General features: G+C 34.2%; 1 long non-coding RNA gene across 1 annotated transcript; it reads left to right on the top strand.

Moving 5' to 3' along the window:
• Positions 1 to 12,068: 12,068 nt before the first annotated feature.
• On the top strand, positions 12,069 to 109,116 carry LOC129397631 (uncharacterized). Its single transcript, XR_008625228.1, has 3 exons — positions 12,069 to 12,167; positions 15,064 to 15,159; positions 108,932 to 109,116. It is a non-coding gene; the product is annotated as an uncharacterized LOC129397631 (long non-coding RNA).
• Positions 109,117 to 129,289: the final 20,173 nt, after the last annotated feature.

Genomic DNA, 129,289 nt, shown 5'->3' with positions numbered 1-129,289 from the left:
AGAAATCCTTGATAACCAAGATCAGAAGTATAGTTGCCTATACTGTCTAATAAAATCCTTGTTGCTTTCCTTCTATATTTAGATCTATAGACCATCTGCAGTTGACTTTTGTTTATGATATGAGGTGTTAAGATTCATTTTTAATGTGACTGCCTAGTTGATTCAGCACCATTTTTAGAATTATCTTCCTTACCTAATGTATTGCTCCGTTGCTTTATTATTATATGACCTTGCATGGTATCTGTTTCTAGACCCTATTTAAACACTTTTAAAATATTTTTTAGGCTTGTCAATAAAACAGTTTGTAAATTGTAGTAGTTAATAATAAGTCTTGATACCTGGTAATGTAGGTTCTCCAGCTTTCTCCTCTGAGATTGTCTTTGTTACTCTTGGCTCTTTACATTCCTGTATATACTTTGGAAACAGTTTGCCAACTTCTATGTAGACACACAAGTACCCACACAGGCACCAACTTGGATCCTGATTAGGATGGCATAAAAGCTATACATGAATTTGGGGAAATTTATATTATTAAAATACACTTCCAATTCATGAATGTGCTATATTCTTCTAGTTAACATTTTGACTGATACCTATCATTAATCTCATGAAGTTTTCAGTGTACTGGTTTGCACATTTACTTTTAGATATTTGATTTTTATGCTATTAAAATTGTATTATATTTAAAATTTTTATTTTTTTAATAATTGCATGTGTTCTATAGAAAGGCACTATTGGTTGTAATATGTTGGCTTTGCATCCTGAAACCTAGCTAAACTCACTTATTTTTTTTTTTTTTCTTTTGAGACTGGTTTCACTATGTTACCTGTGCTGGTCTCAAACTCATAGGCTCAAGTGGTTCACCTGCCTCGGCCTACCACAGTGTTGGGATTACAGGTGTGAGCCACAGCACCTGGCCTGACTTATTAATTTTAATATTTTGAAAATATTTTTAGAGGTTCTGCAATAATAGTCATGTCACCTGTAAATAATGAAAGTTTTCATACATATTTTAAAAATTTCCAACTTCCTTAACTGCCATTGTTTAAACCTTTTCTTGTCTGGTTGCAGTTGTCTACCACCTCTTGTGTAGTGCTGAACAAATTTTGGTTAGTGAGAATCTTTGTATTCCTCCTGATCTCAGGATTAAGTCTTTTAAAAATTCATTATTAAGAATAAGATTTACTTTTCAAAAGTTTTCTTTTTAATAAATAATGATTTTTGAATAATATCAAATCATTTAAAAATCTATTGGGATAATATTTTCATTGTTAATGTACCAAAATCTGTAACTTTCAAATGCTAAACACACTTAGCATGGATGGAATAGAACCCACTTGGTTGTGATGTTATTTTTCTCTTTCATTGTTTGATCCAATTTACAGATATTTTCTTTAGAGTATTACCATTTGTGCTAATGAGAGAGGTGGTTCTGTAATTTTTCTTTCTTATAATGCCCTTTTCAGGTTTTTGTTTGCAATTTGCGACATGTTGGAAATACTTATTTCTTTCGTTGTCTTCTAGAAGAGTTTATATAAAATTGATGCTATTTCCTTCTTCAATATTTGGATTTGACTAGTGGAGCTTTTTGTGCATGAAGTTTTATTTGTAGAAAGTGTTAGAAATGGATTCAGTTTCTTTAAACATGCTAGATCTAGTATTCTAGTTTTTTTCTAAGTTGTGTTTTCCAAGGCGTACTACCATTTCATTTATATTTTCAAATTTATTAAAGTTTACAATATTCTTAGGTTATCTCTTAATTTTTACAGGATCTATAATGTTCTCTTCATTTAAATTGATATTGGTCTCTTTATTTCTATTTTCTGGACTAGTTCTGCAAATAACTCGTTAAAAATTGCTAAAAATTCATATTTTCAAATAAAAAATCTTTCATCTGAGATGACTTTCTCTATTGTACATTTATTTTATATTTCCCTGATTTTACTTTTATGTTTATTAATTCCTCCTTTCTATTTTCTTTGGTAAGATTTCATGCTGCTTTTCTGCCATCTTGAGATGGAAGCATAGATAAATCATTTATTTTCAACTTTCATTCTTTTATACGTGTTTAAAGGTCTGAGTGTCCCTTTAAGTTCTGCTTTAACTGCCTCTTACAAAACTGGAAAGGTTCTATCTCAGTTAGGTTTCAATTAAAATACTTTTTAATTTCTGTAGTGATTTCTTCTTCAATCTATGCATTCTTTAGGGCATTTGGGGATATTCTAGTTAGTATTTTGTACTGATTTCTTGCTTAATTTCACTGTGGTAAGAGAATATTCTCTAAATAATTTAAATCTTTTGAAACACATTAAGCCTTTCTAAAGAATCAAGAAAATTATCAATTTTGGTAATTATTTTATATGCACTTGAAAAGAATTAAAGTCTGTCATTGTATGGTACAGCTTTCTGTTTATGTCAATATGTTGATGTCATTTATCGTATGTCAATATATATGACAATCGTATATGTCTCTGAATCCTTTGATTCTGAATTTACCCATTTCTTCATTTATTACTGCCAATTATTGGTTCAGCATTTTAAAGCTATATTACAAGGTGCTAATATAGTTATAACTGTTATGTCTTTTTGTGGACTGACCATGTTATCATTATGATATGGCCCTCTTTGCATGTACTAATGATTTCAATCTTAGAATCTACATTTTCTGTTCTTTTTGTTTCACACCATCTTTCTGTGCTTGTTTATGGTTTTATTTTTAACATCATTTTATATTCAGTCTTGTTTTCTTAGTTTTAAGTCATGTCTGTTAAAAGCAGCAGATATATGGGAATTTTTATCTCAGTTTGAAAATATTGTATTTAATTGGAGTACTTATTTTCTTTGTATTAAATATAAGAAGTGATATATTTAAATGTATATCTATTGGTTTATTGTATGTTTTCTACTTATTCCACTTTTGTCTGTCTTTATACTGTCTTTCTTTTGTATGAATTACATTTTTTATTATTTTATTTTTCTTACCAGTGATACATTCTTTATTACATCCAATTTAGAAAAAAATTTGGTCATTATCTCTTCAAATATTGCTCCTGCTTCATTCACTTGACCTCTTCATTTTAGGTTTCCATTCAACAGTTATGTTGAATGTCCCATGGAAAAAGCGTATCCAGTCCAGCTTACAATTCAAAAACACACGACTGTTTTTTCTGAAGTTAATACCCTAATTTTTAGAAAAGGGCAGAATTGCTTTACTTATGATTACATTATCATCATAAAGAAATATATTTTTAATGATCGAGATTTAATAAAATTAATACTTTTTACTTCTTTGTCATATGTGAAATTGGCATTTTAAAAAACTGTGTGGGGATTTTAATTGTGGGTCCAAGCTGTGAAGCAGAGTGCAATATGAGTGCTAGTGCAGCTCGGTGCCAGCGCTTTAGTTTGTGTTATGGCACCAACGCTGTTAACCACCATTGCTTTTGGACCATCAGTGCAGATGTCAACAAAATGGAAAAGATAAATAGCATCTTAGTATTATGATGAAAATATTTTTCACATATGCAGATGACGTTTTAAGAAATGTTACCTTAAATTAATCAGGGTCGAACTGGATTGAGGTAAGGTTATGTTTTTTAAGGGTTCCCTTCTCTCCCTTTAGCCATTTTCCTTGGGGATAGCTAGTTAGGAATTGCAACAAATTGCAACAAAAGTCTGGAATATTCCCTGGGACCTTTTCTTAGCTGGACCCTAAAGATAAATCTTTGACTCTTCAGTGTTAACTGATGGTAGAAAGCTCCCTTCTTTCAGTGTGCATTCAACTTAGCTTTGTAACCTTCTACCTCTTGTCACATCAGATTTTGAGCAATAAAGGTAAATCTGACAGCTTGTTTTATGCTGCTCAAATCTCCAATTTTATCTCTAGCACTGGAGACTGCCTAAAGTTCTTCTGATGTCTTTTTGTTCCTCAGTAGTGGTTCTGTCTCAGCTAAGCCTGGATTTTCAGTCTCTTGCTGTGCCCATTTTTGGTAAATACCTCTTGGAAAAATGTGTATGTAGAATGTCAGCTCAATTTTCTATGATATTCTTCTCTTCAGAATGTTGGCCCCACTTGTCCTTCAGGCTTCTGAAACTTTCTGATTTTCTTTAAGAATTTTTTTTTTCCATTTTGCTTGGCTTTTCCTTTTGTTTTTGGTAATAGTAGTACTGAAAGCTATTACATTCTGCTCAGGAGAGGAATATATTGATTGTAGATTTATTTCTTTTTATTCTGCTAAAGATGATGGTATTTCAGTCTCAACAGTTTTCTATATATAACCTTCTGCAATTTATTCTGGGTGATTATGTCTTTTGGAACATTCAGGTCACTAATTTTTTCTTTCAAAAAATAAGTCTATTATTTTAATTATCTATTGAATTTCATTTTTAATAACAAATATATTTTTATTTTTGAAGTTATATATTTTACAAATCACTTTCTTATAGTGTCCTTTTTCTTTAAGGTATTTATTTCTTACTAATTACTTAAAACATATTTATTTCATAATCTCATGTTTTTTACAATTTAGAGTCATGGGATCTCTAAATAACCTGATGGCTATGTCTAATGACAACCTCTACTAGTGTTTCATTCCTTAAAGTAGATGTTGTTTTTTTGTTTTTGTTTTTGTTTTTTTTTTTTTTTGGATATTTTACTTTAGGTAGCCTTTTGTTCTTTGGATTGTACGAACTTTGGTAAAAAGTTTTTTTTCTTTTTTCTTTTTGCTGAAGTCCTTAGTTGTCTCACCTTTCCCAGACTGATTTTATTTTAATTTCGTGGATTAAGATTTCAGCATCAAAAATATATTCCAAATTCAGACTTCACACTCTGCGTGGATCAAGATGTAAGTTTTTTCAGGTATATTTTTAAACACCTACTCGCCTAAGTAAGAGGCAGGAGAAGGCATCGAAGTAGTTTTTACACCTTTTAAATTTTTTTTAAATCAGGAAAATACCACTTTGGAGCATGATATAAGTCTCTCAGATTCAGCCTACCACCTCATGCTAGTTCAAGGTAGTGCTTCCCATCTTAATGAGCACATTTCAGGGACTTCTAAGGCTGATGCATGAACTCAGATATTCTTAGACCATCAACTCCCTCTCACAAGCAGAGGCTATCAATTTCCCCTGTACTTCTGGCCTGTGCTAATTTTGTTTTTCCTCTTACTTTACTTCTTTTTAAAAAAATTTCTTTCCATTTTTCTTTTTCTCTTTTTGAATTCAGCTATGTTTTTTAAAACATTTTTGTGTTAAATTTTATCCACAGTACCTATATGTTTGCATTCAGACTGTGGGAGTGCTTTTCTAATTAGCTTAGTGTACCATGCTGATGGACATTTTGTTCACAGCTTCATTTCAGTATTACATTGTCATATATCTCTTATGGCTTTGCTGGCCTGAGGCAGATTACTTATATCCCATGTATTACTTCTATAATACATTGTTAGAGTACCTGGAAAATATAGTCTGCAGATTTTACTCCTCCCAGCATTTCAGTTTGTGTCCATTATATAGTTTCTTAATAGTTTCCAGCAAACAATATTATAGTGCTTGGTAGGCAGAATAATCCCACCCCCACCCAACCCTTCCCTGCAAATATGTCTATGTCTGAATGTTTAGAACCTGTGGATATGTTAGGTTACGTGGCAAGGGAGAATTAACATTGTAGATGGAATTATAGTTGCTAGTCTTTCGACCTTAAAATAGGATTATCTTGATTATACTAATGGGTCCAATGGGATCAAAAAGATCATTTAAACGTGGAAGTAGTAGGCAAAAGTGTCAGAGCCTGAGTCAGAAAAGTAGATGCAATGATGGAAGTGAGGTTAGAGTGATACAGTGCAAATATTCAACCTGCCATTACTCACTATGCAGATAGAAGCAAACCACAAACCAAGGAACCTAGGCAAACTCTAAGAGCTGGAACTGGCCATGAAATAGATTTTCCCTAGAGCGTCCATAAAGGAATGCTGCCGTGCCAACTCCTCGATTTTAGTCCAATGAGACCTTTGTCAGACTTCTGAACTCCAGAACTGTAAGATATTAAATTTGTGTTTTAAGGCACTAAGTTGATGGTAATTTGTTAATAGCAGCAATAGAAAACACACTGCCAATCCCCAATTTCTGTTTTAATCTAAAATATTTTGAATGTCAAAGCAGTCATATATCTTCATGACATGGAAAACAGAGGATTAATGATAAAAGATAGGATTCTTTAGAAATTAGCAATCTACAGTAATGGAACACTGTCGGCTTTTAAAGTGTGGCTGTTATAGCTTAAGGGTTTCTGGTTTCTAAGCATGCAGTGAAGGAAGGGAAAACCACGTTTCTACTTTGCTGTTTGTGAAGCTGATCCCTCCTAGATGTAAAAGAACAGTGGATATTTTTTTCTTCATGAAATTATTAGACATTTTAATTAAGGTAAACTACTTATAAAGCAGCAATAGTTTTATTTTCAAAAAAGTAAGTTTTCATGATTTTAAAAATATTTTTTCATAGGTATTTTAGTGTGAACTGGGAAGAGCCTGGCAGAAGCTGTTGTCTTTTTGTAATTTTAATTGTAAATTGAATATTTACACAATACCAATACCAATTGGGGTAGCATGTTAGGTAGTATCAATATGTGCCTATGGATTTGTATAAGCATATATTTTATCATGATAACTCTGGCAAACTAATTTACATCAGTATGTAATCAGAGTTGAGGCTTGTTTTAATTTAGATTCTGGATTAGAAAAAATCAGTACATAAATTCAGACCTGAGTGTTTGTAAGTTGCATTATTTCTTTTGAGATACTGAGACATTATTACATATTTATATATCAAACAGTTAAAAATAATTCTGACATTTTTATGTCTCTACTTTAAAAAAAGCTACAACTTACCCCATCTGAAATGCTTTCTTATTCTGCCTCTGTTTCTTTCTCTCTCTTGTCCTCATTTATTAAGTGCCCTGTGAGCAACTTGGGCATGGTCCATCACCTCTAGATATTTTTGTGGAGGACATCCATCAGTTACATTATGCCGATTAAATATGTGTTTGGAGATTGGAAAAAGAGAATGTTCTTTATTATTTCTAATGCTTCCCTGCTCCCCAGTCCTGTATTTAAGAACAGAGTAAAGTTCAAATGACCGCTTTAAATCACTTTTACTTTTTTAAAAAGGTAGAAAAATATAAACAATTTTGGTAATACAGATAATTTATCTCTACAGACATAGAATGTGGTCTTTTAAGTTGAACATGTCAAAATGAATTAAAATGCTGGAATATCCTAGCTGTGGTATTAATTGATTAGTATTATACTATTATGTTGATTATGTCAATGACTCATAAGCTGTGCCATTTCTGCATTCATTGGCAGCATAGCTGGTTTTTAAAGGACTATTTCTGGCTTCATTGACATTTGTAGTGACCACAGTTCCTTTCAGTCACTTGCTCCATTTGATGATACTTTCTTTATTGTCTCAGTGGTAAAAAATATTTTCAGTATTCATATTTGAGTACTCTGAACACAGAAAAACTCAGACATTGAAGGAATGGACTATTTAACATGCTTAATTATAATAATTCAAATGGCAGATGATGAACTTAAGTTTTAAATTATGTTTTTCATTTGTGGGTTTAGTAGGGTCTTCTTCCAGCTTAAGAGTAAAGCAGAAATTCTGCCCCCTGCAAAAATTCAAAAACAAACAATATAAAAAACTCCCCAAAAGATCAAAAGAAAAAGAAAGCAGACTACTTGGCCTTAAGTTGATTTATGTTTTTGAGCCAGACATGAATAAACAGAAGCAGTAATTATAGTTCATAGAGTATTCAAAACAAAGTAAACATTATTTATTATTGCTTTCCAATTATGCATTTTTAAAATTTATTTTATTGCTTACTGATTATTTCACAGTCCTGCCACATTAGTATACTTAGACTACTTCTTGTGTTAAAACCAATTAAAATGTATGGATTAAATTTTAATTTGCATTCTATTTCAAGTGCAATAATGTTCTGAAAAATCTTCATATTTCCTCTTAGAAAAAAAAATCAATCTCAGCTACCAAGTACCAATTAGTATATGATTCTTTCAACATTTTAGAAATTTTCTAATAACTTTCAGTTTTTTTCACATTATAAGCAAAAACATGCAAATAATATTTTAGTGCATTTCAATATATATAAATTTGTTATTAACTGTTGTGGCGATCTTATGCATAAAATGTAATCATAGAATGTCAATTTAGCTCTGAAACACAAATCTCTGTACATAGATATTCATACATTAGAAGTAAAGATATTTTTCTTTTTTCAATAGACTCAGCATTAAACTCATAAAACATACTTCTTGTGTTAAAATAAAATTATTATGCTTTTTAAAGATGATAAGGCAGACATTATTCAAGGTGTGTCTGTGGGGAGGGAGGACTACTGCCATGGGTATAGGGACCATTGCAATGGGATTTATCAGGAGTAGAGGGAGGTTGGGCTCAATTCCAAATATAGCATGATCAAATGGAAATTTCAAGCTAAGTAGTTAGGTTGTTGTTGGTGGATGGATAATTACCAAAAGGAAACATTATGGGTAAGAGGAAAATCTAGCTAAACTTACCTAATATGATTCTTGTTGGACATAGGCCACAATGATCAGACATTACCTGGAGGATGGTGGAGGATAAGGACACAAAACAGATGTCTAGGGTGATAAGATACCAACAGTTGGGGGTTCTTGCTAAAATAACTTTTCAGGAATCATGCTAAAACTGGATTTTACAAAGAAGTGCACATATGGGCATAGGGAAAACTAATGTTCACTTCAAGAATCTGTGACTTGGCGAATTAAACAGTTTTTATATTATTTATACACAGAGGCAAAAGACAATGCACCATACATCTTAATTTCAAAACGTTAACTCTGGTTGTTTTGAATAAAATAATAATTTTAGAAAGGATTCTGCAAGATCATGAAATTTAGGAGTACTCTGTAAAACAAGACTTGGACAAGGACCAATGTGAGCAGAACAACCCAGAGAAATTGCCTAGTTGGAATGCTACCATTCATTCTATCTTCAGCTGATTCTTATTGCTGCTGCTGCTGCTGTCCTTGTTATACTTGACTCTAGCACAGGTGACACAAATAATTTCTAGCTGGACTTTGTATCTTTGCACAGCTTTCTCATATTTCACATTTCAAAGCCTCGGCGAGAAGAATCTTAGTGGTCATTTATAGGCCAATTTCCCAATCTCTACCTACCAAGGACATGGAAAGAGGACCATCTTTCCTCCTTCAATCTGTCTCATCTTTCCTCCTTCAATCTATGTCTCAGGTCATTTCTCCTGCAGGTAAAATGGACAACCAAATCTATTGTTTGAAATTCTGCCTACTGGAAAAGATTTCCTTCTCCACTGTCCTTTAATGCCACCTAAATATGATGAGACTGCTGTTTGTATCTGGATGGTATCAACATGCGACACCATCCTTAAGCTGTGTTTCAATTTGGAGCCATAGTTGTGATTTGAGAGAGAGGCTGCAATGCAGCCAGAATAGATAGAACTGAGAATGTGAGCCAGTTCCTCATGCAATTTAGCTGTGCCTGCAGGACATTCTAGGTTTCTATTCTTTATATACTACTTCCACTTGGTATTAATATGTTGCTGGTGTAGGGGAGGGAATGTATCTTTTCCTTCTACCCATCTTAGGTTCACTGAATGAGTCCCCTTTAAGAAAATACAGATTAACAAAAGGAAAGCGTACAAATTTACTTAATATAAATTTTATGTGACACTGTGTCCTTCATAAAGAACTGAAGACTGAATAAACAGTTAAACCTAGGTGGCTTTTTTAGACTGTTTGATGAAAAGTAGAGTGTCATGGAGAAGTATCAGGGGACAAAGTGGGTATGAGCTAAAGGTAAGAAACTGGAGGAAATTTAGCAAGGCTTGTTCATTTAAGTTTCTGTGTCCCTCTTTCTCCAGAGATAATGATACTCCTTTCCTCTGGATATAAAGAGGGTATCTCTAACTTGAGAATCTTATGACCTGCGTCAGGGGAAAGTTAGAAAAGACTTCCTAGGTTTTATGACCTTCAGGGAAGAAAGGTGGGAGCAAGTCACAGAGACATTTTCACATTCGATTTCTCAAATTCCTTCCACTTAAAATACTGAATATACCAAAGTGTCACATTTTGGGGTAGCATGTCCTGAAGCTCATCCCTGGTCATGCCTATCTTTATGGTAGGTAAATCTTATGACACCCAACTGTTGATGGACAACTTAGCTCATGTAGTCCTTTGTTGAGTCTCTACTGAACAAGGAAGCCTGGAAATGCAATAGGAATTATTTATTTGCTGTGAGGCTGTGGCTTTGGTCTGACATCTAAGTTGCACTTACTATGATTCTACCTTGCGTGGAAAGCATTATATTATTGTAAAGATATTCACTGTGAAATTACCAGTAGGATTGATTTGTGAGTTCTGCTTCCATCACAGCCTGGATAAACTGAAGAAATTCTCTTCCAGTATCCTCATAATACTTTCCAAATGATATAACTCATATATGCCATTTAAGATTTAAAAAATAATGTTAAGATGCATAAACACAAGTCTAATGATTGAGAATCTAAAAGCATACATTTTATTTTAGTCATTAATTATTAATCTGATAGCTGGCATTAGCCAATTATCTTATCTTTGTATCCTTATCATTAAAGTGAATTTTCTTATATTTCTGATGTTATGAGGATTTCCTGTTTAATGTTTAAAAAATACTGCAGCAAATTCTGAGATGTTTACTGTCATTTTTTTTTCTGTTGATTCATTTAATTAGGAAAATAGGAATTTGAAGGTAGCTTTTAAATTGATCAAAATGTTTCCGAGTAGGTCAATTCTAAGAGAAAGAACTGAACAAACTGGGCTGACTGAGCTTGAGTGTTTTAGCTACCTTTAATCTACACTAAATAAGATAGTGTCTTTAGAAACTGCTGGATAAATTTTAATATGTGTGTTCTCTTTAGTCATGTTTATAAATGAGATTTAATTTTGCTTAATTTGCTTTCTTTTGCTTTTTTTATGATATGTTGGAACTGTGCTAAGTTTATATTAATATCATGAACCCTATAGAAACTAGTCAAGCATAGGAGAGCTTTAAGGAAATAACATTGAGGGAGATGCCCATGTGGTTTTGTGGATAGATCAGTAGGAAGCAGTAGCATAATTTTTCATAATCATGTATCAGAATGACTGCCCTTCCTTACTGGATAAATTAAATCTGTAATGGTCTTGAGAGAAGAGACATGTCCTGCTGAGCTTTAAAGGATTGATGTGGAGGAAATTAGGAGTTTGACTCATTGCAACTGAAATTAGTGGTTTACAATATGCAGTTGGTCAAACATATACTTGTTTGGATACACAAATAGATACTAGCTATTAGTAGCAATCCAATATCAATTTTCCCTTAAGGACAAAGAAAAGCCATTCTGAATGAGATGTCAAAATTTAGAACTAATTAGAGAATACCACTGGAAAATTTTTAAAATATAAATAAGAAAGGAAAGGGTTTTATGACTATCCAGTTCAAATGGAAGTTCTTGTCAGAAAGTAAAATTTAATCTGAGAAATGAAGAATGCAATGGGGCATATCAGGAAATATTATTGTGACATGTGTACGACTCCTATGATTTACAACATATTTCTGGGATAACTTCAGTTTTATGTTAAATAACCAAAACAACTCTTTTTATTAAGTAAGTAGTAATGCCAATTCTATTATTATTGCAAACTGTAGATAGTCAACTACCTATAGGTATTCAGACTTCATAACAACATCATAATAAATGCATGTATTTGAATATTTCTGGAAAAGGAGGCATGGTATAATATACTTTTTCTAAAAATTCAATTTATGAAAAATAAGTCATAGCTTTATAGACTCAATTTCTAAATTGCCTTTACATGCAAAAATATTGCTTTTATTTAAAAGATATCTTTTGAAATATGTTCCTGGACATAAGCCCTTCTGATCCTATGCTTTTTTATTTCTCCATCCCCTGCTTAACACCAGAAGTCCTCAGCAGAGTGAAACTTCATATATAATATTTTCTACAGACAAAGTTACCATCAACATCAACAGCAACAACACGGCAACAGCCAACATTTACAGAACTTTTATTAAGTTCCAGTCACCGTGTAAGTACTTTGCAGGAACTCTTCTTTTCACTTCTCACAACAATCCTATGAAGTGATTTCTATTGAAACTGAGACTCAGACAAATGGAATGAATTGTGAATTGGCCAAGGTCATACAACACCTGCCAGTTCAGGGATCAAAAGCTGTCTGACTCCGAAGTCACTATTCATTTAAAATCAGAGTTGAACCTTTGTCTTCTGTTTCAGTTTCTGCTTTTGTGTAGCAACCCATTTTACAATTTAGTGGTTCTAAAGAACAATCACGTTTACTATATCTTATTTTTGGGGGAGTTGACTGGACTGAATTGAGTGGGTCTTCTGCTTCACCTATTGCTTCCTGGGGCTATAGTCAGTAGGAGTTTCAAAGACAGGAACCATAAGATGGCTCACATAACATGGCTGGTAGTTGGCACCAGCTGTTGACTGAACGCTTAGCTGGGGCAGTCAATAGGAGCACTTTGGATGTCCTCCATATAAGTTTCCTACATTCTCTTCACATGATGAGTGAGTTCCAAGAAGGAACTTTCTAATCAAGTTAAAGCAAAAATGGCAAATCTCTAATGGCTCAACCTAATAAGTTGTATAATGTCACTTCTGTTGTGTTCCAGTGGTCCAAGAAAGTTGTGGGTCCAGTCCAGAGTCAAAGGGAAAGGAATTAAACCACCTCTGATATGGTTTGGCTCTGTGTTTGTCCAAAATTTCAGGTCAAATTTTAATCCACAGTGTTGGAGGAGGGGCCTGCTGGGAGGTGATTGAATCATGGGGGCAGACTTCCCCCTTGCTGTTCTCCGATACTGAGTGAGTTCTCAGGAGATCTGGTTGTTTAAAAGTGTATAGCACTTCCTTCTTATCTCTCTCTTTCTTCTTCTCTTGCCATGTAAGATGTGCCTGCTTCCCCTTTGCCTTCCACCATCATTATAAGTTTCCTGAGGCCACCACAGCCATGCTTCCTGTACAGACTGTGGGACTGTGAGTCAATTAAACCTATTTTCTTTATAAATTATCCAGCCTCAGGTAGTTCTTTATAGCAATGTAAGAACGGACTAATACAGAGAATTAGTACCGAGAAGTGGGGCATTGCTATAGAGATACCTGCAAATGTGGAAGCAGCTTTGTAACTGGGTAATGGTCAGAGACTGGAAGAGTTTGGAGGACTCAGAAGAAGATAAGAAAGTGAGGGAAAGTTTGGAACTTCATAGAGTCTTGTTGAATGGTTGTGACCAAAATGCTGATAGTGATAGGGACAATTAAGTCTAGGCTGAGGGGGTCTCAGATGGAGATGAGGGACTTATTGGGAACTGGAGCAAAGATAACTCCTGTTATGCTTTATCAAAGAGACTGGAGGCATTGTGCCCCTGCTCTTGGTATCTGTGGAACCTTGGACTTGAGAGAGATGATTTAGAGTATCTGGTAGAAGAAATTCCTAAGCAGCAAAGCATTCAATATGTAGCCTGGCTGCTTTGAACCACATACACTTATATGAGTGAGCAAAGAGATGATCTGAAACTGGAACTTATATTTAAAAGGGAAGCAGAGCATAAAAGTTGAAACATTTGCAGCCTGGCCAGGTGGGAGAAAAGAAAAATCCATTTTCTGGGGAGAAATCTAAGCCAGTTGCTAACATTTGCATAAGTAGATAGGAGCCAAATGTTAATAGCCAAGACAATGTGTAAAAGCCCTAGAAGGCATTTGAAAGACCTTCACAGCAGCCCCTCCCATCACAGGCTTGGAGGCCTAGGAGGGAAGAATGGTTTTGTGGGCCAGGCCCAGGACCTCACTGCCCTGCATAACTATGGAACGCTGCTCTCTGCATTCCGGATTCTCCAGCTCTAGCCTTGGGTAAAATGGCCCAAGATATACCTCAGGTTGAGCTCCAGAGGGTGCAAGCCATAGCCTTGGCAGCTTCCACATGTTGTTAAGCCTGCAAGTGTGCCAAGGGAGAGTTGAGAGAGCTTGGAAGCCTCTGCCTAGATTTCAGAGGATGTATGGAAATGCCTGGATGTCCAGGCAGAAATCTGCTGTAGAGGCAGAGCCTTCATGGAGAACCTCTACTAGGACAGTGTAGAGAGGAAATGTGGGGTTGGAGCCCCCACACAGAATCTCCACTGGGGCAATGCCTAATAGAATTTCCAGAAGAGGGCCACTGTCTTTCAGCCCCCCGGATGGTAGATCCACAGACAGCTTGCACCATGCACCTGGAAAAGCTGCAGGCACTCAACATCAGTTTGTGAAAGCAGCTGAGGGGCTGTACCCTGCAGATCCTCAGGAGTGGAGCTGCCCAAGTCTTTGGGAGCCCACCACTTGCATTAGTGTGGCCTGGATATGAGACATGGAGTCAAAATATATTATTTTGGAGCTTTGAGATTTAATGACTGCCCTGCTGGGTTTCAGACTTGCATGGGACCTGTAGCCCCTTTCTTTTGGCCAATTTCTCCCATTTGTAATGGGAGCATTTACCCAATGCCTGTACTTCCATTGTATCTTGGAAGTAATTAACTTGTTTTTTTTTTAATTTTACAAGTTCATAGGTGGAAGGGACTTGCCTTGTCTCAGATAAGACTTTGGACCTGGTATTTTCAGTTAATGCTTGAATGAGTTAAGACTTTGGCGGACTGTTGGGTAGGCATGATTGTGTTTTGAAATATGAGAAGAACATGAGATTTGAGAGAGGCCAGGGACAGAATAATATGGTTTGGCTCTGTGTCCCCACCCAAATTTCATGTTGAATTGTAATCTTCAGTATTGGAGGAGGGGCCTGGTTGGAGGTGATTAAATCATGGAGACAGACTTCCCCCTTGCTGTTCTCCTAATACTGAGTGAGTTCTCATGAGATCTGGTTGTTTTAAAGTATGTAGAACTTCCTCCTTATCTCTCTCTTTCTCCTTCTTCTTCTCCAGCCATGTAAGATGTTCCTGCTTCCCCTTTGCCTTCTACCATGATTGTAACTTTCCTGAGGCCTTCCCAGCCATGCTTCTTGTACAGCCTGCAGAACTGTGAGTCAATTAAACCTCTTTTCTTTATAAATTACTCAGTCTCAAGTAGTTATTTATAGGAATATGAGAACAGACTAATACAACCTCTTTTGTGGAGGTGTGGACATTTTAATTTGCCATGCTTCTGATTTACTGCATTGTAGGTCATGTTGATTTCAATAAAAAATTCATTTAGTATTTACATGTTAGCATAATGACGTTAAAATTTCCTTAGAGATATAATTATTAACTTGTTTTTTTTATATATCCTTGAATCAGAAGCATGAAAGGTACCTAACACGACTGCATTAACTAACCTTTTTGTAACTATATGTTTATTGGGATACTTTGTTGGCCTACAAAATGAAACTTTTGTTGCTGAAAAACTAGAGCTATTTTAAAACATTATTTTTATCATTATGTTCTTAAATTTTAGTATTGTCTGTCTAATCTGGAAATGTTATTTATATTAAACCATTTATTTCTGTTTTTTGTGCTATTTTTATATTACATTTTTGGTCTTCTTTGGCAAAAAGTTTCACACAACTTTCACTCATGCCAATGTCAAGAAAATGATAGACCTATTATTTTTCCATAAAGAAGAAAAAAATGACACATTTGGTTTCACACATTGTATCCATGAAAACACCATGAATAATGGCTGAAAATATGCGTGCCTTTATGAATTATTTAGTAATTGCACAATTAACAAAAATAGGACTAATTCACATATTTATGACTTTAATCATATTATTTCATGATATTGCTAATAAACCACCAAAAGTATGCCAATAATACTGGGAGGTAATGAAATTATTTAGGTTGTAAATAATGTGATATAATAGATTTAAATAGTTATATAACTCTAACCAGTATGGGAAAAAATACACTTTTGATCTAAGTATTATTGAAAAAAAAAGCCTGGAGAATGAAAGCGGTAGTAAGTAGTGCTTAAAATAATAAAATAAATGTTAAACAAGTGTATTAGTCCGTTTTTGCATTGCTATAAATACCTGCAACTGGGTAATTTATGTAGAAAAGAGGTATAGTTGGCTGATGGTTCTGCAGGCTGTACAGAAAGCATGATACCGGCATCTGCATGGCTTTTGGGGAGGTCTCCAGAAACTTATAATCATGGCAGAAGGCAATGGGGAACTGAACACTTCACATGGCTGGAGCAGGAGTACTAGAGAGAGCGGGGAGGTGCCACACACTTCTAAACAACCAGATGTCATGAGATCTCACTATTGTGAGGATAACACCAAGGGGAATGGTGTTAAACTATGAGAAACTGCTCCCATGATTCAATCAGTTCCCATCAGGCCCCACCTCCAACTTTGGGGTTTACAACTGGACATGAGATTTGAGTGAGGTCACAGATCCAAACCATATTATTCCACCCATGACCCCTCCCAAATCTCATGTTCTTCTCACAACAATCCCTCAAAGTCTTAATGTATTCCAGCATTAAGTCAAAAGCCTAAAGTCTCAACTGAGACCAGGAAAGTCCATTTTGTCTATGAGCTAGTAAAGTTCAAATTGAGTTAGTTACTTTCAAGACAAAATGAAGGTACAGGCATTGAATAAATACTTCTGTTTCAAAAGAAAGAAATTGGTCAAAAGAAAGGGGCTGCAGGCCCCACACAAGCCTGAAACCCAGCAGGGCAGTCATTAAATCTTAAAGCTCCAAAATAATCTCTTTTTACTCCTTTTCTTACATCTAGGGCACACTGATGCAAGTGGTGGGCTCCTAAGGACTTGGGCAACTCCACCTCTGAGGCTTTGCAGGGTTCAGCCATCATGGCTGCTTTCACAGACTTGCATTGAGTGCCTGCAGATTTCCCAGGTGCACCCTGCAGGCTGTTAGGGGATTTAACTTTCTGGGGTCTGGAGGATGGTGGCCTCTTCTCACAGCTCCACTAGGCAGTGCCCCAGTGGAGACTCTGTGTGGGGGCTCCAACCCTACATTTCCCCTCTGCACTGCCCTAGTAAAGTTTCTCCATGATGATTCCTCCCCAGGCAGGCTTCTGCCTGGACATCCAAGCATTGCCATACATCATCTGAAATTTAGGCGGAGGCTCTAAAACCTCAACTCTTGTACCCTGTGTACCTTCAGGCTGACCACCACATGGAAACTGCCAAGGCTCATGGTTTGCACTCTTTGAAGCAATGGTCTGAGTTGTATCTGGGGCCCTTTTAGCCATGCTGGAGCTGAAGTGGCTGGGATGCAGGGAACAGTGTCGTGAGGCTGAGCAGGGCAGCAGAGCACTGGGCCTGGACTATGAAACCATTCTTCTCTCCTAGGCCTCCAGGCCTGTGATGGGAGGGGCTGCCACAAAGGTCTCTGAAATGCCTTCAAGGCCATTTCCCCATTGTCTTCACTGTTAGAAATTGCCTTCCTTTTAGTTATGCAAATTTCTGCAGCCTGCTTGAATTACTCCCCTGCAAATGGATTTTTCTTTTCTTCCACCTGGCCCGGCTACACATTTTTCAAACATTTATGTTCTGCTTTCCCTTTAAATTAAATTCCAGTTTCAGGTCAAGTCTTTGCTCATTTAAATGAGCATATCTTGTTAGAAGCAGCCAGGCTACATCTTGAACACTTTGCTTCTTAGAAATTTCTTCTACCAGATATCCTAAATCATCTTTCTCATGTTCGAAGTTTCAATATCTTGAGGGCAAGGGCATAATGCCTTCAATTTCTTTGCTAATACATAAAAAAGGTGACATTTTCTCCAGTTCTTAATAAGTTTCTCATCTCTATATGAAACCTCCTCACTCTGACCTTCACTGTCCATATTACTATCAGCTTTTCAGTCACAGCAATTTAACATGTATCTAGGAAGTTCCAAACCTTCTCTCATCTTCCTGTCTTCTTCTGAGCCCTCCAAACTGTTCCAACCTCTGCCTGTTACCCAGTTCCAAAGTTGCTTCTACATTTTCGGGTATCTTTATAGCAATGCCTCACTTCTCAGTACCAATATTCTGTATTGGACACAGATCCAAACCATATCAATTTTTTTTTATATTTGAACATAGATTCAAACCATATGAACAAGCATGTTGGTGCAATATGAGCTGATCATTTTCTAAACTGGGCTTACTGAATTCAACTTGTTAAGCTAAATATTGTCTTTGAAAGTATGTTATATCAAAGCACAACCAATTTTTTATTTTACTCTTTCCTGAAATTTATTAAATAACTAAATGATTGCTTGCAACTTCCTTTTAAAATATATTACTGAATGTTAAAACTGATCATGAGGTTCTGGAGGCTCTCTACTGGGAGTTACATATTCATCATTGAACTTAATATACATAAACACTTCAGAGGAGAGCTAATATTACACCCATAATAAAGAGAGAAAAGTTACCATCAGAGAGTGGAATAAATTGTTTAAAATCACACATCAAAGATGTGGTGGAGACTAAATTTGATCCTATGACTTTCTGGCTCCAAGCCTGTGCTATTTAGAATATACTAGTAAGTGTCTTAAATCAGTTTTTAAAAGGGTTAACTTTGATATAGCTCACACAATACCCATTTTTTTTTATTCATTTGCCTTCTGTCAGGCACCGTTGAGAGCAATGAGGAAAGAGAAATGGACAACACAACTATCATTGTGGCCTTATTGGTTTTATAGGTTAGTGGCAAAATACAGCCACTAATCAAATTATGATCAGAAATTATAATCACATCAATTTATACTCAAAACATGTTAAAAGTGCCAAGAGAAAAAGAAACAGGTTACTTCTAGATCAGATAACAGGAAATCAGAAAAGTCTTCCATAATGAAAATTTTGGAACTGAGATCCAAATTTATTTGAACTGAGATCTGAGGAAGAGAGTTTACAAACATAAAATGCAGGGAGTACTTGGGATCAGTTCCAGCTGGTAAGAAAAGCATATTAAAGGCCTTGTTTGAGAGAAAGCAACGTCTAGTAATTAAAATAAGGACAGTATTGTACAGCCAGAATCCAAAGAATAAAGGGCAGGGCACAGAAAATGAGTTACTGCAGGCAATGGCAAGATTATGTTTTAGATCATGCTAAATACTTACATTTTAATCTGAGCTAATCATTGGGAAGCCATTGATGTATTTTCAAAAGTGGGTAGCAAATGAGATTTGCATTTTTAAAATTCCCTGTTGGCTACATTGTAGAGAATGAAGGGGATAAATTAAATGATTAATAAGTTTAAGATATCTTTATGTATCTGAGTGGTGATACCATATGACATATTGAATAAATGAGACTAGAATTCAGGGGAGAGTGCTAGGCCATGAAAAAGTATTTTGGAATAATTTGGAATATAAGAAAGCTAACTAAAATAAATAAGGGTGTAGATTATAGAGCAGAAAACAGTGGGCTACTTCTAATTCCTGGGAACACCAAAGTTTACTGAACAACTTAAGAAGATTCAGCCAACGTTGAAGAATGAGAGTAGCAAAAATGTCGGAAGAAAATGGTTTTGTAGCAGCAAAACAAAGTGTTTGAAGCAGAAAGAAAATGGTCAACAATGTTATATGCTCTTTAGGAGTTAATTGAGACAGGAGAGGAAAAAGGTGATTTGGATTAAGTAATGTAGGGACCTTGGTTATTCTAGTGCAAACATTTTGACAGAAGTTAGAGGCCGAAGCCAGATTGGCATGAATTAAGGTTAAACACAAGGTGAGGAAAGAAATACAGAAAGAAAAGACCGGTTCTTCCAAGATATAAATCTTACGAAGAGGATAAGTAAATTAGATTTATAGGTAAAAGAAAATGCCGTCAAGATATTTTGTAAAGCTCTGTGGTAGTATAATTGACTCACAATAAATTGTATGTATTTAAAGTGTAGAATTTGACAGGTTTTGAAATATCTATACACTTGTGAAATCCAAACCACTCTTAAGATTATAAGTGTATTGTCAGCCCCTAAATTCCTTCATGCCCCTTTGGAGTACTTTTCTTCTGTCCTTCCCTAATCCTTTGCCCCATCAAAAGGCACCTACTTATCTGCTTTCAGTCACAGTGATTAGTTTGTTCTTTTCTAAAATTTTATATAAATGAAAACATACAGTATGCTTATATTGTTTATTAGACTTCTTCCATTTAGCATAATAACCTTGAGAGTGTGTTTTTGTGTGCATCCAGGGCAGTCTAGAAGGGCTTCAGGATGACTGACTCTAGGCATTTGGTATTTGTCTCTGCCAAAAAGCAGAGTCAAAATAGTGATGAGATAATCACACTTCAGATAGGTCATCTGAGAGAGAAAACTTGAATAAAAAATAGTCAAGTGATAGGAAGAACATAAAGCAAGGAAGGAGAGGCAAGTGAGGTAGCCTCCTCAGCTGGGATCAGCAGGGGGCCTCTGTGGGGAAGGAGAAAGGGTAAGTGAGTGAACTTCAGAGGTTCACATCCCCACTGCAGACTCCTGCATCCTAATTGTGAAAAAGACTCTAGATCCTCATGGACTCAAAGGCTAACATAGGGAGCTGCTTAGAGACTGTGCAAGGCATTGCTTCAGAGAGGGAGCTCATGCTGGGTCCCACATACCTCTTGAGCCCTAGGGAGCTATAGCAAGATGCCATATTGAGAACCCAGCCACCACCAGACTGCATCCTACTCTGGGGCATAACAGAACCTGCATCTCCACATCTCTGGAGACTTATTGACATGCCCTGCCTACAGCCACACACCACAGCTGGCTGCTGCCTTCAAGGATAAAGGTGAGCCATTGGCAAAGACCCTGTTGCCCCAGCAGTAAAGCCACTATGCATTTCCATATGTACTGACATCAGATTTCCCCACCTGCAGCAGCTACAGCTATGGATGCAAAAGTCAGGGCTGAAGTGCAAGTAAAGTGTACTCCCCAGCCACCTGCATATGGCTGCTACCACTGCAAGCAACCCTACCTTCCCTAGTAGCAGGGCTGTAGTGTGGCCACTGATGCCCCAATCCACTGCCTTGGGCCTGGGGATTACTCCACTCCTGCTTACCACAGCCAGTGCCTTAAAGCACCACAAGGGGTCCTGAGAACAGGTTTTCCCAACCTAGCTCTGCCCCTCCAGTGCCTGAGCATGAAGTTTTGGGGTCTGGGAACCATCCTGTCCATCTACCGCAGTAGGTACCCAAGCCCTCTGCCCAGAGGCCTGAGGTTGGGCCCACCCAATGTACTGCTACCACCACAGTGGGGAACCATCTGGATGTGCCACCTGTGGTCCTGGGGACTGGCCCATCAAGCCTGTCACAGCCACCACCAACATCAGAGTAAGCTGCTTTGGACTTAGAGATTAATCCCACCACTTGCTGATATCACTCAAACCACTCATATAGTCCAGGGCCCCAAGGACTCCCTCACTGGCTCAACCCACAATTGCTACTACCAGTACACACACAAGTTGCATGGAGGCCCAAGAAATGGCCCACCTGGATGCTAACATTGGTACCAGAATATACCACCGTGGTGCCCAAAGTCAAGAACACTCAGCTTACCACTACCATCACTGGGGCCTGAGGACAGGCCCACCCAGTGTCCCCATTCTCAATAAAACTTCACCACAGCCTCCACTACCAATTGCACCCTAAGCCACTGAGGAAACTTAGACACCCCTGACCTTGTTTACAACTACAATCATATGGAGAGTATACTATTGCATGCACCCAGAATCAAAGCCAAAGTGCCCTACCTCATCAACACCATAGATACATCTTCTGGAAAAAGTTCTTTCATACAAAAGCAAATTCAAAAAATTAAAAGAAGTGGCTGTTACATCACATGTTCAGAAATCAACTTAAGGGCACAAGAAAAATGACAAAGGAACACAACAATTTTCCAGCAACAAATTGCAATGAAGAAATTTATGAAATCCCACAAAAAAATTCAAAATAATATTAAAGAAGCTCAGTGAGATACAAGAGAATACCAAAAATAATACAAAGAAATCAGAAAAACAATTTAGGATACAAACGAGAAATTTACCAAAAATATATCATTAAAAAATAAAGAAATTCTGGAGCTGAAGAATTCACTGAATGAAATACAAAATACATTCAAAAGCTTCACAATAGATTAGATCAACAGAAGCAAGAATTTCAAAACTTGAAGACAGGTCGTTTGAAATAACCCAATCATAACCCAGTCAGACAATTAAAAGAAAAACAGAATTAAAAAGAATGAGCAAAGCCTTAGTGGCATATGAACACCATAATGTGACCAAATATTTGAATTGAAAACTTTCCAAGTCTAGAAGGAGATTTAGACATCCAGACACAGGAAACCCAGAGATCCTGAGAGCTACAATGCAAAAAGGTCTTTCCTATAGCACATTACAGTCAAATTGTCAAATTCAAAGACAAAGACATAATTCTAAAAACAGCAAGAGAAAAGCATTTGGTTAGTTATAAGGGAAACCAATTAGACTAATAGTGGATTTCTCAGCAGAAACCTTACAAGCCAGAAAAGAATGGGATGATGTATTCAAAGTGCTGAAAGGAAAATTGCCAGCCAAGGATAATATATCCCCTAAAGGTATTCTTCATAAATGAAAGAGATGTAAAGTCTTTCTCCGACAAGCAAAAGCTGAAGGAATTTCTCAAGGCTGACCTTACAATAAATGCTTAAGGGAGTTCTACACCTGAAAGTTAAAGAGTGATATCTACCATCATGAAAATGCATAAAAATGTAAAACCCACTGTTACACCAAGCACACCAACAAGGAATAGAAAAAGCTAAAATAGGATCATTTCAGAAAACCACCAGACTACAATAACAAGCAATAACAGAGAAAGAACAAAGGATACAGAAAACAACCAGAAATCAACTAATAAAATTGTAAGAACAAGCTCTTAAGTATCAATAATAACCTCAAAGGGAAAAGGATTAGTTTTTTCACTTAAGAAAAGGTATACTGTATGAATGCATTAAAAAAAACATAACCCAACTTAATTCAGACTATACGAAACTCATATCACCTGTAAAGACACATAGAGACTGAAAATAAAGAGAGGGAACAGAAAAAAGATATTCCATTCAAACTGAAAGCAAAGCAAACAGGGTTACCTGTACTTACATGTGGTAAAATAGACTTTGCATCAAAAACAATAAAAGGAGGCAAAGATCATGATATAATGATAAAAGGATAAATTCAGCAAGAGGATATAACAATTTAAAATATATGTGCACCCAACACCAGAGTACTGACATTTATAAAGCAAATATTATGAGATGTAAATGAAGAGACAGATTCAAATACAATAACAGTTGGAGACTTCAACACCATGCTGTTAGTATTAGCCAGATCATCTAGAAAGAAAATTAACCAAGAGACATTGGATTTAAACTGCACATTAGGTAAAATAGACCTAACAGACATTTAGAGTTTTTTATAAGGTGTAAATTATAACTTTTTTCTTTTGTGGATTATGCTTTTAATGTTGTATTAAAGAAATATCGGTTTAACCCAAATTCATAAATATTTTCTCCAGTGTTTTCTGATACCATTTTTGAGTTTTAGGTCTTACATTTAGATATAAAATCCATTTCAATTTAATTTTTATATGGCATTCCTCTAGATTGGAACTTTTCCAGTAAAATGTGTTGAAAATATTAACCTTTTCTCTTTGCATTTTCTTTGCACTTTTATCTAAAATAAATGGACCCTATATGTAGATCTACTTACAGACTCTATTCTGTTCCACTGATCTCTTCTTTACTTGTATGAGAGCACTACATTAAATGGATATTATTCTTTCCTAAAATGTTTGATAGAATTCAGCGGTGAAAACATTTGTCCTGACAATTTATAGTAATAATATTACTAGTAATATTATTAAATATTACAGAACCATATCTCTTATTAATATGGATGCAATAACCCTCCACAAAATATTAGAAAATAAAATACAACTGTGTTACTCAGTGTTCTCTAGAGGGACAGAACTAATAGGATAGATGCATTTATGAAGGAAAGTTTATCAAGGAGTATTGACTCACACGATCACAAGGTGAAGTCCCACAATAGGCAATCTGCAAGCAGAGGAGTATGGAAGCCAGTTCAAGACCCAACACCTCAAAAGTAGGGAAGCTGACAGTGCAGACTTCAGTCTATGACTGAAGGCCCAACAGCCCCTGGCAGATCACTGGTGTAAATCCATGAGTCCCAAAACTGAAGACTTTGGAGTCTGATTTGGAGGGGAGGAAGCATCCAGAAGAGGAGAAAGATGAAGGCCAGGAGACTAAAACAGTCTAGTCCTTCCCTGTTCTTCTGCCTGCTTTATTCTAGCTGCAGTGGCAGCTGATTAGATGATGCCCACCCAGATTGAGGGTAGGCCTGCCTCTCCCAGTCCACTGACTCAAATGTTAATCTCCTTTAGCAACACCCTCTTATATAATTTTTGAGTTTTAGGTCTTACATTTAGATATAAAATCCATTTCAATTTAATTTTTATATGGTGCTTCTCTAGTTTGAAACTTTTCCAGTAAAATGTAATCAAGATGGCTCTGGTATAGTCTTTTACTCTGCAGCACAGAGCTTTGTTATGGCAAACACTTTTAAGTCATTTTGAAATAGTTGTATTTCCTCTACCTTTGTCAGAGCCAGGAAGGCATCTTTCTTAACTTCCCCCTGTGAGAACTTAGGGGAGGTGATGTTCCTGGAGGTAAACACCCCCAAAATATGTTTTGACTTCTTTGTGAATTAATCTCCAAGGATTCTCTCTGTTTCATGCTAGTCCATACTCAGCTTCCAGTATTTAGTTACAATTACAATGAGGTATCCTATCAGTTTTTGGCTCTAGTGGTTTCTGTTCCAGGTAAGCAAATCTAGCCTGTGACTCTCTGGATCCATCCCTCTCCAGATTTCCCGGTGCCTTTTTGCCTTGCAGTCTCAGTGATATGGTTTGGATTTGTGTCCTTGACCAAATTGCATATCAAATTGTAATCTCCAGCATTGGAGGAGGGGCCTGGTGGGAGGTGATTGGATCATGGTGGCAGATTTCCCCATTGCTTTTCTCATGATAGTGAGTGAGTTCTCATGAGATCTTGTTGTTTAAAAGTGTATGGCACCTTCCCCACTCCCTCTTTCTCCTGTTTCAGCCATGTAGGACATGCCTGCTTTCTCTTTGCCTTTTGCCATAATTGTAAGTTTCCTGAAGCCTCCCCAGGCATGCTTCCCGTACAGCCTTTGGAACCTGGAGTCAATTAAGCCTATTTTTTGTTTAATAAATTATCCAGTCTCAGGTAGTTCTTTATAGCAATGCAAGAACAGGATAATGCACTCAGTTCTCTAATGTTTCCAAGAAAAGTCACTGATTTTCAGGTTTTCCATATTTATGTTGTTGCAGTTATGATGGCAGGAGTGATAATTTCCTAGCTGCTTTAACATGTTAGCACTGAAGCCAGAACTTCTATGATATGATTATTCCATTCTTTTAGCTTACTTTGATATATTTCAGTTTAGAAATAGGATTTCTCTACATTTTACAGAGCTTCATAGTTAAAGGAAAAAAATAAGCTAATCTAAAAAGATAATTGAAAATTTAGATATTTTGAACCTACATAATACAGCCATGAAAGAGTTAATAGGTCACCGGATTAATATTGCATTTTATAATGAAGATACTTGAGTGAAGTTTATTTTTATCCTTTCAAGATATGTTGCTACTAACAGAAGTAATAAACATTCTTTGGTCGAATATTTTCATGCATGTTAAATTCTCTATTATGATATTTGCCATTACAAAGTGATTGGCAAAGTACATATCAAATGAAGTCTCCCATCTCAGTGAATGAACACTGTCTTAACAGTGCACTCCATTTAAGCATCTTGCTAAAGGACTTCAATTTTGTTATAAATGCTTCTTGTATTAAATTTTCAAAATTTACTTATACTCTAAGTAAAAACCTGAATTTGATTCTCTCAAATTACTATATCAAAACTAATGGAAGATATGTTGCTGTTGGTTAATTTCAGTTTGAAATTCTGTAATAAATATTTCTGGAATGGTGATGGGTTGAAAACTCCAAATCTTATGCTCCCCTTTCTGTCCCCAAAAGCTATCTGACCCATAATTATTATGTTTAAAATTTAAATTACTATTTTATAATTCTATGAAACTTTGTGTGATAATTAGAGATATGTCTAGAGCAAAGTAATTTCAAATCTAACTATCAGCTTTGGGAACCTGAATGAGGCAAGCCCAAATGACAATGACTTATGTCTCTGCATCCCCAAATTTCCAGAATATATCCTCTGAGTATCCAGGAAGTGGGCTTAAGCAATGTCAAACTGAAGTTTGTCTTTTCTGTTTCTGTGCTGAATTGGAAGCTCTTATATTTCATGAAATGTTTGATTTTACTATGCAGTAGTAAGTACCTCTAACTGACTGTTAGGCACTTTTGATTAAGAATAAATCTAGTTGATCATTTATAATGAAGAGAATATTCATGATATTTTACTGACCACACAGCCTCAAGGATCTCTCTAAGACTGTTTTTTAAGAAAGAAGATGGGATTATAGATCATTGGTTATCAGTCTGGATGAACATAAGTATGATCTCAGATATTTTTGAAGAGTGCTGAAACCAAGGTATCTATACACAGAGATTCTTATTTGGTTAGATGTAAATATGACCTTGGTTTTAGGATTAGATGTAAATATGACCAAGGTTTTAGGATTTTAAAAACTATTCTTATATACAGTCAGTATCAAAAACCAGTGATCCAATGACTATAAATGTGTCTTTTTAGATTGGTTCTCATGACCCTTAGTTCAAAACTGAAGAATTTTATTTCCTAATAGCTTGCTTTAGTTTTGATAAATGCTATGATTTGAATGCTTGTCCCCTCCCAAACTCATGTTGGAATTTGATTGCCATTTAATAGAATTAAGAGATGGGAATTTCCGAGGTGATTAAGCCATAAGTACTCTGCCCTCATGAATGAATTAATGTCAACGTAATGAGAACGGGTTTGTTATTGTGGGAGTAGGCTCCTTGTAAAGAGACAATTTTGTTCTGGTTTTCTTGTTCTGTTTCACCCTCTCTTTGTCCTTTTACTGAATGGTGTCTTCTGCCATGTTATGTCACAGCAAAAAGGCCCTTGCAAGATGCTGGCTCCTGATCTTGGACTTCAGAGCCTCCAAAATTGTGAGAAATAAATTTCTGTTCATTATAAATTACCCAGTCTGTGGTGTTCTGTTACAGCAGCACAAAACAGACTAAGACAACAGACAACCATAACAATGAACAATGCTGAAATTCCTTTTTAATGTATCACTGCTGAACTTTATTTTTCTCAATGAGCACAACTAAGTTTTTTAAGCAGAAAAATTTCTGTACTTAACCCTGTTGTTAACAGCCACTATGAGTCACCAACAGAGTCCAACACTTGCTGGGGCAAATGGTGTTTGAAAAAGTCTTTATAATTTTTTTTGCTTGATCTCTTTATGCTAAATTTAATGTACCCAATGAAAATGAAATATCAAGTACCATGAATGATGAATCATTTTATTATGCATTCCCGATAGCTGATCCTCTTTTAAAAAGTTGTAAATTATTTTTCTTAATCTTAGAGCTTTTAAGAAATAAAACTCAGATTATTTTCTCTGAACATTAATGTATAAAAACAGTTAACATATACTCATGAAATTATATATTTTTAAAAAATAAAAATATGCTTCAATTTAGTTGTAATTTAACCTTAGTTCCCAGAGCTGTATAAGTATTATACAAAGGATATATACCAGGGAGTCTTCAATTCCCCAATAGGAGCGATTACACAAACAACTGTGAGGTTGACTCTTTTTGTTAAGTTGAATTAATGCCAGCTATACTTATGAATTAACTTTGAAACATTTTGTGCCACAGATAAAAAACAGAAGTAAGGCTATTTACAATTATTTTATTTTTATTTCAAAAAAGCAAAAAATTATCAGATTTACAAAAATAGTAACATATTTTAATACCTATTTGCAATTTATACTCTTAAAATACTATGCAATTATACTATCCATAAGGTAATTTTGAAATTTGTAAGAAAGCATACTGTGTAATATACAAAAGACCCCAATTTAAACTAATATTTAAACATCTTTCAATGTTCAATAGCATAAACTTCATGAAAATAACATTAAAACTAGCTTGGAGGCCATAAAACAATATGAAGCATTACATATGTAACACTTTCACCCTACAACCTTAAACCCAGAATATGCCTTGCATATAAACATAAAAAGTTTTAATTTAGGTACATCAGAAATAATCAGATGAATTGTCAATTCTAGTAAATGAAGTGGTTGTATGATGGTTTCTATGAGCTGTATGCTAGCAATAGTAATATTTTTCACTTTTTCTGGAAGTGTCATATAATATAATTAAACTTGTCTTCTGTCTTTTGCAATTGTAAAAGATGTCTTTAAAAAAAGCCTAAATATGGGCTGGGAATGGTGGCTCATGCCTGTAATCCCAGCACTTTGGGAAGCCAAGGTGGGAGGATCATGAGGTCACGAGTTCGAGGCCAGCCTGACCAACATGGTGAAACCCTGTCTCTACTAAAAATACAAAAATTAGCTGGGTGTGGTGGTGCGTGCCTGTAATCCCAGCTACTCAGAAGGCTGAGGCAATAGAATCGCTTGAACTCGGGAGGCGGAGGGTGCAGTAAACTAAGATTGTGCCACTACACTACAGCCTGGGCGACAGAGTGAGACTTCGTCTCAAAAGAAAAAAAAAAAAAAGCCTAAATATATAGAACTTAAGTAATACATAGAACTACTTAATGTAAGAGGTAGGAATAAGAGTCATGTGTTTGGATTTAGGTTTATTGCTTTTTCATCTTGCCAACTATCCCTTTCTCAAATGTCTTGCTACTTGAAATGTGTGCATTTAGCTCACTATTTTTTAATGTCTGGCCCATTTATTATTTAATATATTGTAATATATAAATGCATCATGTTCTGATCTAGATTTTAAGTTACTTATATATCTGAGAGATCTTTTTACATTTGTTTTAAGCTCTGTAGGGTCTAATAATATAAAAACAACATCTTTTAGAGATTTAGCATATATGTTGACATTTTCTTCTAACAATATTGATAATTACTCTAGTCAAGTCTTTTCCTACTCCATGGAAATATGGACTTTACTGTTTTATTTCTTGCTACATCCTTTGAGGAGATGTTGTTGAAAAAATGTTGGGTGGGCAGACTACATATTTTTCTTTTTCAACTTTTCCTATAAACCATAGCATAGGTCTATATAAATCACCAGATTTAACTGTAAGGGGTAAATCAATGGACGACTGGGCAATTCCATTTAGTCTTCATGTAAGTGCAATGAATTAAATAGTATTTACACTGCATTTTGCTTAAGGGAGAGTGGAATAAGTAGTATTGTTCCTGAATTTCTTTCTTTTTTTTTTTTTTATTGAACATTTATTTATTTATCTATTTTTTTTTCTTTTTTTTCTTTTTTTTTTATTATACTTTAAGTTTTAGGGTACATGTGCACATTGTGCAGGTTAGTTACATATGTATACATGTGCCATGCTGGTGCGCTGCACCCACTAACTCATCATCTAGCATTAGGTATATCTCCCAATGCTATCCCTCCCTCCTCCCCCCACCCCACCACAGTCCCCAGAGTGTGATATTCCCCTTCCTGTGTCCATGTGATCTCATTGTTCAATTCCCACCTATGAGTGAGAATATGCGGTGTTTGGTTTTTTGTTCTTGCGATAGTTTACTGAGAATGATGATTTCCAATTTCATCCATGTCCCTACAAAGGACACGAACCCATCATTTTTTACGGCTGCATAGTATTCCATGGTGTATATGTGCCACATTTTCTTAATCCAGTCTATCATTGTTGGACATTTGGGTTGGTTCCAAGTCTTTGCTATTGTGAATAATGCCGCAATAAACATACGTGTGCATGTGTCTTTATAGCAGCATGATTTATAGTCATTTGGGTATATACCCTAGGCATTACCATTCAGGACATAGGCATGGGCAAGGACTTCATGTCTAAAACACCAAAAGCAATGGCAACAAAAGCCAAAATTGACAAATGGGATCTAATTAAACTAAAGAGCTTCTGCACAGCAAAAGAAACTACCATCAGAGTGAACAGGCAACCTACAAAATGGGAGAAAATTTTCGCAACCTACTCGTCTGACAAAGGGCTAATATCCAGAATCTACAATGAACTCCAACAAATTTACAAGAAAAAAACAAACAACCCCATCAAAAAGTGGGCAAAGGACATGAACAGACACTTCTCAAAAGACGACATTTATGCAGCCAAAAAACACATGAAAAAATGCTCATCATCACTGGCCATCAGATAAATGCAAATCAAAACCACAATGAGATACCATCTCACACCAGTCAGAATGGCGATCATTAAAAAGTCAGGAAACAACAGGTGCTGGAGAGGATGTGGAGAAATAGGAACACTTTCACACTGTTGGTGGGACTGTAAACTAGTTCAACCATTGTGGAAGTCAGTGTGGCGATTCCTCAGGGATCTAGAACTAGAAATACCATTTGACCCAGTTCCTGAATTTCTATATTGGATTTTCTTACATAAAGCCACTGCTTTGGTTTGAATGTTTGTTCCCTCCAAAACCCGTGTTGAAATTTAATTGACATTGTGACAGTATTATTAGATAAGACCTTTCAGAGGTGATTGGGTCATGAGGGCTCTGGCTTTATGGGTGGAATTAATGCTGTTATAAAAGAATGAGTTTGATCCCCTTTTCGCTCTTGCTTTTCTGTCTTCTACCATGGGTAAAGATGCAGCAAGAAGGCTCTCACCAAATGCCACACTTTGATCTTGGTCTTCCCAGCCTCCAGAACCATGATAAATAAGTTTCTGTTCATTATAAATTACCTAGACTCAGGTATTCTGTTGTAGCAGGACAAAATGGATTTAGATAACCTCTAAAGCTTATTTTTCCTCAGATATACTGTCAAATGAAGTACTATTTTTAAGATTTCTACATATATAATGCCATTTTCCAAAGACATATTTAGGAAAAATTCTAGTAATTTCTAACTCTTGTATTAGGATTTAAGAAACAGAAAATCATCTCAGTGTAGCTACAAAGCAGTAAGTACTTTGACTAAGTTAAAACAATTAATAAAAGAAAGAGAAGGTTGAACTCTCAGAATGCCCTTCTTTTCCCATTATTTCTTCTTTAAAACCAGGGAGCTGGCTCTTTTACAGGAAAAGGTAATTTTAAAAAATCAAAACAAAACTGTTATTGTCTCATTCATATGGGGCTTGAACTTGCCTAGAAATGGCATATCAGGAACACATTTATTTATATATTAAGTTAAATACTCTTGGATAGTTAATGACACTTTGTATTCTATGACTACTTTTTCTGAAAATCTAAATAGTTTACTGAATCTTTCGTGTATGATTATGGTAAACTGTCCAAAAGGTCAAGATGATGAAAGAATTACCTCTTATTTTAGATATTGTGGTAAAGCTGAGATTAGCAGTTAGATGTTAGATGCACACATAAATAATAAACATAATGTGTAAATGAAATATTGCATGTATTGTCTTTATGAGATCTTACACATTTGTTTTTAACGTTTAGCTCAGTACTAGTTATATTCACTCCATAATTCATCTGAGATTAGGTTTTAGGTATAAGCAGTACCTCCTCCTTTACTTAATATGTGCACAAAGTTGTTTGGAGAGACTGTCAGGCTTAATTTTCTGCCAATGAAAAACGGTCAAGAGGTTAGATATATTCAATAATAATATAAAATTATTAGTTTTAAAAATTCTACAGGATATACTTTACATATTTAAGGCCTTGCTTTTAAAAAACATGTTTAATGTTATTTCTATAAGAACCTTATAGTCTTTAGGATTGCGTGTGTGTGTGTGTGTGTGTGTGTGTGTGCTTGGTTTTCTCTATGAATTCAACTAATAATGACAGCAGCACCATTTACTGATATTCTATTCTATTTCAAACATTATGTTCCAGACATTTCAGAAATGCTACTTCATTTAATCTTTTAAAAATCCTATAATACAGATATAAACATACCCTGAAGTCTCCTCTGATACGTGGCTTTTTCGCTCCTGTAATTTGTCAAGCAGGAGGGTAGTTCCTCGAGTGGGAGAGGTTACAGCTCTTTTACTCCCACCTCCCACAGTTAGCTTGCTGAGTAAGCCAGTGACGTCACAACTTTTTCGCTCTGGCAGTTGGGCTAACAGGAGAGAGTGGCGTCCAATGGTTTCTTCTCTCACATTGTTTGGGGAGCAGAAGGGAAGGTTACAACTCTTTTACTCCTGCCATCCCCAGCTCAGCAAGTTCCAAGTTCTTGTCCTGCAACAAAGGAATAAGATATGTCGACACCAGAAAGTAAATAAGGCAGAAAATAATTTTGAGCTATAGAACGAAAACTCTCAGCTGCCAGAGGGGACCTGAAAGCCAGTTAGCCATCTGTGAGGCTGAGTCCTGGGGTTTTTATGGGCTTAGAATGGGGAAGTGCATGCTGATTGGTCCATGGGTGGTATTGGAAAAAGCATCATTGGATTGGTTAAAGGGCATCATTCAGAAGGAACCAATTGAGAGAGAGTGGGTTGGACAGGGATAGTTCTCACTGCAGCTGTGGACTCTATCTGGAACTGGCAGCTTGGATCTCAGGCTTTAAGCTGTCCTTGGTTTGAGGATCGGGTTTCCTGACTCTGCCTGCCTAGGAGTTTGTCTGTCTCCTGTCACTATCACAGGCATTCATGATCTCTTAGGTAATACTTCACTAGCTTTTAACATACCTCTGTCTTTCAGTATCTTCTGAAACTACTATGGCTCATATGTTTACCAGTATTTTTTTAAATGAAACATAGATCAGATTATGAATAAGAAACAAATGTAATTTATGATAGTCTCCAAGTAAAGTACAAATTTCATCCTATTTTTATGTCATTCTTTATTTTACAAACTTCTCTGTTTACATATGCCATGAATGGGTCCAACTAAATTTAACTATTTGGGAGGCAGGAAACATAGTGGCTAAAATATAGGCTTTTAAATTTGCTTTAATGTTGCTTAACTCTGTGACCAGGAAATGTATATCTGTAAAATTAAGATTATAGTATTTAACTACCACATAGCAATATAATACCCATATACTGGGGGTAAAATGCTTAATGTATACACGTTGTTTTGTTACTGCTTAATATGTGTTAGCCCTTATGTTATTTATTGAATGACGTCCCCACAAAAAAGATAGGTTAAAGTCCTAACCCTCATGACCTCAGAGTACAGTCTGGTTTGAAAATAGAGTTGTTACATATATAATTATTTAAGATAAGTCTTTTATATTGGAGTAGAATGACTCTCTAATCCAATGTGAATGGTGACATTATAAGAAGACATGGAGACATAAAGATAAAGCCACGTAAAAACGGTGGCAGAGATTAGAGTGTTGAATCTACAATCCAAGGAATGCCAAGGGTTACCTGGGCTATCACTAGAAACCAAGAGCGAGATGTGGGACAGTTTCTCCCTCAGATCCCTAGGAAATAACTAACTATGTTGAAACCTTGATTTAAGACTTCTAGAGTCAAGAATTGAGAGAATAAATTCCTGTTGTTTTTAACAATCCAGTTTTTAGTACCTGGTTATCACAGCCCTAGGAAACTGATACATCTTATTATATCAACTTTTCTTATATTCTTTTATCTTTATTCCTCTGCTCCCACTTTCCTAGTTGTGCTTTTCAGTAACTAACTCCTGCTTTTGCTTTAAGCTCAGTTCTCTAATGCATGTCTGTACCTCTATCATACAATCCACACTCTTAGCTATTAATTGATATATATCTATATCATATCCTTTATCATAATATGATTTTATGGTTTACTTATATATAGTCTGCTTTGCTGGAATATAAACTCCCAATATTCAAAAACTGAAATGTATCTGCTTTTGATTCTTTGTTAGTCCAATATCTTTCACAGTGTCTTGCACATGAAAGAATCTCAAAGGTTTGTGAATTAGAATTGTTTTGGTTTTTGTTTGTTTTTAGTAACTGTGACCATAACAGAGTATTGTTTCTAGAATTTCTTTGTAATGCTAATTCTAAAATTTATAGAAATATTGAGGGCTTGTAGAAAGCATTTTGGACAAATATGCTAAGTAAATTCATTTCTTTATAATGATCTGCAATTTGTTAGACTACAAATATATCATTAACATTTCAGCATTAAATAATTTTTTGTCAGAATATTTGTTTGCAAATTAGAATAATTCCAAACTTCTGAAGATTCCATTTTTAAAGAAATTCATATATTTAAAATTTAGGTTTTATCAAGTTCAACATTATATGCCTAATTTTAAAATTGTTAAATTATTAGTAGAAACTTGGAGAAGTATTTTATATCCAAATATCATCAGCATAATTTACATTTATATTTTCTTATATTAAATCACAAAATAAAAACTCATAACTTTTAAAAATTTCTTCCTATTTAACTAAAATCAAGATATATAGAATATTCCACATCTGCCATTTATTTTGTTAAAGCTCAGTAGATAAATATATCCTCATTTTCTAATAATAAATAATGTGTTTGTAATTTAAGCAATAAGATACCCCCAGCAGGCTGAACCCTGGGTAGCAAGGGGAAAAACATTATTTTTGATGCACTTGACCTTATAGTGCATACCCAGGAACATGCTGAGTGTAATACTTTTTACTTATACCCAAAGAGTAGAGGTTACTATTGGAACCTGACAGGATTTGTGAGGATTCAAAGGCCAGGGAAACATAGCTCTGACTAGGAGACGGCTCTGTTTGTGGTTCACAGAGGTAAGATGTACACTTTACCTGTGTCTGTTCATATTCGGTCAATTATATCACCATCAGACTTGTGATGGTCACATGTTTTATACCTTATGGTACTTTGTTAACAGAAGACCAAGAATTCTATGGAGGAAAAATTAAGAGTTTATTTTCTATTAAAACAAAATTTGCAGATTGGGAAAGCACAGCCTTCAATACAATGAAAATGTGCTCTCTGAAGAACAAAGCAAATGGCTATCTTAAATAGAGAAAATTCTCACCCAGGTTTTCACTGAGGACAATTTATGCAAATGCAAGTTTCACACTTGTTTAGTTCTGATTGGTCAAAATAGTCAAGCTCTGATTGGGTGGTTTCCAAGCTCAAAACCAGATGTCTCTGTCAGATGTTTCTTTCAAATGACCAGTTTCAGTGGTGGACTAGGTAGAGGGAGTCCAGCCACAGTTTATCTTGGCACCAACTACAGGGACTGGTTTGGTTTGATTGTTGAAAGAGAATTTCTGTAGCACCTTTACAACATCTTTCCAAGAACACAGAGTATTGACCGTTCTCTCACCCAGCCATGGCTGCCTGATTCTGTTTTCACTTTGAACATCTCCATTAGCCATGAGAGTCTATTTTTTCTGTCATCTGGGGCTATAATTTAACATTGCCATGTAAACCTGCTTTCTCAATGTATTTTCTCATATAGTAGTTGAAATGAGATTTGATTTTAATTTGAAAAACATAGTGAATAAATTATAGGGTCTTTTTTTCATTATAAAGTGTTAAAACTCGGATAGTTTATATTTCTCCTGTCAAAATTTAGTATATATCCATGATTGAAAAAATGTGAAGGAAAAATTTATGGTCTGGTTACAAGCAGAATAGCATTCTTATTTGTCTCTAAAAACCACTTTTTAAGGATTAATGAAGTCTCTTCAATGAACATTTCTTATATTAACAAAACCCGATCCTATCCTGAAGACACTACTTCCTTGACTCCCTTCCAGGTAGAATTTGTTGTCTTGCACTCTGACTACACATCACTGCACAAAACTATGGTAAATGTTCTTTTCACTTTCTCAGTGTTTCCGTGTTGTTATTCCTTGATCTATTTTTTAAAATGAAAAAAAAGAAAAGAAAAGAAAACCCACTTTGCCCCTTTAGAGCTCATGCCATTGGGATAAATGCCTTTACCCTTACACATCCATAGTATCTAACATTTTATTGAAAATGTTGTCCCATGGGATGCATTATTAATACTAATTGTAGAAACCCAGTCCAACAATATGGCTTTTCAGGTCCTTCACGTTCTCATCTCCAACAGCTTATCTTCATAACACGTTTTAGTTTCCTACTCTTTAGACTTTAGCACCTGCAACAGCAGGACTAACGAATATTAAATTCAGACCCTTTAAATCTCACTTCCTATCAACTTTCTCTCTTATTTGCCTCCTAATTTTTTTTTCTCTGTCATGTTGGGTCCTCAAGTCCATTTATGCCTTTAATTTCATCTAGAGCTCTCTACCCTGCTATAATAGATTTTTTCTTTCTTTTCTTTTTTTTTTTAATTATACTTTAAGTTTTAGGGTACATGTGCACAACGTGCAGGTTAGTTACATATGTATACATGTGCCATGTTGGTGTGCTGCACCCATTAACTTGTCATTTAACATTAGGTATATCTCCTAATGCTATCCCTCCCCCCTCCCCCCACAGTGTGTGATGTTCCCCTTCCTGTGTCTATGTGTTCTCATTGTTCAATTCCCACCTATGAGTGAGAACATGCACTGTTTGGTTTATTGTCCTTGCGATAGTTTGCTGAGAATGATGGTTTCCAATTTCATGCATGTCCCTACAAAGGACATGAACTCATCATTTTTTATGGCTTCATAGTATTCCATGGTGTATATGTGCCACATTTTCTTAATCCAGTCTATCATTGTTGGACATTTGGCTTTGTTCCAAGTCTTTGCTATTGTGAATAGTGCCACAATAAACATACGTGTGCATGTGTCTTTAGAGCAGCATGATTTATAATCCTTTGGGTACATATCTAATAATGGGATTGCTGGATCAAATGGTATTTCTAGTTCTAGATCCCTGAGGAATCGCCACACTGACTTCCACAATGGTTGAACTAGTTTACGGTCCCATCAACAGTGTGAAAGTGTTCCTATTTCTCCACATCCTCTCCAGCACTGTTGTTTCCTGACTTTTTAATGATCGCCATTCTAACTGGTGTGAGATGGTATCTCATTGTGGTTTTGATTTGCATTTATCTGATGGCCAGTGATGATGAGCATTTTTTCATGTGTCTTTTGACTGCATAAATGTCTTCTTTTGAGAAGTGTCTGTTCATATCCTTTGCCCACTTTTTGATGGGGTTGTTTTTTTCTTGTAAATTTGTTTGAGTTCATTGTAGATTCTGGATATTAGCCCTTTGTCAGATGAGTAGATTGCAAACATTTTCTCCCATTCTGTAGGTTGCCTGTTCACTGTGGGGTAGTTTCTTTTGCTGTGCAAAAGCTCTTTAGTTTAATTAGATCCCATTTGTCAATTTTGGCTTTTGTTGCCATTGCTTTTGGTGTTTTAGACATGAAGTCCTTGCCCATGCCTATGTCCTGAACAGTATTGCCTAGGTTTTCTTCTAGGGTTTTTATGGTTTTAGGTCTAACATTTCAGTCTTTAATCCATCTTGAATTAATTTTTGTATAAGGTGTAAGGAAGGGATCCGGTTTCAGCTTTCTCCATATGGCTAGCCAGTTTTCCCAGCACCATTTATTAAATAGGGAATGCTTTCCCCATTTCTTGTTTTTGTCAGATTTGTCAAAGATCAGATAGTTGTAGATGTGTGGTATTATTTCTGAGAGCTCTGTTCTATTCCATTGGTCTATATCTCTGTTTTGGTACCAGTACCATGCTGTTTTGGTTACTGTAACCTTGTGGTATAGTTTGAAGTCAGGTAGTGTGATGCCTCCAGCTTTGTTCTTTTGGCTTAGGATTGTCTTGGCAATGCAGGCTCAGGACTTTTGTGCTAAGACTGAGACATGAGACAGTCCTGCCAGAAACCAGAGAGGTTAGTCAGGTTACTTCAATCACTGTAGCCCTGAAATACTCTTGCTCTGGTTCCACCAGCCTGGTAAAATTACAGCCTAATTCCCTGGAGAAAATCACTCAGCTTGTTAAACTGGCACCACTGGAAAATATAGTTTATTTTTTTCTTAACATTGCCTGAGAATACAGTGTCATTTATGTCACCTAGTGTGGTCATTTGTAGGTGAGAAGACACTCTGGCTTTTTGATTTGCTAGAGTTCTTGCACAGGTTCTTTCTTATCTGTGTGTGCTGATGTTCTTTCAATCATTGACGTTTCTGTCTTTTGAATGTTTTTCTTTTTGCTTTTATTTTCTTTGATGCCCTTGGTGATTTTATTGTGGTGTAATGTGGGTTCAGTTGACTCTTAACTTTTGTTTCTAGAAGATTTTAGGGAGCCAAGGTTCAGATTATCACTCCTGGATGGTGTGCTGTAACTCAGGGGATGGGGACTAGGCCCCTGGCTTTGTTCTCTGACCCCTCGAGGTTAGGAGCCTGCTGCACTAGAGGGGCTGAGTTGTTCCCAGTTTGCTGGCCACAACACTCTAATGTGTGATGCCAGTCAAAGTGCTTCACTGGTACAGCAACAGTGGTATTCATGCTCACTCATGTGTGCCAGCAGCTTGGCAGTGTGGTGAGGTGCACACACACTGGCTAGGACAGGGTACTAGTGGGAATAGGGCTATGGCATTCCTGTGCGTGCTTGCACTGGTAGCAGTGGCAGCATGACAGTAGTGGGGTGCTGGCAGGCTCAGGGCTGTCAGCCTCTGTGCATGCATTTGCACTATTCAGCATTGGTGATGCACAGACGGAAGGGCTGCCAGCATCCATATGCAGTGGTGGCTGTGGGGACAGGGCCACTTGCCTTTAACTTTGACTTTACTATTTTCTCTGCCATTTTCCATTGCTTCAGCTTGTAAATTATGGTCTTCATTCCAAACAGAGTTCACACATGACCTGAGATAGGAAGTATTATTTGGCTTATAACTTTATCTGACTTAGATATCTTATACTTTAAAATAGGAAGCCATATATAACTCTCAAAACACATTTGTTATTTAGAACATAAAATAAAACTTAAAACATATACAAAGCCTCCAGTTTCTAGGAATATGGATGGGAGATTGCTTTGCTTATGGGCGATAAAATATTGTTGACTAGGTATGGTCTGCCTCTTTCATTAAAAAACACTAAAAATACATGAGTAAAATAAATGAAATAAAGAGATGATAAAATATAATCTCCTGGCCCAAATGCAAATAAAAACAAATTCCAAAGAATTAAATTTCTCCAGAAGGTAACTTTACTGTGAGTATATTTTCTCAACTGGAGGAAGTTGAACTTTAGGCTTTTCTGCTTTAGAAACAAAGCACCAGAAATGAAACCTAGAATAGGTTTGGTATGGCCTATGGAGTGAGGATATATTTGGCATAAATGTGGAATCCCAAAGCTATTCTCTCACCATAACAGCAAACCAAAAGAAGCTCTCCTACCACTCATTAGCAGGCACCTGCAAGAAATCGCCTTATCTTCAGCAGATCAGCAGACAACAGGAGGAAGTTCCATGCAGGTTTTAACCAACAAACTCATTCATTATTTTAGCAAATAACACTTCATATTGATTTGATCTTTGGTTTGTAACAAACTAGTAACTAAGGTTCATAGAGATATGGAAAATAAAGCAAGATAGGGCAAAGTACTTTGTTTAATTTCACGAAGTTGTCAAATGGCAGAGTTAAAACTATCTATAGTAGCAATCTTCCTCAGCTATTAAACTGCCTCCCTATTTCATGATGCTCCCCCAAATATCACTTGAAATATTGATGTTCAAATTAATAAAAACTTACGTGTTTTTACCCTCCATTGAATTTTTGATTGCCAAATTCCTAACTCAAAAAGATATGTTCCTATACTCACTTTAGATTTTATGGAATTAAAATGTCATGGCAAGAGTGTATGTATGTGTGTGTGGTACATAAGCTATGAGTATTGACTTCCAGATTTCTATAGTGATTTTCTATTGCTAAATCCAAATATTTATATGTTTGATAGACAACATTCACAAAATAAAATATTTTAGATAAGATAGTAGAATAAATTAAAAAGTTAAAGATATAAAACCCATTATATTTCTTATTTAGTTTCCATTCTATAAATATAGATAGTATATAATAACATGTAAAATAAAACATACATATAAATACATATGATAGAATGTCCTGAGTTTATAATATTTTCTAGTATCCCATACCTTCTATTTATTCCATGTTTATTTTAAGGAAAAAAAATTCTATGTCTGTTTTTAAAGAATCTATAATATGAAAACATTCCAATATGCATATGTTCTTATAGCAGGAAAACAGAAAGATGTTCTTTCAGACATAAAGGCCCATACTCACATAAATATATTTCCCCAGTGGAAGTCAAGTAAAAAGAGTTTGAAGTATAATAAAATTAACCATGAGATAACCAGTCAAGATAGTTTAATCAAAATGCTTGCCATTAATAAATTCAAGTAATAACAATCCCGGCTTAAAATTATGAACTATTTTAGACCAAATAGAAAGTAAAACATCAGGGGAAAGGAATGAGGAAAATTCCCAACTTCTCTAAATTGGCATCCAACATTCTGAAATATCTTAATCTTTCTGCAACAGACATTTAAGATAAAGGTAGTATGACCAACAGCATCCAAGAGATGTCAAGAGGATTGTTAGATATCTCTTTCATTCAGTAACCTCTTTCTACATGGTGGTTATGTTACCTTTCCCCTAGCGTTTCCTCAAACAACCATGTGGTAGCAAACCAATGATTATAAGAATCTAAAAACATGTTCTTTTTAACTTATCATAAGCATATTTTCTGGTATCACCATGAGTACTTCTTTGTCCATGAACATGAGGTATCTTCCAGTTTTTGTGTGTGTCTTTTATAACTTATTTTATCAATGTTTTATAGGTTTATGTGTAGAGATATTTCACCTCTTTTGATTAAATTTACTCCTAACTATTTTTTATAGCTATTGTAAATAGGATCGTTTTCTTGATTTTTTTTTTACAGATAGTTTGCTTTTAGTGTTTAGAAATGCTACTGATTTCTGTATGTTGATTTTGTATCATGCAACTTTAGTAAATTTGTTTAATTGCTCTAGCAGTTTTGGTGAAATCATGAAGATTTTTTCTGTATAAGATCATGTCCTTGCAAACAGGGACAACTTAACTTCCCCATTTCCAATCTGGATGTCTTTTATTTCTTTCTCTTGCCTAATTAATGTAGCTAGTACTTCCACTTGAGTATAAGTGGCAAGAGTGGGCATCCTTGTCTTGTTCTTGAGTTTAGAGGAAAAGTTTTCAACTTTTCCCTGTTAAGTATGATGTTAGCTGAGTATCATATATGACCTTCATTGTGTTGACATACATTTTTTCTATATCTAATTTGTTGAGAGTTTTTTTTTTATTATGAAGAGATGTTGAATTTTGCCAAATGCTTTTTCTGCATCTATTTAAATAATCATATGGTTTTTCCTCTTCATTCCATTAATGTGGTGTATCCCATTTATAGATTTACATATGTTTATTCATCTTTGTATCCCTGGGATGAAGCCCATTTGATTGTGGTGAGTGACTTTTCTTATTGTAATGAAGGATTTGATTTGCTTGTTGTTTTGTTGAAAATTTTTGTATCTATATCCTTTCGAAATATTGGCCTGTACTGGTGATTTTTCTTTTTTTGTGTCCTTTTCTAGCTTTGATATCATGGTAATTCGAGCCTTGTAAAAAAGTTTGGAAGTATCCCCTCCTCTTCAATTGGTTGAAAGAGTTTGAGAAAGATTGTTATTAGTTCTTTAAATGCTTGGTAGAATTCAGCTGTGAAATTTTCAGGTCTTGAGCCTTTCATGGATGGCAGATTTTTATTACCGATTCAGTCTCCTTACTCGTTGTTTGTTCAGATTTTCTATTTCTTGATAATTCAATCTTGGTAGATTGTATGTGTCTAGGAATTTATCCATGTGTTTTAAGTTATGCAATTTGTTGGCTCATAATTATTTACAATAATTTATTATTATCTTTTGGACTTCTGTTTGAGTCATAATGTCTTCATTTTATTTCTGATTTTATTTATTTGCATTTTCTCTCTTCTTTTATAGTCTAGCTAAAAGTTTGGCTATTTTATCTTTACAAAAAACTTTTAGTTTTATTGATCTTTTCTGTTGTCTTCCTAGTCTCCATTTTATTTCTGCTCTGATCTTTTGTTCTTGTTTTCCTAGTTCTTTGAGGTACAATGCTGTTTTTTTTATTTGAGATCTTATTTTTTTAACATAGGCATTTATTGCTATAAACATTCATCTTACAGCTGTTTTTGCCATATCTCACGAGTTTCAGTATGCTGTGTTTAAATTTTTATTTGTTTCAAGATCTCTTTTTTTGAGACAGAATCTTGCTCTGTCACCCACGCTGGAGTGCAGGCTGCAGTGGAGTGATCTCGGCTCACTGCAGCCCCTGCCTCCTGGTTTCAAGTGATTCTCCTGCCTCAGCCCCCCGAGTAGCTGGGATTGCAGGTGCCTGCCACCACATCCAGCTAATGTTTGCATTTTTAATAGAGACGGGGTTTCACCATGGTGTCCAGGCTGGTTTCAAACTCCTGACCTCAGGTTATCTGCCCGCCTCGGCCTCTCAAAGTGCTGGGATTGCAGGCATGAGCCACCATGCCTGGCCTTCAAGCTCTCTTTTTATTTATATTTTTATTTCTTCTTTTACTTTTTGGTTTTACAGAATTGTATTGTTCAACTTTCAAATATTCATAAATTTTCTAAAATTCCTCCTGTTATTGATTTCTAATTTCCTATCATTATGGTCAGAAAAGATATTTGATATGATTTTAATTTTCTTAAATTTGTTAAGCCTTTCTTTATGACCTTACATTGATCTATGGAGAATGTTCCATTTATACTCAGAAAGAATGGATATTCTGGTGCTCTTAGAATGTTCTATACATGTCTATCAGGTTCATTTGGTCCACAGTGTTGTATTAATACAAGTCTACTGTTCCCTTATTAAATTTCTGTCTGGAACATCTATCCATTGCTGAAAATCATATACTTAAGTGTCCTAATATTATTGTATTAATGTGTCTTTTTGTCCTTTAGTTTTGTTAGTATTTTCTTTATGTATTTAGATGCTCTCATGTTGGGTGCATCATATTTTCAATTGTTATTTCCTCTGATTCTTTGATCCTTTTATCACTATACAATGAAATTCTTTGTCTCTTGTGACAATTTTGACTTAAAGTCTGTTTTGTGTTATAGATGGATAGCAACCTCTGCTCTCTTTTGTTCACCATTTGCATGGGATATCTTTTTCCATCCCTTCACTTTCAGCTTTTGTGTATGCTTAAAGCTTAAGTGGGTTGTTTGTTGACTGGTAGCATATAGATGGAGCTTGCTTTTTTTTTTTTTTAATTCATTTAGCCACTCTGTCTTTTGACTGAAGAATTTCTTTCATTACATTTAAGGTAATTATTGATAGGTCAGGATTTATGCTGCCATTTTGCAATTGATTTTCTGATTGTTTTGTAGTTACTTGCTTTCTCTCTTACTGTCTATCTTTGTGACATGATTTTTTTGGTGGTGTGCTTTAATTCTTTCTTTTTTTATTTGTGTATCTACTGGAACTTTTTTCTCTGTGGTTACTGTGAGGCTTACATAAAACATCTTTTAGTTATAAAAGCTAATGACAAGTTAAACTGGTAACATCTTTACTTTGACTGCATCTAAAAGCTCTACATTTTAATTTCTCTTTCTCCTTTATTTTATGTTATTGATGTCACATTTTCCATGTTTTATATATTGTATATCCATTAACAAATTATTGTAGCTATGTTATTTTTAATACTTTGGTCTTTTTTATATTAGCATTAAAATTTATTTACTTACCACCATTACAGTATGAGAGTATTTTAAATTGGATTACATTATTACTTTTAGAGCAAGTTTTATAGTTTCATATGCGAGATAGTTCTCTGGATGGCTTTGGACTGACCCAGTTCTCCCTCCTTCCTTTGTTTGCCTATATATCTCAGAAAAAATATAGAATGTACTGATAATGCAACACCTTTAGATAAGGAACCACTGCTCGAAACAGCCTAAACCTTTTTTTTTTTTTTTTTTTTTCTGTCTCTCCTATATGTATCATCTTAAGTTAGGGCAGAACTCTCTGGCATAGCCGCGGTTTTGTATATGTTCACTGGAGGCACGGTGCTCTTCAAAACTTTTTCCAGGGACTCACATGGCCCTTGAGGTATATAACCTAGGGTGGGTTGCCTTTTGGCTTCTTCCACTTGTGGTGCAAGTTGGACACATGCGGTGAATACCGCATCACTCCAGGCAGCTTTCTTAAACATTATTTTTGTACTAGAGGATTAGATAGAGTCATAAAGCTGGACTGTAAGGAGCTGGGAAAAAAGGTATTAGTTGAGTATGTAAGGATCACTTTATCTAGTCTTTGGTGTAAGCAAAGATATTGCGGCTAGGACCTCAAAAGCACAGGCAACAAAAAACAAAAATAGACAAACCAGACTATATTAAGCTAAAAAACATCAGAACAGAAAGGGAAACCAATCAATATAGTGAAGACAGAATCAGTTGAATGGAAGAAAATATTTGCAAACTATTTATCTAATGAGGAACTAGTATTGGGGATATACAAGAAACTGAGCTCAACAGCAAACTAAATAAAAAAAAATAATAATCCCATTAAAAAATCGTCAAAGAATCTGAAAAGACATTTATCAAAGGAAAACCTACAAATGGCCAACAAGTATATGAATAAATACTCAACAACACTGATCATCAGGGAAATGCAAATCAAAACCATAATGAGATATCGTTTTATCCCACTTAGAATGGCTATTATAAAAATTAAAACCCAAATTAACAAATGCCAGCAGTGATCTGGAGAAAAGGGAACTCTTCAAAATTACTATATATTTTTTAAAAAGTATTCATTTTTACAGCTGTTTATAAAACTTATTTCATCTCATATTCAGAAGATACATGTGCATATTTGTTACACGGGTATACTGTGTACTGGTGGGGATTGGGCTTATGGCGTACCCATTACCCAAATAGTGAACAGTGTACCCAATAGGTTATTGTTCAACACTTGTCCCCCTCCATCTCCTTTGTTGGAGTCCCCATTGTCTATTATTTCCATTTTTATGTCCTTGTGTACTCATTGTTTAGCTTCCATTTTTAAGTTAGAACATGTGGTATTTTGTTTTCTGTATCTTACTTTACTTAGGGTAATGGTCTCCAGCTCCATTCTTCTTGTTGCAAAGGACATAATTTCATAATTTTTTTATGGCTGTGTAGTATTATCTGGTGTATCTATACCACGTTTTCGATATCCAGTCAACCACTGATTGACACATGTTGGTTCTATGACTTTGCTATTGTGAATAGTGCTGCAATGAACATATGAGTGCAGGTGGGATTTTTGGGTTTTTATCTTTTTAATATAATGATTTGTTTTCCTTTGGGTAGATAGTAGATAGTAGTTGGACTGCTGGATAAAATGTTAGTTCCATTTTTTTTTGAGGAATCTCCATATTGTTTTTCATAAGATTGAACTAGAAAAGATAACTCTTGTACACTGTTGGTGGAAATATTAATTAGTACAGCCATTACGAAAACAATATGGAGGTTCTCAAAAAACTAAAAATAGAATTATCATATGATTTAACAATCTCACTATGTGGTATTTCTACAAAGAACAAAAAATCAATATATCAAAGGGATACAAGCACCCCCATTTTTAGTTAAGCACTGTCCACAATAGCCAAGATACAGAAGAAAACTGTGTCAATCAACTGATGAATGGATAAAGAAAATGTGATTTTATATATATATATACACACACACATACATATGTACACACACATATATATGTTATATATTTTGTCATGTATGTGTATTTAGAAGACAAAATCTGTTGAATGAGAGAAAATATTTGCAAACTATTCATCCAATGAGGGCCTAAAATTGGATATATACAAGAAACAAGAAATATGTATGTGGGGATATATGTATATATACATATATATATATATCTCACATTTTCTTTATCCATTCATCAGTTGATGGACACATACATATATACGTGTGTGTGTGTATATACACACACACACACACACAATGAAATACTATCCAGCCATACAGCAGAATTAAATCCTGTTATTTACAACAACATGGATGGAATTGAAGGTCATTATGTTAAGTAAAATATGCCAGGCACAGAAAGACAAATATCATTTGTTCTCACTCACATGGGGTAGCTACAAAAATTTATCTTATGGAGGCAGAAAGTAGAATGATAGTTACCAGATACTAGGAAGGATGTGGAGGGTGTGGACCAAAAGAGGTTGGTTAATCAGCACAAATATTCATTCAGACAGAAGGAATAAATTATATTGTCCGATATCACAGTGTGGTGACTATAATTAACAACAATATATTGTATATTTCAAAAGAGCTAGAAGAGAAAATTTGAAATGTTTCTAGCACAAAGAAATAATACATGTTTAAGGTGATGGATATCCTAAATAACTCAATTTGATCATTACACATTGTATTCATGTATCAAAATGTTACATGGACCCCATAAATATGTACAAATATTATGCATTAGTAAACAATGACTAAAAATGTTTAAAAAACAATAAAGACAAAAAAGAAAATAATAATTTAGTTTTTATTTTAATTGTACTAGAATGTTTCCAGCAGGCAAGTATTGATATCTGATTTATGATACATATATACTTTATATATATATAAATTACTCTTGCTTTTGTGTGGAAAACAAATTGTGGAAAGTTTGAAAGCAGAAAGACTATTCTTCAAGCTACTTCCAGCCGGGAAGAAGGGATTAAAATGAAGCTGTGTCAATAGTTTTCTTTTTAATAGAAGACAGGGCAAATTCTTTAAAAAACATATAGAACAAATGGAATATATAGGAATTGTGTGCAGCTTATGTATGAAGAAGTCTATATGTCTCACTGATTTTTGCCTTGAATGATGGGATGAAATTCAGCATCATGTACTATGTTAGGGAAGGCATGAAGAGGAGAAGATTTGGGGTTAGTTATAGAGGGTAGAGGCTAAGAGATGATGAAATTATTTTTGGAATTGGTTTGAGTTACCTGTTGGGCATCTAACTAAAATGTATATGATAGAAATGTATATAAAGGAAAGACAGATATCCAAGGGGGCAAGTGAGTAATGGTAGTGAAATTGTCACTGAATAGGAAAGAAATCTCATGAAGAAATTGAGAAGGAAACCAGGAGGTAGGGATGCCCTGTAAAATAAGAGAGGGGACAGTTTAGGAAGGCAATTTCAGTTAACTGTTCCAGAGAAGAGCAGAAAGGAATAGAAAAGTATCAGTGGAATATAGTAATAATGGCAGTAATTATTGACCTTGTTATAAATAGTTTCACTGGGATCAGAAACTTTGGATGGTGAGGACACCTGTTTCAGAGAAGTATAAAAACAGAGTAATATTTAGTTTAGGTTATTATTTGGAGAGGCAACGTTGCAATAAATATTGTATTAGGTAGAACACAAAGTCATGTACTTGGAGTGAGGGTAAATGGATTGGTTAAGCATTTGATGGGCGAGATGAAAATTTGAATAACTACTGAGGGTAGAAAACTCGGCTAAATCATATGCTAATAAGAACAGTAAATATTCTCAAGGACTATTGGAAAACATTTGCTTACGTTAAAAAATCCATCATTATATTCTTAAGTCATTATCAGCATGAATATTACACTAAACACATTAAAATTACTAAATTAAATGTATTTCAACATCTTTTATATATACTAAATTGTGGTTCACACATTTTTAACAAAATTATCTCATAAAGAACAGCTATTTTTGTATATTTCTAATCCAGAAGACATGCTGTTTTATTAATTAGTGTACAAGGAATTGTTAGGTTAGATGATTATGTTCAATTAAGCATAATGAATATAATTAATGTAGTTGGTGTTTTAGGTTCTTGAGTTAATAGTGCCATTAAATGCTGCTGTTTTTATTGTGGTAGTGATTATTGGTATAATAGAATACAAAACTTTGAGATGATAGGAAAGTTGAACATTTTACTACTCTTTTATAGCAAGTTGTACATATACATTCAATATGTGTGTGTGTGTATATATGTATGTTTATACATATATTTGTTTGTCATTTAAATAGTAGATCATAACTTAAACACATTATACAATGATAGATTTCTAAGTCATTACATTAACTACTTCAGAACATTTATTTCTTATCTATTTAGAAAGAGTGGTTTGGAAATTGAAATATGGGTATCAAATTATACTTAGAAGATGAGTATATAGCCTTTTAATTATCTGAAATGAGAAAACATTCATTTGATTTCTATACAGATTTGTTAAGCATTGTAAACATGCCAAATATTTTAGATAAGGTAATTTTTCTTATTAAATGCTTTAATATTTTACTTTTATGTAAAAACAATTTCGATATTAGCCATCAATAACAACACACAATACAATTTGAATAATAATTATAATTTGTTTCCCTACCTACTTCTACAGGCAATATTAATGAATATTTAAGTACTGATAAATGAAAATTCTTCTTATAGCTTTAAGCAGTGCTGTAAAAAGCATATGAGCTATGTTTCTTGAATTATTTATAGTATAAAGAGCATAAAGAAAACATTTTAAAAATAATTTAGAAATATATTGATTCTAAGCTAAAGTTGTATTATATTACATTGGTAAATGGGAAAAAATTCTTGTTTTGTATGTATTTTCTCATTTTATATATGACCATGCATAATTCCATGTGTTTTATTTTCTGTTTTCTTAGTCATGTAAGCCTGCCTGCAGCTCATTTGACTTCTACTGTGTGAGCTAACTAAAAGTTCCTACTTATAAATGTTTTGAAAGGATAAGATACCCCATAAATATTTATCTCCTTACTTTAGAAACTCATGTTATGCATTTTTGTTGTGGTAAAGATTTGTGTTTTCCTCCTCAAGGATGCATTTTCTTAATGTTTGAAGTTTCCAAGTGGTGTCTTAACATACAATTTCACGATTTATTTTCTGAAAATGGGAGATGACTTTTCTTTGTGCTGGGTGTTGAAAATGTGTCCGGAGTTCTAGTTTGTCAACTACATATACCTTTCAATATTGGGAAGAAGATGTTGTTTCTGATGGTTTTCTTTCAGCGAAAATGTACTCATCATAAAATAAGGGGGAGATATATTAATTCAAAAGACTTTTGGTGTAGTCAAAAGTACTGAAAACATTTAGAAACACTGAAAAACACAAATTCTTTTGTCTTCAATATCCTTTCATATAAGATAAAAAAGTTGGAACAAATTTGTCTTTTTCAAACTGTCCTCCTTTATTCCTTTTAGTTAGGACCACTGCATGTGGCTGTGTACGGTGCAAAAACAGAGGTTCCAACTGGCAACCTATAGGCTGACAGGACCATGGTTCTAAGAGTAACCCATAAAGGAGTGGGCAATAGGTCTAAGTAGTAAGATTCTGAACCTCCAATTCATAGATTCAATCAGAGAGCAGCTATACCTTTAAATGTTATATTAGATTGAAATTACTGATTCCTTGAATTTATTTTCTTATAAAATCCATCTATGTGTGTGTGTGTGTGTGTGTGTGAAGAATTAAAATGATTGATTTAGTTTTTTATTGTTTAGTACTATTTAGTTTTTATTTTTTCTTGAATCAGTTTTGGAAAGTTGTATTTTATCAGAAACGTTTTCGTTTTCTTTTGCTTAAAATCTCTCCAACAAAAAATTTTGTAGTTTTTTCCATCTTTTTATATCTGTAGCATTTGTAGCTACATTTGTATATTCATGTATAATATTGTTTATTTGTGTTCTCTGTTAAGTTTTTGACTGGTGTTAGAGATTTACCAAATTTATTAATTTTTTTAAAAGATTCAACTTTGTGTCCTGTTAAAAAGTTGTAAAAACCTGTTACAAGTTGAAATTTCAACTGTGTTTATTTGAGTACAGAAAACGAAAGCAAAGCAAAACAAAACAAATAAAAATAAAACAGAAATTATTCACACATGGGCAGCTCTCCAAACCAGATCAGGTTCCAAGAATTCCAACCAATAACATGATCTGACAGCATTTATAGAAAATAGATGTGTCGCTTAGAGAAAACTTAATTGGTTACAGCTTAATTGGGTAATTGGTTACAAAGCCTCCTCTAATTAACTAAAGCTCAGCTACTATAGTTAGACTCCACATTGGTTTTGTCTTTTAGTCTTAGTGAAGGAGCTTAGTGCAAATCAATGGCCGCACATAAATTTTATTTAACAGTCTCTTTAAACCTCTTTATCGGGCATATGTGATGTTTGAATACAGGCATACAATGTGTAATAATCCAATCAGGGTAATTGGAGTATCTATCACCTCAAGCATTTACCATTTCTCTGTGTTAGGAACATTCCAATTCCACTCTTTAGTTATTTTAGAAGATATGATAAATTATTGTTGATTATACTCACTCTGTTTTGCTAGTAAATTCTAGATCTCATTCATTCTATCTATGTTTTTGCACCCTTTGACCATCACACTTTATCCACTCCTCCGTGCTACCCTTTCCAGCCTCTGGTAACTACACTGTCTATCTCCATTAGTTAAATTGCCTTAATTTTTAGCTCCTACATATGACTAAAAACATGTGAAATTTGTTTTTCTCTGCCTGGCTTGTTTCACTTAACGTAACGTCCTCCAGTTCCATCTATGTTGCTACAAATAACAGGATTTCATTATTTTTTATGGCTGACTAATAAATACTCCATCCTATATATGTGCCATGTTTTCTTTATCTATTCATTCATTGATTCAAAATCTTGGCTCTTGTGAATACTGCCGCAGTAAACATGGGAGCACAGATACTTCTTCCATATACTGATTTTCTTTCTTTTAGATATGTACCTAGCAGTGGAATTGCTGGATCATATAGTAGTTCTATTTTTAGATTTTTGAGGAACCTCTATATTGTTATCCATAATGGCTATGCTATTTACATTCCTGCCAACAGTGGGATGTGTGTTCCCCACAGTGTATGAGGGTTCTCCTTTCACCACATCCTCACCAGCATTCATTATTGTGTTTTGTAATTTTTGATTGTGAGTTGTCAGTGTTATAAGTCTTATCTCAGGTGATCCTTGTGGCTGGATTACAAGGATATTCTTCCAGGAGGAGTTGTTCTTGATCTTGTCAGGTTCCTGAGAACACCACAAACTCATTTCCTCTTAATTAAATGAATAGTCTTGAGATACCACTGTAAATTCAGACTTCAATCTGTGACTAGATTTTTTTCTTTCAACTTCATCAAGTAATAAAGCAGGTTTAGAATTTTCCTTGTGGTGTGCTTTACTTTGGAGCAAGTTTATTTCCATTTTAAAACCTCTTCCCAGGTATTTATCTTATCCTAAAATTAGCTTTGTGTATAGTATTCCCCAATCCATCACTACCTTTCACAAACCCCTGATCTTTATATAAAAATGATTTAATACCTGGGTTCCGACTATCTCCGGATGGCATCTGGCAACTTAATTGCTTAATAACATTTCTAAACCACATCCCATTATCTTCCTTGGGCTCCATTTTCTTCAGACGTTATATATATATGAAAGGATATTAAGTTAATTTTACCCAGCATTTTATGTATTTTATAATCAGATTTTCAAATCAGATATCGTCTGAAGAGTTTTGATGTTATAAAAATTTTAATATCACTGGAATATATAATTTTAAAGTCCCCTCTAATTCACTATAATTTATGATCCTTTCATTATTTTATAACTAGCCATTAATATATAATTAATTGCTTATGGCATAAAATAAATACCTTAAGAATTTAAGTTTACATAAATAGCAAAACAAAGACCAACTTCTTACAGTCAACCTAAATTATTAATGTGTGGATTCATTCACTATGAATGTGTGCTTCCCTCATCTTTACCTACTCTAGTCATAAAAACAATTTTTTTTAAAATTTTACTCTGGAAGAATGCTTTACAATTTTGGCTTTATGATAAAAAATATATCTCAAGCAAAGCAATAACTCCTTAATATGATGTCTTAACTCTAAACATTACACTGATGCTATTTAGTATATTGAGTCTTGGTATGAGCATTCATTGTTTATTTTGGTAATGTGCCCATTTAGATATATTTGGAAAAAAATCATGACATGATACATATAAAATTTTAAGACATTATGTGAACTTTAATGAAAAGGCCAGCAAAAAGCATATTCATTTAGGAGATCTTAAAGACTGATCCTCATATTAAGTCCAATTAAATTGTGTACAGTAATAATATCTTATAATGGCTTTGTAATATTTCACTTTATATATTAGCCAAATAGTATCACTATTTATATATAAAGAAATTGGCTTAACAGTAAATAAAAATAGTGTATATCATGCTAGAATTGCCACCGGTTGCTTTTTCTACATTTCATCTTCTCTTTTTGTTTTTCACTTTATGCCTACTTTTTCTTTTGGCTTTCATCTCTCTCTCTCTCTGTTTATTTCTTTATGTTTGTTGCTTCAATCCTAATATCCTCACTTGTTACCAATAATTTGCCTACTTTAAATTCTTTTTTTTAAAAAAAGATTCCATTTCTGCCCCCCGCCCCCCACAACAACAACAAGAACAACAACAACGTAACACATAGACCAGCAACACTTCAGGGTAACACCAAATTTTTTATTATTCAGTGTTTAAGTCTACCAAGACTTATATACATAGAAATTAAATAGTTTTGACTCTTAACTTAGAGCCCACTCATGTTTTGGATTCAAAACCCATATTCTAAACAATTTTATTCTTTGTTTCCTCTATCCCAGCCATATACCTGGGAAGGTGCTTTATGAATTATTGTTGGATATGGCTTACAACCATTGAATGCTTACCCTAAGTTCTATGCTTATTTTCTCCATTGCAGGTACAAATATTTTTCTAACCACATACAAATACGTAGTACCAATTATGTACTTTAAACTAATATTTGAATAGTGCTTTATAATTTATAAAACAATTTCATGTATATTGTTTCAACTTTGTATGGAAGATAGTAGAATTATCTGCATTTTACGAATGGAGAAACTGACACTCAAAAAGATAAAATGATTTACCTAATATGATAACATGAATCCTGGCCTACTTTAGATGATGAATAAATGTTTACTGCATGAATAAAATAATGACAGAGTAGTTTTATATCAAAGCTCTTTTGCTTGCTACCTCTGTGATCTTGCACAATTTTCTTGAGCATTCTGAGCCTCAATTATATTTTCTGAAAGTTGAAAATAACGGTGTTCTTTTAAAAGAACAGCTGTGTAAGATGTTCACTATGGGGCTTTAAAAAATGAAATAACTACTATGAATATTAAATGGAATAACATATTATGACATAATGCACAGTAAATACTAAATTAATTTAGCTTTCTTCTTTTATCTAAAGAGTCATGGTTAGTTTTTGGTGTTTCAGGATATACAACAATATCCTTCATTTAAACCAGGCGTTTTACTTCTCTGCTATATTATTATTTTTGCAAAAATGTGTTGCATATCACCGTCAAAGTGAAGAAATACAAAGTTTGGAGTATTTATTGATAAAATAGGGCTACATTTACATTTATGAAGGCTATACATATTTAGATGTTGTAATTTACATTTCCATACAGTGGCTGTGACAAACTAAGCCTAAAACTCATTTATAAATTTAATTAAAGATTAAAATTTATTTTTTTAAATTGGCCTATTTTATAAACACATAAAAACATCTGCCCTACATATTTATATTTTTAACAGAGTTAGAATTGTAAGAGAAAATATATTACAGAGGTGATTCCCCTGTAAGATGCAACTGAGGTGTAAGATGTAGACTTAAGATTTCTCCAAAGGATTTATTCCTTTGACATTAACACTGGCATCTACTGAAACATTCCTTGTACTGAGAGGATAAAATATTTGACATTTTATATACAAAGACCACTGCAGTACAAAAAAAAATCTTATTCTTTTGTTTGATCCTGCCCCCCATTCTGAATTTTGAGAAACTCTTACATGATTATTTTTTGCCTCACTACAAAAATACAGATTAAATGTCAAAATCAGAGCCATGTTGAATAGTTGAAATCTTGTCTCTACGATTTTCTTTTTAGTTTGGATTTCTGAAAGCTGACTCAAGCTCATGTTGCATAAAAAGTTTCTTTCCTTATTTCTCTAGGATAACCTGGTTTTCTGCACATAATGCTTAGGCTATGCAGCTTAAATGTAGGCTTCCACATGTTGCTGGTGGGTGTCTAGTGGCACACCCAATAGTTGTCTACATGTTGCAATTGTGCACTAATTAACTTGTTCTTAACAATAAACTCCTTAATAGCACTGGCTAAATCTGATTTTGTCCATGTATTCTCAAGCACTTCCTATGTACTGTATATACATCTTTGTACATATTATTAAACTGCCTTGGTTAAGAAAGGCATTCTTTCATCTTTTATTTAGTGCTTATTATGTGCTATGTACTGTGTAGATGCTAGAGATACATAAATCAAGACATTGTTCTTTCTTGTAAGTGTTAACGAATAACAAACCCTTGAGTTCTTTTTATATTTTGATTTCTTGGCTATAGATACCACATGTTAAGACATACTTGTGACTTTATAACAAAGATGGGACACGTAAAACCTAGAAATTTCCTATTAATAAGAATATTTACAATAGGAAGAAATAATTTTTACAAATAACCTAGGAACACATATGAACTATAACTTGGAAAGATTATCATTTTATAAATGGTTCATTTTCTTATAGCTGCATTAATCCTAGAGGGTCAAAGAGTTGGAAAAATATAAAACTAATCCACATTACTGATAAAATAAGAGCTTAACCTGCTTAATAATGAGACATTAGAACAGTTTAATTGTGTGAACTAACACAAGAAAATATCCACCTAATGCTTAAAACTGCAATGAATTGAAATAAAAGCAAAGTCAAAATATCTTAGAAATTAAACATTATGCCCAGGCATGGTAGCTCATGCCTGTAATCCCACCACTTTGGGAGGCCAAGGTGAAAGGATTGCATGAGGCCAGGAGTTTAGACCAGCCTGGGCAACATAGTGAGACCATTTCTACAAAAAATTTAAAAATTGTTGGACATGGTGGTGCGTGTCCGAAGTTCTAGCTACTCAGGAGGCTAAGGCTGGAGGAGTGCTTGAGCCCAGGAGGTTGAGGCTGCAGTGAGCCACGGATCACACCTCTGCATACGAGCCTGGATGACAGAGCAAGACCTGGTCTCAGAAAGAAAAAAAAGAAAAAAGAAAGGAAATTGAACATCTTAATACTTTATGTCATTAACAAAACCGATTCAACTATTTTTCTGATGGCACTATTAGATAACTCTTCAAAGTTAAAAAATAGTCTAAAGGTGCTAATAATTCTAGACGCAGGTATAATAATATAAAACGGGATTTCCAAAAGTCATCATTGTACAATGCTAATTCACTGAACACAGGCTTACGTACATCTTTGCTCTTGCTTTTTTTGAGCCATAAGGGTTTCTTATTTTGGGAACCTAAACTATGAGCTGTGCTATGCAACTCTCATCTTTGGATATAAGGGCTAGACATGATTTCTTGGTGCCAAGAAAAAGGAGGTAATTTAATAATTTTTACTAATGCCAAGAGAGTTTGGAAGGTATATTTTTCTCTTTTTAATCTATCTTCATCTTCTCATTCTTACTTTGTTGTTTCTGTACCTCCGTACCGTCACAATTTACTATCAGATGTGTCTTCATGGATTTCACAGTAAATAACTCAGACTATGAAATTGAAACAAATACTATTTTCTTATGTTAGGTTGTGTTGTGATAACAAATTATTTCATTTTGACATTTGATTGAAACTACCATCGTTTCTTGCTTACATTGCATGAGGGCTGTACATCGATTGTATCTCTGCTAAGCTTGTCTGGTCTCCACATGTCTTGTAGTTCTTGGATACAGGCTGAAAAACAAATGATATCTTGGACATGGTATTCTCATGGAAAAGTGTACAAATGCAACAGCCCAAGCCATATTGTAGGGTCACATTTAAAACTTTCTCCTGGATGAAGTTATAATAAACATGATGTCTGCTCACATTTCCTAGGCCAAAACTTGTCATTTGGCTATGCCCAAAGTCAATAAAATTGGTCTTATATTGCTCCTCTAGGATAATGACATAACAATGCATAAGACTGCAAATTCCATTACAGAGATAAAGAGTGAACAGCTGGGAGTATTAATTCAATCTACCACAATATCTTCAAGCAGATCATTTTTTTCTAAATTGCCCATCTTGTTGATAATACCTTTGATCACCGTGTATTGAAGATGGCAATCATTTGTAACTTCTGTTTATTCCTCACTAAGCACAATTAATTGACCACCAAAAATGTTATGATGCTACCTCTTCACTATCTTTTAAATTTGTTTCACTATATGTTCATCTGTTGCTACAATCTAAGTTCTAGCCATCATATCGTTTATCATATGAGTAATTACTTCTATTGCCTTCCTAAATTGACTTATTTAAAATGTCCCTTAAGTTTCTTTTCACACCAAATAAAAAAGGGTTATTTCAAAATAATGCGTTATGAGATGTTGCTCCTCTGAATATTTTGTGTGGTTTTTAAAAAATTCCAACATTTATTTTAGTTACACAGGACACATGTGCAGGTTTATTACATGGGAATATTATGTGATGCTGAGGTTTGGGGTACAGATCCTGTAATCCAAGTAGTGAGTGTACTACCTGATAGGTAGTTTTCCACATATCCCCTCATCCCACCCTCCCCTCTCCAGTAGTCTGCAGTGTCTGCTGTTCCCATATTTATGTCCATATGTGCTCAATGTTTAGCTCCCACTTACAAGTGAGAATATGTAGTATTTGTTTTTCTGTTCCTGTGTTAATTCACTCAGGATGATGGCCTCCAACTGCATTCATGTTGCTGCAAAATACATGATTTTGTTCTTTGTTGTGGCTGTGTAGTATTCCATGGTATACATGGATTACCATTTCTTTATCCAATCTACTATCAGTGGACACTTGGGTTGATTCCATGTCTTTGCTATTGTGAACAGCACAGTGATGCAGTGATAAACATAGAAGTACATGCATCTTTTTGGTAGAATGGTTTATTTTCGGTTGGGTATATATGCAAAAATGAGATTGCTGGATTGAATGGTAGTTCTGTTTTAAGTTCTTTCAGAAATCTCCAGACTGCTTTTCACAGCGGCAAGGCTAATTTATATTCCAAGCAACAGTGTATAAGCATTCTCTTTACTCTGAAGCCTCTCTAACATCTGTTTTTTTTTTCTTTTTAACTTTTTAATAATAGCCATTCTGACTAGTATGAGATAGTATCTCATTGTGATTTTCATTTCTCTGATGATTAGGGATGATGAGCATTTTTAAATATGTTTCTTGGCTGTGTGTCTTCTGAGAAGTGCCTGTTAATGACTTTTGCCTATTTTTTATTGTTTTTTTTTTATTATTTTGCTTGTTGATTTGTTTAAGTTCCCTATAGATTCTGGTTATTAAGCATTTGTCAGATGCTTAGTTTGTGAATATCTTCTCCCATTCTGTAGGTTGGCTGTTTACTTTGTTGATAGTTTATTTTGTTGTGTATAAGTGCTTTAGTTTAATTAGGTCCCACTTACCTATTTTTGTTTATCTTTCAATTGCTTTTGGGGACTTAGCCAAAAATTCTTTGCCAAGGCTGATGCCAAGAAGAGTATTTCCTAGGTTACTTCTAGGATTTTTATAGTTTGAACTCTTCATTTGAATGTCTAATCCATTTTGAGTTATTTTTTGTACATGGTGAAAGGTAGAGGTCCAACTTCAATCTTCTACATATAACTAGCCAGCTACTCTAGCACCATTTATTCAACAGGGAGTCTTTTCCCCTTTTCTTGGTTTTGTCAGCCCTGTCAGAGATCAGATAGTTTTAGGTGTGTGACCCTATTTCTGAGGTTTATATTCTGTTCCATTGGTCTGTGTGTCTGTTTTGTAACATATCATGCGGTTTTGTTTGCTGTAGCTTTATAGTATAGTTTGAAGCTGGGTAATGTGATATCACTGGCTTTGTTCTTTTTGCTTAGGATTGCTTTGGCTAGTCAGGATTTTTTTTGGTTCCAAATAAATTTTAGAATAGATTTTTTTTAATACTGTGAAGAATAAAGTTCATAGTTTGATAGGAATAGTATTGAATCTGTAAATTGCTTTGGGTGGTGTGGCCATTTTTACAATATTGATTCTTCCAGTCCATGAGCATGTAATATTTTTCTATTTATTTGCATTGTTTTTGATTTATTTCAGCAGTATTTGATAGTTTTCCTTTTAGAAATATTTTACCTCCTTGATTAGCTGTATTTCTAGGAATTTCATTTTCTTTGTGGCTGTTGCTAGTGGGATCATGTTCTTCATTTTACGCTCAGCCAGGACCTATATTAGTGCATAGAAATGCTACTACTTTTTGTACATTGATTTTATATCTTGAACCTTTAGTAAAGTTGTTTATAGGGTCTAAGAGCCTTTGGGCAGATTGTTTAGCATTTTGTAGGTCTGGAATCATATCAGTGAAGAGAGATATGTTGAGGTTTTCTTTTCCTACTTAGACACTTTTCATTTCTTTCTCTTGTCTGATTGCTTTGGCTGGGACTTCTAGTACTGTGCTGAATACCAGTGGTGAGAAAGGGCATTCTTGTCTTGTTCCAGTTCTCAAGGGGAATGGTTCATGCTTTTACCCATTGAATATGATGTTGGCTATGGGTCTATTATAGATGGCTCTTATTATTTTTGGGGTTATGTTCCTTTCATGCCTAGTCCATTGAGGGTTTTTATCATGGAGGGATGTGGGATCTTACCAAAAGTTTTTCCATGTCCATTGAGATGATTATATGGTTTTTGCTTTTAATTCTGTTTATGTGGTGAATCAAATTTATTGATTTGGGTATGTTGAACAAGCTCTGCATCCCAGGAATAAATCCTACTTGATTGTGGCATATTAACTTTTTGATATGCTGCTGGATTCAGTTTGCTGATATTTTGTTGAGAATATTTGTGTGTATGTTCATTAGGGAAATTGGCCTGATGTTTTCTTTTTTTCATTGTGTCTCTGCCAGATTTTGGTATCAGACTGATTTTGGCTTCATAGAATGAGTTAGGGAGGAGCCTCTTTTCCTCAATTTTTCTGGAATAGTTTCAGTAGGATTATCATCAGTTCTTCCTTTTATATTGGTAGAATTAGGCTATGAATACATTTGGTCCAGGGCTTTTTTGGTTGGTCGGTTCTTTATTTCTGATTCAATTTCAGAAGTTCATATTGGTCTATTCAGGGTTTCAATCTCTTCCTGAATCAATCTTGGGGGATTGTGTACTTCCAAGAATTTTTTCATTTTCCCTAGATTTTCTAATTTGTATGCATAGAGTTGTTCATAGTAGTCTCTAAGGATCTTTTGTATTTCTGTGGGATCAGTTGTGATATCACCTTTGTCATTTCTGATTGTGCATACTTGGATCTTCTTTTTGTTTGTTAATCTAGCTAGTGGCTTATTAATCTTATTTTTCTGAAAAACAAACTCTTGGTTTCATTGATTTTTATATGGATTTTAGCATCTCGATTACATTATTTAATTTTAGTCATTTCTTTTGTTAGTTTTGAGGTTGATTTCTTCTCTTTTTTATAGGTTCTTTAGGTGCTAAGTTAGGTTGTTAGCTTGAGATCTTTCTAACTTCTCGATGAAGGCATTTAGGTCTATAAACATTACTCTTAACACTACTGTGGATGCATCCCAGACATTTTGGTAAATTATATGCCCATTTTCATTAATTACAAATAATTTTTAAATTTCTGCCTTAATTTAGATGTTCATTTAGGAGTTATTTAGGAGCAAGTTGTTAATTTCCATGTGTTTGTATAGTTTTGAGAGATCTTATTGATATTGATTACTGTTTTTATTGCACTGTTGTTCAAGAGTATGTTTGGCATGATTTCAATTGGTTGAACTTACTGAGATTTGCTTTATGACTGTGTAGTTGATTTTAGTGTATGTTTCGTGTACAGATAAATATATATCTGATAGTTGTTGGGTGGAGTGTTCTGTAGATATCTATCAGGTCCAGTTGGTCAAGTGTCAAGTTTAAGTCCATAATTTCTTTGTGAGTTTTCTGCCTTGATGAGCTATCTGACTCTATCAGTGGGGTGTTGAAGTATACCACCATTATTGTGTGGTTGTCTAAGTCTTTTTGTAGGCCAAGAAAAATTTGTTTTATAGGTCTGAGTGCTCTAATGTTGGGTGCATATGTAATTAGTGTATTAAAAGCTTCTTGATGGATTGCCCCTGTTATTTTGTAATATCGTTCATTTTTCCATCTTTATTTTTATTGGCTTTAAGTTTGTTTTATCTGATATAAGAATATTGACTCCTGCCTTTTTTTGTCTTCCATTTACATGGAAAATCTTTCTCCACCCTTTTACTTTGAGCCTGTGAGTGTCATTATATTTGAGATGATTGTCTTGAAGACAATAGATGGTTGGGTCTAGTCTTTTCTCCAGCCTGACATTCTGTGTCTTTTAATTGGGGTGTTTATCCCATTTCCATTCAAGATTAGTATTGATCTGTGTGATTTTGATCCTGTCATTTTGTTGTTAGCTGATTGTTACGTAAATTTGACTGTGCGGGTTTCATGGCCTGTGGGCTATGTGCTTAAGTGTGTTTTTGTGGTAGCAGGTGTCGTTTTTTTGGTATCTGTGTTTGTTACTCCTTTAAGGACCTATTATAAAGCTAGTATAATTGAAACATATTCCCTCAGCATTTGCTTGTCTGATAATGATTTTATCTCCTCTTCACTTATGAAGCTTAGTTTGGGAAGATATGAAATTCTTGGTTGGAATTTCTTCTCTTTAAGGTCATTGAAAGTAGGTCCCCAATCTTTTCTGGCTTGTAAGATTTCTGTCTCTAGTGAGACTAAGTAAATTTTCAAGGACTTTATCCTCAAGTATATTTTCCAAGTTGTTTATTCTCTCTCCTTCTCTCTTTGGGATGCCAATGAGTTGTAGATTTTTGTCTCTTTATACAATTCCATATTTTTCAGAGGTTTTGTTCATTTTATTTAATTCTTTTTTAAATTATTATTAGTTTTGTCTGACTGAGTTGATTTGTAGTACTGGTCTTCAAGTTCTGAGATTCTTTCCTCAGCTTGGCCTATTCTGCTGTAAATACTTGTGATTGTATTATGAAATTCTTGCAGTGAATTTTTAGCTCAGTAAGTTCAGTTTGGGTTTTTCTTAAAAGAACTATTTTATCTTTTAGCTCTTGAATTCTTTTATTGAATTGCTTGGCTTCCTTGGATTGAGTTTCAACTTCCTCCTTGCTCTCAATGAGCTTCCTTGATATCCAGAATCTGAATTCCATGCCTGCCAAGTCGTACATTTCAGATTGACTAATAATTGCTGGGGAGCTGGGGAGCTCATTTGGAGATAAGGAGACCCTCTGGCTTTCTTAATTTTCCGGATTCTTGTTTTGATTCTCTTTTACCTGGTAGGGTTGGTGTTCCTTTAAATGTGGTATAAATTGAATATACTCAGTTGGCTTCATTTCTGGAAGTCTTAAGAGGACAGACTCCGTACAGTGTCTTTGTTGTTGGATTCTTGCCCCGGGTTTCAAATGGGAGAGAATTAGCAAAGTGGTTTTGGTATTGTAGTTTGGGCTGCAATTCAATTGATGGTGCTTGAAAGCAATGGGATGGTAGATAGTTGCTCCTTTGTGTAACTTTGCATTTGCAGCTGTGCTTTGTGGTGTGAGGGGTAGAGAGGTGACACTCACCTGTACCCCACCCCGACCAGGTCCACTCCTGAGCCTTGTGGGAGGCAACTCTGAACTCCGATACTCTATTATTTTTTGTTAGGTGTTTCAGGCCATGAGCGTCCCTCAGGCAGAGGTCTGGTAGGGAAATAAGCCACACTCTTACTGGATCAGCCCTGTTGAGGGAGGCATGCCTAGGTCCCACACCAGCCTGAGAATCTGTGCAACTCATCACTCTCAGTATTCTGAGAATATGGGTCCCTCCTATACCTGGATATTGGGCTCAGAGTCCAGCTCAGCTCTCCTGAGCTGTGGGCCACAGCCCTGGAGCACCAGAACCTGCTCCTGGCTCCCTCTTCTGGACCCTTGAGTTTGTATTAATAGTAGTACAGCTAGGATCCCAAAGGTCCATGGCAAGAGTGGAAAGTTTCCCAGTCCCTTCACTCACTGCAACCCCAGGAGCTGTTCAGGAGCAGAAAACAGTCTTAGCATTCAGGCACCCCACACAGGGTTCCCAGCTTCCTTCTTCTTCGGCTTTAGCATCTGTGTCTTTTTATCCATCCACATTTCTTCGCCATAGATCTGTTTAAATTATGTTGGTTTAGTTGAAATTCTAGTCTATTTCCATGGGAGTGGCACTTCTTGGCTGCATTTAGTTGGCCATCTTCTTTTTGTGATTCTTCTTGACTTTATGGATGAAATTTTAAAGCCAGATCCAGATGATCTTCTAGGCCTTTTATGATATGGACTTTGCTTGGTGCTCCAACCAAAGTTTCCAACTTTACCACTATTCTATGCTACATTGCTGTTTTTAAGATTGTACCTTCATTTTGAACTTTCTTTCCCTTCTTTATTCAGTTAATGTTTCCTCTGATAAGGTGCTAATACAACACTATATCTGGGCATGATTCATTGCTACCTTCATCACAATCACAGACTATATTTTAAGTCATCTTCTCTGTGGTCTCTTAGCACTGTATACATATTGGTTTTGGCATTTGCACTTTAACATAAATGCATGAAAATGTGTGTCTCCTTTACCAGACCATAAATACTAAAGAAACACTTCATAATATAGCTCTCAAATTTTGTTTTTCTATGTTTAAATGATTGCAAAGATTGTTTTATTTGATTTTTTTATATAACTACCAGTATTTTTATAATGTTTCATACTTGCCATAATACAAAATATATAGCACTTTGCCAAATAACAAAACTTCAACTTACCATAGCTTGATCTGCCATAATGTGTGGGAAATAATTGGACCACAACCAAACTTTCAGCTAAACTTACCTGAATTGAGGCCCAGATATAAATTCCTTTTACACTATTTTTATAGTGATGCATCAAGTTATAAAAATGTTAATTAAGGGATTTTAGAGAATGTTTATATTTTGTAATTTATTATGCAAATTAAGTTATGCTTAAACATGTAGATCTTCTCCCTAAAATCCAAAGAGAGAAAAATTAAATTAGTAAGAGCATGCTACTTTGATGGGTGTAAAAGGAGTTAAAATTGTTGGCTCTCAGTTAATCTTATATGAGTAGCAACTATCATAAGCAGCATTTTAAAAAATGCTGTAGGTATGTTACAAAATCTAATTTCTTTATATTAATTTCATTCAGATATTGGTGATTGTTGTTGTTGTTGTTTTGTTGTTTTTTTGTGGAAAGTGGTCTCCCGTGGTTCCTGAGTGAATATTCCTTGCTGAATATTTCAAATAGCAAGGTCCAATATATCCTGGTAATAAGCAGTGCTAGTCACATCAACACTTAAGTAGGTCAAGAAAACCATGTGACTACTATGCAACTCCTTGCTCCCCAGGGGATGGGGGTGGCTTATTCTTTGCTTGCTACAAGAAGTGTTGAGCCCTTGAACTGGACTTCTCTGTAGTGGTACCACCCACCACACTACACTCTCTGTCAGGGCCCATCTTGTCTCCCCATGGGGCTCTACCTTAGAAAATCCTGCATTACCATGCTGAAACTCCTGCTGTTTGCTCTGTGGTGAGTAATAAACTATTTTGCTGGATTCCTTGAGTTTCAGCACTACTGGGTTCTGGAAAACCTACCTGCTTTCTTTTCTTAGTCATCTTATCACTCTTTGCTGCAATCTCAAGTTGTGATTCTTCCCTGATAGATTTCTTCTCTTTCTAATTAAGTGTGTTTCATGTTCAAATATAACCATAGTCTCAATATATGATATTTCTCTTATGTTACAAATGAAACTGTATACCATGTGAAAAACATAAGGACTACTATATACAGTACTTTGGCAGCAGCTGCCAATTTATAAGGCCTTTTAAAATTGGATGTATGACATACAGGCTGATGTATTTGAAGACTACCCCCCCTTTTTTTTCACTATCTTTGGTTCTTCATGATTTGAAGACATGCTTCATTATGTTTTTTTTTTTTTAATTACACTTTACATTCTGGGATACATGTGCAGAACGTGCAGGTTTGTTACGTAGGTATACATGTGCCATGGTGGTTTGCTGCACCCATCAACCCGTCATCTACATTAAGTATTTCTCCTAATGCTATCCCTCCCCTTGCCCCCCAACCCTGACAGGCCCCGGTGTGTGATGTTTCCCTCCTGTGCCCATATGTTTTCATTGTAGAACTCTCACTTAGGAGTGAGAACATGCAGTGTTTGGTTTCTTGTTCCTGTGTTAGTTTGCTGAGAATGATGGTTTCCAGCTTCATCCCTGTCTCTGCAAAGGACATGAACTAATTCTTTTTTATGGCTGCATAGTATTCCATGGTGTATATGTGCCATATTTTCTTTATCCACTCTAACATTCATGGACATTTGATTTGGTTCCAAGTCTTTGCTATTGTGAATAGTGCTGCAGTAAACATACGTGTGCATGTATCTTTATAGTAGAATGATTTATAATCCTTTGGGTATATACCCAGTAATGGGATTGCTGGGTCAAATGGTATTTCTGGTTCTAGATCCTTGAGGAATTGCCACACTGTATTCCACAATGGTTGAACTAACTTACACTCCCACCAACAGTGTAAAAGCGTTCCTATTTCTCCACATCCTCTCCAGCATCTATTGTTTCCTGACTTTTTAATGATCGCCATTCTAAGTGGTGTGAGATGGTATCTCATTGTGGTTTTGATTTGCATTTCTGTAATGACCAGTGATAATGTGCTTTTTTTCATATGTTTGTTCGCCTCATAAATGTCTTCTTTTGAGAAGTGTCTGTTCATATCTCTTGCCCACTTTTTGATAGGGTTGTTTTTCTGTTATAAATTTGTTTAAGTTCCTTTTAGATTCTAGATATTAGCCCTTTGTCAGATGGATAGATTGCAAAAATTTTCTCCCATTCTGTAGGTTGCCTGTTCACTCTGATGATAGTTTCTTTTGCTGTGCAGAAGCTCTTTGGTTTAATTAGATCCCATATGTCAATTTTGGCTTTTGTTGCCATCTTTTGGTGTTTTATTCATGAAGTCTTTGTCAATGCCCATGTCCTGAATTGTATTGCCTAGGTTTTCATCTAGGGTTTTTAAGGTTTTAGGTCTTATGTTTAAATCTTTAATCCATCTTGAGTTAATTTTTTTATAAGTTGTAAGGAAGGGGTCCAGTTTCAGTTTTCTGCATATGTCTAGCCAATTTTCCCAACACCATTTATTAAATATGGAATCCTTTCCCCACTGCTTGTTTTTGTCAGGTTTGTCAAAGATCAGATGGCTGTAGATGTGTGGTGTTATTTCTGAGGCCTCTGTTCTCTTCCATTGGTCTATATATCTGTGTTGGTACCAGTACCATGCTGTTTTGGTAACTGCAGCCTTGTAGTATAGTTTGAAGTCAGGTAGCATGACACTGCCTTCAGTAGTTTTTTTTCTAATTCTGTGAAGAAAGTCAATGGTAGCTCGATGGGACTACCATTGAATCTATAAATTATTTTGGGCAGTATAGCCATTTTCACAATATTGATTCTTCCTTCTATGAGCATGGAATGTTCTTCCATTTGTTTGTGTCCTCTCTTATTTCCTTGAGCAGTGGTTTGTAGTTCTCCTTGAAGAGGTCCTTCACGTCCCTTGTAAGTTGTATTCCTAGGTATTTTATTCTCTTTGTAGCAATTGTGAATGGGAGTTGGCTCATGATTTGGCTCTCTGTTTGTCTATTATTTGTGTATAGGAATGCTTGTGATTTTTGCACATTAATTTTGTATCCTGGGACTTTGCTGAAGTTGCTTATCAGCTTAAGGAGTTTTTGGGCTGAGACAATGGGGTTTTCTAAATATACAATCATGCCATCTGCAAACAGAGATAATTTGACTTCCTCCCTTCCTATTTGAATATCCTTTATCATTATGTTCTTAAAATATTCATTCAGCTGGGCATGGTGGCTCAGGACTGTAATCCTAGCACTTTGGGAGGCCGAGGTGGGCGGATCACCTGAGGTCAGGAGTTCAAGACCAGCCTGGCTAACATGGTGAAACTCCGTCTCTACTAAAAATACAAAAATTAGCTGGGCGTGATGGCATATGTCTGTAATCCCAGCTACCTGGGAGGCTGAGGCAGGAGAATTGCTGGAACCCAGGAGATGGAGGCTGCAGTGAACCGAGATCATGCCACTGCACTCCAGCCTGGGTGACAGAGTGAGACTCCATCTCAATTTAAAAAAAAATAAAAAATAAAAAAAATCATTATTCAATGTAATCATTGATGTGATTACTCTGAGTATTTATCCATGCGGGCCAATGTTCATTGTAATGTACACATGAAAATTGAGACTCCATCGAATAAGCTTATTTTTTTCTGAAATAAATTTAGCTTCATTACATGTAAGTTAATTCTAAGAAAGCGTTTGCTTCTACTGTTCTTAATCTTTTGTTTCTGCTTCTTTCATGTCTATAAAACAGATTTTCTGTAGATATACCACTCAAGGAACATGAGAAAACAACTTTTTCAATTGCAAGCCTTCCTCAACTCTGTCATTTAGTAATGTGCATGGTGAAATTTTAAGTGGAAACATAGTGATAATTTTGGCTTTCAAAAATCAATTTACCATGAAATCCATCCTTCCCCACCTCCGGCAAAGAAACAAAAAAGTAAATAGTGACACTTGGTGAAAGACTGTTCCCATAGAATGGTGTGATATACCTCTTTGTTTGTATACTGACAAAATATAGCAAATGATTTGTGTTCTAAAGTTCTGTATGTTATTGTGGATTGGTGGTAAGATGAATTTGTTAGTATATACAAATTTAACACCATGATTTTTTTTGTAATATTGTCAGCCATAGCTTCCTAAATGATTAATGCAGTACACCTTAGCATTAGTAGTGATTTTCTTTTTCAAATCCAAATTACAGGTCTTTACACAAAATAATAATAATTTTACTATGATTACTGTTATTAATTTTAATGTTATTTATTATCAATATAAAATATTATACAAATGCTCAGTAAAATGTCTTTTACTGAGCAATTGCTACTGAGCACTATTCCCGCTATTGATGAGTATTCCCTCTGTTAAGCAGTGTTCCCTCTATTTATAGGTGAGTAATTGATCCCAAATATTTAGCAGTTGAACAAAGTGAAATGAGAGTGCCCTAGATTTAAGCTGGATCTTTCTGATGAGAACATTCAAACTATAAACAAGCACATACTCTGCTTCCATTAACAAAAAAATATGCACATGTTTAGATAAACTATATATTGCTGATATTAAAAAATGAAAATTAAATTGGTGGGGACTGTAGAGTTAATAAAATTCTCAGGTGGCCTTTTAATCGTGATCTTTTGTTGTTAATTATAATGTTTACTCAAATAACAGGATAGATGAGATCTAAACTGTAGCCTTGATTTTAATAAGCACATGACTTTTTCATACATATCATTCCATTGCATTTGATTCAGTTTTTATATCGCTGCTATAGCAGAATGCCACAGGCTGGGTAATTTATAAAGAAAAAGAGTTTATTTGTCTCACAATTCTTGAGGCTGGGAAATCTAAGCTTATGGTGTTATCGCCTAGTGAGGGCTTTCCTGCTATGTTCTAACATGGCAGACGGCCATGTGAACACACTAGACTCAGAGAGGAAATGAGGGCCAAAGTTATCCTTTTATCAGGAGCCCACTCCCACAGTAACTAGCCCACTCTTGTGTTAATGGCATTAATCCGTTCAATAGGGTGGAGCTCTCATGAACTAATCACCTCTTAAAGGCCCTGCCTCTTAATAATGTTACACTAGCAATTGATTTCAACCTGAGTTTTGGAAAAGACATGCAAACCATAAATTTCCCTGAATGCTTTTCTGCATTTTAATTTCTCTTTTAGGGTCATTGTAAGCCAACATAATAAGAAATAATTTTGGAGAGTGAAATTTGAGTAATTAAGCAATCCAGCAGATCTGAATCTCAAACCAAATAGTTTTAAAACATGTCTTGTTATAATCTATAGAAATTTCTTGTTTGTTTACTTTTCCATCACAAATATCTTAGAACATATAAATGGTATCTTGGTTATGTGAAGGGATTGGTACTTTCAGAGCTAGCCCAAGTGGCTCTTTTTGCTTTCTAACCACTGTTTCTTATTAGTATCCTAATCATATCATTTGTGCATCTACAGGGCAAGGTGTTCCTGAGGGCAATTGAGCTTGGCAAATGATATTTAAAATAAGCAATAATGAAAACCTTTGTGAAACTGGGTTTGGAAACACAGAACTAAAACCTGGCTTAAAGGCCAGCTTGCTTTCTTAGGGTGTTACTATATGTAATTGTATGCTTTAAGGGATTAGATTTATCCATTTATAAACCTGCATCAGTGTAGCAAGTGACTTGCTCTGCTTTTCCTATAGAGAGAAAATATCATGAGCATATTAATTTTAAATTAAGCCAGATAACAAGATCTATATATGAATGATAGGATTTATAGTTTTGGGGAAAAATCACAAAAAAGGTTTTAATGAGAAAATATTACTTATCCTAAACAGAACTATGTTAGTAAAATGCCTATGCCATGTAATTTATAACACTTGGATAATATTAAAATGTGATGAATGAGGGAAACTTAATAATCTTTGGGATATTTAGAGGTTTTCTAATTAGATAAAACAGGCAATTAAATTCACTTATAAGGGCATCCTTGTAAGAACAGATAAACTGTCACTGCACCATCCAGATTTGATTTTGCCAATTTTACTTTCCAATTAAGTTCAGAAACGGTAAGACTGTGTTGCTGCAATTAAGTGTCATTTATTCTTCATTTCTGTATTTAGCAATGAATTATTAACCATCTACTATTTATGCTGTCCTATGTTCAAGGAACTGGGTATGTAAAAGTCAATAAAGCACAGCCCATTCTGTCAAGTATTTCAAGTAAGAAAAAATTCAATTAGCTCCTTTGTTAATTGCATGCTTTATTTGCTGGAAAACTTGAAGTTTTGTGCCTCGGGCAATTATTTGTATATGTTAAAAGCAAGACTTCAGAGTCTTCAGATGTCTTTGTTGATGTTTATGATTGTGTTTAAAAGAGTATTTTATGTATCATTAGATAAAGAAAATGTGTAAACATACTGTTATGTCCGGCCTAAAGCAGGACTAAATCATTACAATCTAGTGAAACAGTTTATTCTCAATGTCGAATTATGGTATATTAAAAATGATGAACTTCTATTGTTTCCTTAAACCATCTAAAATAGAGGTTCATGAACTATTTCAGATAATTTGGGAAAACTCTGATGATGTATGTTACTTAAAAGCAGTAGCACTTTGTTGGGTTGTCTAACTGAATGTTTCCTTTGCTCTGAGTTTTCTGAAGTGGATACTCTTCTACTCCTCTGCAACAAACAATTTAAAGAAGTTTAACTCCTGACAGCCTTTTACTACATAAAAGTCCAGCACACTGATGTACTGTATTGTTCACCTGTGATCCTCTTTTATTATATTTTATCTTGAGCTATTCTAAGATTGCCACTTACTGTGTATAGAAGGGCAAAGAGGGTTAAGCAAAGGAAAAGTTAACAAAATGAGGGAAAAAAGTTGCCTGATGGTACTACAGTTCTAGAGGGTCAGTTCTATTTATAAAAGAAGATGTGGATTAGCTCACTGAACATTTACAATTCAGATGACAAGAAGATACTTTTAAGAGCTGATTTACTATTCTCAGGCCAGTGCTCATGCCAAGTGAGCTAAAGTGACTTCACCAGCTGAGCTAGTGGAAGTACTTAATATACTCATCTAAGATCTTCATGAGAGTAGCTTTTTGGCTGCAACAACAAGGCCTGAAGCTGTCAACCTTCTCCACTGTCACCAGTAGATATCACTGCAGTCAATTAGAATTACTATAGAGGATTTGAGACAGACACACATGCATCTTTTCGTTCTTGCATAGGCAGCTGCCCAAAGGTCACTAATCCGTGACTGGAGGGAGGAAGTCTTGGCAGTGATGCAGCTTGTGCATTGGCTGAACAGCTATAATCATCTGTCCAAACGTCTTAGTAGGGAACATCAGACTGATTTCTCAAAATGGGGAAATGAGTTTCCTTTTAAAACCCATGTGATATATCTTGGTATATTTAAACAGACTAACCTTAGTCACAAAGGCAACTTTCCTGTGATTTGAAAATGAACAGACAAAAACTGGAAAAAGGAAATGAACATGTTAAGTGTTCACCCTCTTAAGTATTTCCCATAATAGTAATAATTGTAATAACAATAAGCTTGGTGGTAAGTTTTTTTTGCAAATGTTTCTTCAGTAATGAAAAACATTTGGGTGGCTCACACCTGTAATCCCAGCCACTTTGGGAGGCCGAGGAGGGATGATCGCCTGAGCTCAGGAGTTTGAGACCAGCCTGGCCAACATGGTGAAACTCTGTTTCTACCAAAAATACAAAAAATTAGCTGAGTGTGGTGGCATACACCTGTAGTCCCAGCTCATCTTGAGGCTGACGCAGGAGGATTGTATGAGCCTGGGAGGTGGAGGTTGCAGTGAGCTGAGATCGTGTCACTGTACTCCAACCTGGGAGACAGAGTGAGACCTCGCCAGAAAAACAAAAACAAAAACAAAAACAAAAAAGAAAAACATCTGGAAACTAACTGTTTATTATAAACATGAGTAATTATATTATTCACTATTTTAACTTAAAGATTTTGGCAGTTAAGCACTCTATTAACTCTATTATCTAATTAAATTACAACTTAGAATATTTTTATATTCTTAAAGATTGTTTTACATTCTGGGTTTTCAAAAAGCATGAGTTGTGTGGCAAAGAATAAATAATTTTTCTATTCCTGAAAGTTAACTAATTATTTATTAGAAAATCAGAAATATGTGGAAAGCAAAGGAATATTTGAGAAAGTGATATGAAATTAATAAGTGGTATAAAATTAATAAAATTAATATTAGAGTTTCCTTTGAGCTAATCCTTTATTCATTTATTTTTTTCCTTGAGACAGTGTCTTGCTCTGTTGCCCAGGCTGGAATGCAATGGTGCGATCTTGGCTCACTGCAACCGCCGCCTCCCAGGTTCAATTGATTCTCCTGCCTCAGCCTCCTGAGTAGCTGGGACAACAGGCGTCTGCCATCATGCCTGGCTAATTTTTGTATTTTTTTTTTTTAGTAGAGTTGGGGTTTCTCCATGTTGGCCAGGCTGGTCTTGAGCTCCTGACCTCAGGTGATCGACCCGCCTCAGCCTATCACTATATCGTGAGATGCTATACTGTTATTGTCAGAAGTAATTAATTCCAACACATTCTTTTTGAGAAAAAGTTATGTCATGGCACAAAAAGAAAACCACACCCATTACATTTATAAAGTAAGTAAATTATTATGTAGATTCTGAGAAGCATGACTTTAAGCAAATGCCTGTATAATACTAAGTGAAATGAATTCTTAGAATTAATATTATAATTTGTTTCAAACTATTCTCTCTTACTTCAGTTTGCGGAAATAATAATCTACACAGAGTTGACACATAGCTAATTCTAGGGAGAAAAAAAGACAAAATTTAGCATTCACCTTGATTATACTGGTGTTTTATTTGAAAGTTCATTAGATTATTAGCCCGTATTTTTAGGTTGCATATTGTAAGAGCTTTAGATGTATGGTTCAGGGGTTAGAAGTCTCAAACAGTCACAAAGTGGTGCAGCAACTTCGATCATTATGTCTGTCTTCACTGAATGAACACTCAAAGCAAAAAGTATGAAAGCTTCTCTCTTACCTCTCTCTGTATCAGAAAGAAAATTATCTGTCTTTTTTCTCTCTGGACAAAATTGCAGTGAAAAAAGATGCTGAGGAATGACTTTCTGGCAAGGAAGAAAGAGCTCGTTAGGGCTGAATAGCCTCTGCCATATACACTCTAATTATGACAAAAAACGCCATTTTTTGTTGTTGTTTGTTTGAGACTGAGTTTCACTCTTGTTGCCCAGGCTGGATTGCAATGGCACGATCTCGGTTTACTGCAACCTCTGCCTCCCGCCTCCTGGGTTCAAGCAATTCTCCTGCCTCAGCCTCCTGAGTAGCTGGGATTACAGGCATGTGCCACCACGCCTGGCTGATTTTGTATTTTTAGTAGAGATGGGGTTTCTCCATGTTAGTCAGGCTGGTTTTAGACTCCTGACCTCAGATGATCTGCCTGCCTTGGCCTCCCAAAGTGCTGGGATTATGGGCGTGAGCCCCCTCACCCGGCTAAGGCCATCTTTTAAATTCCTGATTTAAATAGGTGTGAAATCAGAGCCATTGCATTTGTATTATGTGTGTGTTGGTAATCCTGGAATCTGGTTGTAGTAGCAATGTGAGCTTTGAAACTTTTGTGGCCTGTGAACATTTAAAAATCACAGAGAGAAGAGTCTCATTGATGGAGAACATTATTGCATTTGATTACCTTGATAAAACTTATCAGTTATACACCTTTCTCAAGTCATAATTCTTAATAACTGATATTTACAGAGTAAACATTTTGTCAACAATAAACATAATTGACATGACTTGTTTTTCAATTACATAACATTTTAGCTTATAATGAACCTGTAAAATATAATGGAACTGAGTAAGAACATTAGGAGATGCATCTTTAAAGTGTCCTGTTAAGTTTGAGACTGATTTATGGTGAACTACACAAAAATACCGTATATTGAGAAGATAAAAATTATTGTCCACCCAGCCACATTTTGCCCCTTAAGATTGGGTGAAGCCAAATTGGGACTAGTATTTAGTGCCATGACAGATTAATGCTATTTCCTTTCTATTTTTCATTTTGCTATTTGACATACTAAAATAGAAAATGGAGATAGTAAAGAAGGGACTTGTTTGTGGAAAAATTGGAAATAAATCTCAGAGCTTTGATAAAAGACATATTACTGGAAAGATTTGCATTGAATTATTCTGCCAAATTCAAAGCTCTGTATAAATGAGATTCAAATAAGTGTAATATTTTGAAAAAAGTTATCTCCCTGCTCTAATTTGTTTCTAGTAAATGCAAAAGCACTTTAGAAGAGTAAAAGCTCGATGCTAAGTATCACTGTCAAAATATAGTGCACAATTTTGTATTGAACTTAATCTTGAATATCTACATTGACTTCCCATAATATCCGGAACTTTTAAGGCAAACATTTTTCTTGCCTAACCATGTATTTCAATATTGTTTTAAAGTTTGATTGCTTTCCAGAAGACTGTTGTCATCTTGCTGCTGATTTATTCACTGAAGAAGGTGTTAGAAGTGCCCAGCAAAACATCGTATGCAAATAGACCAATATCACATGCATTTGTGACTGATAGTCATGATGAAGACATTATAACCAATCTACTCCATTGTCCTATTTGCTTGGAAAATACTGTCTTTATTAAATCAATGAAAATGTTTTATTCATTATTGCAAGTCACATAATATCACATATTTCACAAATGTTAAGGCAGTCTGTTTAGATAGCATAAATTTTAATGTTTATAAGTAAAATTAAGATGAGTATTAATCTCACTGACTAAGGAATTTTATAAAGCACTTGATTATCTCATTGCTGTGAAGATATATATATATGTATATATATATATGTGTATATATATATAGCTTAATCTATGTGGATGGGAATAAGTAAATAGATAAAATGTTCCAGGAATTGGTTCCTGTAAATTTGCTGAGATGGATTTTATCTTTTTTTCCACTTTAATTCATTATTTTTATTCCAACACAAAGGATCAAACAAAATAATTACCTGGCTTCTCTAAAAAGTTTTATTCTTTTCTAAAAACTTTTATGATCCTTTAAAAGTATTTATTGAGTACTTACTATATGCTGGAAACTTTGTTAGGTACTAAAGATATCCAGTTTCCATTTATTTATCTTCATGTCTTACCCAAAGAAATTGTATCCTTCTAGTGGGCTCACTTAGTTATCTACTATAATTCTCAACACACTATCTTGCCTCACTGTATGTTCCTTCTGTATTCCATGATGCAGAAACTGTACTGGAGTTCCAGTGGAAGTGTGTAGAGAGTTTAGAAAAGGCCTTTTCAAAAAAGCATGTCAGCAACATTTTAATCAAATTATATAGTATGTATGACTTGCAAATTATCTTTTTTGTATAAACTCCATCACATATCTGCTGCGCTAACACAGAATATTAGCATTTAACAGCACATGAAACACACAGACACACACACACACACAACACACACAAATAGAATGAGACTCTTGGAGAAGTACTCCCTCCCCTCAATTTTACCCTTTACCACTGCAATAGAATTAAACAGTTGTTGGGCTTTGTGGAAGGAAACTGGTGTAGAAGATGAAGCCCTAGGTGAACATTAGGAAGATCATTGGTTCTAGTATGGGCACTGACTGTTATTGTGACCTTAAAACTTTTTTTCATCTTTATGCCTCGGTTTTCCTTTTAAGGTGTTTTCATACTTACCTTACTACCTCACTTATTAATGAAAATTATATATATGTGTAGGTATAATCCATCTTATAATACTTTTTTTTTACTTTAAATTTTTCTAATAAACATACAAAATGGCTGGGCATGGTGGCTCATACCTGTAATCCCAGCATTTTGGGAGGCTGAGGCAGGCAGATTGCCTGAGGTCAGGAGTTCGAGACCAATCTGGCCAACATGGTGAAACCTTGTCTCTATTAAAGATACAAAAAATTAGCCAGACATGGTGGTGTGCACCTGTAATCCCAGCTACTCAGGAGGCTGAGGCAGGGGAATTGAACCAGGGAGGTGGAGGTTACAGTGAGCCAAGATCGTGCCACTGCACTCCAGCCTGGGTGACACAGCGAGACTCCGTCTCAAAAAAAAAAAAAAAAAAAAGAAACATACAACATTTAGTTAGCTATCTTTTGTTCCTTAAGAAGGTGTTTTATTACTGTGAGGTTGGTCACTACATTTAATATGCTCTACCATGAACATTTAAAAATCTAAATGAATATTTTGACTTAGTATTACAATGTCATTATATATGATATGAAAATAAGAGCCATTTCAAACCAATTTTTACCTATATATAAAGACTTAAATTTTTATTTAATAATTAAAATTAATCTGTTGAAAATGCATTATTTTTATTCTCAACCCTTCTTAATCTCAGTTATTATTTTCAAAAACTTATAATGAAGAATTGCTAAGAACAAGGAGTATTCTGTGTTGTAGTTTGACAGGAAGAAATATAATTCACCCCATAAATCAAATTTATTATGATTATCATTAAGACCAAAGCAAATTTCTTTCCTTCAATTAAATATTCTTCTTTCATGGTTAAAACAATAAATTTATAAATATGGCCTTTTGTATGTCTTAGGCATTTGATAATATATATTTATGAGTCAATATCATATGTCATTATAAAATATGTTTAACACGTGTATAGTTGAATACATTTACATTTCTAAGAGTAAAGTGTTCTCTGAGATCATTTGATAATATTTGTTAAAATACATATTGGTGAAATACTTTGCATTTGTTTCACTAAGTTTTTATTTTATTTTATTTTATTTTTTGAGACAGAATCTCGTTCTGTCCCCCAGGCTGGGGTATAGTGGTGTGATCTCAGCTCACTGCAACCTCCACCTCCTGGGCTCAAGTGATTCTCCTGCCTCAGCCTCCCAAGGAGCTGGGGTTACAGGAGTACAACACTACACTCAGCTAATTTTTGCATTTTTAGTAGAGATGAGGTTTCACCATGTTGGCCAGGCTGATCTTGAACTCCTGACCTCAGGTGATTTGCCCACTTTAGCCTCTCAAAGTCCTGGGATTACAGGTGTGAGCCACTGCACCTGGCCCAAAGTTTGTTTTTATTTTTGCATTTCTTATTAGGATCTTGAGGAAGTGCAGAAACAGACTTTTTAACAGACTAGGTTCTTTGAATTCCATGTTCCTTGTTCTAGTTGAGGTTCTTTTGGTTACAAATAATGGAAATTCATTGAGCTACTTAAGAAAAGAGGAGCAGAGTGTTAACATTGTTAGTTCTTCAGTGTTCAGATATCCCCTAGAATAGGAGGACAGGAAACAAGAAATCAAGTGAATCTGGAATGTGAATTATAATCAGTTAATTCTGTTTTTACTATTTTCTGTCTCAATTCTTACCTGCCTCTTCCTGTGTATTTTCTCCTGTAAAAAAGGTCCACTCCCCTCTCTCACTGGGATTATATTTCTCAGGTCAGCACTTTCTATTGTTAAAAGAAAAACTGACACAACAATAAAATCATAGAGTTAATTTGAGCAAACACCAATTCACGAATTGGGAAGCATCAACCCAAAAGAGGTTTAGTACTCTGATGAAACATCAGATGCAAATATTTATAAACAGGGAAGTAAAACAAATAAATTCTTTGGTTACAGTTACAAAATTACTTTCTTCGGTTTACCTTGCTAGGTCATGAAACTGTGTGTTAATTGGCTCTTTTGGTTTACCTAAGGTTAAGTTTTGTTTTTCTGGAACACAAGCATTTAGCAGAAATGACCCAAGTTTAGTTCCATTTATGTCTGTAGTCTTAAGCAACGTTAAGGCTATTTTTAAGGCCTATCTGATTTTGTTTGTTCAGGAACTTTTCAGGCATGGTCTTCATTTTATTTTGTCTCAACACTTCACAGATGTTGTATCTAAGCAATCTTTCAACTTTGATGCCAATACCTAACTGTTAAGACTCAGTTCCTAGAAGAAGGCTGTGATTGGTCTAGCTTAGAGTATCTCCTAAATGTGATTCATTTGTCTGGATTTTGATAGTAAGAGTTTGAGGAGTAAGGGTGGGATTCTGTAGAAACAGCCTGGTCTATGGGTGAGGATAGTTCTCAGGAAGTAAGCTAATGCCTTAAAGACTGTCTAACATAGATTTTTTTTTTTTTTTTTTTTTTGAGGCGGAGTCTTGCTCTGTCGCCCAGGCTGGAGTGCAGTGGCGCGATCTCGGCTCACTGAAAGCTCCGCCTCCTGGGTTCACGCCATTCTCCTGCCTCAGCCTCCCCAGTAGCTGGGACTACAGGTGCCCGCCACCACGGCTGCCTAATTTTTTGTATTTTTAGTAGAGACGGGGTTCCACCGTGTTAGCCAGGATGATCTTGATCTTCTGACCTCGTGATCCGCCCTCCTTGGCCTCCCAAAGTGCTGGGATTATAGGCGTGAGCCACCGTGCCCGGCCTAACATAGATTTTTAGTACAGATAATTAGAACTTTAAACATTTTATACTCATGTAATTATTTGTGGAAAATAAAAGATTTTTTAAAACTTGTAAGCTCTAAAGCCTGGAACATATGGGTTAAGGTCCCTGTTCTTCCTCTCATGAAAAGCATAAACTTTGGTAATATAACATATCCATTAGTGGTTCTTCATTTTCAAAATGGTTATACTGACAGTTTTATTGACTGTGTTGCATGGAATCTCTTCCAGAAAGTCTTTCCTATCAGTAGGCATCAAAGCGGTTGCTCTGTATACATTATGTCTTAGCTCTTGTGACAATGGTGATGGTTGATTGAACAGAATGGACACCTGAATAAAGCCCTGCCACTTGATTGGAGGGACAAAACTTTCTCAAATTCTCTTACCACTGCCAAGTAGAGGTGGCTCCTTGAGCTTCTAGGCCAGGATTCTTGAAAATTTTTAGTTCCCAAGAAGCTACACTGTTTTCGCAGTCCTCACAGATGATGAGCTCTGCATTCTTATCACAGTAAAACCTCTGTCTCATGTGAGTTATTTCTTGTAGCTAAAATAACTCTACTTAGAAAACAGAGAACATTATTACAATATAGACTAAAGCATTTTGAACACAAATTATGTGCCAGACATTGATCTAAGTAAGTTCTATATAATTCACTTATCACAATACTTGTGCAACATAGGTGATATAATGGTTTCTATATTAACAAGACAAGACCTTAAAGCACTGAGGTGAGCAGTATGTAAAAACTGATGAGCTTGGATGGGCGTGGTGGCTCAACCTGTATCCCCAGCACTTTGGAAAGCCAAGGTGGCACATCTCTAGAGCCCAGGAGTTTGAGACCAGCTTGGGCAACAGGGAGAAATCTTGTCTCTACAAACACAAAGCAAAACAAAAATTAGCCAGGCATGGTAGGATGCACCTCTAGTCCCAGTTACTCGGGAGGCTGAGAGGCGGGAGAATCCCTGGAGCCCAGGAGGTTGAGATGGCAACAAAAACTATGTGATAAAAAGTGGCTTAGCCTCAGAACAAGGAAAATGTTTTTGGTATTAGTGTTATTTTCATTTTTAGATGAGAAATGACTATTACTAGATGAAGGAACTGATGCTTTAAGTGTTTGAGGGCCTTGCCCAATTCCTCAAAACTAATTGATACTTAGTAGAGAATGTGAATTCAGACAGATCTGGCTCCTTATTAGGTGTTTTGAAAGTAATAACTTTAGTTATTATGCAAAATAAAATAAAACAACCAATTCTTAAAGTGTTCTGTTTCAGAGACTTAGTTACATGTATACTGCCTTTTGTAGCCCACATCTTCAACTGAAAAAATTGATACCTATGTACATGTTTCAGAAATCATATCCCTTTACTGGTGCATGCTACTTAACAAATATCCAGTATATATAATACACACATTAGGTATTCAGCAATAGAGCAAACTAGGTCAGATTTTTAGTTTTATTCACTGTGTGACTGTAGCCAAATCACTTAATCATTCTACTCCAACTATTGATAAAGAGATTATCGTTAACCCCCAACAGCATCCAGGAGCAGTGCCAGGAATGCTGGATTTCAGTGGCCTTGTAGACTGTGTATTGTCTTTCTCTTATTGCACCCAAGGGTCAGTGTCTGCCACTATAAAAAGGATTCTCATGGTTTTGAATTAGAATATAGAAATGAATTTGAGATTTTTAACATACTCTTAGTTTTTTGTAATTTTGCTTAGGATCCATTAAGTGGAGGTGATTTGATGACTCATGATTGGTATATTCATTAAAATAAATCAAGTACAACAATGTGAATACATTTAATACTACTCAACTATGCACTTAAAAAAGGTCATGATGGTAAATTTTAGTATGCATATTTTACCACAATTAAAAATAAAAAACAGTACATTGAAATGCATTATGTTGAAATATTTGTAAAACTAAAATCCACATACATATAATCTTGATTATACTATTCTCGATATTTAATTTAGTAAACAATAATGAATAAAATAAACTTAGAAGGGGACAAATAACTTAATTTCTATAGTTACTAAACAAATGGACATGATTTTATATTACTCAACATTTTCCGCAACAGATTAGTTTTCCCTAAATATAGGATGACCATAGATTTTGTTGTCATTACTGGAACAGTTTTGAAAGTGAGAGGAGTGTAAGCAACAGTCAGACCATGGCAGCAGCAGTTATAAGCTAAACCTGAGCCCTTACTCATTCTCTATACACAATGATGAAACTGAAGCCCAGATTGCTTGAGTGCTAGGTCAAAGAAAGTATAAAAAGTAACGACATTAGCATTTATTTTCTCAGAGTTACCAACTGACTTTATTGTATTACCTTTGTTCTCTTTGAAAGCAATTATTTCTTGATATAAAACTAGAAGTTTGTGAATTAGTTGCTATATTAAAACTTTACCAGTTAGTAATACAAGATAAATAAGTAAAAAATACAAAGTTATAAATACAAATTTAAAAAATTTTGCATATTTATTATCAGAAGTATTATAAGCTATGCTTTCCCAAAGAAGAATAAAATTATAATGATTAAAGTAATACTTTATTTTTAATTAGAAATAATACAACATAGACTACTTTTGCTCTATTAGTTTTCCCTTTTGAAATTACAAAAGGACATACAACTAAGAATTATTTAAAAGTGTGTCAACTGCATATTCTCACTCATAGGTGGGAATGGAACAAAGAGAACACATGGACACAGGAAGGGGAACATCACACTCCGGGGACTGTTGTGGGGTGTGGGGAGGGGGGAGGGATAGCATTGGGAGATATACCTAATGCTAGATGACGAGTTAGTGGGTGCAGTGCACCAGCATGTCACATGCATACATATGTAACTAACCAGCACATTGTGCACATGTACCCTAAAACTTAAAGTATAATAATAATTTTTTTTTAAAAAGTGTGTCAAATAAAACTCTTAAATATTTTTTAGCTTAACTTAATTTTCTTTTGCATTATAAGATTTAATAGTGGCATTCGTCACAGTGAATTTTTTTTTTTTTTTTGAGACAGAGTCTCACTCTATCGTCCAGGCTGGAGTGCAGTGGCATGATCTTGGCTCACTGCAACCTCTGCCTCTTGGGCTCAAGCGATTCTCTTGCCTCAGCCTCCCAAGTAGCTGGGGTTACAGGCATGTGCCACCATACCCAGCTAATTTTTGTATTTTTAGTAGAGAGGGGGTTTCACCATGTTGGCCAGGCTGGTCTCAAACTCCTGACCTCAACTGATCCACCCGCATTGGCCTCCAAAAGTGCTGGGATTACAGGCGTGAGCCACCGCTCCCAGACTGTCACAATGAATGGACATAGCAGCAGAACATAGTTTTTTTTCAGTAAGGCTTATCATTTACTTATAGTCAAAATTCCAAAAGAACATCATAGTGAAGTTTTTAATCTTAAGTGGTACAGAGTAAAATATCTAAAAAATGTTTCATCAGAATTGGTAAGTAATTATCAAGTCACATAATTTTGGAGAGAAATATCTAACATTGACTATTGCTTTAGTGACTATTATAAGTGATGTATAGCTTAAATACAGTTCATCAACTAAATAATTTAGAGGCAAAATTAAAATACTAGATTATGCTTATGTTGATATTAGTATATAATTATTTTTTAAATATTTACATATTGATATTTCAATGTATTTAAAAATTACATAATTAAGGGATTTTAGGAAATTCAGATTTTTATAGATGCTGTTAATAGACAAAAATAAACAAAAGTATGAATTTTTTAAGGTTTAAAAACAGTGTTAGATATACCAACATTTCTTAATGACAGCAATTGCCAATAATTTACCATCATGCTGAAATTGTAAATCTGTGAATGTGTGAGTCACTAGTTTATTTCAGTATATGATCACAAAGTCTTGGCATGGATAATCAAAATGTACCATGGTCATATAAAATAAAAATGGATTAGGATATATTTCAGTTTTTTCCTTTAATTAAAAATAAACACATATAATGATGAATAAATCAGAAGAAAATCACTTAGTTACTATAATTACCAATTTTTATGAACACATATATTTTCCAAGGTTTTGTTCTAACTCTACGGTTCAGTCATTATTGTGTTATACAGACAATAAAGAAGTAGAAGGCAGACGGTTCAGCCTGTATTGTGTAATACAGACAATAAAGAAACAGAAGGCAGGTGAAAACATTTCTGAAGAAAAGGAAACTTCTATTAAGAAAGCTTCAAAAAAGAGTAAGATTTTAGAGCATTATAAGAGACGAGTAGATGTATTAGAAGAGGGTAGGAGGGATTCCTAGGGAGCTACCATGTGAGCAAAGACCTGTTTACAATGAGGAAAGGAAGTGTACCATGAAAATATATAGAATAAAAGGATTTCTGCCAGATAAAGTAATGAGTATAAATGCTATGAGGTCAGAACAAAGTTACTGTTTTCTAAAGAAGGAGAAAGACTAGGGAGAGAATACCCACTGTCTGCTAGTGAGAAAGAATGGGTTTTTTGTGACCTTGACTTCATCATTTCAAGTGACTGAGCTTCTGTTTCCTTAACTGCACAGTGGAGACATAAATCTGCCTTAACTACCTAGTGTTCTGAAGTGAAAATGTTTGTAAAAGCATGTTGAAAGTTGTAAAGGGCTATGAAAATGTAAGTTGTTGTTTTAAAAGTATTTTATTGTATAACATAACTGAGATAGTCTGAACCCCTGTACCTCATAGATAATGCACAAAGTAGAGATGTTCACTTGGTAAAGTGGGCAAGAGTTAATATAACTTGATTTATTCCATAATTTCAAAGAAATTTTAGCCATTTAACCATTTTTATGCCTCTCAACTTTCTTTTCTAAGTCTTAATTTACTTATTGACAAAAAGGAGAAATAAAACTCAATATATAGATTTGTGGTAAAAACTTGATAAGATACTATGTATAAAGTATAGTACTTAGCAGAGTTCTTAGAATATGTTAATTACCAAATAATCAGTAGATTTAATAGAGATAATTGTCTATTTATGGTGATTATGATCATGAGATGTTGTACTAAAATATATCTAATCCCATAAATTCCTATGTAAGGTTCTTCACCACTGATGGAGAACATATAATTGTACTGTAAAGCAATCACAGATAACAAATAAAATAAATTAAAAACACTAACTATGTTTGAAAGTCAGTGATTTCATTAAATAGTGAAGGTTTCAGAATAGTAGAAGCAGTGAACTGATAAACACATTCACATTTTTAAGAATGTTATGTTTTGATTAACCAAAATAATTAAATACACACATCACTGGCTTTTAATTTAAAAAGACAATTATATTATTTATAGGCCTCTTGAATCATAATAAATATGATAGTTTTATTTGCCCAGTAATATTATTTGAAATAAAATAGTTCAACAGAAGCACAGTATGTATTTTTGTAAAAGATACAAAAACACATAATTTTATAATTTGACAAATACGTATTTAGAAACTAATCTGTATTAAGGTTTATGGATACAATGGTGAAACAAAAATTTTTCCACAATTAATATCACCTAATTTGTACACATGATTATAATGTAATGCAAGTTAAGTGAAAGAAGAGTGTACAGAAATAAGGCTGTGGTGTGACACCAATTAGAAAGACGTTTTGAAAGAGGAGGTTTCTAAGCTAAGACTTCAAGGTCTAGGATTCAGCCAGTCGTAAACAGAAAACTTTGTGTCCGGGGCAGAGGGGAAAGCATGCGCACAACCATACTGGAGGTACTAAGAGGAATTTAGTACCTATTTCTGCATAAAAGAGACATAGCTATAAGACTGAAAATATAGATTGTAATGATGCTATGGTGGGTCCTATATGCTATGATGGTTGATAAGAGACTGAAAACAAGCAGTGAGCCCTAGAGTTGCCCCAATTTACTGCCTTCAGGTAGATTTCAGTCTGTTGTGCAGAAAAGGGGAAGGTAGGTGGAGCTTGGCAGACTTCTTATGTTGAGTCGCTGGAAGTCAGAGATGTCAGCTCTGCTACAGCACATTGGATGGCAGGCAAAAAGGAAAATAGCTGCATGGAGAAGTTTTTTTGGAAATATACAGAGGGTTCTTCCATAGTGTTCAGAATAATACTGGTCAGAGCATTCCTGTGTGGAAATGAACTGAGGCAAGGAATGAACTGAGAGTATTAAAGATATCAGTGCCAGATGCTTGCACAGGAGCAGGAATAACACCTGCTCCCACCAGCCAGAATGAAAGACCCTATAGTTCAAAGGACATCAGGTAGAATATTCAGAACACTTTAACTCTGGGGTGAGGAGTGACTATTCATAGACCAAACACTTAATAAACCTTAAAAGTAAAACCTCAAAAGATCAAACTGCAACTGTGTTCTAAACAAAGCTCAGAAATATTTATAAGAGTTGGAGAATAGCTAGTATTGAACAAGGTAAAATTCAGAATTTATGGCATCTAGCCAAAAAATTCCAGGCATACGAAGAAGCAGAAAACATGACTGATAATTTTTTAAAAAAATCATTTTATAGGCCGGGCGCAGTGGCTCATGTCTGTAATCCCAGCACTTTGGGAGGCCGAGGCGGGCGGATCATGAGGTCAGAAGATCGAGGCCGTCCTGGCAAACAAGGTGAAACCCTGTCTCTGCTAAAAATACAGAAAAATTAGCCAGGCGTAGTGGTGGGCGCCTGTAGTCCCAGCTACTCGGGAGGCTGAGGCAGGAGAATGGCGTGAAGCCGGGAGGCAGAGCTTGCAGTGAGCTGAGATTGCGCCACTGCACTAAAGCCTGGGCGACGGTGTGAGACTCTGTCTCAAAGAAAAAAAACAAAGTGCAAGGTGAAATAGCAAGTGCTGCTTGCTAAAAACAAAACAAAACAAAACAAAACATTTTATTGAAACCAACTAAAACTGACACAGATGTTAAAATTAGCAGACATGAGTCATAAAACATTATTATAATTGTGTTCATTTTGTTAAAAATGTTAGAATTATGGAAATATTTTTTTAAATGCAAAATTGAAATCAGGAATGGAAACTATAATGGTCTGAGATGACCAATGGTCTAGCTGGGATTAATGACTATTATACATGCCAAAAAAAGATGGTAACAATGAACACATAGGAATAGACAATAGACACAGAAAAATGATTTAAAATAAAAGAAAAGGACATCAGTAAGCTGCCGAACAAGTTCAGGTATCTTAATATAATCATAATTAAAGGAGATAAAAGAGAGGACCACAAAAATATTTGAAGAAAATAATGGCTGTTTTTTTTCCAAATGTGAGGAAAATTATGAAGTCATACATTGAATTTTCCCAGTAAACTCAAGCACCAGAAAATATGGAGAATAATACACCAAGGCATATTATACTTAAAATTCTTTAAAACAATTATAGGAGAAAATCTTAGAAGTAGTCAGAGAAAAAATATATATGTAAGAGAAAAGATAAAGAAGATAGTAGATTGGAAGCAATGCAAGTGAGAAAACAAAAGAGAAAAATCTTTAATATAATGCAAAAGAAAGAAAACTGTCAACATGGAATTTTATATTCAGTGAAAATGTCTTTCAAAAGAGAAAGTAAAATACAGACTTTTTAGACATGCAGAAGCTGAAATAAGTTTTCACCTGAAGACTTGTGCCATAAGACATTTTAAAGAAGTTAATTCTTGTAAGGCAAAAGAAAAATGACATTAGATGGAAATGTGGATTTACACTATACAAATAAATGAAGAGCAATGGAAATGGTAATTCTAGGGGAAATATCAAAGATTTTTCTTTTTATTTAAATCAATTCAAAAGATAATTGTTTAAATATGTAGGATACAAAACATATATTAACACACATATATAAATATATATGTAACACACCTATATTAACATATTTGTTAACACACACATATATTAACATATATAAACACACATATATTAACATTTGCATGTTAACACATACATTAACATATATATGTTAATACACATATAAACATGTATGTTAACACATATACATATGTATGTATCGACATATATGTCAATATATGTGTTAATATGTCACTATGTATGTGTGCATATATGTTAACATATATGTACATATATATGTAAGTTGTATGACAATAGTGTCATAAATGCCAGGAAGGAAGAAATGGAAAATTTCTTCTATGATAAGATTGTTGTACTATAAATGAAATACTATAATATCAATTGGAGTTAGGCTGCATTAAATTAATGATGAATATGATAAATCCAAAAGAAACCAATAAAAAAAAACTATACATAATAAACCAACAAAGGAGATAAAATGAAATCATAAAATTTATTAATCAAAAAATGTAGAAAAAAGTAAAAAGAGAACAAAGGGCATTTATGGCAAATAGAATCCAAAAGGAAGGTCATAGTCTTAGTACTAATATAAATAGACACATTATATGCAAGTGTTCCACATAGTACAAATAAATAAGAAAAATAGTCCAAAAAAATAAAATTCATAAAAAAATTGAATAAAAATAAAAACGAGAGACCTAACTATACTTATTACAAAAAAGCTAACTTTAAATAACCAGACATTTATTATTAATAAATAATAATAAGACATTGAAAAGGAAATAAGGAAAAAAAATACCATCCTAACCGTAGGTAGAAGACTTGTTAGAGAATAAAAAATCAAGCCACAGGATGGGATAAAAATATTCATAATGAAGATATCTGAACAGGACTTGTATCTGGAATATATTAAAAGTTCTCAAAACTTAATAATAAAACAAAAAAATTAAACAAATAAAAATTTTCCACAGATACTTCATTAAAGAGAATACATAAAGAGATGAGAAGTATATGTAAAGATTCTCAGTATTACTCAGGAAAAGCTAATTTAAATTAAAACCACAATATATACCACTATACTTCTATTAGAATAGCTATAAAGACTGTCTATACCAAATGATAGTATGAATGTGTTGGAATTGGAAATGTTATACACCACTGGTGGGAATGTAAAATGGTACAAGCAATTTAGAAAATGGTTTGACTGTTTCTTAAAGTGTTAAACACATGTCTACCATAAAATCCAGATGAATGAAAGCATACATTCATAACAAATACTTGTGCACAAGTGCTCATAGCAGTTTTACTTGTAATAACTTTAAACTGGAAATGGCTCATATGGCAATCAGCAGATAAAAATATAAATTATGTAATATCTACATAATGAAAGACTTCTCAGCAATTAAAAAAGATTTAACTATTGATACATAATAACATGGATGAATCTCAAAATGATTATGCTGAGTACAAGAAGTCAGAAAGAATAATGTGTGATTTCATTTACATAAATCTTCAGAAACTGCAAACCAACATAGTACAGAAAGATGAACAGTGTTGTCCTGAGGAGGTGGAAGGATAAGGAAGCAGGGAGGGTGGGATTACAGGAGACATGAGGCAGTATGGAGATGATGCATGTTCACCTTCTTGATTATGGTGAGGATACCTTTTGTATAGACATGTATCAAAATTAGCCAATGATGCTTGTTAATTGTGTTTATTAACATCAATTTTACCTGTATAAAGCTGTAATATTTTTTAAAAAGTATAACAACAGATGGGAAGTGAGAATGTTGGTAGGTAGTAGGGAGTCTGTATTTTTTAGACTATAGAAAATTGAATTCCTAATTAAAATTACAACTCTAAACTCTGCACCAGACGAAGTTCATATTACAAGATAACTCACTGAAACTTTTAAAGTACAGATAATCCCCACAGTCTTTCCACATTTCTGGCACATATTCAAAGACCCACTGATTTTAAATATTTTTAATTTAATTTTTAAAATGATGTTAGATTTACAGAAGAGTTGCAAAGATATTACAGATATTTTCTGTGTACTCCTCATCCCAGCTTTCCCTCATATTAACATTTTATGTAACCAGGGCACATTTGTCAAAACTAAGAGGTCAATAATGGCACAATATTGTAAATGAAATTACTAACTTAATCTGGATTTCACCAGTTTTTCCAGTAATATATTTTTTCTTGTTCCGAGTTTCAATTAAGGGGCCCACATTATATTCAGTTTCCATTGTTCTTTTGACACTTCTAATCTGTGATGGTTTCTCAGTCTTTCCTTATTTTTCATGACATAGAAACTGAAGAGTGCTGTTCATGAATTTTGTAATGTGTTCCACAGTTTTGGTTATTTCAATGCTTTCTCGTTATTCAACTGGAGTAATGAATTGTGGAGCAATACCACAGAGGTAAATTTTTTTTCATCATATCTTATCAAGGAGAACATGATATTATGGCTTTCTACTGGTGGTATTTATTTATTTTATTTTATTTTATTTTATTTTATTTTATTTCTTTGAGTTGGAGTCTTGCTCTATCGCCCAGGCTGGAGTGTAGTGGCGCGATCTCCGCTCACTGCAAGCCCCGCCCCCCAGGTTCACGCCATTCTCCTGACTCAGCCTCCTGAGGAGCTGGGATTACAGGCGCCCGCCATTACGCCTGGCTAATTTTTTGTAGTTTTAGTAGAGACGGGGTTTCACCGTGTTAGCCAGGATGGTCTCGATCTCCTGACCTCGTGATCTGCCCGCTTCGGCCTCCCAAAGTGCTGGGATTACAGGCGTGAGCCATCTACTGGTGATACTAACTTTTATCACTTGGATAAGGTAACATAACCCGGGTTTATATACTATAGATATCCTCCTTCCTTTGTAATTAATAAATATTATGTGGCGTTACATGGAGACTACGCAAATATTCTGTTTGCCTGAAACTTTTACCCACTAATTTTAACATTCATGGTGAATTTGCATTTATGCCTGTGGCATTCTAATGGTGATTTTCTGTTTTCCTCATTTATTTCACATTTTAAAAATGGATTTATTCTCTAAGAGTTGTCATCTTCCATATATTATTTATTCAGTCATTTCTTTATATCAGTATGCACTCATGGATATTTATTTGTTCTTTAGTCTAAAGCCAATACTATTTTTATTTATACTTGTCTTCAAACTGTTTGAGCGTTGACCACTTGGGGCTTTTTCAAATTGTCTCTTTCAAACTGTCTCTTGTGTATCATTCCCACCAGCATTCACCATTCCCCGGCGCCAGTCCTGGCCACTTAGTATCTTAGAGGGGTAGTTTTATGCACGCTTGTTTTCACTAGGTGAGAACCAAACATCTCTGGAGTTCCTTCCTGGTCCTGCTCATTATTTCAGAGGGGTAGATTTTTAAAAAACAAAACAAAACAACAAAAACAAATTGTCTCCTGTGTACTTTTGATATGCTCTCATCTTTGTGTTTTAGTTGTTGTTAGCCTTCCTTACCTTCTGCCACCATGAGTTGTTTCAGGGTCCTCTCGGCTTTTACCTTTTCCAGACTTGGAATAAATTGTGAACTACTTTTCCAAGGAGCCCTGTCCCTTTTACCGAATAGTGGTAGTTAGGAACTATTTTCCTAGTGCTAGGTACACTCTTTATTACTGGAGTGTCATCAGTTGTAGGCCCACTCCACCGACAGAATGTGGAAATAAATGTTATCTGTACTAGCTCATGTTTATATATATTTGTGTATTTATTTATTTATTTATTAATCTGTGTTTATATATAATGTATATATATGCACATCACATATATGAATAATGTCAAACATACACACACCCCAAAATAAAGCAAAATGTGAGTTCATACTGATATATCTGATCAGTCCACAGGGGTTAATACCACAGGGTTCATTCCATTATTACCCTTTTGCTCCTTTGAAACTTCTTTTTCCAACTAAATAAAAAATTGGTTTGTATTATCTACAATACATTTACATATTTGCTGAAACCTCGTATATGTGTAGTTTCAGAATTGCTAATACATATCCCTGTGTGAAACAAACTTGTTTACTAGAGTACAGTGGTTTTTGTACTATTCTCTTTATCTTTGCAATATCCAGTCAAAACATCTTTCCAAAGTAGCTAAAAAAGGTCAGCTCCTTTACTTACTTGCTTAAATATGGTTTTATCATTTATTTGTAACACAATAAAATTCATTTTTTATACAGTCTCTATTCCATTCTGGGCCCCCAGACATCATAGTTTTTTGGTTTTGTTTTGTCTTTAAATGTGCAATAAAATTCACTCTGTGGGTACACTTCTATGGGCTTAGAAATGTATAGTCATGTATCCATCACACAGAACATTTTCATCATCCTTAAGTGTTTTCATCTGATGCCCCTTTGTAGTTAACTTATCCCTCCACTCCACCTCTTGACAACCACTGATCTAAATACTATCCCTACTGTTTTACTTCTTCCATAATGTCATGTAAATGAAATCATGCAGTAAGTAGCCTTTCTGAACTGACTTCTTTCACTTAACAAAATGCATTTGAGATTTATTCACATTGTTTCATGAATCAATAGTTTATTCTTTTTATTGCTGAGTAGCATTCAGTTATATAAATGTTATCCAGTTGGTTCATTCATTCATTGAAGGATATTTGGATTGTCTCCAAATTTTAGTGATTTTAAATAAAACTGGTATAAACTGTTGTATACTGATTTGTGTCAACATAAGTTTCCAGTTAACTAGGGAAAATTCTTAGGAATTTGATTGCTGAGTCATCTGGTACGTGTTTTATTCATTTTTTTTGCCAGTTTTTATTTTTGTCCAAACTTCTTTTAATTGAGATAAAATTTAATAAATATTTTATGGAGTTCAATACATTTAGAAATTTCATTTCTTCTTATAACAAACACCCATATCATAATTTAGAACATTTCAGTCATCACAGAAAGCTTTTAAATTTTCATTTATATTCAAACCACTTCTGCCATGTATATATATATAAATATACACAGAAACAAACACTATTCTTATGTTTTTCTCTATAGATTAGGTATACCTGATCTAGAATTTCATCAGACAAATGAAAATACATAGTACATATTTTGTATTTTATTCAACATCATGTTCTTAATATTAATTCATTTGTTAATTAATAAATCATTCCTTTTTACTATTTTCCATAAAATGAATTCATCAAAATTTGCTTATTTGTTCAGTTATTTATAGACATTTGGGGATTATTTTTTCTAGGTTTTTTTTTTGTAAGGTGAATAAAAATAAAATTAGGAATAATTGTATATATAATTTTGTAGATAAACGGTTTCACTTATTTTAGATAAACTTGTAAAAGTGAAATGTCTGGGTCATAGTGTATTTTAACTTTGTATCTTACAAGCTGTATTTTTAAGGTGCTTCCAACATTTTACATAATTACTACTAGTGTATTAGAGTTCAAATTTCTATATGTCTTAATAATGGTGTAATCTTTTTACTTTGGCTATCCTTGTGGTTATGACAGTGATCATTGTAGTTTTCGTTTTCATTTTCCTGAGTAAATACTTTAGTTTTCATTTTCCTGATGGGTAAAGACTTTGAACACGTTCTCATTTCTTTATGAAATATTTTTTAAGTATCTGCTCAAGTGTCTGCTCAGTTTTAAATTGCTATATTTAGTTCTAAATATTTATAGCAAGAATTCTTTATATATTTTCTATACAAGTTCTTTGTTAGATAAATATATTGGGAATATATTTTTCTTGATTATTGGCTTTCTCTTCCATTTTCTTAATAGGCTATCTTTATGGACAGGGTATTTTTAAAATGGAAGTTCAATTTTAAATTATTGTTTCCCTTTTACATACGTGAACTTTTTGTCCTAAGAAAACTTTGCTGACCCAGCTTATGAATACATTCTGCTAGCTTTTCATCTAGAAGATTTTTAGTTTTAACTTTCACATATAAATTAAAATCTGGCTTACTGGGCCGGGCACGGTGGCTCACACCTGTAATCGTAGCACTTTGGGAAGCTGAGGCAGGCAGATCACAAGGTCAAGAGATCAAGACCATCCTGGCCAACATGGTGAAACTCTGTCTCTACTAAAAATACAAAAATTAGCTTGGTGTGGTGCCACACACCTGCAATCTTAGCTACTCGGGAGGCAGGAGAATCGCTTGAACCCGGGCGGCGGAGGTTGCAGTGAGCAGAGGTCACACCACTGTACTCCAGCCTGGCGACAGAGCAAGACCCTGTCTCAAAAAAAAAAAAAAATCTAGGTTATTAACTTTGCATCCTGTTTTCTACTATATTAACTTACAATTCTATTAGCTTTGTTGTATTATTAATTATTTACAATAACTATTTTTTGCAAACAGTTGCATTTTTTTATTTTCAATTTTCATAAATATTCTTTTTTATCACATTTTTGAATAAAGTCCTCAAGGGCCATGTTAAATTTACCATTTTGCCTTTTCATAGGGGAGGAACATTTAAAACTTCACCACTTTACCATTAATGATGAGAAATTAATTTTATACTTCCAATTTGCTGAGAGTTTTTATCCAGAATACATATATAATTTTTGGCAAGTTTTTTTTCTTCATTTACATAGATGGTGTATTTTTTCACTAGCTTTTTAATGTGTTGATTTACATTGGTTGATTTTCAAATGTTAAACCAACCTGTCATTCCTGGAGTTAGTTCTGGTAGTGTTATATTTTATATATTACTGGCTTCAATTTGCTGATATTTCTTGAGAATTTTTCAATTTAAATCCATGAATGATATGAATCTATAACTTTATTTATCAGTAATGTTTTTGGAAATTTTTGAAAGCTGGATTAGATGCTTTAGGAAGCATTCACTTCTCTTCTAATTAATCAATGATTTTACTTAAATATTTGAAATAATTTACTAATTGAGCAATCTGGGCTTGGAATTTTTGTGGAAAGATTTTAAATTATAAATTAAAAAAACAATATAGGGGTATTCAAAGCTTATATTTTGTCTTTTGATAGTTTCGGTAACCTGTATTTTCCAAGAAAATGATCTTCTAAATCCCAAATATTATCAAAACTTACTGATGCTGTTTATAGTTATGAATTCATTATATATTTAATATGTATAGAAACTGTAGTAATGATCATGTTTTAATTTCTGTTGCTAAAAATGTTAATGTCTTTTTCTTGATCAGTCTTGTTATTTGTCTATCAATTCCATTAATCTTTTTAAATATCCAACTCTGTCTTTTACTAATTTGAATTCTATTTCATTGATTTTTGCTATTCTTTTCTTTCTTCTAAAAACTAATTTGTTCTTAAATTTTTTTAATATAGTTTTCTGGCTACTTTAATTTGCTCATCTGGCGCTTAAGTGGAAAATTTAGCTCACAGATTTTATACTTTCCCCTTTTTTTTTTTAATAATGTAAGCCTTTAAAGCTATACATTTTCCTCCACGCAAATATTTAATTTTATCCCCTAATAATTTTGATGTATTGTACTTTGTCATTCAACTGGAAATAATTTCAATTTTCCCTTGTAATTTATTTTTTTAACCAGTAGTTCTAGTTAGGAGAATATTGCTTTATTACTAAATATTTTGGGGAATAACTATGTATCTTTTTTATGTATCTAATTTAATTTTGTTGGGCTAATAGTAGATACTATGTATGATTTCAAAACTTTGAAATGTATTCAGTTAATAATTTGCATATATTATAGCTCTATGGTGATCTGTAAATATTAATTAGACTAATTTAGTTGGTTGTGTTGTTCAAATCTACAATAATATATTTTTGTCTACTTGCCTTATCAATTATTGAGAGATGGATGTCAAATTCTTCACTATTATTACAAATGTATACTTTTCTTTCTTTAGTGCTGCCAATTTTGCTTTCATGAATTTTGATGCTCTGTCATTTAGTATATATTTAGAAAAATTCAATTGACCATTTTATCTTTATGAAGTGCCCTTTTTTATCTCTGGCAATACTCCTTGTACTGCAGTTTGGTTTGTCTAATGCTAATATGGCCACATTAACTTTTTGAGTTTATATTTTGCATGCTGTATCTTTTTCCATTATGTTATCTGAACTTTTCCATGACTTTATATTTTAAAATGCATCTATTGAAAGCATGTTGCATATTGCTTTTATTTTTAAGTCTTACAAGTTATGTCCTTTTTAAAAACATGCAGTCCATGTCATACAATTTAATTACTGTCTTTAAAATTCAGCTACTTTTGCTACATGTTTCATAATTATTTCTTCTGTTCTTTGTCTCCTTATCTCCCTTTTCTGTCATTGCTTGGATTAATTGAAGGCTTACAGTTTTTCATTTGATCTAACTTGTTGTATTTTTTCTATACTCTTTTATGGTGTGCACTAGAAGGAATGAGTTGTTTAGCTGCAGGAACAGTGGTACTAAGAATAGTAGTACTCTGAATTTTATAAGGTTTTAATTATGTTTATAAAAAGCATACAATTTCTCAACTAACAAGATGTTGGTATGACATTAACTGCTATTTTAAGTAAAATATATTTAATTAAGATTTTTTAAAAAGCAAAGGAAAAGTAAAACAGAACTTAAGCTCATCCAATCAGAAGGAGCCAACAATCTTATACTTACATAACTAGAGACTTGAGTAAGGTGAAAAACAACAAAAAAAGCAACTTTATAACTGCAACCAATCAAATAATTGTTAAATTTGGCTTCTTCTTTTTCTCAATAAGAAAAAGAGTGGGGGAGGAATAGTAGTACTAAGCAATATGAGAACATGAGATCTGTGGTTAGATGTCTTTCATTAATTTTATAAAGTTCACAGGCATTACTGCTTCAAGTATTTCTTGCATTTTATTTTTCTTTCTTTCTCTGTTTTTATATCAGTTATGTCTATATTGCAGTTTTAAAAATTGTTCTGTCATTCTTTGATGTTATGTTCTGTTTTTTCATTTTTTTTCTTTTTACATTTTATTCTGGGCACTTTTTACTGACATATCATCAAGGTCACTGATTCTTTCCTTGGTCATTTCCAGTCTAATATGCATCCATCTAAGACATTCTAAATTTTCTTACAATGCTTTTCATATGTAGAATTTTCTATTGATTCTTTCTTAAAATTTCCATTTCTTGACTCACATTACCCATCTGTTCTGTCTTATAATAGTAAACTTTTTCTATGACAGCACTTAGCATATTAACTATAGTTATTTTTAGGTTGTCTGTCTGATAACTTCAACATCTGTGTCAAATCTGAGTCAGGTTCTTGTCTTTGTTTTCTCTCTTCAGGCTTTTTCCTCAGGGCCTAGGGCATGACTCATGTTTTTTGCCAGAAACCAGGTATGTTCATCGGATAACAGAAACAAAGTATAATGTTTCTCTAATGTGAGAATTTGTGTTAATTTAACTAGAAGTTGGGCTTTGTTTCTTGGTCTCTGCAATTTACATGGCAGAGGCTTTAAATTTTTCTGCTGTTCTTTTTGCCACTCCTGGTGACTTTGGCCTTCTTAACTATTCCTTATTAGAAAGAGTCTGTATCTTGCAACTTCTTCAGCTCTTACCCACTATTATTAAATACATGAGCTCTGGTGGTGTAATGTTAACACGTGAGGGAGGAAGGCTTTTTATAACCTTAAAATTTATCTCAGTCTTTTGTACGTTGTGTCTCTGGCCTGTGACCTGTGTAAGTTTTTTTTCTTGTGTATCTTTTTTCCCTTCTTATCTGATATAGGAATGCTGGTGGGGGCTAGGGTGGAAAGAATGACCTTCTATTAAGGCTCTAGAAAACTCTGGTACAGGCTTCTTCAGGATAGTAGGCCTTTGTTAATGTCATGGTGTTAATTCACAAGGATTACTCCTTTTGTCCCCCTTCTATAGTCATGGGGAGATCTTTCTCGCATCTTCGCCATGGTGGGTTGAACATAAATCTTATGAAAGTAAGGGGTCCTCTGAAGGCTACAGCCCCTAGAATTTTCTCATATTCAATGTAGCCCACACTCACCCGCCAATTACTTATCAAAACTACTATTCATTTGGTTCCAGTGGCTTCTGCTCCATGTAAAGAGATCTTGACTATTACTTTAGGTTCACTTGTTTCTCCAGATTTCAGGATAGCAGTTCGTCCTGCTACCTCAATTATCTGATGGATATTAGAAGCATTATTGATTTTTAGTTTGTTCAGCTATGATTGTTCCATAAGGAATGGAGTGATGTCTTCAAAGTTCTTTGTATAATGGAAATAAAACTAAGAACTCCTGCTATTAGCTTTTTTGAGCCAAATTATTAATTATATCTCATATATTAAGAGTAAGTTTCTTTTCTACTTGGCATCCTGTCAAGAGATTTTTGAAGAGCGAGTTACAAACAGGTGTTTTTGTTTGTTTGTTTATTTTTGTTTGTTTTACAAGGTGGTTTAGAAAGTCTTAATCTTGGTAAGAAACTTTCAGTCTCACTTCCCAATCATTCAGTGGCTTAGGTGTCTTTTTGGCCATCTTGGTCTTCATGGGTTTGGTTTTCTCTGGTGCTAATTCTGCAGGTTCACAGAATGCAAGATTTGTGTAGGCATGACTTCTTCCACCTAGATTTTAAAGGATGTTGTAGATAGTCTTGGGCCAGGCAGAGACTTCTCACAGGAAAGGAGCCACTGTGGAAAGTCCCCACTAAGGCAATGTTTAGTAGATCCATAGAAGCAGGGCCACCCCAAGACACCAGAACTGTAGAGTTACCAGTGTGCAAAACCAATCTGAGGGAGCTGCAGGCAGAAGACACTAAACTGTGAGAGATACAGTGTGGCCTGTCTTCAGCAAACCCATAAAGGCAGGACTGTGAAAGGTTTTGGGGCCCAATCCTCACCCCACTAGAATATAGGATACAGAGTCAAAAAAGATTGTTTTCCAGCCTTAAGACTTAACGTTGTTTTCCTCATTGGGCTTTGGACTTATTAGGGACCACTTTCTTCTTGTGTATTTCTCCCTTTATGAATAGGAATGTCTATTTTATGCTTGTCCCACCATTGTATATTGGGAGCACATATCTTGTTAATTTCACAGGTTCATAGCTGAAGAGAAATTTATTTTAGGATGAATTATGACTTAAGTCTTACCCATATCTAGCTTAGACATGACTCTGGCCTTTGGACTTGTATATTGATGCTGGAATGAGTTAAGACTTCTGAGACTATTGGAATGGAATGAACGTATTTTGCGTTGTGAGAAGGATGTGAATTTTGGGAACCAAGGTCAGTATACTATGGTTTGAAGGTATCCCCAAAGGTTCATGTGTTGGAAACTTAATTTCCAATGCAACAGCATTTGAAAGTGGGGCTTAATAAGACATGATAAGGTTATGAGGTTTCTGCATTAATGAAAGAGTTTGTCTTTATTGAGGGAGTGAGTTAGTTGCATGCTCTCTTGTCTTTGCAAGCCTTCTGCTATGGTCTGATGCAGCATGAAGGCCCTTGCCAGATTTTGGCACTTTGATATTGGACTTCCCAGCCTCCAGAACTGTAAGAAATATCTTCCTTTATTATTTAAGAGATAGAGTCTCACTCTGTCACCCAGACTGGAGTACAGTGCCACAACATAGCTCACAACAATCTCAAACTCCTGGGCCCAAGCTATCCTCCTACCTCAGTCTTCCAAGTAGCTGGGACTATAGATCTGAGTCACCATGCCCGGAGAATTAAAATACATTTTTTGAGGAGGTAGAGATGGGGTCTTGCTATGCTTCTCAGACTTGTCTCAAACTCCTGTCCTGAAGCGATCATCCTGCCTTGACCCCCCCACCAAAAGTGTTGGGATTACAGGTGTGAGCCACCACACCTGGCCATAAATTTCTTTTTTTAATAAATGACCCAGTCTGTGGTATTTTGATATAGCAACACAAAACAAAGATAATCATTGACTTGGTTAATTGAAGTCTGTTCAAAACTACTCTATACACATCATTAATTTTAGAAGACACAATTTCTGACTCCTGCTTCGAAGGTTATCTTCAGACCCAAGACTTAATCCAAACAAGCGGAAGTGGTGTAGTGTGGATATAGTCAAGCACTTCTACCCAGTATGGACCTAATTACTGGATTAAACATACTTTGTCAGATGGCAGTTTCTCTTGCCCAATAAATATAAGGAGCCATCTCTGACTTATGTCTAATTGTTCTGGGATCAAGTTTCTCCAACCAGAGTTCTTTTACCAGTATCTTAATCTACATTCCTAAGAAAAATGTTCTGAGATGAAAATGACCTTTATAATCTAAGAAACACATCTTACTTTAAGACTTCCCCCCATTAATAAAATGTCCTTTCTTATCAAAAAAGTAGAATTTCAAGTTGAATTTAAATTTAGAAATCATGCAGTGTAACCTACATTTCACATTCAAATTTTTGTTACAATATCCCTAAAATGTAAACTGCTGGCTTCTAGTAAAGGAAAATGTGCGACCTTCAGAAACACATAAAGCAAGGTATTTCCAAGGTAGAAGATGCAAAGAACTGTGAATCTGAGATGTCCAGTTAATTTTGTTGCAGCACAAAATAAAATCCATTCAGAATATATCCACATTTATTTATCCCCACTGCACAGACCTACCCCAAGCCACTATCTGCAAATTTCCTATAATTTTGGGATAACTTTTGACAGAACCTTCTCTGCTCTGTCCCAGCTCTTATCCTTTCTCCCTGCAATAGAGAGAGCAATCTCATTAAAAAACCTAATTAGATATTTTTATCTTACCTGCTTAAAATTCTTCAATGAGGTTCTATGGAACATGAACAAAATTCAAACTGATCTTGAAACGAAATTTAAACTCTTCGCCATGTTCTACAAAGTCTCTGCATAGTCTTCAGTTTCAACATACTCCCCAGATTCCTATATTTTACCTATGTGGGCCATAATTTCCTCAGACACACCAGCCCCTTCCTCAGCAGAATACCTTTGCATATGTCATTCCCTCATATTTAAGTATAATTTTCCTCCAGATTTCTGCTTATTTCTGCTCCAGAGAGTCTCTGACTACCGTCTGACTAGAAAATTATTTTAATAGTTTTCTACCTCATCCTATATTGTTCCTAGCCCAGGACTCTATTCATTTTCTTCATAGCCCATGTCCTAATTTATTATTATAAAAGGATAAGTGAACACGTTTTTGAAATGATATGTTTTGCCCTTTAGACTTTGAACCCATGAAACCATGTTGGCAGATAAATATCTAATTTATTATTATTATTTAACCACCATAGTATCAGAGCACAGGAAAGTGCCTGGCAAGTGATAGACATTTACTAAATATTTGTTGAACCAGCTTTGCAATTATTTTGATTAAAAATATGTAATGTGCAAGGAAGTATTAATAATTGTGTTCAATAGTGTAAAATCGAGTTCATATCTATAAGTAGCTCCTTGGTGAACAGTTGTAAATTCATAACTTATAAAATTATTGCAATTATTAGGTATCTATATACAGAACAATGCTAAGGACAAAAATATTGCTTGACTTACATGTTAATATTTATCTTATCATTCAAAAGATTATAGTTTAGTTTCTTTTTTTGTTCTGGTCAATCAACAAACAAGGAGTAAGCTTCTAGATTCCCCATGGCATATAGAAGGAGTTTTAGTTCCTTTTTTTCTTATCCTTGGTACTGAATTCTAGAAGATGGTCTCAATCTTTAATGAAAGTTTGACAACGTATTTCAAATCACTGTTCCTCAAAACTCCTTAGTCTTCAGGCATAATACGTCTTCACCTTGTGATAGGAAGAAGAATTCATTATCTTTATTTTGGCCATATTAACTTTGAAATATTATTATATATTCAAATTAAGTTGTCAAGTCACATTGGATATGTAAATCTATTTCTCAGAAGAATTGTTAATGGCACAAATAGCTATTAGTGTTACCTATTATTAAACTGAGAAAATAATTTTACTTGTCATTTCACAATCAGATCATATTATTATTATATGTATGTTTTTATAAAACAAATTAAGATTTTGTTTTAATAATATAGTTACTGCTTTCTAAAAAATAGTCAATTAACATTCTTATTGTGTGTGTGCCTATTGTAAATAATGCATTTAAAAAATAGTGTTTTAAAACTCATGTAAAAATTGTGGATATTTATTTTGGTCTACTTTTTATACTCATTATTTAAGTAGTATTTGTTTGGAGATTACCAGGTTTCTTATATACTCACACTATTTGCAAACAATGAGAATATTGTTCTTTCTTTTTAAATATTTTTATCTTACATTTTTTATTAAATTGCATTATCTATACCTCAGATCTATTCAAATATTTTAAATTCTACATCTAATAATCTCATTACATAGATCTCTTGAGGTCTGTTTTTATTATTTGTTTTTCCCTTAGTATTCTCATTATCTTATCACCATATATTTTGTTCTTTCTTGAATTATGAAAATTTTATATGAAAAATTATGAGATAAATTTGAAACTTGGAATGTTACTATCTTTTGTCAAAGATTATCTCCTTGACCAAACTCTAGCCAGGCTCCTCTGAGTCCTCTAAGGTCCCTTCTGAGGCCTCAGAATTGATCTATTAAGACTTGAAAAAAACACTAATGTAATTTCTAACAGCTGAAGGCTGAGTTCTTAGGATAATCATAGCTCCCCCTTAAAGTGCATGCCAGAGAAAATTCAGGGCTGCCGAAAGAGTTTATTGTTTGTTCTAGCCAAGACCTGAAGATAGGGCCCCTGTCTTCCAGTCCCTGGAGGGGCAGGAGTCTAACTTCTATAAGCTCCAATTAACAAATGCCAGTGGATTTCACATGAACCTACACCCCTCCTTCCCAATTTTTAGAAGTTTTCATTCTCTTACCTCTACTACTCCTTTGCTTGCCTCACTTCCTATTTTCTCATTGTTCCTATAAAATGCGAAGTCACTTAAGTACAAATTGAACTTGAGTTCAGTTCACACTAGATTCTTTTCCTTATAACATTACTGATTACAATAGTATAGTACTGAGTAAAATCTATTCTTACTACTCTAACTAGTGTCCAGATTTATCTTTGACACTCTCCAGGAATGATTTACATTTGCTTCTATTAAGTGACCAGGCTTATGCAATTTTCTTACAGCAGTTTCAGGGATTGAGATAATGTGAAACTGAGTTTTGACCCTATTAAGGCCAATTTCCTTTGCTTACCCTCATTCTTGGATATAGCTTGTCAATTTTTGGTTCTCTGTCTGTTCCAGTTTTGTCTTTTGACCACTTCATTTGGAATTGGCAGATTCTTCTAGAGGAAGTCTGAGGCACTGGGTTTGTCTCTTTGTTTCCTTCTTCTGTCAGATATTGGCCCCTTTTCTTCATGGTCACCTTAGCTCCCCAATCTTTTTAAAGTAGATTTTTTTTTAACAGTTTTAATCATTTTCTTCATAGGTGTTTATGAGGATTGAAAAAATTAATTTTCACAGGTTAGGTGACTTCCCAGAATATAACACTAAACTATTAACGCCATATTTTCTTGGCTTATAAAAATCATTATACATTTGTAATTATAATAATTGAATAAATATAATTATAATAGAATATGATATATAATTAGTCTACTAGTAATACTAGACAATTAGTGCTTTACTTTCTAGTGCCTCATGGCTTCTACAAATTGTTATGTATTTTTTCTTCTTGTTCCTTTACTGTCTATTCCCCTTAATTTGTCACACCTTCACATTCCTTAGGAAAGTAGATCAGGGTGGTTAAGTTAATTTTTATCCAGATAAAATGGAATTAATTTATAGTACCTGCAAGATAATGGAAAGCCAGCCTGTAGATCTTTGAGCTACAATGTTCCAATAAGCTTGGCCTTGGTAATCAGTATTGCATGATATAAACAGAATGCCTTATGCTCAAAAGCACCTCTGCATGGCTTGTTAAATGTGACGTGGATTTATATCTCCCCGGAAGACACTTGGCAGAACTACCTTCTCTTACATGTAGGTATATATTGTCGTGTAAAACAATGTATGCTTTTGTACAAGAGCGTCATTAAAAGACATGGGCATGAAAGACAAGGTCCCTCTAGGCTGACATAGTGCCGTCTGCCACCAATCAGGTACACAACTTTCTGTTAAATGTTCAGCAAGCCAAGCCACTACCCTGAAGCTTCCATTTATTATTTCAGTTTCTCCCACTTAAATATAAATAGCCATCAAAAGATTACCAAACATCTGAAGAAAATTTAACACAAAAAACAAAGCCAAAAAGGAAAAGAAAAACAATATATTTTGGATAAAACAAAAAACAATATAGAGAGCTAAGGAAAAAAAAATTAAAAAGGAATTAACATCCTCTGAAAAATCAGAGCAGATCTCTGATACATGGAAAGAAAACAAGTCCAGACAAGTTGAAATGGAGAAGTTTGTTCCAAGGACCAGCAGTCCCAACTGAGGACAAAGAAGAATATTAGTAACAAAAAGGGAAAATCTATAAATTTAATAGTATAAGTCCCCGAGAATCCTTCCCATAAATGTGTTTGTGAATTCCAGCTACCAGGGTTATCCCTTTAGGCAGAAGTATAAAAAACAAAGAAACAATGGGGTTTTGTTGTTGTTACTGAGTCAGTAATTTGCAGGAAAAGGCCAAGGCTTCCTTTATTTTGAAAACTACAGCTGGACCAACTGGACAGGCTACTCAGGCTTTTTTTTTTCTTTTCTGGGTACGAAGTAGGTATGTGTTTTTCTGTATCTGTGTGCATTTACCCCCATCTGTGTGATAAAATGCAAATCTAATTGTCGTGATGCCATGGCAAGGTATAAGCTGCTTTCACACTTCAAATATGGTTAAGATGTTGTTCCAAATATATATAAATCTGTTTTATTAAAATTAATCACTTCTTTGGAAAATGTGAGTCTGAAGTATTTTGAATGTCCAATAAACTGAAGAAAGTCACTGGAAACCTGTATTGACAAATATTTTTTTAAAAAAGAAAAGAGCATGCAGGACGAAGATTTTCAGAAAATTCCTAAACAAAGCTTACATTTCAATACTAAGCTCTAGTTTTTATTTACGTTAGTAAAGAAAATTAAATATAAAAATCATTTTGATTATTATCAAGATTACATAACTCCACAACCATAAAATAAAATTTTCTGAGGTTTCTGGGCTAAACGTAAATTTAGAAGTCACTAAGTCCTACTCTCAAAAAGCTGGATTTCAGAGAAAGTAAATGACTTCCTAGAATCCCATACTTCTTATGACAAAGCCCAAACAGAATCTAAATTCTTATATAATCCTAATCACATGGCTTTTTCAAATCATCAGGATATTTCAATAACACTTTCTGTTTGAAAAACTGAAATACTACTGTTTCTTTATTAGACTTGGTTTCAGATTTCCACTCCTTTACTCAAACGTCACTAGGAAAATAATATTTTAGAGTTTTTAGTATGTAAAGTTGAAGTCTTTTTACATTTTGTGTTTTATGTATTTGTGAAATTTATTTCTTAAGATGCATCTTAGTCTGTTCATGTTACTACAGTAGAATAACCTCAGGTGGGGAAATTATAAAGAATAGAAGTTTATTTTTTCGCACTTCTGGTGGTCAGGGAGTGGATTCAGTTGTCTGGTGAGGGCTGTATCCTCCAGAGGGAAGGAACACTGTATCCTCACATGGTGGAAGGTGGAAGGGGAAGCCAGTTGAACGTTGCATGAAGTCTCTTTAATGAGGGCCTTAAACCCATTCACAAGGGAGGAGCCTCATGGCCTAATCATCTTTTGAAGGCCTCCCCTCTTAATGCTATCACATTCGCAACATCTGAATTTTGCAGGGGACACATTCAAACCACAGCAGGATGCAATATGAAAGATCTTTGCTTATGGTCGAGGACTCTATAGATTTCATTTTTGTTGTTGTTATTTTGTAATTCATCTATTCATTCAGTGATGACTTTCTGAAGGCCTCGTGTTGGATAGTATGAATATCAAAATAAATTAGGCATGACACACACCCCAGTGAGCTTTCAATCTATTAGAGGGAAACTGACACATAAACTGTAAATACAATACTAAGATTCTGGAGTCACTGTAGAAGTAAACAGTGGGTACAGTTGTATACAAAGGAAAGAGTGGTAAATTGTATCTCTGGAATCCAGGAAAAACCTCACAGAGGTTATATGACTTTACTCTTGAACAATGAGTAGGCTTTACTCATAGAGATAAGGTGACATAGGGATTGTGGTGATGGTGGGGGTAAGGGGTGGTGGTGGGAGAAGTTGAAACAAAAAGACCATTCTTAGCAAAAACAAACTTTAGAACTGCAAGTATTTTGATATGGTTAGAGAGTGATATCTGATGAGAATTTCAGTAAGGGATGATGTTAGAGGCAGAACTTGACGCCTCCTTCGTCATTATTTAGGTGATTGAATATGTTGTTTTTCTCCTATAGGTAAAAGTGAGTAACTGAAGCAAGAAGTAGAATATTTATATTTTATAAATATATAAAATATATTAACAGTGAATTGAAGGGGATAAATATTTAATTTTAAAATACTGGGCAATTATTCTAGCCTCTAATCCTTAAAATTAATGCCATCATGGGTGGGAATGCAAAAGTCTGAGTATATGCACTTGCTTTAGTGGGTGTAGATCAGGAAGTGGTAGTCACATACAGGATTTGGGAAGAAAGAATTATGGTCAATTTTCTACATCACTGGTTTCCTGAGGAATAGAATACTGAAAATTTGGCTGTTTGGGAAAGGAGAAAGTTGTAGTTTCAGTTAAATGAATTTTAGGGAAAATTAAAAATGTTGATTAGAGAGTTGCATATATAGGTGAAACCCAGGAAAAGAATTATCTGGAAAATAGAAGTCACCCTAGTTGTACATACATATGGGAAGAAAAGAGGAGCAATATACAATTCTAGGATATATTTCTACTTAAAAATATTATTTAAAATATTGATAAAAAAGGACACTTAAATAGTACTAAAATATTCTTTAAAATATTGATAAAAATAGAACATTTTATTAGTACTAATAAAAATATTCTTTAAAATATTGATAAAAATAGGACATTTTATTAGTACTAATAAAAATATTCTTTAAAATAGTGATACAAAATAGGACATTTTGTTAGTACTAATAAAAATATTCTTTAAAATATTGATAAAAATAGGACATTTTGTTAGTACAAATAAAATCTAAATTTTTCCTGAGCTTCACAAATGTACTATAAAAAGTGGTTCATTTCCAATTTAAGTTTGCTGTATCTTTAAATAACTCCAATATTATTCCTCACTTCACTATTTATAAGAAAGGTCTATATTATAAAAACAGCCCTCCCCAAATCATTTTTAAAGCAGCAAGTGTTTGATTTTTACAAGCTATACACATTCAGAATCAATCTTTCTCTTTACATGAAAATGTTGCCTGGAGTCCCTAAAATATTCTCAATAAATCTTTAAATATTTGGTTAGAATTAGAAAATTATCTTGTCAAAAAACTTTACCAATTATCTTACCTAACTCTTCAAATAAACAAACACTTTGACATGTTGGTATTTTACTCCAATGGATTGCATTATTTATATGATTAAATAAATGAGTGGGTAATGGAACAGCATCATGCGCAAGATTTTTCTAAGGGTTTGGTAATAGTGAAGCAGCTATCTTCAAATGTTACTTATTTTTGTTGTTTTTTTCTTAGCGGAACAAGTCATATCCGTGTATCTTAGATTTGTTGCTCTACATCATTTCTGATGTAATGGAACATCAGATATGGTAGAACCATAAAAACTATGTAAACTGATACGAATTTCAGTATACTCACGATAAAGATACACTCTTATTGCGAGGTACACTCGCAATAAGAATCCATGCCTTATAGCTGGATCTACATCCATGATCAAATTATGTGTTTCAGTGTTTGTGTGGGTGATTTAAATCACAATAATCATGTTATACGTCATATGTCTCTTTCACAAAAGGTGTTTGGACAAGTTTTTTTTTTTTTTTAAGTCTTTTACATGAAATATCTTTTGTGGACATATATGTCTCATAATGAAGAAAAATATGTAGCATATCTAAAATGATGTTCAATTAAGCAATACTTATGAATAATATAAATCTTTTAAAAATAATATTTTAAAATGGCTAGGTGCAATGGCTCACACCCGTAATCCCAACACTTTGGGAGGCTGAGGCAGGGGGATCACTTGAGGCCAGGAGTTCAAGACGAACCTGGGCAACATGGCGAAAGCCCGTCTCTACTAAAAATACAAAAATTAGCTGGGCGTGGTGACATGAGCCTGTAGTTTCAGCTACTCCGGAGGCTGAGGTGGGAGGATCCCTTGAGCCTGAAAGGTGGAGGTTGCAGTGAGCCAAGATGACACCACTGCACTCCAGCATAAACAAGAGTGTGAAACTCTGTCTAAAATAATAATAATATAAAAAATGCAAAATATTTTTATGTTGTATTTCCTAAATCTCATATAGAATGAATAATATTATGATATCGAAATTTTTTTACATTCACATATTTTAAATTACTATATTATCATTATATATAGAAATTTCCTGTGTCATATTTCTGAGCTTTTAAATGTCATCTAAAAGCTCAATTGTCATTATGTTTATTCAACTAAATACTACCATTTTATACATCAGTTTTTCATATTAAAAGTAATAATTTTCAATTAAAACAGAAACTAGTACAAGCCAGACATAGTTATAATGGGCAAGAGTCAGGGTCAAGATGTGGGGGTGAAGGGCAGTGAGGCCAGGGCCAGGGGGAGTTATAACAGTTCTAACGTAATAAACAATTCCATTCAGATTCCATTTTATCTTTCTAGTCTACCTTCCAACACCTCCACTGTGAATGTCTGAGCACATTAGCTCAGAGTGAGCATATTTGTGTCGTGGAGAAGGATATCTGTCCTTTCAAGGACAGTTACTGAAAATATTTCCTGCTAAAACATTGACCAATACTACTCAACTTTAATTTAGTAGAGTAGCACTCTCTATTTGTATAGAAGCTGGGCACAAGGATTTGATGACTTTTCAGCCCAGTTTGGCTGTGAGTAACAGATAACTCAAAATAATAGTGCATTAACCAAAATAGAAGTTTATTGCTTTCTCACATAAACAATGTAAGGAAGGAAATTGAGGCTGTCGTGGAGGCTTGGGTGTTTGAAGTCCTCAGGCACCTGGGCTACTTCTATGATGTTACTTACCCTTGTGCAAATCCCATTCTCAGAGCAACACCATAGTCAAAGATGGCTGATTCAGCTCCAGCCGTCTTCTTTACATTCTAGGCAGTGGGAAGGAAGAAGAAACAATAAGAATATATATAAGATTTTCACCTTTAAAGAAGGTTTATGGAAGAAAATACAGGACATTTGCTGATTAAGCATCATCTCATTGGCCATGCCTAGATATGAAATGGAATGAGAAATGTAAACTCTTTTCAAAGTAGCCATGTATTTACTCATTCATTCTAAGAATGAGAGGACAAATATTAGGAAGAAAGCAGCAGTATGTACATAATGTTCCAAAATATTGAAAACACACAAACCAAACTATACATATTAAAATTATAAGAGTATTTAGTGAAAAGAAAGTGTTGTGCTGCTAAATAATCCATTAAGAAAGTGAATTTTGAGACAATAAACTATTACCTTAGCATATATACACATAACAAAGACTAGAATAACTTAATAATGTACACAATATTATTAAAACTAATTACTTCAAAGCAATCAAGCTGGAAATAGAAGTTCTCTATAATATAGCCATTAAGAACTCTGGCTTCTGAAGCAGATTTATTATCTTTGGAATCAGTTTCTAACATTCACAGCTATATATCTTGGGACATTTTATTTAACTTTTCTGTGTCCTTGTCTTCTTATATGTAAAAATTAGATTATAATATTTTGTATCTTATAGGGTTGTTATGAGGAATAAATGAATTAATGTATGTAGTGTTCTTAAAGTCATGCATAGCGTTTAATAAGAATTCAACAAATATTTGTTATATGCATATGAAAATAGTTTCATTGTACTTTATTTTTACTTACTAACATTTTAAATATATTAAAATTAATATCATATACATATATGAAGCTTATTATAAAGTATAGCAGACATTATGGTAAATAAAGCACGAGGTCATCATCTCCAAGACTGCTTAGGTGGAAGTTACTAATAATTTTCCATGGTTAATATTAAAAGCAAAAATTTATACCCATTTCTTGAACTTGCCTGAGTAATAGAGGACAGCAATATCTATGCTTGCTTAAGTATTATTAACTTATGTTTTACTGTGTAGAATCAATGCATTAGCTGAAGATTTGTGAAATGGTATTACAAATGTTGTAAGTGGTTGTAGCAAAATCACACACAGGAATTCATATCAGTGGCTGCATGATAAAAATACTAATTTTATATATGGTATGTTTAATATTTACCTGAGTTTTTAAGCGAAGGTAAGATTCAGAAGTGATGCCATAAATTCTGAAAAGTAGAAGTATTAAGAATTCCAGAAGAAACATGGCTATACACAGTTAATGATCATTACAATAATTCCACATCACTTATCCAGTTAATAATTCTTTTCATTAACAGGAAAAGTAAATACAACAATAACCCATGAGTCATCTGCATTTTATCACAGTCATTTAATATTGTTAATTGAAATAATGAACTCAATTTTGTCTCTGTTCAAAATTATAATTTCATGTAAAGAATTTCTTTTCCCTTCCTGTTTGGATCAGTGAGAGTAAAACATGCTTTCATAATCAGGACCTCACATAAGCCATTTCAAAATGGTGAAACAGAAGATATAAAATTAACTGTATAGAACAGTAAACAGACATAAGGGTTTGCAATTAACTATATGGATATAAATGAAAAATAAGTCAGACCAAGGAAATATCAGTTCCCCTCAATGATCAGAGAAATTCAACCTAAGCATTTTTTTCCTGAACTATTCAGAAAATTACAGTTCTCTAAGACTATTCCTGATGTGCTTGCAAAATAATTCTTTAAGAGCACAATCATTTGAGAGCTACCCAATGCAAACTGAGCTCTGCAACTATCCCCTGAATTCAGACTGTGAAGTCAACCAATTTAAATCATATCACCTCAGTTTTTTTTTTTTTTTTTTTTGCTGAGTAGATATTTTCTTCTCATCTTCTAACTGAGGAAAACTCTATAATTCATAGTTTTTAAATTGTTTAATAAAAGCTTTTAACAAGTAAGTTGCCTCAAACTGGTAGGCTGTGGATTTTGAAGAGTTGACAGTTAGGTTGATACTGCCTTCTCAGTTACTTGCCAGTGCTATATTTTAAGCAAATAATTGGATAATACTTTCTTTCCTCCAGAAGTCTCAGGATTTTACAGTGACATTCCCAGTGTCAGCAGTGGCTTCATCAACAGTTACGTAAAATGTGAGGATGCCACCAGGAAGTCCTGTTTCACACTTTAGAAAACGAATGTTAGTGGATGTGTGGGTATGTGGGTGTGAAAAAAATAGTCTGTGTATTGTAGCAAAATTTGTAATGGAATTTTTTTTTTTTAAAGAAGGATTCCCAGAATATCACACTATAAGCATTGGACAACCTAGAGATTTTGTGAAAAATGAACACTCTTAAGGAAGAAGGATTTTTTGCATCTGTTTCAGGTAAGGATGTCTTCTACTTCTAATGTGAAGTATATGCAATGGAGGACAAAAATTATTTTGCAGTCAGTAGATGATCTAGTGTCAAATCCAATCTTCTTATTCCTTGCAGGTAGACATTTTAGAGAGACCATATAAAGTTACAAGTACCATGAATAGATATAACGCTATACCAGGATTCTTAAATAAACATTCTATGAGAGAGAAAAAACCAGTGGCTTAAACTACACTAGGAATTAAATGTAACATTTAAAATTTTCTGTGCATACTGGACAAATGAATAAAGGAAACATGAGTATACCTTAAAACATATTTTTAAAAAACAATAAGTATGACAATATAAGCTTTGAATCTTACTACAGGCAATCACAACAATGATATTTAATGTAAGACTATAAAATAATTCACAGTATTAATTATCTTATAAATTCATATTTTTGGCATATGATTTTGTCAGCAGAAAATCTCTTCCTAAACTGTAGGATAAGAGATGACTTAATGTTCTTCCATTCATACTACAAAAGATAATATTCTCCATAAAATGTTTCTATTGTAGTTTATCAGGATGACTCCTAGCTCTCAAAATATCATCTTGCTCAATACTGGCTTCCATTTTCAGAGTAATTTCAAGTGTTAATCATAAGTAAAAATTATTACTTAGAACGATTATCTTTTTGAGAGCAGTGTAAAATAGCAGAAGCAGAGAAGCTTAATAAAAAAAGTTAACGAAAAGAAATTTATTTTTCAGGGTTCGGGAGGCAGGGTGGGGAATATCAAGGTACTAGCGTCTGGTAGGGCCTTTGTGCTACATCGTTCCATGGCTGAAGGCAGAAGGGCAAGAAAGTGTGAGAGCAAGGAAGCATAAAGGGCCAAATTCATTTTTTTTTTAAATGGAGTCTCGCTCTGTTGCCCAGGCTAGAGTGCAGTGGCGTAGTCTCAGCTCACTGCAACCTCTGCCTCCTGGGTTCAAGCGATTCTCCTGCCTCACCCTCCTGAGTAGCTAGGATTACAAGCACCTGCCACCACGCTGGCTAATGTTTTGTATTTTTAGTAGAGACAGGGTTTTACCATGTTGGCCAGGCTGGTCTTGAACTCCTGACCTCATGTTCTGCCCGCCGCGGCCTCCCAAAGTGCTGGGATTACAGGTGTGAGCCACCACACCTGGCCATTATAGCAAGCTGACTCTTGGGATAACTAGCCCAATCCCACGATAACAACATTAACCCACTCCTGTGGGCAGAGCCCGCATAACCTAATCACCTCTTATTAGGCTCCAGCAATCAAAAGTGTTGCATTGGGGATTAAATTTTCAACACAAACTGTGGGGAACACATTCAAACCATTGCAATAATTGAATTGTTTTCTTATAACTTTACTACTTTAGTATTTTAGTTATCCTGAAAATAACATTTGTTTACTGACTTTCATGCTTCTATGCTTATAAATATTTTCTATTTTTTTAAGAAAATATTTTATCTACCACGTGTCTACATATAAGTGGAGAGGGAAGTGTGACATGATAGACAATTCCAGGAATTTTTCATAATATTGAATTTACCTGTGTACATATGGTGTGCATTGATAAGCTTTTGCAGATAAAACATTTGTAAATAAGTACCTTTTAATACCTGTAGAAGAGAAACACACAGCAATTATATAGTACTGACCTCAGATGAGTCAAATTAGCCTTCAGGCCTAGGGTTGCTGACACCTTCCACCATTCCTACACTCTACCCATTAAAAAAAATGTCCTTTTATTAAATCTTTCCTTAATTATACTAACTTATGCATGCCATCTCTTTTCTTCTGGGGACCTGCTTGACATCCCTGAAAACAAACAAACACAAAAACAAAATATGAATATAGAAAAAATAATATTTACTATTAAAAAGACAAATAATAGCTTATATTTATTAAACACTTACTAGATGCCAGAAAATAATCTGACCGTTTAAATTCATTAAATCATTAATTTATCACAACAAACCCCTACAGTATTATTATCATCTCTATTTTATGGTTGAAGAATCAATGAAACTTGCTCAAAGTCACACAGCTATTAAATGGTAAAGCAAGGATTGAACCCCAGTCAATCAACTCCAGCCTCTTGAGGGCTACTCAAATGTCATTTGTTGATAGGAAGTGGCTAACTGGAGAGAGTGCCTCGACTAGACGTGGCTTTCTACCTGTCATATTTTGTATCATCTATAACTTCGTTTAGTGTTGCTAGCATTGATTTTTGAAAAGAAACCTGAATATATAGGTTTTTTTGTGTAACTCCTTCTCATGTTTAAGTTTAGATTTGTTTTTACCAAAATAAACAAAACCCCAGAAAACAACAAAACAAACAAACAAACAAAAACACTAAAAACAAAACAAACCAAAAACTACTTTATGGACCAAACAAAACTTTCTACTTCACCAAAATTTGATCCACTGGCCAGTGCTTATAACCTATCATACAGGCTAAATTGAAAATTCAATTAATGTGTGAGTAACTTATTAAATAATTATGTTTTTCATAATTTATCTTGAAACAATTTTCAACAAAACTCTTTTTAGAATAGACTCTTTAGAAATATTTCACAGGTTAAATGTGTTGCTAGTCTTTACTTTTTAGTATAAGACACAGTCCACTGACAACACAGTAAGTCTTGCATTTTCTATGCAATTGTCTTGGAGTAATCTTAAAGGATTATATTCTACCTATGGAAAAACTTTCCTTGATACCCTATGTGTTTGGACTTTCTTGTGAATCAGTTTTTGGATAGTAGTAAAATACTGCCTTTGAAGTTGAATAGATCAAGTTATGGATACCAGCTCCTGACTTATTAACTATTTATTAACTAAGGAAACCCCGGAGCTCAGTTTCCTTATTAATAAAAACTGGAATGAAAATTTTTTTGTAGGTTTGTTGAGTACTAAATGAAATTATGTGTACAGCACCTACCACATAATGTAAGCTCTGGTGGAAGAATGCTTGGTTAAAATTCTAAAACAAACATTTATTAGCTATTTTATTTGTCTAAGTTACTTAACCTCTGTGTCCTCTGCACTCCTTCCTCCAGCTCCAGTAGTTCTCATATTTGTTAAAATATGCAGGTTCCTGGAACTTTCTCCCAAAGTTTGCGATTCAGTAGGTTGGAATGCAGCCCATTAATTTGCATTTCTAACAATCTCCCTAGTGATGCTGATACTGTTTCTCTGGAGACCATTGCTTTGAGGAACACCACTCTATGCAATGCTATTAACCTCACCTTTTTCATAGGGTTTTCAACCAGGCTTAAAAAATATACCATCTGTAATACATTTATCACCAACTGCCTAAGAATATAATGCTAACTAGTTAATATTATTATTACTATTACTTTAAAATATTTGTCTCCCTACTTTCTTTCAAAATTGTGGTTGAGAATTTAACCACAGAATTCCTCTTGGTACCTTAACCACTTCTTCTGTGAAATGAGGATGATATTTTTCTCATTCATAAAGATGACATTTCTTTATAAAGGAGGGGTAATACTTATTCATAAAGGAAAGATGATTTGAATATTAACATTCACAAATTTACGTATGTAAGTATAGTAGTTAACTATTGCTGCAAAAATGCTGAATAACTCAGCTTAAAACAATGCACATATATTTTCTTCCTCTCTATTCTGTGAGTCACCAGGAGCATTCTTGTTTTAGGGTATGGGTGGGTCAACTGGGTTGGCTTCTGGCTTCTGGCCAGGGTCTGGCTCACTCCACTGGTCCATTCTGAGCCCAGGCTGAAGAGACATCAGTGATAGAGGGCATGTCTATCTCACAATGGTTAAAGAAGCAAAAGAGAGAAGCCAAAGCACCTAGGCACATTAAGGTACCTTGTTTATGTCATACTTACTAATATTTCCTTCGCCAAAGCAAGTCATTTGGCCACATCCAATATCAACGGTTTCAGGAATACTTTTTATCATGCTAATGGTAGATATAACAAAGTCAGGGGCAAAAAACGGTTTAGAGACAGGTAGAAAGTGAGAACAATGATCCAGTCTACCAAAGTAAGGACATTAGAATATTCCAGATGTTATGGTTACTGTGGAGAGATGCATGCTTTCACATATTGTCATCTCTCTTCAGAAATATAATGCTGAGACTTTTTTTCCTAGAAAATGACTGTGAGGAAAGTGTGGAAAGTAGAGTGCACATTTGTAACACAAAGGGAGACCATCTTCAATTGAAAGTAACAACATTTTAGCTCTTTTTAATGACTCTTTTGTGCAAACGAAGGCCTCCTAAAACTGATGAAGATGATGATGATAATATTGTTTACAATGTCCTAGAATAAGAATTCACATAAATAGAAGAAGAAAATCACATTACATTTTTATGTGCTACCATAATTGTATGTGTGGAATTTTTTTTTGGAAGCCTCTTTTGCATAAGAAATATTAGAATACTAGGGGAAATAATTACGTTAATTATTTCATATATGGTTCAAATTTATATAGTTGAATTCGTTAATTCTGTATCATATATTATACATGGGGAAGAATTGGGGAAGTTTTATTTCATGATCTCACTTGTTCTATCAGCATAGTGTCTTGGCTCTGCCTTTAAAATATGTTTAGATTCTACTTATTGCCACCTTATTGCCATAACTTGGTTCAAGTTGTCATTGTCTTTCATCCTGGTGATTTAAATAGTCTCCTAACTGCCATCCCTATTTCCACTCTTGACCCCTTCAGTCTGTTCTTAGCACAGTAACCTGAGGAAACTTGGTTAGACATAAATTAAACCACAGAATTCTCTAAAGACTGCACATCACACCCAAATAAAAGCCAATTATTTTATCATTGGTTTCCAGACGCTCCCTTATAGCCCCATTGTTATCTCCCTCACACCATCTTCTCTCACTCAACCCGCCTTTCTCCCTCTGCAGCAGTCCTGTGACCCCTGTGCTCATCTATTGTGATGCTGGGTATGTTCCCTCCTTCGGGTCTTGTGGTTTGCCGGACATGCTATTCCCATGATTAGTTCCTTTACTACCTGCACTTTTTGCTCAGATATTACTACAACTCAGTCAGATCTTTTTCTACTATGTTACTTAAAATAGCAACACATTCTTCCCAGCAATATGCCCAAATCATCCTCTGATTTTTTTAATTCTCCCAGAACATTTATCACCTTCCAACATACTATATAATTTACTTATTTATTTTTCTGTCTATTTCATCAAAATATAATGCAAACTTGATAAGGGTAGGTATTTTTGTTTTTTTAATGATATTGTGCAATGCTTAGAGCTATACTTGAAATAAGGTAGGTGCTTCATTAATAACTTGAATAAATAAACAATATAGTTTATAGGAATATAGTGATAATATCAGGAGAGAAAAAACTAACTACTAAGATTATCTTATTTGTATTAAAATGTTAATATAGAACATTGTCTCAGCAATTGTTACATATAGCACTCTTCACTTTGAAATTGTGTGTATGCAGGAACAGAAAACCAAACACCGCGTGTTCTCACTCATAAGCAGGAGTTGAAAAATGAGAACACATGGACACAGGGAGGAGGACAACACACACTGGGGCCAGTCGAGGAATGGGGGAAGAGGGGAGGGAGAGCATTAGGACAAATGCCTAATGCATGCAGGGCTTAAAACCTCAATAACGGGTTGATAGGTGCAGCAAACCACCATGGCACATGTATACCTATGTAGCAAACCTACATGTTCGGCCCTTGTATCCCGGAACTTAAAGTGAAAAAAAAAAAAAAGAGAAAAGATCATGGGCAGATGTGCTCTGCTACAAGGGTTTGTGATAATGAAAAAAAATAAATAAATGAATAAACACAGATTTCATACCCTGAAAGAAAAAGAAATAGTACGTATGTTTTATTACTTTATTTCAACAATTAAAGACTATCTTGCATATAAATATACACATATATGTGAGTGCTTATGTATAGTTATACATACAGAGTCATGCACCAGTTAACAATGTTTTGGTCAGTGATAGGCCACATATATGACAGTGGTCCTGGAAGATTATAACACTGTATTTTTACTGTACCTTTTGTATGTTTCAATATGTTTGGATTCATAAATTTTTATGATTGTGTTACAATTGCCTACATTATTCAATACAGGAGCATGCTGTGCAGATTTGTAGCCTAGGAGACATAGACTATACCATACAGCCTAAGGGTGTAGTAGGCTATAACATCTAGGTTTGTGTAAGTACATTCTATAATGTTCCCATAATTACAAAATTGCCTGTGGATGCATTTATGCATTTCTCAGAATGTATTCGCATTGTTAAGCAATGTATTACTGTATAATGTTAAAATTTTCTTATTATAATGTTGAATGTTGAAACGTAAAATATTTCTTAAGGAAAAATAAAACCAATTATAATAGATGGCCGTTGTAATCTTCATGATTTAATCATTCATTCAGTGGTAATTATAGCACATATACAATAACCAATAATAAATACAAGATACATAAATAAATCAATGGATCAGAACAGATAGTCCAGAAATTGACTGGAACCTATACAGCCAATTGATTTTAGACAAAGATGCAAGCACAATTCAATTCAGTGAAGAAACAATAATTTTTAAAATAGTGTTGAAATAATTGGATATTCATGTTCCAGAAAAGAAACTTAAAGATAGATACCTCACATCTACAAAAAATAACTAAAAAGATTCATATAATTTAATATAACATATAAAAATATAAATTTCTAAAGGAAATCATAGGAGAAAAATATTTGTGACTTTAAGTTAGGCAAAGAATTCTTAGATAACAAATTATCATTAGAATTGGTAAAATAAATGCTAAATTAGTCTTTACCGAAGTTAAAAACTTCTAATTTTTAAAAGACACTAACTAGTAAGAGAATTAAAGACTAGCCACAAACTGGGAAAAAAAAAATTACAAATCAGACATCTAAAAGAGGACTGAATTTAGCACATATAAAGAACCCTTAACTCTCAACAATTAGAAAACAAACCATGCAGTTCAAAAAACAGACAAAAATGTAAGCAGCACTATAGCAAAAAAATACAAATGACAAACATGTGAAAAGATGTTTGACATTTTTAGTGACTGGAGTAATAAAATTACATCCATAATAAAATCTTATGGCATACTTATTAGAATGTCCAAAATAAAACATCTGATCATAACAAGTTGGTGAAGATTTAGATAATTGGAACTCAGGTACTGCTACTGGAAATGAAAGTGTAACAATAACTTTAGAAACAATTTGGACATTCTTAAAATGTTAAACATACACCTCTAATATCACCTAACCATTCCTCTCCCAATATTTTTGAAAGTAAACTTCTGTACAAAAAGTTGCACGTGAATGTTCATAGCAGTTTTATGTGTAATAGCCAAAAAGTGGAAACAAACAAAATGTTCATAAACAAGTAAATAGATAAACAAATGACAATATGTTCATGCAATGAAATACTAGTTAGCAATAAAAATTATTTAACTTTTGATACCTGTAATAATGTGGATGAATCTCAAAATAATTGTTGTGAGTGAAAGAAGCTAGACCCCTCTTCCCAGAAGTACATACCATATGATTACATTTTTATGAAATTCTAGAAAATACAAAGTAATATATATAAAAAAGCAGATTAGAGGTTGTCAGGGGATATAAGATGGCAGGAAAATATGGAAGGAAGGAATTACACAGAATTGTAAGGAAATTTTTGGCTGTGTTTTATGTGTTCACCATTCCAATTGTGTTGGCAGTTTGACAGGTATGTTAAAACTGATCTAATTATAAATTGAAATATATGCCATTACTATATACCAATCACATCTCAATAAGGCTGTTAATTTTACAAAATTTAGGTGACATGATAATTGTACACATTTATGGGATATAGAGTGATATTTTAATACGTGCATACAATGTGTAATGATCAAATCAGAGTAATTAATGCATGCATCACCTCAAACATTTATCTTTTCTTTATGTTGAGAACTTCAAAATTCTCTCTTCTAGCTTTTGAAAAATATAAAACAAATTGTTGTTAACTATATTCACCCAACGATGCTATAGAAAGCCCTAGAATTTATTCCTTCTATCTAGCTGTAATTTTGTATCCATTAACCAACCTGTCCCTGTCCTTTTCTCTCCTCTTCACTTCCCAGCCCCTAGTAACCACAATCATACTCTCTACTATGAGCTCAGCATTTTTTAACTCCCAAATTTGAGTGAGAACATGGGATATTTATCTTTCTGTGTCTGACTCATTTCATTTAACAAATGTCTTTCGGGCCCATCCATGATGCCAGGAATGACAAGACGTCATTGTCTTGTATGGCTGAATAGTGTTCCATTGTGTATATATACCACATTTTTTAATGCATTTTATTTATTTATTTATTATTATTATTTTTTGAGATGGAGTCTTGCTCTGTCACCCAAGCTAGAGTGCAGTGGCGCACTGTCGACTCACTGCAACCTCGGCCTCCCGCGTTCAAGTGATTCTCCTGCCTCAGCCTCCTGAGTACAGGATTACAGGTTCCCGCCACTGCGCCCAGCTAATTTTTGTATTTTTAGTAGAGATGGGGTTTCACCGTCTTGGCCAGTATCCATTTATTTTTTAAGAACACTTAGGTTGATTCCATATCTTGGCTCTTGTGACTGGTGCTGCAGTAAGCGTGGGGTTGCATACATCTCTTCACTATACTGAATTCCTTTCCTTTGGATAAATACCCACTAGTGGGGTTGCTAATTTTTTAAATAAAATTAAAGGAAAATAAAATCCATGGCCATGATCAATGCTAATCTGAACCTTCTTTATTTCACAACTTAATTTAACCAATTATAAGTTTTATTATTTGTAGTCTATACCTGGTAATGACAATATATTGTGGGAATTTTTTTCTTTCAACATAGTAATAGTTTTCAGAACACCTTATTAATAAACAAAAGACAGTAACATGGCAAATGATTTTTTAAGTTATTAAACGATAATCTCCTTTCTACTTGTACCACTTGAACCAGTTAATGTAATAGTTTTTGACAGTTCCAGTATGAAAAAGGCTATTTTCTTTTCAGGGAACAAACAAATTTGCAATACATTTTTAAAACTGTTGTTGTATTTTAAGGATTATTAAAACTCTTTGAACTAGTTGGTAGTGATGATCAATAGAAGACAAAAAAAATTACATGCTCTCCAATCAGTTTGCTGTAAAAATAGTTTTCATAGCACACATATGCAACTTTTGATTTTTTTCCATTATCATGTAAAAGATTACTAGCAGATAAATTCAAAGGAGAAATGAAAATATAATGCTAATATATTGCTGATTACTTGTGGCTAGTACAATGTATTGCTAATACCATGCAAGTGTAGAGAAAAGTCATAATAATATTAGAAAATGTATCTTATTAAGGTAGACACCAATCATTTTATTAAAGCTTAATAGAGTATGTACCCACCCATTAACCAAGAAAACCAACAACTAGAAAGACAGAATTTTTTTATCCAATAACATTTTCTAGTTTATTTTAATTTTACTTCACAAATGTATTTCATATAATCAAATTTCAAGCTGTGTCCAAGAGTCAATAACAATTCAGTTTTATTAGCTTAACCTTTTACTCCTAAATGTTATACAAGTATAATTATTTGTTGATTAATTTAAATCAATGACACACTTTAAGTAATGTCTGAGCACTTGTATATTCTGAAGAGGTTCAGAATTATACAGCTAGGGAGAGCCTTAAAGTTATAATTCTGATGTCAAGTGCATGTAATTTTATTCTAGTTTTTTGAACACTGTTAATCCATGTATGATATATTTGACAAATGTCAATTACAAGAATGTTCAATTAACCAAAAGACCCAATTTTCTGATTATTTTTGGGTAAATGGGTGCTTACTAAAATTTGTTAAGAAATAATTGACATAAGTTTAGCTTTTCTTATTTATATACCCCTGCATAATGAACATTGAAGATCTCTGACCTGAATTCTTTCTATCTTTCTATCTTTTGATAGAAAGAATTGATAAGTAAGGTAGTTTCCCCTGAAATGTGTGTCTTGAGAGTTGAAATATAGAGTTCTAGCAAACACAGGATTTACAATATGGATTTTTATATTACATTTATTCCTTAGTTGGTAATGCTTTAGCGATTTTCAATGCATATTATATTAAGCTTTATATTTGCATATTGTACAGATTAAGCTATTGTCTTTCAGAAGGGTAGGAGAAGGGTTTCTTTCATCCTATTTTACTTATGGTTTCTGTCAGCTTAGTTGGCAACTGCCTTTTATTTGCACAGCAGCCATTAGTTTCAGCCTCTAACTTCTTCAAGATTCTTTTTTTTTTTTTTTTTTGAGACAGAGTCTTGCTTTGTCACCCAAGGTGGAGTGCATTGGCGCGATCTTGGCACACTGCAACCTCCACCTCCTGGGTTTAAGTGATTCTCTTGCCTCAGCCTCCTGAGTAGCTGGGATTTCAGGCACGCGCCACCATGCCAGGCTAATTTTTGTATTTTTAGTAGAGATGGGGGTTTCACCATGTTGGTCAGGCTGGTCTCGAACTCCTGACCTCTTGATCCGCCTGCCTCAGCCTTCCAAAGTGCTGGGATTACAGGCGTGAGCCACCGCGCCTGGCCCTTTTTCACAATTCTTAAAACCAGCCTAATCATGTGAGTGTTATAGCACCAGCTTGCCAAAGCCCCACTCAGAGTCTGAGCACCAACTCTGTAGGGTCTTTTCTAGGGTCTGATAATCTCACTATATTCTCTTTGTTCTTAGCTGCTATTTCCTTCAGTTGTTATCTCTGTGATAATTCAGTTCGTATGCATGTGCTTTAAGCTTTTCAACAAACACGTTATTAATCCTTTCTATTGAACTTTCTCTCTTGATATATATTGTATGATTGTCTTTACTAGACACACTATGTCCAATTGATGGGTACACTTACATACAACTAAAAAACAAATCGTCTCCAAAATTCCATCTGTCATATATTTGATATTGGAATGAGCATTATACACCATTATATCATGCTTGAATCTGTAGAAAAAAATCTGTTGTAGGGATTAAAATGAGTTTAATTATGAATGCTATTGATAAATGTATCTTAATCTCAATTCAATTATTTTTCCTTCTAACGAAGTCTCACCATTACTGTCATGCTCCCTTATACCTCTTCAATCATTTTAAGAATTTCAGGATTTCCACAATATCTATTTTCCCTTTTCTGACCTCATCTCCTACTCTTTCATTTTTGACTTAGCTATATTTGCTGTATTTGATAGCACCTTTCTCTTTATTATGCTTTCTTCAATTGGATCCCAATGTTGCACACTTGTAGCCTTATTCTCACCTTCCTGGCTGCCTCTTTCTATCTCTTGTTTTCTGATTTCTTTCCATCCACCTAATGTCCAGGTTTTTGTCACTCTCTTTTGAAATCTTTATTTCTATTATTATGATTTACCTTAATTCCTTTGGAAAACTCATCCAGTCTCAAATGCCATATTACACAAATAATTTGTTGTTGATTTTTGTTTGTTTAGTGACATTCCTGGACTAGTTTATTTAAGGCTTATTCTCCTTGATGTATGGCCACTCAAATCATTGTTCAATGATCTTCTAACTTGGTTAAGTCTTCCACCTTTCGTCTTTTGCTGACAGCTCCTGTGTGTGTGTCTACTCTTGCTTTCTATTCTCTAGTACTTTAAAACTCTTTCTTACCTTTAGTTCTTGCAATGACCTCAACATCAGCCAGAATTGAGAGATAAAGCGACTTCACAGACTTTTCCTGGACCTGCTCACAATCCATACAACCTCCTAGATCTCTCTATGTAGGAGCTTTTTAGTGCCCCTTAGGGACACCTGATTCCCCAGACCTTCATTTATAGTTCTTGCTTTTTATTGATCACAACTAGTTTCACAGCTTCAGACGATATGATTTGAACTGTTGCTGTTCATTGTTTTTGACAATGCCCTTAGGTTAAAGCTCTTCTGAGTGAAGGAGATTTAAGGTAGGAAATTATGACAAGTTCTGCAAATTCAGTGTTTCCATGGAGCTAAAAGATAGTGAAGTTCGTTGAAGATGAGGCTTTTTGTAGACAGGTTCATTCTGCCTACTCCAGTGGTTCCTCCACTGTTGTTTTTTGCAGCTACAATGGTTGCAAAGTAGCTATTATTTTTGAGGACAGTGCAGAGTTAGGAAATTGGGAATGGAAATGGAGTAAATTAAAGTACCACAAAGGTTACTACTCTTACAAAGATTCAACTATTTTTATGGAATAAATGCTTCTTATAGTGTAAAAACAAAAAAACCTGTAGTTGTGGAAAACAGTAATTTTGAAAGATCTTTTATTTTGGCATAAAACAGTGTAAATTCATTGTCTCACAGTCCTAGAGACTAGAAGTCCAATGTCAAGGTGTTGGGAGGGCCATACTCTCTTGAAAGGTTCTAGGAGATAATTTCTTCTTTGTGTCCTCCTAGCTACCAGTGTTTGCTGGAAATCCTTGAAGTTCCTTAGCCTGTAGGTGCATTACTATGATCTCTGTCTTCATGATCACATGGCCTTCTGTGTGTCTGTCCTTTGTGTCTCCAAATGTCTCTATTTTATAAGGTCACCAGTCATATTGGATTAGGGTTTACTCTAATCCAATGTGACCTTATCTTAAATTGATTATACTTGCGGAGACCCTATTTCCAAATAAGGTCACATTTACAGGTACTGGAAGTTAAGATCATAAAAAATGTTTCCACAGAGGACCCAATCCAGCCCACTATCCTCTTTAATTTTTTGCAGGATCTGGTCTGCAGTTGTGATAAATTTTTTTTGAAGCACACCTTTAGTTGCATCCTGCAGGTTTGGGGAGGATGTATTTCCATTATCATTTAGTTCAAAATACAATTTGATTTCAGTTGTGGTTTCTTATTTAGCTTATTAATTTCTTAGAATGTGTTGCTGTTTTAAAACATTTTGGGATTTTTTGGTTATCTTTTTGTGAGTGATTTTTGGCTGTTGGTGATCAGAGATTATACTCTATTCTTTCATCATTTGAAATTGGTTGGGATTCGCTTTATGCTCCATCCTATAGTCCATCATATGGTCAGTTTGCTAAATGTTTTATGTGTGCTTGGAAAGAATATGAGTTCTGCAGTTGTTGTGTACATATGTGTTGATTAGGTAAATCTTTTTTATATAAGTTTATGTACTAGATTTTCACTGACCCTTACACCATCATTCCAAAATCCTGCTTTCCAGAACTTATTATGGTTTCTTTAAATACTGATGTATTAAAGGTTTGGGTTATCAAGAGACAGATACCAAAGATATGCACTATCTCTTCATTCCTCATTTTGTTCAATACTAAGCAGTATATATAAATCTTCCATGCTACTTCATGGTTTCTGGTAAAAGTAGTACTTTTCAATGGCTTAAAATTGACATAGCTTATTTAATGGTGGGTGTTTTGCACATATAAACTGATAAGTTTGTATTTAGTTTGTAATAAAGCTTAATTGGGATGATTGGATCTCTGTTTCACTAGCAGAAATTCCATTATTATGTTTCTATGGAAGAAACTGTGGGCTCTCGATTATGTCACAGGAAAATAGCAGAATTACATCCTATTTCCTGATGTTGCATCTAGATTTCTGGAAAACCTACAAAAGTATTGGTATGTTTTTCTAAGAAAGATATACATTAGTCACAATCTGTTAATTACAATAGCTTCAAATTAAAAGTAAGCAATATTTTCAATATATGCTGTACTTGAGTGTGAAGGCACATTCTGGTCTAGTATAGGGATTTTCCTGATGGTTTTTCATTGATCTAAAAAGATAAAAATTCCCACAGAACTCTAAAGTAGAACCAGATGTAGGCCCAGCAGAAAACATGCAACTTACCACTCTGTTTAGGTTTGGTTTACTCTAAACTTATACAGCTCTCAAGATTCACCCAATCTATAGCACCAAGTTAAAAAAAATATTTAAAAAAACTAACTAAATAGGGATATAAGAATACAGACACAACTGGTAATGCAATATATTTATTTTCCTGGAAAAGCTGTTAGTCATACCTCCTAAGGGTGCTAAAGGTTTCTTCACTTAACCTGAACTGATAAAACCAAGGATTCATTCTCTCTTGCCTAGAGTAGTGGGATATCCAACTCAGTGGTCTTTCTGCTTCATGCTGCATTCGGGACATCCATCTATTAGATGGGTCAACATGAATGGCTGAAACATTTTTAAGAATAATTTACCAGTGGTCTCCCTGCTTAGAAGAAACCATGAAATTCTGGAGGCATATTTTTCCCAAGACTTTGTGATTATATAATAGGTACAATTCTGTTTTTTTTAATATACTGAGCTGAAACTACATTGCCTATCTTATAGTCATTTTCCCAAAAATCACATTTTTAAAAAGTGTGCGTAAATGATATGTTCCCCATCTTATTAAAAATTTCTTCTATGGCTTTTTATCATATTACAATTGTAATTCCAACTACTTTCAATGATTTATAAAACCTCTCATTATCCAACCTCTGACCATGTACGTCCTACCACTTTCTACCACACTAACTCTACCACATGGGCCAAGTTGGCAGTCTTGGTGCTCACAAACATACCAAGCTAATACATGCTTTTGCTTTCACTGCTCCCCCGATTGGCACATTCCTCTGCAATACTTTATGTGGTTTATCACTTCACCTCATTTAGGTTTCTGCTCAAATTTCACTTTCTCTTAGTGATTCCCCAGCCATCCTATCTATAAACAGTAATTTATGTAAAAAGAAAATGGATAAAACTGGGTGCTCAGATAAAGATTTACTTGGTTTGTGAGGGAATATTCCTTGAATGTAGAGTGAGGTAATATTAAACCTGAGAAATAAATGACAAGAAGGGGCCAGCTTTGTGAAAATAGATTATAAATACTGTTTCAGAAAAAGATAGACTGAAAAATAGGTGATTGCCATAGACCTTGACAGCACGGATCTTTTCTCATACAATTAATTCTATCTAAAATGTCCCTCTTTTAGGCTTGTCTGTTTCTTATCCATATTTTGAAATCCAACTTAAATGTCATTTCTCATCTGGAGGCTTCCATAGTCTTTTTCCCAAAAGGTCTATGCTTCCCTATGCCTCTGTATCCTATATTTTATTGTGTATAAAATGCTTAGGTGGTGCAGTCATGTGGGGTGGTATATGTCTAATGAAGTCATATGGAAAGTTGCATGACTCGTATGTTTACTGATCAAAAATGAATTGATTTTTATGCTCAATGTGACAGAACAACTTTCTTGCACTAAAAAATTATGAAACGTCCTCTTCATATATCGTTAAAAGTGAAATAAATCATTCAGTAAGTTAGGAGAGTTCAACAGTGCTCTGATCTATCCCAAGACAATAACTTATATGCTTATGTGTGTGTGTATGTGTGTGTGAAAGTCTGCGTGTGTGTGTATACAGAGAGCCCATAAAGTCTGAAAATATTATATGAACTAGGCTAGATTATTATATATCATTTCATCAGATTTTATAATCAAATTGTACAAAAAAATTCTAAATTCTAAAGTTATATGGGCACCATAAATATAATTTATTTCAAAGAAGTGTGTGTGTGCCGGGGGTTTAGGGCACGTGTGGCAGACATGTTGTATGGCTTTGCTAGTATCTTGAACTTAGTCGGCCTATTGGGTAACCTAACACAGTGCTAGTGGTAATCATGGCAGATGTTAACAGATGTACAAAGAAAATGAAGATGCAGGGCAAAGCAATTGGAGGTAAATTACTGTGGGATAATAACTAAAACAGGCAAACAGTATTTTTAGTGTTTCATTATAGCAACCTTCTAGAGGAAGAAGTTAAAACTAAAATTTCAGCATTTTATCATACATGCAAAGCCTAAAAAAAAAGCTTTTTGAAGAAAAATTAAAAGGACACGAGATGAGGATGTAGTCAAATCTAGTTCGTATGTTGTAAATAAAGAACAGCATGAAAAACAAAAGGATAGCAATTGAAATGTAGGATGATGGGGAAGTTCAGAGCAGAGCAGGATAGAGAGATTTTTTTCTTAGAATACTAATTTCAAAGACTTACCAGTTTCTTAAAGAGGAAGAACTTGAACTTTATGTAAAAAGAATTCTTGCAAATACTATTTTATATTATATATATATATATTTGTTCTTAAATTTACATGTGGTAGTATGTGAAGTTTTGTCTAGTGTTTTAAGTTCACAAAGTAAAAAAAAAAAATGCTAGTGGAGAGAAAAAGGAAGATAAGGTTCTTACCATTGAAGTAAACTATCCTCTTTACCATTTACTAATTTTCTAATATTCCCAACTGCAGTTCAGGACTGATATGGAAATGTTATTTATACATGTGGGCTTTCTATATAAAGATTTTAAGACACTTGCTTTGGCTTTTAATTTGGGCTGCCTGGATTCCAATTCACGTCTTAGCTATGTGACACAGTACAAATAATTTATGTTCCACAATTGTCACTTTCCTGATATTTAAAGGGTATCTGAAGTACCTGAAATCTCATGGTGTGATTGTGAGGATCAAAAGATATACTTGATATATAGTATTCCACAGTGCATGGCACATGGCAAATTTTCAAAGTTGTAGTTATCTTTATTATTATCACATTTTCATGCTACTTATTGATATATAAAATAAGTTCCTATTTTCAATCCAACTAAGAGAATAAACAAGAATGTTAACTAAAGTATGAAATATCAATCTAAGATATTGAAGGAAAATTTTCTGATCTTTATTTACATTTATAACCACAGTGCTTTAAACAATACCTTGCACTCAGTAAACATTTGCTCAATTGGACACAATTTAACAAAGCTACATTTCCATTGCTTATTAATATACTTGTATATCTAAATATGTGGGCTTTTTCCCGGAAAGCCAAATTTTGCTTTCCAAAAAACAATCTTCCTATACTGTTCAGATTTTTATTTGCTCTAAATCTAAATTTAATTGGTTCTAATAGAATCTTATACATTTTTTAGAGTAGCTTTGGATTTAATGCAGATGCCATGCAATTTTTATGCAAAGAAGAATTTTCTTTAATATTTTGAATGTTATACACCTGTTTTTCATGTTTACGTGAAGAATGTAAGAGGAAAAACTTTATGCCAATGGCTAATCATCAAAATTTTAGAGGTTGTGTTTCAGTGTTCATCAAGACTATAATTACTTCAGAAACAAATTCCTATTTCTTTTGCTTTTATAAATCAGCATTAAAAATTAAAACTAAGCATTGAGTTGTTAATTTTAAAAGGAAAGCAAAATTTTATTTGTAAACAAATTTTGAATTTATTTAAAAGTGCTAATAAAATATTCATATGAAACCATAGATTACGTGTTAAATTGTGAATTCCCCTGAAATATCTTGGATTTCTTACCCCAAGTACCTCATATTGTGAACCTATTTGGTGATAGTATCTTTACAGAAATAGTCAGTTAAAATGAGGTCATTAGGGTGGTCCCTAGGTCCCCAATGCAATATGACTCTTGTCTTTTTTAAAAGGGAAACATTTGGACACAGGGATAGACAGGGAGAACCGCACATGGACATGAAAGCATAGATCAGAGTGATGCACCTATAAGCCAAGGAACACTGAAGATTGCCATGAAATCACCAGAATGAGGCATAAAACAAATCCTAACACCTTCGGAGGAAGCAAGGCCCTGCTGACACCTTGATCTCAGACTTGTAGCCTCTGGAACTGTAAACAGAGCAATACATTTATATTTCTTAACCCACCCAGGTTGTGGTATTTTGTTATGGCAGCCCCAGGAAATTAATGTCCTATCCACTTGGTGCTGCATCCAGACCACTAGATGATTTAATGAACAGGAATGACTGTAACTATTTTAGGAATAAATTTACCAATTGTCTCCTTAATCAGGAGAAATCAAATGACTATTGTAAGAACATACTTTTTTAAGAGTTGGTAAGTACATAATTTTATGTCTTTTATGTGAGCTCACAATCTTGAATTAACTAGTCTAAATTCTGTATTCATATACTATATGATATAACATCATATAATCCCTATTTTTTAATAATTTCTCATCTGTAATCCCTAGGAACAGGTAAAGTGAGACAGCTTTGGTTATCATGAAGCCTGTTGCAAGAAATATCAATCTCCCTGTCCAAATTGATGCCATGCTGATTAATGATAGCCTTAACTGTAAAATGGTGGCTCATTTCTGCAAAATGCTATTAAGTAAAGATCAAATTATCTGACATTTTAATGAAACTGAGGCTGGATAATCATCCATATTATTTCAAATTCAGAACTTCCTTTATATAAATATATATAAATAAATTATATATGTATATATAATGATATTCCAGTGTTTTAATATAACTATTTATGGGCAAGGGTTTGTTGTTTTCTATAGGACTATGATCAAGAATCATTCATTTTCATCAATAATCATTTAGTTTTTTATTAGTAAACACCTTATCCCACAAAAGAGTGTTCAAATACATCACTACATTTTAAAAATTTAAAAAGGTATACATGTATAGGCCAGTCAGGTGAAAAAAAGTAAAGTATTACTCATACTGTAAGCGCTAACTCTCTTTCTGCTCTTTCTGATTGTCCTCTGCATAGCCCCAGAGGTCAATATTACATTAAATTTCATAGTGATAGTTCCATTACCTTCCATTAGAGTTTTGCCACTTTTATATGTAAGTAATCATTTATCCTGTTTTGAATATTCCATAGCAGCATATGCATTCTTCGTGGACTTGCTCATTCAGTGTTAAGTTTTTGTGATTTGTCTATGTTAACGCATGTAGTGATTACTTGATTTCCATTGCTGTCCAATACATTAAAGCATATATGTACTGCCATTTCCTTTTAATGAACGTGTGGATTAGTTCCTTTTGTTTTTTGTTATTATGAACAATGCTACTATGAACACTTTAGGACTTGTATTTTGGCACATATACATAAAACTTTGGATACATGCCTTGGAGTAGATTCAAGTCATTTTGCATGCATACGTTTTAATTTGACTAGGGGAAGTCTATTTTTCAAAATAGTTGCATCAATTTACACTTCAAGTATAAATGGATGAGTGTTCCCATTGCTCCCTATTTTTGTCTATATTAGAACGGATTCACTTTTTTATATTTATCCCTAACTATTACATTTCCAAGAAGATAAAAGCTTCTCCTAAAAGGGAAGTTTTGCAGAGGTGACATTTATGTTTGGTCTCTATAATATGATAGCATTAGATTACCAGAGCTAGCACAAAAGAGGATTAGAGTTAAAAGAACATCACCACTTAATTAAAGAAGTCACAAACAGGGTTGGGAGCAGAACTGTTTGGAAAATTGGGTAGCTAAAAATAGCAGTCTTGGTGTGGCAACATTAGGACAGGTCATTTCCTCTTTCTTAAACAATTTGAAAGCCTTAAAAAATTTTATTATTCATTTGTATTTTTTTGTGAAATGCAAGTAATGAGCTGCAAATATATTTTTTTCATTTTGTAGCTTATCTTTATAGACTCCATATAGTGTTTTTGATAAACAGATAATTTTAATATACAAATTATAAATATTTTTCTTTTTGCTTAAACATGTTGTTTTCTAAAAGAAATTCATACTTTCATCTCAAAAAGCCCACTTTTTTTTGAAGTTCTTCCTTTGACATTTATATCCACAATTCACTTTGAACTATTTTTTTTTCAAATATTTAAAGTTTAAGGAGGAAAAATTACATTTTTTCCAAATGTATAATTGTATTGGTCTTCTTGGATTGCTATAACAGAATAACATAAACTGTATGGTTTAAACAACAGAAATTATTTTCACAGCTCTGAAGCATGGAAAATCTAAGATCAGGTTTCCGGCTGATTCAGTTCTGTGGTCACCTTCATCTAAATCTAATTACCTCCCAAAAGCCTCATCTCCACACATCATCACATTGGGGATTAGGACTTCGACATATAAATTTGGGGGAGGAGGACACAACATTCAATCCATAATAAACAATTATTCATACATAAATTATTGAATAGGCCATTCTTTGTTTTCTTCAACTGCAATACTCATGCTTGTCATTAATAACAATTATACATATGCATTGATTGAATTTGTCATTTTCTATTACTCTATATCTACAATAAATCACATTGCCATAGTTGTGATAGGTTTTAATAAGCTCTGATACCTAATGGGGTAGGTTCTCTCAACAACTTGTACACTAGTATGTTAGATCTTATTGC

Source organism: Pan paniscus, chromosome 3 (genome assembly GCF_029289425.2).
Source record: "Pan paniscus chromosome 3, NHGRI_mPanPan1-v2.0_pri, whole genome shotgun sequence".
NCBI lineage: Eukaryota > Metazoa > Chordata > Mammalia > Primates > Hominidae > Pan > Pan paniscus.
Note: the sequence above shows the minus strand (reverse complement) of the source record. Positions and strands in the feature narration are given on the sequence as shown.